Below are 126,115 nucleotides of genomic sequence, written 5' to 3'. Positions count from 1 at the left end.
TACCCGTCCCCTATATATATAATATTTTTTCTTAAATGTGCTTATCATGTCGGTTTTGAATCCAATCGGTAAGAACATCTGAATTGTTTTTCAAAGGAAGGCGAACTAACATTGACAGCAAATTGAGGCTTTGGTTTCAATTTCTATTTAAAAATAATCATATATTCCCAGATCAATTTTTGATAAGTCGATGAACTGTTGGTTTATTTTTAAAATGTATTAGTTTTTTTACCGTCATTGCTAACCTCAATCGAATGAACACATTTTGACTGTTAGGTTTTGCAAGAATTAGGTTTTGCACGAACATGCCATAACCTCACAAAATGAACAGAATGAACTTTTTTTGACAGTCGACGTGTACTTGTTTACAGTTTAAAAGTTCATCAGAAGTTCATCGTTCGAATGTAAAAATTGCAAGTCGCCTCACACTCAACAGATTCATACATATATCGCTCCTTGATGCTGGGAACATATACAGGGCAATCTTTTTAGTTATTTTCACTGTGACATACGTTTCAAACAGGCACTTTTTCGTCATTTTTCAATTTTTTACTTGCAGCCGTAAAACAAAACAAGTACACGGCAACTGTCAAAGATGAACTTGATTCATCGGCAGTTCATTTGTGTCGTCATCGTGCAAAACCTAATATGACACATTGTTCATGTGTTCATTGCGTTCATTCTAATTTCAATACGTGTAATAGAAACGTAAACAAACCACTGATAGTTAGGTTTTTTACCGTCACTGCTAACCTCAATCGGATGAACACTTTTTGACAGTCCAGCAGTACTGTTTGTAAATAGAAATTTCTTTTGTTTGTTTGTTGACAAATTGGATCAGACCATTTACGGTCCGTATCGCCTAAATAAAGTTTTAAAATATTTGTTCACGATTGAATACGGTTCGTTTTTAATATTTATTAAATAAAAGTGACTAGTTGCAAAGTGTGAAGATGGTTGTTTGAGATGTGCTCTTCGATTTTTGTTTAAGATTGTTTGTAAACAGTACCGCTGAACTGTCAAGGATGAATACTTGTTCATTCGTGTCGTCACGATAAAAAACCTAGTTGTCGAAAGATGAACTTGATTCATCGGTAGTTCATTCGAGTGGCCATCGTGCAAAACCTAGTTCAGCAGTACTGTTTGTAAACAGAGATATTTTTGTTTGTCTGTTAACAATTTGGATGAGACCATTTACGGTCCATGTCGCCTAAATAGAGTTTTGAAACATTTAGAAGCTTATTTGATGTCAATAAATTCTGCGTTATAGAACATCAAAACGTTCCAAAAATTAATTCGAAATAATTCTCGACGTTTTGTTTTTTCTAAGCAATCTAAAAAATACGTCTTCAAAAAATGGGTAATTTTTTTCTCAGTTTCGGTTCGTTTCCTCATTTGAAACTGGGTAGTAAATAAGCCAATTTTTGACACATATTCGTATTGCCCATTATAGAGAATATATATATATATATATATATATATATATATATATATATATATATATATATATATATATATATATATATATATATATATATATATATATATATATTTACATTTTTTTTAAATTTTTAATGCTCGTGTAAGGGCCGCTATATATGAGTTGCACCAGTTTTGTTGGAAATGGGTCGAACAACACACATAAATGGATAATTCAATTTAACCGTGCGCAAATTCAAAATCGCTGGCAGCTCTGCATCAATCTAACGTGTCGATTTTTTTTCAGTGTACACATCTTCAATCTTGCTGTCAAAATTACACATTCGCTAAAAAAAGCTTTTACCATTGCATGGAACCATTGCTATTTTTGTGCAAATTTTCGAAAATTGATATATTTAATAGTGAAAAAACTTATTCCAGTCTTTGTCGGAAGTAAGTACTATCCCAGAAACGTGAAGGTTACCCTGAATTGACCCGTTTTCTCGACTATTTTTACTGCACCGAACGTCGAACCGATTTCGCAACGATTGAAAACGTTTCAAAATGGCCTCGTCATTGAACCGCTTTTTTACCAAGAAAATCGATCCTACCGTCTTCGAGTACAAGGAAGAAGATGTATCCGCAAGTAGTAGCGAAACGGACAGCATCCCGGAGGAAGACGACGATGTTTCTAGTGATGAGCAACCGGCAGTTACTTTCGCTAAGAAGCTAAGACGCGACTCTGCGAACGGTGGCATAGCGCTAGAACGTAACCCAACAAGACGGCCGAATCCTAAAATTTCCAATCGAAATGCATTGTTGGCACGGGAAAATCGCAAACGCAAGAAGGAACATGTCGAGAATCTCGAGAAAGAAGTTGACGAACTAAAGGAACTAAACAGCAAACTTCGTAAAGAGATGAAGAGAAAGACCAAACTGGTGACGCAATTGACCAGAGAAAGGAACTATTTGAAAAATGTAATTGCTAACAAAACCGGTATTATGGCAGTGTTGAATTCAATCAGTAAGGGTGGCTTTCCCATAACATCATCCGGACTTAGTTATGTGACCGATGCAACAAGAACACGAACGGGCGGCAGCAGCAGTGACGAAGGCTTCGGATCACCACGTCCGAGGCCTGCCGATGGGGAGGACAGTTACAACACGCACGGTACTGTCGACTCGAAGGAGGATCCGTTTTTGTCCAGTTTTCTTACCGAATTCGAATTTTCATTCTCCGATATAGGTTTGGCAGCGCAGGAAGTGTTGTTTGACGAAGAATTCAGTCGACTGCCGGACGTGGACGAGCTTCTGTCGACGATGACGAGTAATGAGCAAATAATTACCACCGAACATAACTATTTTGAGCTGAATAATGCAGCCTCGGTGGAATCCTGTTCTACGGGAGCTGAGGCCGGAGGCGTGTGTGTTCACATCGTACCCGGTGGACGGGTTTCGGTGGAGTTCTGTGCATCCTGTGCGCTGAGTTCCCACCGGGCATGGCTTGAAGACGATCAAGAACGATGAATCAGGTTTAAGTAATATGTCCGTATCACATTTTTATTAAGATATTGGTTTAAAAATAACAGATTAGGTTTTGTTATCGTTAGGAGACAATAAGTTTCATTATATAATGGGGTTAGTTGGTAGGAGATTTTGATTTTTTGCTGAAAATGTTCAGTTGCATTACATACATACTAGATGTAGCAACATTCCATGATAACAAGTTGGAGTAATGACGTAGAATAGAGACAAAAAAACACCGAAAATGTTCATAGTAGTGAAACAAAAAGGTTGATACGTTACTAGTTAATATATGTTGCATTTTCAGCTGGCGATGAACACGCGAGACATTGATTTATTGCAGGATGAATGCATGTTCAAGGATGCGACTCAACTGACCGGTTTCAGAGGGTGCCAAAAAAAGGTGGGAAAACAATTCATGCACTTCGAGTGAAACAGGAGATCGGTCATCATTAAACAAAATTTGAATTTCCAGCAAGGATAACTGAATCAATGGACCCTAAGATGGAAGTCGTTGAGCGCGCGCGCGCGCGCCATAAACCGGTTCCGCCGTTGTATCGTTCCAAAACAGGAGGGGATATTTAGTTCGATTCGGTGGAGTGGTGAAATGAGTTTACATCAAGCATAAGAAGTTTTTTTTCTCTATTTTACTACTTAAAAGTACTCATTTCTCCCGGGGATCATCGAATCAAGCTAGAAATTCCTCTACCTTTCGATTTTCCCGCTTCGAGTCACCTTGCTTTCACTCCAATTTTTCTGTCATTGGACTGTTATTTCAGGGATTTGGATTAAATGAAGAATGGGAGAGAGAGAAGCTTCCACTGAGAGAATTTCGGACAGACTCACTCGTTTCACTCTGGTAGGTAGTCTATTGCCATTATCTCCAACTTGTTGAATGATTAATTTTGTTTTGGTGATTACACAACAATGGCATCGAATCAAATATTAGATTTAGAAGCAAGTCACAGAATACGTTCGCTAGAGGTAAGCCGATATTTTGTTATATGATACTGCAGACCTGACCCCAAATATTTGACATTAAAATAGTATAAGAAGTAGCAGTTGAATACCATGAATACAACTAGCATACCGCGCACTATTTTGAAGAGTAAAAGCTATTGCATTAAATATTATTCCAATCCGAAATGTCTCCTTTTGACGTGAATGAGTCTTACTTTACTATGAGGCTCCTTTTCAATATTTACCCTCAAGAGAGAGTGATCGTAGGGCCGTACCAAGCGGGATTTACTGGAGGCCGCGCCACTACGGATCACATATTTGCGATAAGACAAGTACTCCAGAAGTGTCGTGAATACAACGTACCCCCGCATCACCTATTCATTGACTTCAAAGCGGCATAGGACACAATCGATCGAGAACAGCTATGGCAGATCATGCACGAATACGGTTTCCCGGATAAACTGACGCGATTGGTCAAAGCAACGATGGATAGAGTGATGTGCTACGTCCGAGTATCTGAGAGTCCCTTCGAATCTAGGAGAGGGCTACGTCAAGGTGATGGACTTTCTTGTATCTTGTTCAATATTGCCCTGGAAGGTGTGATTCGAAGAGCGTGGATCGACACGAGTGGCACGATCTTCCGAAAGTCCGTACAACTTTTTGGCTTCGCTGAAGATATTGATATTGTGACCCGTAACCTTGAGAAGATGACGGAAACCTACATCGGACTGAAAGCTGAGGTTAGGCGTATCGGACTGGCAATAAATGCGTCAAAAACAAAATACATAAGAGGAAGGAAGAGTCTCTAGAGAAGAAACACTACGCCTCCCACCACGAATATTGATAGACGGTGACGATATCGAGGTGGTTGACGAGTTTGTGTATTTGGGCTCACTGGTGATCGCCGACAATGACACCAGCAGAGAAATACAGAGACGTATTTTGGCAGGGAATCGTGCGTACTTTAAACTCAGAAAAACCTTTCGATCGAGAAAAGTACGCCACCGCACGAAATTGACCATCTACAAAACGCTCATTAGACCGATTGTTCTCTATGGTCACGAGACCTGGACTTTGCTGGCTGAGGACCAACGCGCCCTTAGTGTTTCCGAAAAAAAGGTGCAGCGGACCATCGATGGCCGAGTACAGATGGAAGATGGAACATGGAGACGGCGTATGAATTACGAATTGAGACAGCTGCTAAGAGAACCACCCATCGTACGGATAGCTAAAATCGGACGACTGCAATTGGCTGGGCATGCCTTTAGGATGCCGGTTGGCAACCCAGTGAAAATGGGTCTTGAATCTGATCCGGTACGCACAAGAAAAAGAGGAGCACAGCGAGCAAGGTTGATCGATCAACTGTATTAACACATGGGCGGCAATGCAGCAAATATTGTAGACCGTAAAAAATCAACATCCTTGGAGATTCCTATCTTCTTCCTTCATGCCGTTTCCGTCATCTAACCATCCATCGGACCAAGCAGAACATCGAATATATCTCACCTGCAGACGATCCTAGACGAGTAATTCAACCACGGTATGAAAGCTCTTTTGAAGGAGTTTAATATGTAAGGAGTCTCATCTGCACCTCTCGATGATAGACAAGTTGAAATTTAGTAAAAAAAAACATGAAAAATGACCCTATTTCATTAAACTGAAATGATAGCAGCATAGTATGTTTAAGAAAGTTGTGTAGTTTTTAATGATGGAAAACTTTGTTTAACATGAAAAACTCATATAAATTGAAAATATATGTTTTCTCACAAAACTGGTTTTAGGACACCCTTTTCAGAAAATACATTATATCATGAATTACACTCAAGTTACGGGGATAGTACAATTCAACAAATTTGAACAACTTTGTCGAAGTAACTTAGCCCCTATGTTGGCTTTGAATAATATTTTTATCTCACTTTTAATTACATAAATAAAATGCGGTTCAATGCATAGGGTGCTGTTCGAGCCCCGACCTGGAAGGATTCGTAAAGTCAGTAGAATCGTAGCACCAGCCATGCACTGGTTCTGTACCCTCTGAATCGGCTGCGAAGTCTGTTGAAACAGAAGGTCAAATTCCACTACAGAAATGTAATACCAAGGCTTTGCTTTGAATTAAAAAAAACATCATTGAAGCTACACACAGTCGCACGAAAGCCTGATTTTAGAAACGAAACTAATTTGCTTTGTATAAAAATTGTATTTGATTCCAAGTGAAATGAAATTCGGGTGGAAATGAAATATAATTGAGTTTAATGCTCATTTTTTTTTATGTCTGTGCGCGTAGAAACAAAAAATATTTGCTTTGAAGTAAATATCAAATGTATTTAAATGAAATGAAAATGAAAATAAGCGCTTATTCAAAATGAAATGTATTTGAATTCAAAGTGTAATAAAATCTAAAAAATTTTTTCTGCGTGTATATAAAACATGTGTTATAGAAAAAATTTTCCATTTCTTTCTAACAAATTTGTTTGTGGACCTAAAGAAAATCGACGGTTGGTTTCACCATTTTGTTAGCTTTTTTTTAAAGAGCAATCTCAGTTGGCGTAGCCAAAAATTTGTATGGAATTAGCTTTATTGTTTGGTTGAATTCTAGTTTTTTTTTCCAGCTGTCAAACTGAAACAAACAACATTGTTGATGTGCCAAACAAATATTTGTAGAAAATAGTTTCAAACCAGAATTAATAACAACCTCATAGTACAGTTTATGTCGAACCAAAAATATGTTTGTGAAAATTTCAACGTAGAAATTCGATGTAAACAATTTCCCTTCCAATAACTCCTTCGGTGAAATACATACGAAATGAAACAAACCCTTCATCGATTAGTAAAGTTTTCTTTCTTCTAATCTCCAATTACGACAAAGCGAAGGTAAATTTACACTAAAATTTAAAGAATAAAAACATGCACCCCTATACCGTAACGATGCCCCAGTTTTTTTTTCGTCTTGCTTTGGATACAGCCCTAAGTAGCTCGGATATCCCCCGTGCGCGCCCGTGTGTGTGTGTGTGTGTGTGTTTTTGTATGGAAGGGTTGTATGAGCCTGTCTATGAGCTCGGTGGTGTCTACGGCGATTGCGGTGGTTCCCGGCTGAAGTACGGAGCCGTGTCCTGAACCAGCAGCGTATGGCACACATCGCAAACCCGCGCTGGTCGCCGATTGGTACCGGAAGGAACCGTTTTCGCCAGACAGGGCTGACAGTAGATGGTTCCACAATGGCGACAGTGCTGTTTTCGCCGTGTCACCGTGAATTCTTTCCGACAATTCGGACACTGATCGACATCGTCCTCGTCCTGCCAGCGAACCTGGGTATCGGCCGAACGGATCTTCTCCAGTTGCATCTGCAGCGATTGCGATAACTTTACAAAGTCCTTCTGTACGGCTTCGTTGTTGGCCAAATCCTCCTGCAGGACACTCATCTTATTGCGCAGATCGGCATTCTGCTTGTCCAACTTCTCATTGGTTGCCTGTAGTTCGATCGTTTGCATTCGTAGGTCGGATATTTGTCGTTTGTTTTCCGTGTCGGCTCGTTCCAAATCCTCCTTCAAGGCGGCCAACTTCTGATAATGCTGATACTGCTGGCGCAGTTGTTCCTCCTGTTGCGTCAATTTGTTGGAGTAATCTCTTTCTACACGACGCAAATCACGCTCGCGCAGGTGCTGCTGGTCCCGTAGCAACGTGACTTCATCCTGCATACTCATCGTTTTCCGCTCGGCAAACTCACAACCGGTTTTGGTGACAATCAGATTCTCGTGCAGCGTCAGCACTAGCTCGTGCAACTCATCGATGTTCTGGGGTAGGTTAATCTCCTGATCTTTGAGCATTTCCGAATTCTCCAGATATTTTCCGGACAGAAAGTCATTATCCTTCTGGAGCATGTCCAGATGTCGATAGACCTGCGGGTAAGGGAATGCGTTCGTATGAAGAATCGATTAAAGTTATTGAACATGTCTGATATATTTTTTTTACGATTATTTAAGTCTAACACTACAACAAAATAATACTTTCAAGCAATTAACAATTTAACGTGAGTTCTTTCTATTAAAATTCTATTTTTACTTCCAGAATAGAATTTAGCAGAAAGCAAAACCAACAAAAAAACTTAACCGACAATCCTTCGATATTTAAACAGGAAACCTTTCTTCACCCGACCGCTGGCCATCATTACCTGTTCCCGTTCTTCCGTAAGCTTCTGCAGTTCGTCATTGACGCTTTGCTTCAACTGTCCGTAACCTTTCCGCAGCTTGCACAGTTCCTGTTCCGCTTTGCTGGTCTGTTCGCTCAATCGTTGCACTTCGGTTTTGTGCTCTTCCCGTTTCTGTTGCCACTGCGTTTCCAAATCACCACGCATGGCTCCTTCCTTGGCCAGTTCTTCTTTCATCCGTTCGACACTTTTCTCCAGCTGCAGCACCTTCAACTTCTCACCATTCAACAACTCTTGGCATTGGGCCAATTTTTCCTCACCGGTGGAACACATTTCGCATGCTACAGCCGATGACGACGTTGCCGGTTCAACCTTAGCATTTTCAGTTACGGTTTCAGTTTTAGCGTCGATTTTACCCGCTTCCTTCAACATTCCTACCAGAGCGGATTCCGGCGGTTTCCGACTACCGTCTCCCCGTTGATTTTCCATTTCCTCGTAGGCGTTGCGTAGTTTCTCTTTCAGCGTTTTTATCTCCTCTTCCAGGGGCACCACCAGCGATCGCAGAACTTCCGCATCTTCCTGAGCCTGTGTGAAAAAAACGGAACGTGAACGGATCATTAAAAATTCCAACCGATGCCTACGGTCGGTCGTCGATATTTGCTCAGTCAGGCAGACAGTGGCAGTGACAGACAAAAAACACATCGAAAATCAAACAAGAAAATAAGCAACGTACGTACATATTTGTTTACCTTCCGCATCGAATCCTCCAGGCTGTCGTGACTACCGGAGTCCGATGCACCGAGCTTGCGCATAATCTTCTTAGCCTGATTGAGCACCGGTGCCAGTCCAGGTGAATCCTACAGCAATAAAAAAAAAACCCATCATTTATCGGTACTTCTATTCCATCGCAAAATCTAACACACCTGTTGCGCTGATACCAGTGCCTCCTTCAGTTCCTGCTGTTCGGTTTTCAGTCGTTCATTTTCCTCCGCCAGTCGTCGTATCTCGGCCTGACAGAAGGTGGATTCATCAACCGTTTCCTGCACCAGTTGTTGCAGGGTATTAATTTCCTCCTGCGTCCGTCGGTTCTGTTCCTCCTGGTCTTTCTCCCGACTGTACTCGATGACCATCATCTGCGATTTGCTCTCTTCCAGCTCCTTCCGGACAAGGTTTGCTTCCTTAGCCAGCCGCTTGCATTCCGCTGCAACGGTAATGATTATTGATTTATTCGGTAATGGCATGGCACCGCCCTTCAACCATCAATCGAACCTACCTTCTTTGGCTAGATATATTTCTTTCATCTTAGCTCGCTGTTGATTGAACTCATCGCGGGTACGTTTCAGTTCCTGCTGCAATTCACGAACCATTGTCACTTCCTGTGTGGTTTTCGTTTGGGTCGGAACTGCATTCCCGAGATTATTATCTACCTCTAGCTGTTGCTGCTGCTGCTGTTGTGGTTGCTGTTTCAGATCACTATTTGGCTCCAGCATCTCCACCAGTGGCTACTAGGGCGCTTTGTTCAGGTAGCAAAAATTTCTTCGACTGCACCAAACAGTGGAAGAGTAGTGTTACGAACTTTTTTCACACAATAATGTACCAGTCATCGCATATGTGATTTCACTGTTTTTTTCTGATTTGGTCTCTCCTCTAGCGGACACGGGTTCCACAGGCTGGGATTTTACGACGATAGGTTGATTAAACGACACAAAATTTACAACAAACGAGAAGATGTGATGAAATGTTACGCGAAAGAGCACCAAATTTCCTTTTTTTCTGACTGCTGTTGTAATATTTTGGTTTTCTCTTTTTGACACACGCTCGTTCAATTCTACTCGCAAGTTAATAAGCAATTTATACTCATTTTCGAATAAAAAATTTGACAGTTCTCAAAATGTACACACTCTTACCAACCACTACCTAATTTTGGGTAGAAATCTACCCAAAATCAACTAGTGATGTAACGTTTATTATAGGGTAACAGAGGTATTTTGGCCCGCTTTAGGATCGATTTTATTTTGGCCCACTTTGTAAAAATATCCACCAAATGTTTTAATATCTTTGAAAAATCCTTCCGCAATAGGTAATTTAATGTGATTAGCTTCAAACTGATGCAACATGGGTTACCTAAGATCGATTGAATCCATATAGTTTGTTAGGTGGTCCAAAATATATGAAGTGGCCAAAATACCTCTGTTACCCTACATGTTTAAAGTGTTGTTGTGTATAGTAACGTGAATAAAGTAGAATTAAATGGTGTTAAAACTCACGTCACAAATTAGTACATCCTAAGATAAATAATAAGGACATGTATGTGCCTACAATAATTTTAAAAAAATCTGATTCGTACCCGGTACTTTGTAAAATGACCGCACTCACCGCTTGGTGGAGCGCGAGATTAATTGCATTGTTTTCATTTCGATTAAAGTGTGCCATGAGTTGGGCAGAATCAAATGTCAACATTGTCACTCATTTCGATACCATAATATAAAAAGACAAGATAAGCAAAACAAATCACAAAACGAAAAAAACGGAAAGCACGACAAATTGGAATCACGTAAGCTGATTATCACCAAGTGATTATCACTTTTGAAAATTTGGAATCATGTAAGGTGATAATCACCAAGTTCTGTCACCACTGCTGAAAGGCTAACATCACTATCAAATGTTGGCATTACGTAAGGTGATAGTCACCACGATTTAATCACCTTCATGTCAAAATGGAGGTGATAGCAATTTAGTTATCACTTTTAGTAGTGATTTGATTTTTTGAGAAGTGACTTTAAAAATTATTGTCCGTTAGGTGAATTTTAAGCCACTGATATAAACATAACCTACCAAAATTGTTCGGAGGGGATAATTTTTCAATAAAATTCGTACTGATATTCACCCCGATTTTGCAATACGACGGATTTGTGATACGAACGATTCTATACTTTCGTTCGAGTTCGAATTTTGCATTCTTTATTCCGTTCGACTTGTATGATTCGTTCGGGACACTTGAAATTTCGAACACTAACTGTCAAAGCTATCAACACTACTTACACGTTCTTTTTCTTTTTGTATTATTGATTTCTTGGTAAAAGAAAACGGCCACACTTGTATAAACAAATTAGAACGATTCTAAACCGAACAGAGATAATACGAACGCAAGTCGATCGAGTAATGTTCGAAATTTTTACAACTCGAACGAATGATATTCGAACTTATACCCAACTCGAACGGAATGCGGAATGGAAATTGCACATTCGTTCGGAATATTTCGAATCGATCGACGTACAGAATAGGGGTGATTGTGTCAAAATTAAATACCAAAATGAAAAGTAACTTAGTTTGTATAGTTCAAAGAATTCATAGAATGAACGGTAGTATTGATCAATTAAATCAATTCATTTATGTTGTGATTATTATTTGAAGGAATATCATTGGGGTATTCGTAGAGTCAAAGATAAATTGCTTTCTGGAAAAGTGATAAGTTTATGAATGTAGACATCTCCTGTTGCACATAACGTAACAACATAAAAAATCTATGCTAACATTTTCAGTAGAATCTAGGTCGTGACTTAGTGAGCGACATATCAGTCTCGTTCAACTGAACTAGTAAACAAATTAAACTGCGTTCTTAATTTTCTTCTTGTGAGTTGAACTAAATAAGGCAATATTTTTGGACAATTAGTTGCTGGAAATTCGTAATACCGGTGGGTAAAATTTCTAAAATGGAACTAGCATTCGAAAGCTCTGTGATCATGGTACTACAAGAAATGCCATAATCGTAAAGTGAATGAAAACTATACACAAAATTATTTAACGGATCTTTCTCATTCGAGAGGAATGCCATCCGTTGTGAAACTTCAAAAAGATCTAACATTTCGTGTTATTTCAAGGCTAGCAAATTTATCCCAAAGAACTGACTGTAACATTGATTTCCATTGAAAAATAAAATTCGGCACTAAATTAAACCAACAAGTGAATTTTTTATTTGTTTGTGTCATACTCGCGAGGCAATTTTTTTCAACGTTACTCTTCGATCCATACAAATCATCGTTGATAAACATGACTCGAATTAATGAAAAGGGTTGAAAACTATGAAAATAAAAATTTGGATTTTAAAATATTATATGGGTATACGCAACTTTCATATGTTACACCTCCTTATATCAACGGTATACGCCACATTCATATTTTACTCCGGAAAAATTGACGTTTCTTGACAGGTGATAAATGGAGTGAAGTTGGCTCAATCACCGGTGATGGTGATAGTCAAAGTGATCACCTTCGGTGATTCCAAACATTCTGGTGATCACCTCTTTATCACCAGGAGGTGATAGTCACTTATCACCTTACATGATTCCACCCCAGGTCATCATGCTCATTTCTTTCATATACTCGTCAACCGTAGATTTTGATTTTTTAACATTTATGCAATCTACTCTGACTTTTTCGTGGCACATAATGGAACGTCGAAAATCTACTGTGTTAGCATTTGGAATTCCGAGCTTTCCGAGCTACCTTTACTTCCGACACGGAAAGTATACAATGTAACTCCCATTTAACTGCTATAACTCATATCTGCTGTAAACTGTCCTTTCGCTATTAATTCAAATACACGAGAGATCATGGTGTTAGCTGATTACATCAAAACAAACAAAATATTAAGTGTACCATAAAATCTCAATATATACAAATGAGCTAACGAATCTAAAGGTTCTCACGGTTTGACATTTGTGTTATAAATGTGATGATGGGAACTCAACAGTGCAACCAGCTTATCATCATTGTTGCCAGTTTCGCGGAGGACCGTAGATGTGCGCCAAAAAAAGATCGTGACTGCCATGTCTGGAAATTCGTTTGTGGTACATCTCCGCATTCTTCGACACACTCTTTAAACATAACTCATGGTTTGAGTTGCGACTACTCAAACTCATGTACAATGTGTCAAAAATTGAGTACAGATTCGAGTAAAATTTACTCAGGCGATGAGTTCTCTCGCATTTATTCAAATGTTTTCAAACATTTGGATTTTTTTTACTTCAACAGGAAATAGGAGTATGAGAGAGAAAACATAAAAGTCGAATGTCTTTGACTGAGTATACTCAGTAGTATAAGTAGAAGTCGGTTTTGTAAACATTCCTTGATGGAAATTTCGCTGTTCATTGAAGCAGTGGTGGTGAAGGGTTTCGAAATCTTACCGCAGCTACAAATTGCTTGCTATCTTACTCGGACTGGTTTAACACTTGCCCTTCTCGCACCGTATAATATTGTGGTCCCGGCAAGGATTTGTAGTCGAGTTTCACGTAGGTTTCGTCGTCCATGATTATGCAGTTCAAATTTCCAGCAAGAATCGTATTGTACAGCTTTCGAACCCTCGGCCTGATCGATGCTTCTTGTTTCGGACTACGTTTTGGTTGTTTCTGCTTCTTATAGGTTCGAAGACTCAAACGTTCTTTAGCACGAAGAACATTTGACTTCGAAGTGCCCCCTTTTTTGGTCCCTTCCCGAATTGAAACCTCCTTCTTTTGCTCGAACGCCTTCAGTCTACGTTTATCCAAGAGGGTTAGCAGGGCCCTTTTTCGACCCGTTTTCGGTTTATCCTGAAAGGTGTTATCCTCACCGAACTTCCTGATTGCATTTCGTACGGCCTTTTCACCTTACTCCTTCCATTTTTGCTATCTTTCTCAGTGACAGTCCGCGTTCTGTGCACCATTTGTACACAATTTTTCGACGTTGTTCTGCTGGAAGTCCACGCATTTGGAAACAAACTAATGAAAACGAATAAACAACTGCACAAGTGTTTGGAGAAGAGTGTAAACAACAGGACGCAGCCATAAAAATTGACAGATTCTGAACCATTGCGAAATGGCAGCGGTTTTTGGTTGCGTTCATACTTTCTGGGAAAGTCTTTAAAATAAGAGTCTGTTTATTTCGAAAACTAAGACTGACAGAACCTGATGCCTCATACAGAAGTGAAATTTATTTTGGCTTAGGAACAGGCTTCCCAGCAGTACTGCTTTTCAATGACATCCGCCACGAGATAGCATGAACTGTCTGAGTGCAAAGTCGAAAGCCCAGCCTACAATATGTGTGAAGCATATGCCGAACTGTAATGGCAACAGCGCTCGCATGCCTAATTGAATGCTGTCACTGAGACAGTTTCTACTCACCAGTTTGATGAGAGTATTCTATCCGGAGAGTAGTCAAACCGAACGGGCTGTTTGTATCCTGTTTCTTTATGTTCGCTCATTCGTATAAAATGTTACGGGGACAGCCTTTGAAAATCGAAGACATCCTTTGATTTTTAGGGAATTACTGTTACGAAGGGCTGTCGCAAGCCGGCTGTCTCATCAATGTCTCTTGAAGCAATAAACCGGCTGTTTCTGGAGACGAGCTGTGGTTCATAGTGCGCTCGCACTATTTCGGCTGCCTCAGTGAAATGGTACTAGTACATACGATTGCGTTGTTGGGATTACCTTTGCAGGAAATTTTAGGGTTTCATTACATTACCATTGTGAAATAAAGAAATTGTTTTAGATTTATATATATACTGTCGGCGAAGGCAATGAATTTTAATAACTAACGAATATTAAAAGATAAACACAGAGTTTTGTGTAACGGCTCATATATGTGAATTTCTAATGTATTCATCCTTAGTGCTTCCTTCTTATTCCTAAAGAAACAGATACACTTCCATTCATTAATAATACTCCCAAAATGTCTTATGCACCCTTATTTTGAATAACGACGTTTTGATTTTTCTCTTTCTCCTAGGATAACTAAACCAATGAATTTTTTAGGATCGGAAATGACAGCCACAATATTATTATTATTATTATTATTATTATTATTATTATTTGATGAGTTGGCTAGAGCTGGTGCAACGAATGATTTCGTTGGTCCTGAACCAGCTTTACCACTTTCAACTAGTTGTATAAAGCACAAGATTCGTTCTTGGGCTGCATCCAATCATGCCAGCTACTGGCGCAGCTTGCAAACTTGCGCTCAGACAAAAGCATTTCTACCAGATTTACATCTGAAAATGTCAAAGTGTCTACTGTATTTTTCCAAGCATCATTGCAGTATTCTGGCCAGAGCTCTGACTGGACATTGCAAACTCAATTATCACATGGCTACTATTCAACGTGCTGAGTATTATTATTATTATTATTATTATTATTATTATTATATTTATTTATTTATATACATTTTTCAATATATCATTTTTCATTTTTTTTAACATAATTTCTTTTCAGAAAGAAAACTGTTAAATATATGCAATGAACTCGGCTCTCAGAATGTTTCACTATTCATTTACAATATTTAAAGTTCCAAACGTTTAATTTTTTTAAATGCGGACACAGGCTACTTAGACAATTAGACGGTAGAAAATTTTCGACATTCTTATACCGTTTTCGTTTTTGAACCTAGACGCGGGCTACTCTGACTCCGAGTAAAACGAACACGTTTTACGCGCCCTAAACAACAACTCATGAAAAAAAGATAAAATAAACAAACTCGGCTGGAAGCGTGGTGCGACCCGAAAAAATTTTCAGAGCGAAACTACGCGATTGGAGTCCGCTCTAGAGCGACCTCAGGTTGCTAAAACAAACATATTAAACGTTGTTTGGGCGACTCTGGGTCTGCTTTCGGGCTGCTCTGATCAATAAACGAAAACGGTATTAGATTTGTAACTGCGGAAGTCGGATCCGAATTAAATTCAATAGTAACCTATGCAGCCTTTTCATTTCAGCCTGATTTGGGAAAAATAGTGCAGTCATGCCTGAGAAATTGAGTGACGTTGTTTGACACATACAATACACATACATACACACGGAGGAATTGCTTAACTTATCTTAGTCGAATGTCAACTTTTACTTGTCGAATTTTCAAGTAATTTCAAAACCTTTTTTTATGACAAATCAAAATCTATGTATAGACACTATGAAATTTTTATAATTCCAATGGCAGATATAAGATTTTTCAAAACCAAATTGAGCTTGAATTCATGTTTAGGTAGTTTTTGTTACTTACCATTTTTGGAAATATAAGTGTACTTTATAGGTAATCGTACTCCCCAAATTTCCCAACCAGAACCGGCAATGAAATGTGACAGTTTCAACGTGTGTAAAAGTCGCGAACTTCTGGTAGCTATGACCAAAATAATATAATAGTTAATATGCCGTTTCTAGAGATAAGATAATTCAATGCATAACAGGAAGAAAATGAATTCCAGATTATCAGCCCATATGTATTTTGGAATATATTCCAGGTTAAAGGAAACACTATTCATATATAGAAGATAACTTGATATGTCTGGAAAGCTTGAGACCATATTACACAAGAAAGACATTATTACATAACTTGGGGAATTAAAACTTTTTTTCTAAATAAAACATAATAAGCATTCGAATCTGTTACGGGCAACCATGCTGCATTCCACGCTTTTTTGGAAGAACCGGAATTTTTCATTCAGTTTTTGCATTCAAAGCTTTGTTGTACGGTACCTGAAAATAAAATGTTTCTAAATGATTTTTGCCTTGCAAATTCCGACTCCAAATTTTGCACTCAAGGTTTTTATTCGATTGGTGGTTCAATGTACATATAACGAACTTAACGAGCCAGATTTTGTATGTTTCAGTTCTTACTTGGAAAGATTCTTAGTGTCCGTAGTATTGCAGCACTGACCATGCAATAGTCCCGTAGACTTACAAGTCGACTGCAAAGTTGAATGCTATTCAGAATCACGCTAACTAGTATCGAATACAGAATCTTTAATTTGAATATATCTTTTGCTACAAACATTCATTCACCGTTTACATCTAAAATCTGATTCAATTGACTTATACACTCTTGTATAAGAAACGATCGCGCCTTTGATATCCTGAAGGAAGAGATAAAGAGGATGGAAATAATGCTCCACGCACATCAGTACGCGCCTACACTATGAATGTTACAGCCGACAAACCGAACGTAAACTGCCTGAAACGAGCACGCCGAACTGTCTCAGATCTTTAATTATGAATATAATTTCTTGAAAACAAACTTTTCTTTCAATAGAATTTCATTGATCGATCGATTCATAGAAGATCGATCAAAATATAAAAATTAACTATTCATTAAAACCAAAGTCCGTTCTTCAATCCGTTCCGTATATTATCAATTCTCAATTATATTGTTATCAATGCCCTACCAACGGTGATTGCTATGCGCAATGATCAACCGCTGCGCAAAGCAATCACCAAAGGCAAAACTAAAACCCACATGCTTGCCTCGAATCTTCATAGCAAACCAAGAGCAACAAATTTGAACCGCACCGGCTACTGTCGCAGACCTGGTCAAGGGAGAGTAATATTTTGCTCTCGATAGAAACAACGCAGTGACCGATACCCGAAGTTTACTGTCGCAACAGCGAGAACTTCATGCTTCTTCGGCTGTCGTGGACCATGACAAAATGTCTTAAGATGGAATGAAATGTCGAACGAAGTGAATGACGGCAACGTTGGCTGTACAGAACTATTTGTCTAAGGGCTGTCGTGATGAAACCTATCACAAGGCTGTCATGGAAAGAGTAGCAAGACAGCCTCAATAATAATGTCGCGCGGCGGTACATTTGGGAAGCCTGCTTAGGAAGCACTATAATTGCACCCTGACGCAATTAATACTAACATCCACCAAGCGATCATCTCAATCATATAAGCCCATTAAAACAATTACTGAGTTGTGTACAAGACTGGAGACCGATTGCGTTGGCATTAAAAATGCAGTAATTCAATCAATAACGAAATTATATAAGGACGATAAGGAACACGATTCTAGGTTCCAAACACAAGGAATAATATTCTTCACAAAATATTTCCATTGCTTTGTAAAACAACTTTAGTTTAAATTAGACTTTCGTGGTGTATCGTGCTTCATAAGGTTGAGTTTTAGTGAGCCAATGTTATTCGTATTCACGTCGACCCGTTTATGTCTCTGACATTACCCACCCGCTTTTTTAACCAACAAGGTAACAAGCGCTCCCGAAGCTATTCCAGCGTTTTCATTCGTTGCTGAACCCATTGGCTACATCGCTGGTAGAAGGCAGGTTTGTTACATTGAAGAAAAAAAAACCAGAACTTTTAGGGCCGAATTTGGGGTTGCTAAAAAGATATTCACTATTTTTATGAGTTGCAACTCAATGAATGTTAAAACTAACTGTTGGATACAATTTTTAGGATAACTGGAAAGAGCTTTCTTTCAAACGAAATTCGGACGGTACTACTAAGATGTTCATCATCATACAATAATTATTGGTTTTATTGTTCCATATAATCGTAACTTGAGTGTTTTCGTTCTGTTCGTGTGCTATCTATATATCACGCTTCGCCCGGTTCGCTCACACATTCGCTGCTGAAATTCATGTCTGCATTCGGGACAACACGATTCGAGGGGCGTTCCGTTGCGACGACTAAGTATTCGAGAGAAACGTGTGTGTGTGTGTGTGTGTGTGTGTGTGTGTGTGTGTGTGTGTGTGTGTGTGTGTGTGTGTGTGTGTGTGTGTGTGTGTGTGTGTGTGTGTGTGTGTGTGTGTGTGTGTGTGTGTGTGTGTGTGTGTCTGTGTGATAAGAACTATTTCAAACAGGACCTCCTAGTGCGGTATTCTAAGCATTAGTAACAAATCGAATAACTAATGTAATAATCGTAATGTTATGGAGAAAACAGGACCAAAAAAACGTTCAACGCTTACAATATTCTCACTTGCTCTCGTCGGCCCAGTTACCGCGACCAAAACACAGACGTCACAGGTGCGCAGTGGGGGTTGTTATTCACGCGGAAAAACTGGGCGCTATTAATTTGTTAGATCCTATAGAGTCAGTTTTTTGCTTCAATTGTTCGTTCCTACTTATTTAGATATCAGCATAATAATCCTATACAAAGTCTGTGCTTTCTAAGGCCATCCCTGGGAAGTGGCTTACCACAATTCGATTTTTGATTTGAGCAAACATCGCTTCGACCGACCGACCGACCGACCGACCGACCGACCGACCGACCGACCGACCGACCGTCCGAAACGAACCATCATTTCTCGAAATTTTTTTTTGTTTATATCAGAGTCGGAAAACTTAGTTCCATTTACAATTCCACTATGGTCTATTATAGATAATAATAATAATAAGATTAATAATAATAATAATAGCTACAACTAGGAAGTGAGATTTGATTCTAGATACTTTGAAAAGTTTACTTGAGTGAGGACATTCCACATTACAACAATAACTACACAATATCACAAAGCAAGAAATATATGTTATACTATTTGTATATTTATAGATTGAATGTATTTTAGCCTTAGCTGGTAAAATAACGGTTTCATTACACCTTAGTTCTCGCCCAGTACCATCCCACCCGTCGCGTCCTAGTTTTACGTCAAATCGCTTTCGATAGCGCGTAACAAAAATCATACACAAACATTTACACGTACCGGTCATCCTCATCGCTGATTCGGTCATCTAATTGCCTATTGTTTTCTACAGAGAATCTCGATGCCACACCCAGGTGTGCTTCGTGTGGGCGAATCGATGCGATACCCACTGCGATTCGAGCAGATTGAAACGATCCTCACTTAGGTAGAGTGGTTTGCCGCGTCTTCAAGTGAAAACAAAAAATGTGGATTAGAACAAAACAAAGAAACTCTTCTCTGTCACAAACAACACTTACTTCAAATCACGATCCTCCTCGTCATAGTCGTCCAAATACAGTGAGCCCCACAGACAGGCTCGACGGCCTCGGATGATGATGATGTAAGTCGATGTCACCATCAGAAATATGCCCGTACCTCCACCGCAGATGATGGAATGCTGAGAAAAAAAATCGTTCAATTAACAGTTTCAACAATTCAATTATTTTCTCATAAATACTAACCCTTACGGCTTCACAGCAGTCCTGTTCCTTGCAGCATGCCTGCTTCAAACAAACGATCGTTCCACACAGTAAACAGATTGAGCTTTCCTTCGGTACGTTCTGGCATTTGAGGCACGGTTGCTCATGGTAGTACTGAGAAATGGAAATGAAATTGATTGGAAAATTTGAGAGATTGTCATCTAGAATTTTAACTCACCGTAAACAAACGCTCATACTCCCGTGGTAAACGAAGCAGCTTCGGTTGCTGCCACTCCATGTACTGAGTCAAAATCAGTGACCGGGTCGATTCGCAGGAGGGCTGCTGAGACAACCGCAGCTGTTCGCACCAATATTTCGGTAGTTCGAGCTCCGCTCCAGGGATAAAACAAAGCGCCTTACTAGCGTTGAACTTATCCAGATCCATACTGACGGTGACCAGTTCCAGGTAGTAAACCAGTCGGCTAAATTCCCAGTGCGGTCCGGGGATTTCCGGTATTTCGGAATGATAGATGTGATGCCGGAGGAGGGCGGCTACCCGCAGAAACGGCAAACACATCCTCTGAAGATCCTTTTCCCAGCGGTCCAGATCGATCACTCGTTGCTGGGGAGGTACCACCGCAGTAGCTCCGTTCGGGGTTCCTCCACCGACATTCGCCGATGGTTTGTCCACGGTAAGCCGAATACTGCGACAGCGATCGCGATTACTGAGGAGCAAAACCATCGCGGCACCAACATTCGGCACTCCTTTTTCGTACACCATCGGCACCGAGGCATACTTCTCCAGCAGCTGGTCGCACTCGTCCTCCGTTAGCTGGGCGCACAGTTGAAGGCTGATTTGGTAGTACAACAGGTTGTACATCACTTTCACGATACAGGTGAAGTAAGCTGGAGGAAAATTAAAAAAAAGAAACGTTTCCAATGAAAACTCAGATATGGCTATTATTGGGCATAATGGGGTATAAAAGTAAAAGTTTGCTTCGCAATCAATGTAATGAGCATTCAATCTTAAAGTTATTCACCTTTTCGGGCCACGCTATGTGCGGGGTTGAGAATCGAACCCAGGTGGGCTGCGTGAAGGGCATCGACCTAATCATCACGCTGTTCCCGCCATTTTTTTTCTCAATTGTAAATATACGCACATAGATTCAGAAAGTTATTTTCTGATTCGAGGGGATCTATAATTAAATCCTATTTGAATCCATCTAGAAAATATAGCATAACCTTTTTAGCTCATATGCGCTGTGGGTTTAACGATAAAAAAAGGCGGGTGGGTAACGTCAGAGACATAACTGGATGTCGTGAATACGAAAACAACTGACATGTTCCTTAACACTTCCGAATATCAATTAGTTGATCAATTGTATGAATTATGCAAGCATTCCCCTTTGCACATTTTGCGCAAAAACAAAGAAGGCTTCACTTGATCTCGTTTACTGTGAGTTTCACACAGCGAAATGTGCACAAATCTAACCAAACTGTTCTAGATTTGCAGTAAGCTGAGGATATTTCCCTACGATTTGCGAACAACAAATCCTAATAGTTCTTTAGAAAACTTTTAGAGCCATTAGAACGGCTGATTTTGTGCAATGCTCTCCACCGTTGTGTTTTCACCAATGCTAATGACTGGCAGCTGTGACGTAATCGCTCTTGTCGAAAGCGAAACTAGCTGTGCAGACGACACAAAACACATCTGCTCGCAGTGGCGATAGAATCCAAACTGATTGAATTTTTGTTAAGAGATTTCCTTTTATGTGATTTCGTTTGTAGCCTTTTCACTAATGGACGGTCCTAACGGCTATAAAAATAGCCGCATACAGAATTTTAATGTCGATTATTTCATTTCGGATTTGCATAATTCATTGAAAGAAACTATCAATATGTTGTAGGGATTCGTTTCTAGCATTCACAAGGACCAAGTTGAGGAACTCACTGCGATATTCACCACTTTTCGGAACATTTTTCCCGGACGATTTGTTGTACAGCAGCAGATATTTTGTTCTCTTCCTTAGAACGCGTTCTGATTGGCTGGTGTTGACATGGATCAAATGAGACAGGTTTTTCAATAGTGTACTATTGAAATACTTCAATGCGTTTGCTATACACGTTTAAATTGAAAAATTTTGATTCTATTGGTAGTTAGATTATATAAATCCTTTCACAGATCACTGAGCTATGAGCTTTAAAAATACGAGAAAGGCAAACGCGCCTTATGAATTATCCTCTTTGATACTCGTTTATACCAAACATTTCAGAAAAGTTTAATTTTGAATTATTTGAGACTATGTCACAAAACTGAAAATTTTATCATAAAATTGTGATCATATTTCCGATGGCATGTCGCAAGAATTATGTTGATTCATTAGATACAACAATAGATATTCACGATCAAAAACTTATCACTCTCTCAGAGGGTAAATTTTGAAAAGGCACCCCATAGTAAAGTAAGTCGTATTCACGACAAAAACAATTTTTTTTCTTAAGGCTGGGTCTAGTTGTCATCTTCTTCCTTGGAGGGGAGGCGTTTTCATTGCTATCCATTGAATAAAGGGGTAGCAGTGGTTCACTTTTCGCGCTGCCGTCCATTGGTTCGGTATCACTGTTGTTAGCGGAATCCTTGTTACTGCTTATATTATTCCAGGCGTAATATTAACCATCTGATTGTCATAGGTAACAAGTGATTTACATGGAATTATTGTATTCTGGCACAAAAACCACATAAGATGGTAAAAACCTTCTTCAAGCGCATTTCCGAATGTAAGCGGTTTTGTTTGTTTCGGCTGATTTGGATGCGATGTGAAAGTGGACTGAACCTTTTCAATTTGTAAACAGTGTTGAATACAATTTAGATTTTTTTTGATTTTTCGAATCACGACGATTTAAAATTTAAGCCCTCATTTTTATAAGTTTATGAGAATCGACTCAGCCATAATTTCTGATAAATCGGAGTGAGCTCCGTTTGGGAATATTTGACCACTGTTTTTCGGTACTTTTAATTTGACATTTGAAACAACATCTACAAACTAGAGAAATTGATGAACAATTTTCAAAGAAATAGCAGCTCTTTGCAACCATTCATGAAACAAACACCCTTTATAGTAAAAATTCTTATTGTAACGTTTGCATAGAAAGACTTTTTTCGGATGGTGAAGACGAGACAAGCCAAGAAAATTCTACGCCCTTGCGAGCGATCTTCCCGCAGTTAACCGGAACATTCGCCATGGCGGACGAAATCATGCGGCTAGGCATGTTTTTGAGTTCTTTCTTCATTTTATTTATCAATTCCTCCTCAGTTTTCGCGGCAAAATTGTTGGAATAAATATAGAGCTTCAGGTTTGCCCAGAAATTTTCGATGGGACGCAGCTGCGAAACGTTGAGCGGGTTCACCGACTTGGGTACCACATCGATATTCAGCTGCTCCATCTCCTCCAACGATCGCTTCGAATAGTGGGCCGACGCCAGATCCGGTCAGAACACTGCACCTTCGCCAAATATGGTATGTATTTCTAGATGAACGACTTCCGGTAAGCGTTTCATACTCTAAATTCTCCCGTTCACAGTTAGTCCGGAGCAGCGAAATAAGAGTGGCATTGACATCCCCTTCTCACTGATTGTCAGCCACAGCAGTACCTTCTTGGGGAACTTGGTGTGTGAAATGAACTTCACCTCGAAGTCCACTTCCTTCGTGGGTGAAATGAAATACCAAGTGCTGAAATGGATGAAATAGGTATCGTCCTCCATCATCACCGCCATGTTGCGATTCGCCGGGAAAAAAGAGTTTACCATCTTATTCAGCCGCAGGCGCTGCGTCATTGCCTGCAGCTCCGAAACCAGTGGAGGCGAGTTCCCCATACTGACATGTATGTTCATGTTCGCCAGGAACTTTTTCACTGTGTGGCCGATTGCACCCAGCGACGTAGCCACTTTTCTCTCCAGCGTCCACAAATTGCCGCACGATGTCCGTTCTTTGAACACACACACACACACACACACACACACACACACACACACACACACACACACACACACACACACACACACACACACACACACACACACACACACACACACACACACACACACACACACACACACACACACACACACACACACACACACACACACACACACACACACACACACACTTCTGAACGGAGTTTTTTTCACGGTTTTTGCCAACTCGGTTAGAGTTCCACTGATAAAACTGTCAAATTTCATCTACTGACTCATGGGTTACTATGATTGATTGTGTGCACTGGTAGTTTCGTCAGTGCGGGTGAAAATAAACCCATGAAAAATTGGTTTCTCTTTTGTTCATTTTTTCAAATGCAAACGTTAATCTTCTTGTTATTTCGGAACCGGAAGTCATGTCAAGATAAATTTTTGTATGGCCTTCAACATTGAGCTTGAGCTTACTTGAGCTTGAGCGACCACCCCTGGTTGCTACTCCGTTACTGATCGGGATTAGCTGAAATTGTACAGTGAATTTCTAGATGATCCGACCTGGGACTGGTAAATCATCCTTCAGTCTACATCTTCTGGTAACCCCAGAATTCAGTGATCAGTACCGGCGCCGGCCAGGCCCGAACCTAGATCGTCTAAGGAATGGGAAGGGATGTTTGTCCAACACTTGTTGTTACTAGAGGCCGTATATACTGCTGCGCACTCCAATTAATAATTGATTATATTGGTTGATCTGGGCAACCGGCTACCGAGAAAACAAACCCTTCTTTTTCTACTATTTTTTTCAATATACCGATACATGTTATCTCTGTTATTAACTTTGTATTATCAACAGATTCGCGCAGTAGTTGATTTTTATCATTAAATCTATATTCTTGAAAGACAAGCAATAACATACCAAATAAAACTTTTCTCCGAAGCTAGCCGCAAATTGATATGTTGAATGAAGAGATGATTTAGTAAAATAGAGATATCAGAAGTAAAACGATGAAAATATCTGATAATTGAGAGGAAAAAGAAACTCCTGTAATTGTCGCCTTTGACGACATGGAAGCTGAAAGCCAGTGGATCTATTCTTGGCTCATTTTTCATCCGCCGGATTCCACACGGCATCTAGGCTGGTACTATCCGGAGAAAGATAGTAGGTACTATCAATCTCCTAGTGATCCCTTGCCCCTTCGCAAGTTGAACTCAGTTGAACTAATTAACTGTTGAACTTTCAGAACGAACGCAAGGTTTTTTGATACGAGTACAAACTTTGGGTATTCTGCACATTCAATACACTCATGCGCCACATTTGCTATCAGTGGTTCCCTCTTCTCGACAGATTCTATACCTTATGATAAAAAAAAACCGGAATTTTATAAAAAAAAACGCAAAATTTCAATTTTTAATAAATTTCTTTATTATCGCCTTCAAAGTACTCTCCTCCTGCCATGCCAACGCTTGATCCAATTTTCCATACAAGTTTTATAGGCCGCCGAAGGTATGGCCTTTAGTTCACGCAGCGAATTCTCTTTGATGGTATCTATGGTCTCAAAACACGTTCCCCGCAATGGCAATTTGAGTCTGGGGAAGAGGAAAAAGTCACACGGGGCCATATCTGGAGAGTACGATGCTGATATTGGTTGAGTTTTTGGCCAAAAACTGCGACACAACCAACGCTGTGTGACCCGGCGCATTATCGTGGTGTAAAATCCATGAGTTTTCCTTTCGTTTCAGTTAAAATGTGTTCGGCTGATCCATAATAGATGCCCAACAACACAGCAATCTCTCTAATCGGAATACAGAACGATTTTGCAACACGATTTGCTTCGCCGATTGAATGTTTTCTTCAGTAACAGATGTTGTTGGGCGGCCAGGGATCTCATCATGATCCAAGCTTGTACGACCACCTTTGAAGCGTTTATACCACTCGTATGCCTGTGTTTTTCCTAGACACGATTCACCAAAGGCCTTTTCTAACATTTTCAACGTTTCGGAACACTTAAATCCATTTGCAACACAAAATTTGATGCACGCACGTTGTTCTAAATTTTCATCCATTATAAAAATCGCCACACGAAAATTTTTCAACTTCTTTGTATAGACGCCAAACAAAAACTAATCGTACGATATGCGTCAAAATTTGACAGAATGTGTATAAAAGTGTTGCCAACGTTGAGAGAATAAAAGTTTACCAATTGGACAAGCGCGGGAATTTTAAAATGAAAATTCCGGTTCTTTTTTTATCATAAGGTATATTAATGTTGAAATTAACACTGAAAACTGTGTCAGACTTTTTCTACGAACGAGAGAAAAATTTACATCGAAATATGATTTATGATACCTTTTTTACTCTCTTTTCATGTTGAAAATGAAGAAAAAAATTTCCTTTATTCGACCGGGATGTTTTCTCCAGGATGTATTTAGACACTTCAATGAGTGCAATAAAGATAGAGATACTTCACTTTGAATTAAACTACATTTGAAAATTCGTTTCAAAACCAAAAAATCACCCTTACATAAATTACGCAAAAAAATGATATAAAAAAACATGTAATCAATGTAAAATAAGTTAGACGGATTTATACTGTTTTTTTTTCTCTGCCATCTCCCTGACGATCTGGCTTCGCTAAATTACTCCCAAGGAAACCAGTAACACGTAATGCGAATCTAAATTCCATACTGATGATGCTAGCTGCGTGAAAAGGCTTCCTTTAAATATTCGCGTCGCTATACACTGACGCTTATAAAGGCGGAGCTAACGCAAGCAAAATAGTATGCAACATGGTTAGTGCTACGATCCTACACAGTCACTCTTCTGGAGATCAGTGTCTCATGTTCGCAAAATTATTGGTCCTTATTGCCACCTTCACTTGATTTTACCTGTTACACTTTTCCAACAAAAATGTTCATAACGACGTCAAGCTCATCCAAGTAATTATTGTTTTCTCTGAAGTGACTTCCGTAATAGGGATCTAAATTTCATTTTGTTTCATACCCGAAACGACATACCAAATATTGAGAGCTAGAGCTCCTACTAAGAAAAGAGCTAATTTTGGGTAACAATTAGCTCAGCTAAAAAAAAAAACAAACAAAGAATAGATGAAGTTAGAGATATGACGTCGGACAAAATTCCAGTTGTGTTAAAATATTCAGGTGGTTTGATTTTTCAGCAGGAAACTTAAATTGATGGTTCGGAACGATCCGATTAATTCATTTTCTTTTTCGCTTCACAAGTTTGATGGTATTTTACTAGAATGAGAAAAACTACTAAATATTTATGAAAATATTGCCGCTCATACGAATGGAATAGCGATTTGCTCATTCCAATGAAAAAACATATTGTAATTAGTTCTTTCAAATGAATCAGACGGTTCTTAAAAGAACCAATCAGTTGACCATCAGCGATGTTTCACAGTGTTGATGGCCAAGAATCAACATTGAATAATTGCCTCTCGGGCAAGAGAGTGTATTTCTAAATTTGGTTGCCTTTTGAATATTGTGTTTAGACCATTTTTTTTTATTTCCCTGATTTGCAGTTCATGTTGCACTACTAGGTGGCATAACAGTGTCGACGAAAACTGTCATGCCCTGACGAGTCAAAGACGAAACGAATAGAATAACCAACCAACCAGTTAAACAATATTTACGTGATAAACGTGACGTTCGCAATCATCTTTCAACATTTTAATTGAAATTAGAGAAATAACTATAGTAAATAATGAATCAATCTGCAATAGAACCTACCTTGCTCCAGATGTAGCGGTGCTAGCAGGATAAATTTCAACATCATTGCGCATGGATCACTCAGCAGGACTGGGATCAAATCCGACAGCGCCGGTTGAGTATCGGCCGTACTCGACGATGGGGCCGGGGTGGTCCTCAACGTGTTCAGATCGAACAAACCAGTAAGCCTCTCCCACAGTCGCCATGCCGTCCACTCGTCGTCCAGCTTGAACCGAACCGGTGAATCGTCACTCATTCGACGGTGGATGTGCAGTGCCAAAACGTGCAGCAGCGGAACGATACAATCTCGCTTCGGTTTGTAGCGGATATCTTTCTGCGTACAGAGCGTACCTCCCCGTTGGATTACTTCCGATTCCAGATTGATTCGGGCGATCGAGACCACGAAGGCACTCTGAGGGATGTCCGGGTGTCGTTTGATGTTCCGCTGCGTACAGCTGATCATGTTTTCCATGGCTTCGTAGAACTTGGTGGTCGTCGGAGGGCGCTTGTTTTCCCGGATCAAATTCATCATTTCGTTGACTAGAGTGGCAAACGGAGGCGAGGGTGCTCGAGTGGCGAGGATCGAACGTTCCAGCGAAGGACTCAGCGGTAGGACAGAGTTAGCCAACTGTCCGCAGTATGGACAGAAAAATTCACCCCGTTCTACGTCGAGATTTTGCGGTCGTGGCGAAGTGTGCAACGATTTAAGATATAAATCCTGGCAGGCCAAATGCACGTGATGACCGCAGGACTGCACGTGAACGCCTCCCTCCCAACCGATGTTATGCGATTGATACCAAGCCGTCGGTCCGAACTGCTGCTGCAACAGATCCACTCGCTCGTTGAATTCGGAAGACATCTTCACGTTTCGCTTCAACCGCTCCTTATCGTCGTCGTTCACCGGCAACGGACACCGGTCACTTTCCTTCCGCCGATGACCGACAATACTGCTGGACTCGACCAACACCACCAACCCGATTGGTTTCGTCTCCGTGCTCGGTTCCGTTGTGTTACAGATAATACAGTCGTATTCTTTTTCCCGTGGCATTTCAATCATTTCCTCCTCATCCTCTTCGTCCCCTTCGAAGCAGTCCATGTTCGCAGCCGCCTGTTCCATGAAGGCTTTCTGTCGGCTAGCAAACTCTTCCATCAGCTTCTTCTGTCGTTCCTTGGCCCGCTTGCTGCGCTCTTCCCGTTCCTTAGCCTCCCGTGCTTTCTGCTCTGCCTGGCGTTCTCTTTGGTTGGGCCACAGCGCATGTCGTATTTCGTCGATCCGGCGAGCACAACTCTCATCCAGCCGGGCAATTCTTCGCAGCAAATTGCCAATGAAGTACGGACCGTCGCCAATTCGTGACTCGGATACTTTGATGCGTTGTTGCTGTTGCTGCTGTTGTTGACGATGTTGGTGACTAGAAGAAGAGCTAGATTCGTCATCCTGTTCCATTACGACGTCGTCTTCGTCCTCGGGGGGGTCATCCTCTAGGGAGAAACTGTCCAGGGCTCCGCTCAACTGGGAGTGTAACTTTAACAGCAACGACAGAATACTTTCCTCGATACGGACCGTGTCCGGTTCGTGAGCATTTTCTTCGAGAGCTTCAATATTACGACGTTTGTGCCGCAGTCGACCGGTCGGTATTTGATGCACCAGCTGGAAGTTGGCTCGACCTGCAGCAGTTGATGCGGCACCCCCCGTATTGGCTACCGTGGTCGTTGTATTGACCGGTGCCGGCAACTGAGGTCTTCTAGGAACTGCAACCGGTTGAACACGATTGAAGGGAAGCATGAGACCGGCGTTCGCTGGCACCGAGGACGAAAACATCGTCATATCCGGAGTGGTCGTCCGCGTGGTCTCATTCACAGCCGAGTTTTGGGTAGGAACTAAGGGGAAATCATGGCGTATCACCAGTTCCATGCTGGTTTCGTTGTAGATTTCACTGGCGACGCGAGGAAGCATCACGGTGCCACCCGGAGACGGTGGTGCCGGAAGCGGTAGCCGTCCGCCAGCACTGATAGCCATAGTGGTAGTGTTATCATTGTTATTATTGTTGTTGTTATGGTACTCCGCCAGTGTCAGGGCAGGTCGTTGACTTATCGGTGGAAGCGATGGAATTCTATCGTCCACAATCATCCGATCCATATCTTCGTCATCGTCGTCGTCCATTCGTCTTACCAGCGAATTTCCACGAACCACCGACAAGTCCTGCGGTATTGCCACCTCACCGCCACTGTTCAGATGCTGTTCGTATTCATTGTCAACGCTTCCGACCAACATCGGAAGCGTCTCACTTTCCGACAGTTCCCATTCTACGTCGCTGTCGAACGTGGGAGTGTCCGTACTTTGATTCTGATAGTTCGCCGGCAGAACCTGGGGTTCTCCCGGTAGTAACGATATCCTCTTGATCGTCATTTTCAAATTTTCACTCAAACAATTACTGGGATAACAGTTCAGCAATTCCGGAACGGTTTCTCGATTTTCCTCCGAAGTACGTCTTCTGTTTCCCATTCCCGAACCACGACATTCCAGCTCACCTCCGCTGTCACGATTGGTTTCACAGTTACACACAGCCATCTCCAGTAAAAACACCGCCAAAGCTAGCATATGTTCCGAAACACTGTGCGTGTGAACGGCCCGGTAGAAGATGGCCAACAACATCGCGTGTAGCACCCGCGAACTCAGCACACTGGCCGGATCGCTGTAAACCTTCCCGCACGAACTCGGCAGTCGGAACGGGGGCCAAAGACTTCTACTTTTCGGCATTTTTCCCACCCCCTTAACGTAACCGCCGAACCGATCCATCGAATTCTGGAAATCTCGTCTGTGAACTGCCCTCAGCAGCACATGCAGCGGATCGTAGTACCGCTCCCAAACTTCCTCGACCGGCATAAACAAACCCTGTTCCAAATTTTCCGATCCCACCGGTGGTGGCCGGTACACCGACAGTTCCTTCAAAAACTTTTCGAAATTTCTCGTGTGTGCATTCAGACTTCGCTCCGGCATCAGTTCCAGCAGTTGACTGTGCGTTTTGTCGCCGGTCGCCAGCAGGGCACTGATTTCGATGATACACTGCGTCTTCTCGTCGTTACCGAGATTAACCCGGGACGTGATCAGCGTCGCCAGAAACGTCAGCAACCCCTCCAGCATCGAGTCCTGGCCCATTTCCTGCGGTGCACTCAGAACGCCCATGCCGAGCCACTCCGAAACACCGAAGATCGAAATGCAATCGTTCAGGAACAGATTGGCCGGTAGCTGCGTGGCACAGATCTGCAGGAAGAACAGATCCATGTCGACCATGGAGTTGCAGAAGTTCGCCTGTAGGTAGGTCATCGCTTGACCCTTCATCTGGAGCCCGTTGCGCACCCAGATCCCGGATAGGATCTCGTAGAAGAGGCTCTGTTGGGAAAAAGAAAAGAAAGAGAAATTACCTTTAGTCCATATTGGGATGCGGGTCGGTTAAACTTTGAACGTCAACATGCTTTTTGCGTTTCTCATATAGAAAGATTATGCAATCACTGTGAAAACCGACTTCTTAACCGAGGCCGAATGTCATATACCATTCGACTCAGTTCGACGAACTGAGCCAATCTCTCTCTCTCTCTCTCTCTCTCTCTCTCTCTCTCTCTCTCTTTATTTCTCTCTCTCTCTCTCTCGCTCTCTCTGTGTGTCTGCACTTTTCGAAGATATTTGAACGCGCTCAATTTTCTCAGAGATGGCTGAACCGATTTTAACAAACTTGGGCTCGTTTGAAAGCTACTGTCGGGCCATTGATCAAGTTCGAAGATCAAATGGCTGTGACTTTTGGTACCAGATATATGATGGTATATGTGACGTAACCGACAAAACACGTTGATTTTTACCGCTCTTATGTATATAAGGGTGCCAAAATTTTGGGATCACCTCTATTTTTGTTAAGCTTTAGTGCTCAAAAGTTTAAGCACCTCGAAAAAAGCCTTCATGCAAAATTTGAGCTAAATCGGACATGCGTAAGGGGCAGTCACGTACCCAGAGGGGGGGGGGGGGGGGGCCGAGGGGCCCTGGCCCCTCCCGAAATCAAAAACATATAATTATTTGGAATGTCTCAGACTTGTGTTACAGAAATAACAAGACAGTAAACGTAAAGAAATGTAATACAATATCTGTTCCAGTGGAAAAGTTTAAAGTGTATGTTAAAAACAGCCGTAAAAGGCACACCGAGAATTAGGTACATAAATAAAGTAACATTATGTTTTAATCTTTGGGCCCCTCCCGAAATGAAATCCTGGGTACGGGCCTGGTAAGGGGTGCTGCCCGGTGGTAAAGGTTTGACAATTTTCGATCTTGAAAAAGCACCATAGGGGGGAGTACATGAAATTTCCAAAATCGAAAAAATTTTTTGACTCTTAAAATTGCATGAAACGTCGAGATTTAGTGTTATCTCAAAAAAATTTTTTTTTGAAAAAATCAATTTTGTGGGACCTAGAAAAATTTTGATATTTTTTCTAAGTCCCAAAAAGTCGATTTTGCCAAAAAAAATTTTTTTCGGGATGACACTAAATCTCGACGTTTCATGCAATTCTAAGCCTTTTGGCATCAAAAATTTTTTTTCGATTTCGAAAATTTCATGTACTCCCCCCTATGGTTATTTTTCAAGATATATGAAAATTCCACTAAGTGGACTGAGAAGGCTTTTTTTAGAGTAGCATCACTCTTCTCATACAAATAGGGAACGCAAATGTCAAGCACTAGTTAGGAAAAATGATGCTGACTGTGTGACATAAAAACTGAAGCATGCTTTTGTGAACTACTCGAATCAATCTGAATCAATTGGTGTCAAAATTAGTATCCGAAATGATTTAATAAAAGTATTTTCATGAGACTGGTATGAAAGAAGAGAAAGGCATTATCACACCACTAGGTGGATTAAGAAGGGTTTTTTCATAGTCCGGACGATGAAATAAAACCACCGCCATTCCCTCGTACATGTAACAGTAACAGTCATTCGGGTGTTCCATTTTCGAAAAGCGCTTTCAGCGTCATCGATATTAGTAGATTAGTTGGTGGAAGTTGTTTACACCGATCAAAAACTCGTTCCACTAAACTAAGCGAAGTCTAAGAATTAATCAGGTGTCCCACAAGGTAGTGGCTTAGGACCTTTGCTAGTCGTGTTATTTTTCAAAGATGTTTTTTTGCTTCTGGGGAACTGGATTTGAAATACACTGAGGTTTTTTTAACGCGGTTTTTTATGCGATGTTCACGCGGTTTTCTTGTTTTCTCTTAGAAGTGCATTTTTTTTAGATTACCCCAGATCTGGACGTTTCATGCATTTCTAAGATATTTAGCATAAAAAAATTCTTTTGTTTTGCGCTTTGCTCGCATAGCGATTACGAGGATAGAAAGCTATGCAGAATGATTTTCAATCGGCGTGTACAAAGCATCATGCACGTGTTCCGCATACTTTATCGGGTTGCCTTCTGGAATCGAAAAAGATTTTTTCGGCATTAGAAAAATTGACGGTTAGAGTCCTTTCATTGATTGATCCTTCTTTCTCGATTTGTTTTTGCTTGATCATTATCAAACAGAAACAGACCGAGGAAGAGGATCAATCAATGAAAGGACGCGAATACTGTTTTTTTGCGTACGCCTGAGAATGGCATGAAAATGTTCCAACTCCTTTAAGCTTGTTTTTACTCTCTCTCCCTTGGTACATTTAGATGATTGAATGTGTTTGCCTTTTTCTTTAGAAAAGTAATAGAATTACACTGAAGTCTTTTTTTATGCGAATTTACGTACCGCATAAAAAAACCGCATAAAAAAAACCGCATAACTCTGAAAATTCGCATAAAAAAAAACCGCATAACTCTGAAAATTCGCATAAAAAAAGACCGCAGAAGGGCAAACCGCATAACTCTGAAAATTCGCATAAAAAAAACCTCATAACTCTGAAACTTCGCATAAAAAAAAATGCATAACTCTGAAAATTCGCATAAAAAAAGTCGCGTAAAAAAAAAGCGCATAAAAAAGACCGCATAAAAAAAGACCTCAGTGTACTGGAAAAACGAACTTTCGATCGAAGCTCCGCAGACCCCTAGGGTTATATACCATTCGACTCAGCTCGACGAAATCTGAAAATGTGTGTGTGTTGTTTCACCTTTCAAAAAAATTTCTCTTCGGGCAATTTTCTCGGTGATGGCTGAACCCCGATTTTAATAATCTTAGGCTCGTTTGAAAGCTACTTTCGGATTGATCAAGTTGTTCAATCAAGTTGGAAGCTCAATTATCTACCACTTCCGATTCTGGAGATATAATGGTAAAAGTGACGTAACCGAAAAAACACATTTTTAACTTTCTCATTTAGAAAGGGTATGCAATAACTGTGAAAATCGATTTCTCAATCGATGCCAAGGCAGACGAATGTCCTATGCCATTCGATTCAGCTCAACGAGCTGAGCTAATGTGTGTGTGACCAATATTGTCACTCATTTTTTCAGAGATTACTGAACCGATTTTCACAAATTTAGATTCAAATGAAAGGTTTTATGGTCCCATACAAAGTGCCTGAATTTCAACTGGATCCAACTTCCAACTACAAGGTGTTATACACCAAAAAAGTTAAAATAATGTCGCTCAATTTTCTCGAAGATGACTGAACCAATTCTCCCAAACTTAGATTCATATGAAAGGTCCATATGAGATTAGATTAGATTCATATAAAAGGTTCTAAGGTCCCCGTTCTGAATTTCATCAGGATCCGACTTCCGGTTCTGGAATTACAACGCGATTTGCACCAAAAATATGAAAAGTCTTATTTTTCTCGAATTTTACCATCTTAGATTTCGCCGAAAGGTATTTAGAAGCCAGAAAAATATCCCGATGTTTATTCAGTATTCGACTCATCAATGCGATCGCAGTTTGTGTTGAACTGCTAACGCCACCTAACGGTTCAACATATTTTCCCATTTCGTCACAGAATACATGACCTGTTTAAGATTGGAATAGACTGACCTTCAAATGTGTTATAAATACGTTGAGTGAGTGTTGATAAACAAGGTGAAAAATTGCGGTCTCAAATTGACACCTCGAGTAATCAGAGCTGGTTTGAGAAGCGTTATGCATAACCCGAATAAAATATGCACCTCATGCGTCATTCCTGTACTGTTAGTAGCGTAATTTTCAACCAACTCTGTTATGTTATTCAATCCGTAAACTTTCCGAATAGAAAAAAAGATAGATTTGTGTGGTTTCGTATTGACAGTGTACGATACTTGATCGATTCCCTTTCCACCGGTTTCTGTTCATTACCACTACAGCAGTAATGAGTCAGCAGCAGCCGGTCTAATATCATTCGAAAGCATCGAATTACACACCAACATGAAAAAATTGCTTACCCGCGATCAAACATTCATCGTCGGTATAGGTAGGATAGGTAGTTTGTTTTGGGTTGAACGAAACTAGAAACCGTTCGCGCTCTCTTTCTCGCCGTAGAAGTGAAGTCCGTCTGGCCGTCGATCAAATGAATGAATCACAATCAATTTTAATGGAACGAAACAAAGACCCGCACACCCGGGGTCCGGTTGCACTTGTGGAATCATTGGCTTTTCGACGGGTGGAACGAAAGATCATAGGCACTAACTGTATGTCGTAGTATTGTGGTAATTTAGTGGTTGTGCTCAGAACATCGTACGTACGTTTCCTCCTTCTCCTCTTTGATCATAAACAGGCATAATTGTGCTAACTCGAAACCATCATAACTTGACTAGCCACTGCTCGAGACGGTTGTTTTTGTGTTTATTTTGGTGTAGGCCCCGTCGAATTAGCCGCCGTTTTTCAAAGTTCCAAACGGATATATATCAGCGAAATTAGTGAAGTGATGTCGTAACCACCGTCGTTAGGTTACTCATTTCTTTCGCCAACTCATTAGCGAATCGATTGTAGTGTTTCGAGTGTGACAACGACAAAATCGAACGGCCGAAAGTGGTTCAAAGTTATTCGACCTTCAATTTCAAAGCAAAGCAAAGGCTCTTCTCGAGCCATCCGACATTGGCAGTTCGTTCAAGGCTAGAGCTAGCTGCAAAAACCGTACCGAAAAAAGGTAAGCTTCAGTTGGAGTCAGCAAATTCAGTAGGTTCAGTCGGACGACGAAGAAAGTGGTGGAAGAAAGTGTGTGCACGCGCGGCCTTCTTCTATCGCTTGAAGTGTTCGTTGTGTGCGCGCGCGCCCAGCCAATCCGACTGGTTATTGTGGGAAACTTGCACTTGTTTGCACTTTATTTCATTCGACATAAATGGATTTTAAGTATGATATCGGACATTTTCCCCCTGCAGAATCATCAACAGCAAACTCGTTTAGATGTATGTTTCATTTTGACTTCATTTACACTGAGGTCTTTTTTTACGCGGGGGATTCGTGCCGCGTTTTGAAAAAAATCGACTTTCGGACTTGGAAAAGTATTGAGATTTCCAAAATTGGAAAAAATATTATGCCAAATACCTTAAAAATGCATGAAGCGTTGAGATATCGTGTTATCTCAAAAAAAATTTTTTTGAAAAAAAGTCGACTCTGGGACTCGACGTCCAGATCTCGACGTTTCATGAATTTTAAAGACAAAAAAAAAACGGATAACTGTGAAAATTTGCCGAAAAAAAATTTCGTTACTTCAGAAATCTGCGTGAAAAAAACGCGTCGCATGAAAAGAAAAACCACGTAACTTCAGAAGTCCGCGTACAAAAAACCGCAAGAAAAAAGACCTCAGTGTACTCTGAAATTGATAATAAACAACTGATTAGCATTAAAACTGCGGACATGGGAAAACCCTCAATTAACCCTCGTCGCTGGTGCTTCGAAGAATTGAGAATTTTTCTTGGAAACAATTAGGTTCAGATTACTGGAATTACAGTTGAATTTCTTATCGCACTATCAGTGAGGACGATGTGGAAGTTCATTGACTTATAAAATAGGTGGTCACTGTTTTACCTTTCCCCATAAAAAGGTTTTTACAGGGCATTGTTGGAAAACCGATTTTCGATCGGATTCGATGTTCGATGTGTGTGTATTTCGAAGATTTTGCTTACCCTTGGGCTCGTTTAAAAGCGTTTATTAATCAAATTCGAAGAACAAATGGCTATCGCTTCGAAACTCGGAGATATAATGGTATAAATGACGTAAACGACAAAACCCACTTTTTTTCTTACCGCTAAATTTTCCGGAAGATTCCAACAAGATTGGGCCCATTCGAAAGCTTCTATTAGATCATTGAGCAAGATTCGAAGATCAACCTGCTAGTTCCGGAGATATAATGGTATATGTGACGTAAACGCCCTTTTTTTTCTCCGCTCAATTTTCTAGGGGATTACAGAATTGATTTCAACCAGCTTTGGCTCGTTTAACAGATACTTTAGACCTGTGAATCAAGTTCGAAGTGTAAAAAATGACTGTCTATTTTGCTTTCTGATGTACAATGGTATAAGTGACGTAACCGACAAAATGCCATTTCTTCTCTCACCGCTCAATTTGATATGATATGATCCGCAATTCGTTATTAAATTTTCCACTGTGACAGATGTGATAAATTTTTTTCAAACTTTTGGAAAGAATGAGGAAAATTCATCATGCTTTCTAGTCGTGTTTGCACTCCGATGACGGTGTTTAAATAGTCAGACACATGTCAGTCCCGATGGTCAACTGGACGAAAATAATAAGTAAACCTGGTCTAAACCTCATAATTTCTTCTAGTGCGTTAAATGGAACTGAATCAAATGTCGTGGTGAGAGCCTTCCATCAACAGTAGCAACAAAACAGACTATTCTGTGTGGTGTAAGTAAAGCTTCGTTTGGATTGGATTCTGAAACTGAATTCTGAACTTAGTTCCAGATTTTGCATTTAGTTTCAGAATTCAGCTCCATAATACAGGCTCAAAATATAAAACTAAGACTCAGGAACTGAATTCTGGAACTCGAATTTTGGAACTGGCCTCTTGACTAGATTTCAGACAATTTGGAATTCGAACCCAGGAATTCAACTACAGAATTTTGGAACAAAACTCAAGATGTGAGAATTTTAGATCAGGACTCTGAAACTCGAATTTTAGAATTGTCCTCTGAACCAGAACAAAATTCCAGAATTCAGTTTCATAATTTGTATCCTAATTTTTAATTTCTGAATTGAGTTTCAGAATTTATTTCCAGTATTCACGTTTAGAATTATGAATCTGCATGCTGGAACAAAATTCGGAGTTCAGTTCAGTTTTGAGCCCAGTTAGAAGAATTTTCTAGTTTTTGCCTTTCTCATGTAGAAAGACTATGCAATCACTGTAGAAATCGACTTTTGAACGGAGACCCACAGAACCGAGTGCCATATACCATTCGACTCAGATCGTCGAGATCACAAAATGTCACTCAATTTTCTCAGAGATAGCTGAATCGATTTTCACAAACTAAGATTTAAATGAAAAGTATTATGGTTCCACAGACTGCTATTGAATTTTATCCCGATCCGATCTCCGGTTCCGGAATTACAGGTTGATATGTGCAAATCTATGAGAAAATGCGCACTCAATTTTCTCGGAAATTTCTTAACCGATTTTCACAAACTAAGATGCAAATAAAAGGTCTTGAAATTCTTAAAAAAAAAGTCCCCGAAGTTCCGGTATCACAACGCGTTAAGTGGAAAATTTTCAATTTCATGAGTATTTTTTCACAAGCGATGGCATGAGTATTTTTTTCATCTACTAGTTACCTGTTTCTACTTCCGAACGCATCGATAATAGTGACGAAAAGCTCCAAACACGGAACTCACTTCGATTTCTCAGCAACGGTTAAACCGATTTTCACTAATCTTGACTCGAATTAAAGCTGTCATTGTTTTTCAAAAATACTGCGAAATTTAATCCAGATCCGACTGTCGGTTCCGAAATTATAGGGCATTGAGTATCAAAACTTTCGAACCATCATACAAAATGACAATGCATAACCGTGATACGCATCGGTATGTGCTGGTACGGAAGAAGAAAACACCACAGCTTTTACATATATTGATAGCCAACCAACCCGCCTTTTTGGTTTGTGGATCAAGTTCGAAGACCGAACTGTATGCGCTTTTTCTGCACGGAAAGAAATCCATCATCGTTATCATGATTAAAAAATAATGATACTAATCATACTGTCTTCTCAGGAAATCATGAAAATAATTCATGATTTTATTATCAAAATCTTATTCCATGAAAATCCATCATGATCGTAATATGCGTTACTTGCGGAATGTATCCGTCCTCAGTCTGACCGATTTAACATATTTTCAATTTATCTATATTGTATTGGCTATCAATATATGTAAAAACTTGGAGTAGGTAATGACAGAAACATAGCCGCGAGATTAACGTAGGACTGCATTCGAGATGTGTATAGATATTAACTGATTTGATACCGTTTTACCGTTTCAGATTTTGTAGTCCTGAAAAGGACCATTCGGTTTTGGAAGATTACGTTTGTATTCTAGGAATTTGGGAGACAGTTTTTTAAATAAGTGCTTTACGTTACTTTTCCGGTCCTAAGAAGGACCATTAGTGGCTTTGGTTACAGATGATTACTTTTGTATTCCAGGAAGTAGAGCGCCATTCCAAGTCATTTGTAACTTTGAGCCTTGACGTATAAGAAATCATTACATAAACACAATCGTTACACAGATCGTTCATATATTTCAATATATCATACATCTCAATTTTTTACGTGAAAGAAACTATCAAAATGTCCGGGATTCATTTCCGGCTTTCAGAAGGGTCAAACAGCGGAATTCTCTACGATATTAAACCATTTTCGATCATTTTTCTCGAACGCATAGCAGCCAAACGCTAGCTTTATTGGCGTTCGTTTGGTGCGAATTTTGCATTGCGAAAAGTGCACAAGGCTAATCAAATTATACTAGAATTGCACTAAACTGATGATTTTTACCTTCGATTTGCAAAGAAGTATTCTTAACAGTTCTTTAGAAAAAATTGCGAGCTATTAGACCGGCTGATTTCGTGTATAATGTTCCCCATCGTTGTCCTTTTTCTCTAATGCAAACGACCAGCAGTTGAATGACGCAATCGCTCTTGTTTGAAGCGACACTCACACTGCGATATGCTCACAGAAGAACTAGTTATTGTTTTTCTGCGTTTAGATTTCAGGAACGGAGCCGCATATTCGTCATTGACTGAAGCACCAGTTGAATATTGCCGGGTGTAGTTGTTATTTTTGGAAACGGAAACTGGGCGGGGTATAATGGTATTCGGTTCGTTCAACCGTCAACTAATACAATCAAATAATTAAACAGTTTTGCGCCTAGTTGGGAGAAATATCCAATTTTCTATTTTTTTTTAGTGATGGTTTGAATCATTGTAATTTCGGAACTGAACAATTCTGCGCCAAATCGCGTCCATAAATGGCAAAATTCTGGCACGACATTATTGAATTTACATGAAACTTTGCATGTGTCATCCTGATGACAAATAAAGTATTTTTTTTTCACTAGTCTAGAGATTTTTTTGACTCAAAACTCATTTTTGAAAAGGGCGTATCTGTTGTAAGGAACATTACTTTCAAACAACTCTAACTCAAAATCTCTAGCTTCTACGAACATTTTATCTAAGAAAAACTTGTAGGTAATCAATTGAACTTTAAACCAGAGGTGGAAATAAGCCCATTTTGTGCAAGAAAATGTGAATCAAGATTTCCGATTGTGAATCAGAAAACCGAGCACCGTGAATTAAAAAATTGCACGCAAAAAAATCTTTTAGATCTCAAACAACATGTAGGTTGAAAAGTGGACTACAAGCGCATACGTTTAATTAATACAGCAAACTACTTTGAATCTGTTCGATAAAATACATAACATTCGATATGTGGAACGAATCTCACAGCCGAGGGAAACACGCAGAAAGTTTCCGTGCAAAAATCAATAAATTTGCTCTGAAAGTACCGGCTAAGATTTTATCCGGTTATCCCATTCGAGGACGAAAAATCAAGAGCAAACAATCATTAAATCGTAATCACTAGCAAAGATGATCGATTGTGATCTCTCCCAATAAAGATCACTACTGATCTCATCTTTTTAAGATCAGTTGATGAGTGATCTGTGAATCACATCGATTAAAATCAATACAGATCGGTGGTGATTTTGAGCTACTATTATCACTGATTTTTGTAAGATCAACTTACTGGAGGATTCAATCAGCTTTGAGCATTGGGGAAGAAAATCATTACATCAAATAGTGATTATAGCGACAAAAGACTTTGTTTTACTTCCAGCTGGTTGATGCTGATGATGATGTTCATGTACTATTTAGATTAAACCCAATGAAACGCTATTCGACATGAATTTGATTTAGAGCAGCGCAGCATTTGGCGCAGCGTTTCAATGGTGCGTTTGAATTGGCGTAGTCAAATTCTGCACTCCTGTTACTTCTGAGTATGATATTCAAGCTAAATAGGGTAATATTAATCCACTCCATAGTACGCTTTGTGAGACATGTTTTTCTTATCGTCATAATTATTATTCCTCGCCGCATGTATGTTAATATTATTAGCTGTTTTTATTGATGATATTATTTCGCCATGACGGTATTACTGAATAAATTTCAAATACATCACGAAACATGGAATTTCGATGCGACCGACGAAATAAACTCACTTAACGAGCCTAAAATTATTGATATCGGATAATCCATAGGAATCTGTGTTCCACCCCTGCTTTAAACAAAATATACACTGAAAAAAATAACTTCCGATTTTTCAAAAAAACAAAAAAAAAATATTTTTTCAAAATTCTTAGTTATTTCATCGTGAGATTTTATTCATTTCATACCCCGAAAAACGTCAAGTTACACGGAAATTAATGAATCTTAAAGACAGTCGGATAGGTGATCTATAAAAAAGTTTCCCGAAGAAAAACTTTTTGTTGATTTTCTAGAAACGATCAATTTGGCGATGCAGAACCCAGACTCACTTATAAAAAGGACGTATCTCGATTTTGTTTATCATATATCTCGAAAATGGCTGCATGTAGGAAGCAGCTCTCTAATAACTTTTTCATTGAGCGTAGCTTGAAGAACAATATTTGATTGCAAGGACATATTTATTCCTATAAAAATATCGTCTTTCGAAAATCAACAAACAGTTTTTCTTCGGGAAAAAAGTTAAAAATTTTGTTTTTTCAAAAAATCGGAAGATTGTTTTTTCAGTCTATATTTTTTTAACGTTTAATTCACTGCCTACGACTTTTTCCTGGACACAATTTTCGTAGAAGCTAGAGATTTCGAGTTATGATTGTTTAAAAATAATACTGCCTAAAACACATACACCCTTTTCAAAAATTAGTCTTGAGTGAAAAAAATCTCTAAATCGGTGAAAAATACTTTATTTATCATACCGATCACATATGAAATGCATCATGCAAATCGAAGAGGGGCGTACCAACAGCCAGCCAATCCGCATGGAGTTGCTCAACTCCAAGTCGGATCGAAAAAGAAAATTTCATGGGAGATGAGTTATGGTTTATAACATGAATTATTTTGATCATGAAATTGTGAATTAGAGGCATGATTTCATGAGAAGACATGTTTCATGATTTCATAACTTTTTGATCATATTACCGGTTTCATCTGTTCACTGTCTGTCAGCATGTGAGCACAACACATTTCACGTGATTTGACAGGCTAAAGCTTAAAGCAGCAGTGTTCAAAAATTTCAACGGAGATTCAATAGTCCTCACTCTAACTGGACACCGGACAGTTCATTGGTTCACAATTTACCGATCACATTACAAAATCAGTATTCATGGTCGATGTCAAAAGTTGACCCTTATTTCAAATTCCCATTACAACAAAAGAACAAATTTGACAGTAAAAAACTAAAACCACGATACTTGTGATGATCCACTCGGGCATGACCTTTTTTTTTTGTTGTTGTAATGTAGGCGTTCAATTTCGAGCTCACCAACGACAGCATGTGTGCATTGTGAACCTGCACTTATCAGTCAGTATAATGCAGCGCTCCACCACGAAAAGCAGCAACACGATAGGCAATAATTTCACTGGCTAGCGATGACAATGCGCGCGCGCGAGGAGGCTGTGTCAGCGTTTTCAATGTGCGACATTGGCTTATTAAGTGCATTTCCGGTGCAGATTGATGTGGTGTGAATTTGGAGATCATCTTCTCGAACTGTTATTTCGGAGCGACTCCCTCTGTTTCTCGCAATGCATCCGAGACTTGATATAATTTCCTCCTTTGTTTACATGAAAGCGAAATGCAGGCGCACAGTGCAATTTTGTCGTAATTCCGGAAGAATTCTACCAGTACGAGGTCACGATCGTGTTACTGCGAATCTGATTCATTTCTCCCGTTCGAATCTGTCTTTTTGTGTTGTACAAACACTTAACTTCGCTTCGTTCGTGAGAAAATTGATAACAACGCAGCTGCCAATTTGTGCGAGTTGCTGCAAATGGGGGAGGGGGCCTATGATTACGGAGAAACATTTACCATAATCATATCGACTATCGGCTGATTCATCTTATGGGCCGAACTAGAGCCGTCGTTGTAGTAAACCGGCCGGTTCCCGAATGAATCACGTACGGAATTCGCGAGCCAGTTAGATAATTTCACTTCCGATCTTTTTTTTTCTCTCTCACTTTCAGACAACCACCGACCGGGTCATGCTTCCTATCGCACGACGATGAGATTAACAAAGAGATACTCAACAAGTGATCGTGGCGACACTTCCGTCACTACTTCCAGTGGTAGCACAAAACTGGGCCCGTCTCTACTGGCCACCGTCGTCAGTCTGGTGCTAATCACTCTCACTTACAATGCACGCCCAGTGCGAACGGAAGTTACGGTGGCCAGCGTTATTTCGGTGCTTCAACTCGGCAAGGAAGTAATATCCAGCATCATCGAAACATGGGATCTGGTCGAGGAGGTCGGCGACATACATTTGCCATTCAAGCGCAACAAAGATGAGAAGATTCTCAAGAAGATGTACGAACTTAGCCAGCAGATTGCTGATAGTGAAAATCAGGTTCGCCGACGCATAATTTACCAACGCACCCAACTCTGAATCGTTACAGTTTTGTTTTTTTTTTTCTTCTGACTTTTCTCCTCTACAGTTCGTCAACACTGCTCAGTTCACGGTGCAGACGCTGCTGAAACAGTTGGCGATCGATTCCCGGCTGGAAAATCAACTGCAGGAGTTGGCCGATCTGATGAATCGGGTCAGCCACCGAGAACTGGTAATGCGATCGTACGTCGAATCAGACGAAAAGGTCGAACAGCTCACGCTGGAATCATTCAGCCGGAGCACCGTGGCCCACGAAGTCAACAGTGTGCCGGAACTGGTGGCCCGTATCGATTTGCTGGTGTACGGATCGCGGGATCTACCGTTCAAGAAACCGGGCCTGCTGGAGCTGCTGTACTATGCTACCGAGGTGAGTGAGGGTTTTTTTTTCTGTTTGCACCGATAATCCACCAAAACTTGATCTACCAAAGAGCAAATTTTCGAAAAGCAATCCTGCGAACCTCTTCCCGCATGAGCATGGCTGCTAGACAGCTGACTAAACGCTCTGCCTCACCTCAAATGATACAACCGTGTCCACCAGGATCTTTCCACATCGAAATTTTTGACATTTTCAGCGAAGGTGAACAGATGGAAACGCTCGGCTAACTTAGATACAGGCGACTATGTTTTGCCAAATTGGATTTGACAACCGTCACTGAATCAATTTTGGTCGCCGTCTGGTGGCCATAGCTGTCCAGGTAGCCAAAAGGCCGAGCGAGTTATACCGTTTTTGTTAATTGATCATAGCAGCCCGAGAGTTAACGCAGAGTTACCCAAACAACTTTTGAAATGTACCACGACATTCATGTGAGTTTGTTTATTTTTTTTCTTTTTTTATGAGCTGTTGTTTAGGGCGCGTACCACGTGTTCGTTCTACTCGAGTCAAAGTCGCTCGCGTGTAGATTCAAAAACGAAAATGGTATTAGAGAACTTTTTAACTGAAACCAAAAAGTCTACAGTGCGCATTCTAAAACTTTAGTTTGGATAAAAAGGAAATTTTTCGTGATTGATTTGCTCATTGAAAAGGTTACCTTTGCACCAAAAATTTTCTTTCTGACATTACCATTCCCCAATGAGTTTGGTCATCAACTAACCAAACCAACAAATCGGAAAAATGTTCCTACCAATTTTTTGATGCTGTCGTCCCTTTTTTTGCTTTGTTACTATGGAAGTTGGAAATTTTAACATAAGACTTGGTGGATTCTGTGCTCATCAGCAAATTGGCCTTTTGTAAATTTTTACATACCGTTCACCATTCATGAGAGGTAATGATTTTTGTCGAGGTTCTGAACGACCTCGATCATCGAGTGCTAGAGGATTTTGATCAAGGATGACATTCACTGATGGGAGAAAATCAAAATTTAGAAAATCGCGACTGAAATTTATCACAAGTGATTTTGAGACAAAAAAAAAACAAATCATCGATCTGAAAACTCACTGCAGAAAAGTTCAGTACTGATTTTTTGCAAACGCGATTCTCACCTAAACTGGTTTCACACACACTAAGATTCAATTCCGTTGTTCGGTAATTTTTTTGACGAAAACTTTCGGTAATCTATAGAAATTAACGATATTTCGGTATATGAACGTCATTTTACAAAAAATATGCAAATTTTTACCGGACGATCAGTTTTCTTTACAGAGTTCTGTAAATAGATATACAATTCATACGGTAAATCTGAATAGTCGCCGAGTACGGTAAAACCCATACCGTCCGTATGGTAAAATAATCTTCCAATAACCGAACTTCTGTGAATACTAATTATCGTGAAAACTACCTGTCAAACTGTTGATCAAATTTTCAGTAAGTGTCTTTTTATTAATCAAATCAAAATCTTGTAGAGTTTATCAAATGGGTTGAAGTACAGGTCCTAAAGTTTTTAAAACATTAGAACCACTAAAAACTTTTTGTTTCCTTATAGGCAAAAAATAATTTTGTATCACTTATCCACTTGCTGCCTACACAAATCGTTCAAGGATAGTTTCTGGTGGACTCGACGGATTGTGCAGTGTTTTGGAAGGTGCTCACAATTCCGGTCAGCCAGAACATTTGACCCTTTTTTCGTGGAATAAAACCATAGCAGGTTGGAATTTTCTTCATTCGTTTTTGTGAATATGTGTAGTTTTCTAAAATCCGAAAATAAAAGAATTTTAACCTAAGGAAAATAAAAAAAAAACAAAAAATTACCGAACAATCAGTTAGATCCATTTGGTTTACAGTTTACGGTAGTTGTTTGACAGTTCAGCAATTACCGAACGATCGGTAATCAATTCAATTACCGAACTGATTACCGAACGTTCAGCTGTTGAAAATTCGGTAAAAAATTACCGAATTCTGCGAAATTTTCTAAGTGTGCATGGCATAAAATTAGCTATGAAAAGTTCACTAGCAAACATTCTCCTTATATCTGATATGATTCCCGAACAGAAGATTTTTGGGAAATGAATTTTCATAGCCGTTCTATCTCAACCCTTTGCTGAATACATGATGAATAAATTCGCCGATGAACCAAAACTGAACCTTTCTGAAAATATTGTAAAATGGTTGTTGATAAGTATTACCCAATTTAGCTTGAATATCATACGCAGAAATAACAGGATCGCTACACCAATTCAAACGCTCCATTCAAACGCTGCGCCAGTTGTGTGCTCGAGACATGCAAAATTCTGCGCCCCTGTTACTTCTATAAATCAAATTCGTGCTAAATGGCGTGTTGTTGGGTTTAATCTAAATAATGCTGTGTAATCAACCAACTGACATTTAAGCAACTATTCGTCATCATTTGGAATTTAAATCTTGCACGAATCACTTCGGTGGCAAACTGAAGCATAGTGGAAACTCAGCATCGAAATATTTCGATTATTTCTTTAGTGATATTTCTGTGGGTCGTCATTCAATTTTTGCTGTCACCAAAAATCGCTTGTGAACTTCGAGGTTCAGAGTTCTGTGGATGCTTGTTCCGTGAATGAAAATATCGAAAGTGATTTATTCAGTCACTGAGTTTTTTTTTTATAGAAAATCTCTTGAACTGATTTTTTCACCGATGATAATGAAATGAGCCTTTTCTGAGCATTAATTTCCCAGCACCGATGAAATTATTCATCCAAATAGAATCCAATACGATAAGCTTTTCGTTTCGAGATAAATTATGCGCACCCAATACCTCCCATCACCAACATAAACGAACGAATGGTACTTTTCAGGAAATACGAGATTCTTAGAGTTCATCGAAATTATTTTTCACCGTGGTACAAATAAGGATATGAGGAACACAAAAAATAACTACTACCTAAATGTTCAAACAGTGATTTTTACACTGGTTGTGTAGTCCTACGTCGACAGCGCGAAGAAAGGGCTCATGTACCCCTCCCTTTGACGGTGATTTTTCAAGATCGAAAATTTTTAAGCTCAAATTCAAATTCGATGAAGCTCAAATTTTTCATATGAACCTTTTTTGAGTTGCTTAAACTTTAGAGCATTAACGCTTTACAAAACTAGAGATGAATTACGGATCATTGACACCCTAATGATCATGTAACGGCCGATTTTTACATTTTCCTTCCTCTAATCTTTCTTTTTTTTCCAGACAAACGTTCTTTATCCACCTAGCAGTGTGTTAGTTTGTCTCTTAGAAATGTCTTTTCTTGAATACATATTCGAATGATATGAAAATTCGTTTCTTCGTAGCGGTGGTAGTTGAAGACAGTAACAATCTTTTCAGTTATAAAAATGTATCGGTTATCTCTTTGAATTCAAAGATAATGTCGAATGTTCCAACATAAGGATTTACCCGTCACAGTCGAGCAATTATGTTGCCAAAAAGGAACCGTGCCAAAAACAAATCGATCCAAAATATTATGCTGAATAGTGCTGTATTCAATCACTCAGAAACGATTGTATAGAAAATTATGTCAAATTTTGATTCCAAGCGAAATTTAATCGTGTTTCGTTCAAAACCCCTACTAAGGAGTGTATCGAAAAGTAGTTAGCAACATTGATTATTGAATAAAAAAGCGAAAAAAATACATATTTTGACATTAGTTTTCGATATATTGTAGAAAAATTACATTTTTATGCATTTCACTGATTATATTAAAGAAAATCCTAGTTTCTGTGAAACGCTCGCACTTTGGACTTGACATTCTTTATTAAATTCTGCACAGTTACTTTTGTGACTTTCCTGGTGGCAGCTGTCCAGCTTTTTTTAAACTCCTGTATGTTTTGGGACAACCTTCCTTCCGAAAGTGCCGCTTGACAATTGCCCAATACCTTTCAATTGGCCGAAGATCCGGGTAGTTCGGTGGGTTGATGTCCTTTTCCACGAATTGTACATTACTGTAGAGCGGACAACCACTGTAGAACGGAGTTGGCGTAGTGGGCTGAAGCCAAATCCGGTCAGAAGAGAGGAGAGGCCGTATGCTTTCTGTACAGTGGCAGCATTCTCTTCTTCAAACATTTTTCCTCGTACACCTTGGCGTTAATTGTGCCCTTCGTGACGAAAATCGATGACCGCAAACCACAGGTACAAATTGCTTGCCAGACCAACTGCTTGGCCAAATTACGCTTCGACGCCGATGGGGTTTTCCTGATGTACTCAACCACTTTTAAGTCCCGGCCGGGCTGGCTGGGACCCGTTTTCCTACCGGATCGGGGCAAATCTTTCATGGAAAGGGTCTTACCGAACTTATCGATAATATTTTTGACACTGGTGTTGTGCACTTTCACCCGTTTGGCAATTTCGTTGTACGTGACACCACTCTCTGAGCACCAAGTGTGCAGAATTTTCTTTCGCGTTTCCGGATCAATTCGACTCATCATTGAAATGATAAATCGTACCGGAACCAATCGATTGCGCAGCTGTTATTGACATGTAAACAAACATGTCACCGCAAAACACGCTGTAAACAATTAGGCCATTTCAGAGTAATAACGGTTTGAATGTTGCTAACTACTTATCGATACACTCCTTATTGGGATATGGCAGAAAAATCGACTACACAAAAATATCGATATCTCCATCAGTAGTTGACGGATTCTTACAATCTATCGAAATTTTCATATTACACAAATATATTCAAGAAAATATGTATATTCATTGAACTTGAGATATATAAGCATCTTTGTGTACATGTGACTTCCAATTTATCAAAATTCAAACGCAGCGCTTGTTGGGTCGGGTACTGTAAGCTAAATCTTGTGCTCCTGTTACTCACATGTCGAGTTTTAAGGTAAAAAACTTATGCGAAATAGCGTTTGGGTTTGATTGAAATACACACACAAAAAATGAATTTTACAGGCGACTTAATCCCTTATACGATGTAATTCATAAAGACCTAATTTGTCAAATGACGGAAAATTTCATTTGTAATGACTTAATGTTAGATTAGCATGAATTTTACCGGTTTCGACTGTACCTCGCATTCGGCTAGCAGGTGCGACTGTATGGATTTAAATGCAACTTTTACCAACCAGACGCGTGCTTCTGTGGCTCAATCGATTAACGGACACACTTTGTGATCCAATGATTCTCGGTTCAAATCGCTATCATCACTTTTTTAATATTTCAATGAATGTTATGGCATGGAATTTTATACACATTAATAAATGTAAATTTGCGTAAACTGCGACGCTCCATATACCTTATGGTCAAAAAAGAACCGGAATTTTCATTTTAAAATTCCCGCGCTTCTCCAATCGGTGAACTTTTATTCTCTCAACGTTGGCAACACTTTTATACACATTCTGTCAAATTTTGACGCATATCGTACGATTAGTTTTTGTTTGGCATCTATACAAAGAAGTTGAAAAATTTTCGTGTGGCGATTTTTATTTATTTTTATTGGATGAAAATTTAGAACAACGTGCGTGCATCAAATTTTGTGTTGCAAATGGATTTAAGTGTTCCGAAACGTTGAAAATGTTAGAAAAGGCCTTTGGTGAATCGTGTCTAGGAAAAACACAGGTATATGAGTGGTATAAACGCTTCAAAGGTGGTCGTACAAGCTTGGATCATGATGAGATCCCTGGCCGCCCAACAACATCTGTTACTGAAGAAAACATTGAATCGGTGAAGAAAATCGTGTTGCAAAATCGTTCTGTACCGATTAGAGAGATTGCTGTGTTGTTGGGCATCTCTTATGGATCAGCCGAACACACTTTAACTGATGTTTTGGGTTTGAAACGCGTCGCTTCTCGGCTGGTGCCAAAAAAGCTGAATTTCATTCAAAAATAGCGTTGGTTGTGTCGCAGTTACTGGCCAAAAACTCAACCAATATCATCAACCAAGCACCGTACTCTCCAGATATGGCCCCGTGTGACTTTTTCCTCTTCCCCAGACTCAAATTGCCATTGCGGGGAACGCGTTTTGAAACCATAGAGACCATAAAAGAGAATTCGCTGCGTGAACTAAAGGCCATACCTTCGGCGGCCTATAAAACTTGTATGGAAAATTGGATCAAGCGTTGGCATGGCAGGAGGAGAGTACTTTGAAGGCAATAATAAAGAAATTTATTAAAAATTGAAATTTTGCGTTTTTTAATAAAATTCCGGTTCTTATTTTATTATAAGGTAGGTGCACCTGATAAGATGTAAAAAACACAGGGTGTTTTCGGAGTGTGGCCACACTTTAAGAAAAAAATGAAATTTACGCTTGGCGTACATTCAAGCATGCCGTAATTTTTTCGATGATGACACAATATTACATCTATTACCATGTAAAAATAATGTTTGTGTCTGTATCGATGTAAACTTCAGCAAAATTAACTGTGAAGGTAATGATATGACTTATCTTTAGATGCTTTGAACTGTAAAATTAAGTGATTTATTACGCTCCTGTTATGTGTATCTACAAAGACGTAAATTTACACGATTTTTTTTCCAAGTGTGCAGAAGAAAAACCATAAAATTCATATTTTTTAAACTAGCCGTGCCAAGCAGTATAGTTTTCATTGAATTTTACTTTCTGGCCGACAATACATTGAAAATATAGTTGATAGAACATGCTATCAAAGTACAGAATAAAAATTAATATCAATTTTATTGCATGACAAACTGATCATTTTCATTATCATCAGCAAGGTTTGGAATATTCATTCACCCATAAATGAATACGAAGTTTCTACGCGGATTTCCGAAGTTATGCGTTTTTTTTATGCGACTTTACAAAGTTATTCGGATTTCTTGTTTTGTCTGAGAAATGTGCGAAGCGTCGAGATCTGGTGCTATCTAGAAAAATTTTTCTAGTCATCTCTGATACTTTTTTTGATTTTTTCAAAAAAAAAAAAAAAAATAAATTGTCGAGATTACACCAGAACTCGATGTTTCATGAATATTTGAAGATGCCAACAAAACATTTTTCCGATACTTTAACGGTTTTTTACGCAGATTTCCGAAGCTACGCGTAAAAGCGTTTCACGACAAATTTGCGACTAATTTTTTTGACAGTTTTTTGTAATTATTGCAGTTATTGAATTTTAAAATGATTTTTTGGGAGTACAATTACTGCAAGGTGACATTTGATTTGACCGAACCAAAACACCGGCAGATTGCCTTACTTAACAAACTCAAATCAAGATGTCGTTCCACCGCGCAGGAATGAACCAGGTACTCATTCTCACCCCAACTCAATTCTCTTAACGCATGTCTTCTCACTCACTGTCTCTGTCTTTGCGAGCATAGAGAACCATTTTACATTTCTGTTGCTCTTTTGTCCAGCCGACGCTCGAGCTCGAGTTGCGGGTTCATTCTTCGTCCATCATTCCGCGAGTGAAATTCAAGTTGATTGAACGTGTTTTTTATTTTTCTGTACTGGTCCGCCTTGCCCAGACAGGCAGATACCAATTATACTCCTCTATAACAAGTCCAGTAGTGCTCGTTGTGATTGTGTTTTCTGTTGCTGCTGCTGTGCGGTGTCAAATTACCTCACATTGGCCGGAGAACGGCTTCAGAAAGCTCTAAGCTGCAAGTAATAGCGAAAACATTTTGCAAACTACAAAACAATTGCTTGTGATGTGAAGAAAGTTTTTTTTTCTTCTGAAGTCAGATGTGGATGTGATTTGTTACTACTGCTGTTCGTATTGATTGAAAAGGGTGTTTTATTATTCAGAACACAGAAAGACTGAATAAAACATGATTCCGTTCCATTAGCCGATAATACCAAGGTCATGTCATACGCAGTATTCTACCGACTGATTAGCTAGACATCGCGACCCCGACAGGACGAACCGCACTAGAAAAGAGAGCGCGACAGTGGACGTGAGAAGGCGGCGAGTTTTTGTCGTTTTGTTTCTTGTTCAGTACGTACAACCACTCCATCCGTTTGACAGCGCCACAGACAATGGGACTCTACTGCGAGAGGCTTTCAAAGAAGAAAAGAAAAATTGAAAACATAAACAAAGACCCAGTGCTCACCTTTGACTGGCTACTACTGCCTGTATTCTCAACAGCAACAACAAAAAAAACGGTCGTTTAGGTTTAAAGCAAGCTAGGCAAACAAAAATGACAAAAGAATGAATGACCTGCGCAAATGGCATCTGTTGTTGTTGTTGTCGCTTTTATTTCGCCTACTATGTTTGGTGCGAGAAGTTTCATTCACCCCTAGATTTTCTGTCAGCTGGGCACAACTCTAGACCGACCGACCGACCACCTGCCGGGAGTTCAGTTGAAGGACGCTGATCTTTTCCAACTCATTTCTGTCAGTGATGTCACCAATTTGTGACGGTGTGTGAAAGTTGTGTGCCTCAACAAACAGAGTGCTCCGTAAGCAGACCACATCCGTGCCTCGGCATCAAGAAACAATCTACGATCGTGTAACGGTTCCAATGGTTTCATTACTACAGCGGTGCGATGTGGAAAATGGACATACAAATTGGTGTGAATTGGCAAATAAGCCAACCGGAGTTTGGTGTTTTTTTTTTGCTTTCATAAAGCTATTTAAGTGGTTTTGCGGGTGAATCATTTGCCACTAAGAAGGGGTTGTTGGCGTAAATAATTGTACATTCAAAGAGGAATATTGTTGCCATTTATGACCTTGGCTGAGGTGTTTGGATGGCGAGTGTAAAGTGAGAAATAAAATTAAACCTCAACCAGGATGCCACCTGGGATCTTTTCTAATAGTGTTATTTATCGATAACACGGTAAATATATGCCATTCCCAGAACGTCTGATAACCAAATCATACAAGCAACCGAAATGGGAACGATTGTGCTCAAAATTCACCTCGATTCCAGGAAAAGATAGAACCGAGCAAACACCGCACACTTATCGACTGCACAATTCGACGAAATCGACCATCGAGGGGATCGGAATCGGGGTGCTTTACCACGGCGATTTATTACCTTCTATCAAAACATAGCCAGCCAGTTGAGTAAACACTTGCCAAACAAACATGCGGAAAACGAACTGCCAACGGTGCTGAAATCGAGGCATTTATTTTAAAAGTACACATTCCCACCCGATTGGTCAGGCGGGGCCGTGGGGCTGGCGGCTCACACACCGATGCGACGACGACGACGACGACGACAATATCGCGGTTTTGCACAACCAAACTATCTTTCGATCGCATGCCGTTGTTGGTGGGTTCGCCTTAGTTTCACCTCATTAAGTCTAAATCAGGGTAGTTATGGTGAAATAAAGTATTTTTTATTTTTTTCAACATATTCCGGATTGAATGAAGAATTATAATTCTATGTTTCTAAGCTTTTTTTAACATCTGTAAAAATGCTTAGATCCTAGCCCCGCCCTTTTGATGCACCTACAAACTGTGTCTGATATTTAAACGTTGACATTTCATGCAAGCACAAGGGCAAATGAAACTTCCTGTTTGTGACTGCTTTATTTCGACTCACTGAGCGGGAGTAAGGAGTTGTACTTCAGAGCTGAGGCCAGTAGGTCGCGTATAACCACGTGCCTCGCTCTGTGTAATACATTTCTCTCCATGCTCTCTCGCAAATGTGCAAAATGACTCTCGATGGGGTCGGGTGGCCAAAAAAGGTTTGATATTTTCGCGGTTACAAGTTTGACTACATCACATAAAATACAATAAAACCGATTTCATTTCACTCTCATTTTTCGTTACATTTACCAAGAAACTGGAGCAGAAAAAATGGCGCGTGCATAGAAATCGACTTACCTTCACAAAAATAACATTCACTTCATTTTTATCGCGACAACATATATGTTTTTATGCACTAATCGCATCTAAATTAAATTATCTAGACATTATCAGGATTTTTGATCCATGCTTTTGAAGACGAGACATTCAATGAACAAGTTGAAGTTACCGTTGTCAGCTATGCAATTCTTCCTTCAGAAAAAAGACTTTTTTTCAATGATTCATTTTGAAAATTTCACAGAATCATCTAAACTAATTTTCTAAGAGATTGTCAGTTGGATTTTTTGATATTTCTTAGAATAACCTGAAACGTCTCGATCCAGTGTAATATCGAAAATAAATTTTTGAAGAAAATCAAATGTCATTTAGTGCATGATACGTTGAGATCTGGTGTTATAGAAATGCATGAAACGTCAAAATTTTGCAATTTTAAAAATAGTCTCTACATTAAGAAACTTAGGTATTTTTTTTTTCGAAATAACAATAGATCTCAACGTTTCAAGAATTTCATGTGTTAGCCGTGGCAACAGGGTAGATTGCATCGAAAACGAACCTCAACCTGAACCTGATTGCTCCAATTTTTTTCGGTCGGTAAAAAATATAACAACTGTGAAGACGAAGATGAAAGCGACAGAAATGTTCTTAGTTGGAAAGCGAATTGCAGCTAATGATCGAAAACACATTGATACCATTCGGATTTTCAGATTTTTTTACCGCTCAATTTTCTCATTTGAACAAACTTGGGCTCGTTTGAAAGTTCTTATTGAGGCATTGATCAAGTTTGAAAATCAAATGGCTGTCACTTGCGGTTTCAAATATAATAGTATAAGTGACGTAACCGACAAAACGCGTTGTTTTGTTACCACTCAATTTTCTAAGAGATGGAGCTACTATTGAATATTGGATCAAGTTCAGAGATCAAATGGCTGTCACTACCGGTTCCGGAGATATAATGGTATAAGTGACGTAACCGACAAAACGCATTGGTTTTACGGCTCTAATTTCTCAGAGATGGCTGAGCCGATTTTAACAAACTTTGACTTTCGTTTGAAAGCTACTATTGAAATTTGAATCAAATTCAAAGTCAAATTGCTGTCACTTCTGGTTTTGGAGATATAATGGTTTAAGTGACGTAACCGACAAAACGCATCGGTTTTACACCTCTAATTTCTCAGAGATGGCTGAGCCGATTTTAACATACTTTGACTTTCGTTTGAAAGCTATTATAAAAAATTGAATCAAGTTTGAAAGTCAAATGGCTGTCGCTTCTGGTTTAGGAAATATAATGTTTTAAGTGACGTAACCGGCAAAACGCATTGTTTTTTTCGGGCTTAATTTTGTCGAAGATGGCTGAACCGATTTTAACAAAAACTAGGCTGGTTTAAAAGCTACTATTGAATTGTGGATCAATTTCGAAGATCAAATGACTGCCACTTGCGGTTTCGAATATAATAGTATAAGTGACGTAACCGATAAAACGCGTTGTTTTTTTATCACTCAAATTTCTTGAACATTGCTGAATCGGTTTTAACAAACTTTGACTCGTTTGAAAGCTACTATTGAATTGTTGATTAAGTTCGAAGATCAAATGGTCTTTTCTGATTCCGAAGATATAATGGTAAAAGTGACGTAATCGACAAAACACGTTTTTTACCGCTCAATTTTCGCAGAGATGACTGAGCCGATTTATACCAACTTAGGCTCGTTTGAAAGCTATTATTGAGTCAATAATCAAGTTCTAAAATCAAAAGGCTGTCACTTCTGATTTCGGAGATGCAATGATATAAGTGACGTAACACCGACAAAACGCATTGTATTTTTACCGCTCAATTTTCTCAGAGATGGGCAAACCGATTTTAACAAATGTCGGCTCGTTTGCTACTATTGAGTCATTGATCAGGTTCGAAAATCAAATTGCTGTCACTGTCGGTTCCTGAGATATTATGGTAAAAGTGACGTAACCGACAAAACACATTCTGTACCGTTTAATTTTTTTTGTGAAGAAGATTGAATTGATTTTAACAAGGTTAGGCATGTTGGAAAGCTAGATTGAAGATCATGTTTGAAAATTAGATGGTTGTGACTTCTGGTTTCGAAAATATAATGGTATAAATGACGTAACCGACAAAACGCATTGTTTTTTTTTTTATTACCGCTCAGTTTTCTCCGAGATAACCAGAATGATTCCAATAATTTTGGCCCGCTTGCAAGTTCTTTTTAAAATATTAATCACGTTCGAATTTCAACTGACTGTTACATGTGCTTCCGGACATATAATGGTATAAGTGACGTAACCGAAAAAACGCCATTTTTTATTTCTCCAAATTGCTCGTAGTTGACTAAACAAAATTTCATATGCTTAGCCTTCTTTGTAAGCTACTATTGAGCCATCGATAAGTTCGAAAATAAAATGGCTGTCACTTCCGGTTCCGAAGATATAATGGTATAAGTGACGTAACCGACTGACTGCACATTTTCCATCGGCATAGTTGATCTCGAAGATGATTCAACGAATTTCAATAAACTTAGGCTTATTTGAAGCTATAATATGGTCATTTATCAAGTTTGGTTTCGGTTTCCGGTTCGGCAGATCGGTAATCTCATATGTGACGTAACCGACAAATCCCGGTGTTTGTTTAGGCGTCAAAATATCTCGGAGATGCTTGAATCGCTTACGAAAGACTCAGACTAGTTTAAAAGCTAATACATTACAGATCTTTTTACGTGACCTTTTACACGGATTCCCGAAGTTATGTGTTTTTTTACGCTGAATTTCGAAGTAACGCGATTTTTTTGTGCGAATTTTCAAAGCTATGCGGTTTTCTTGTTCTATCTTAGAAATGCACGAAGTGTCGAGATCTGGTTTCATCCAGATTTTTTTAAGACCATTCTTTGACACTAAAAAAATATTAAATTTTTTTCAAAAAATATATATTTTTTATCATACACTAGAATTCGATGTTTCATGAATTTTTAGACATTTGGCATCAAAAAAAATTTTTCCTCAGTTTTGAGTTTTTTCTACGCGGATTTCCGACTGTCCCCCGCGTAAAATCAGACCTCAGTGTAATCTCGAAAAACATTTTTCGAAAAGATTCGAAAATGTTTCTAGTGTCAGGGAGTTGACCGACTGAACAACCGAAAAAATCGAAAAAACAAAACTCATCGCATAAAAAACGAGTAATTTTAGAAATCCGCGTAGAAAAAAAACCCGTGACTTCGGAAATCCGCACAAACAAAACCGCCTAAAAAGCCGCTTAAAAACCGCGTTTGAAAAGATTTCAGTGAATTTAAATGGCAAGAAAAAGGTGGATTAATAAAGGTTTTTTTTCTGTGTACTTCAAAATTGGGCAGCTGGCTGCCGAGAATTGATGGTATGCAGCAAAAAACTGCCATGTTTACTATAAAAATTCTACAATGGAATAGTGAACATTCCATCGGTTTCTAACCGACTAAGGAATGCCGTTAGCATTTATTCTCTCTTGATTCTGAACTAGGTTCAGTATTGCATTTCGATTATCATAGTCTGAAATCCATTAGGCAGTAGTGCGCAGGTTACAAATCACATCCAGCTTGATCGAGAGACTCACACACACACACACACACACTTTCACACTCACATGACAAAGCAAACGAAGCTTCTGTCGTGTCGAACCACCGGACAACCGGTTCACATTACGAACTGCCAACAAGCATAACAATTCCATACTTTTATTTCCCACCCGCTTGCTGTTATTTAACCACCACTCGTTTCATCACGAAACGGGTTCAGAACACAACAATCGGAAACAGTTGACTTGATATTAACAGAAGCTAGTCAGTTGTAGTTGAGAATTGGCAGGGTGTGGAAGAGCTGTGCGATATCCGCGTTACACAACGAAAAGAAGAAGAGAAGAAGGAAATGCTTAAACCCTAGAGTGCGAAATGAAGTGGTTAATACTAGTGACGACCGTGATCCTTCTGGGAGGGACAACACCCTGTGATGCCGCCCGGAAGTTGAAGGGGTCCACCGATATCGATACGCTGCGGCATCGATACTTGGAGCTGGAGAACCGTGCCTGGACGATCGTCAATCAGATAGACAAGGTCGACAATCAGAAGGACGAAGATCGCATCCTGCAGCGGAATCTCATTCTCAAGGAACTGATCGATATTTATTCCGGATTTGCCAACGACGATCTGGGGCCGGAAGATACCTACGACGAAGATGATTATTTCATATTGAAACGATTCTACGAGTGGCAACTGCTCGAGCAGGACTTGATCAACGTGCACAAACTGTTCGATGCCCTGCGACAGTACATGAAGAATAAGAATCAACTGCCGGCGGACGATGCCGACCTGGAACTGGCCAGTACGGATCTAGCGGACACGGTTCTGAGTGATCCACACTTCCCGATCAATGCCACGTTGGATCAGATCGATGCGATCATGATCCGCCAGGGATTGTTCTACAAAGCGCAACTGGTAATGAAAATGATGATGATGATTATTTCGAAGCGTATCGAAACAAAGCAAAACAAAAAAATCCTTTTATCGAATTAGCTGCGATGCAGTAGTGCGCACCCTTGTTGTTTGTTGAAGTTTTTAATGAACTTTTTTTTGTACTCTCTCGCAAACAGGAAGCAAAATCCACGATATGCAGCTTCGGATTGTCGGCCCAGCAGGTGCTTTACCAACTATACAATGCGATCTCGATCACAGAGCTGAAGGGCTATTCTATGATGCAGTTTTCGTGGATGCTGTTGAAAGCATACGGAAAAGGTAAGAAACTACGTCCGTTGAGTGTTCAGAAAACAGTGACATTTTCCTCCTTGTGTTGGGTATAAAAACTCAAACGTTGTAGCAATATGCAGATAATTAGCTACAGATTGCAGACTCATTCACAAGTGCGCGCTACACACGTACGATGCTTTACACGACTCGCTACAATCAGATTGATTCGTCGCAAGACAACGATCGTTCCATACTCGATCGGTTCGTGCCGGACCGGAGAAGTGATTCATCCGTCGATCTATCTGCTCGGTTGGGGAGGGGAACCAAGTTACGAGAACACGTACTCAAAGAATGTCCAATGTCATTGCAAACAAAGCAGCGCAGGTATGCAAGGCAGAGTGGAACTCGTAGCGACTTGTGACGAGTAGAAAATTGTTTCCGTTTTCTTCATATGAAATTCCTCATTATCGCCAACAAACGAAGCTGTCAATTTAACGGTCGTTACTCGGGCATACCGGCGACCGAAAGTTCGTTGACAGGTTCGGGCCTCTTCCGTTGGTTATAGTGGGAGCGAGAAAGGTTAAGTACCTTTTCGATCACCGGTCGCTACCAGAAAGATATGAACGTGTTGCGAATCGGAATTTCTAAAACGGGTGGTGTTGAATGAATTTATCAATCGCAACCGGTTGGGCATGCCATTTTTTTCTTCGTAGGAACCTGGAACTATAGAGGAAATTTAGAATAGATTCAAGCATCAGTGAAAGCTAACTTGAAGAACAAGCGATGCAGAAATCAAAATGTAGTTTAGCGATGAATTCGATATTAGAGTCAGGGACTTGTAATGGACACGAATTTTAGTTTAATAACGGAAAGGAATCCATTATTGCAGTCATGATTTAAAAATCATGAAACCAATCATTTTAACTTCTCATGAAATCATGATAATTGTTCATGATTTTATGATTGAAAGGAACCATAAGCGATAAGTTTCTTCCCATGAAAATTATCATTAGAGTGCCAATATTTTTTTGGGTTCCGTTAAGCGGTAATGCTCAAAAGTTTAAGAACTTAAAAAACAACTCTATGAAATGTTTGAGCTAAATCGGATATGGGTAAGGGGTGCCCCGCCCAGCGGTCAAAGTTTGAAAATTTTTGATCTTGAAAAATTACCATGAAATTTCCGAAATCGATTTTTTTTGGTGCCAAAACACTCAGAATTGCATAAAACGTCGAGATTTAGTGTCATCTCGAAAAAATCGATTTTCTGGGAAAAATTAGAGATTTCAATTTTTTCAGTGCCAAATATCGTAGAATTACATGAAACGTCAAGATTTTATGATATCTCGAATTTTTTTTTTATCTTGAACCTGGGACAATTTGAAATCGAAATATTGTTTTTTTTATACCAAATAACTAGAATTGCATGATAAGTTGAAATTTAACGTCATCTCGAAAATTTTTTTTGCATAAAATCGATTTTCTGAGAATTTTCAATTGGGTGCCACATGTCTTCGAATTGGGTGAAACGACCATTTCTTTTGATTCATATTTGAAATCTTTAAATTTCAAAGCCTAACACCTAAATTTTTGTTACGAAATTCGCCATCTTAGTAGAATTACGCCTGAAGTTATACCCATAATTGTTAATTGCACTACGCTTTAATTTCAGAAAAACTGGTCCAAATGGTTCATGATCTGAGAACTTTTAATCGTGGTGTATCATCATAACATAAAAATGCACGGTTTTACCCAAATCATTACTCGTTTTGCTCATTTCTAGAACACGAATTTCGCCCGCGTAGAAAAAATATCATCTCACAAAATTGCCTTATTCCATTTGAGTTTCGTTCACAGAAAAAAAAATCAAAAGTACTATGAAAAAGACATCAGTTGAATCGAAAAATCTGATTTGAAACCATGATCGATATAAAATCAAATTAGAATGCATTGATTTTTCAATGACCAGGACTGCTTATTCAAAAAAAAACCCTGGTATAATTGTAATTTATTGAAAAATGAACTGTAAAGTGACTTTCCATTCTATTACGTGTTCCAAACATGTGCATGAAAATGTATGTAAATACGAAAAATATGTTTTTCCTATGGAAAAGATATTATAAGAAAGAATTTATTGAAAATTTTATTATGAATGGACTTAAAATTTTGAGAATCGTTTTTTTTTTCAGTGTGAGATTCGAGTAGTCGAATTGCGTGCTAACTCGAACAAATTATGGCAGCGTCCTCTCAGATTTTATAGAACATTGTTGGAACATGTAAACGTTCAAAATTTTATTGGTGTATTTTATGAACTTTCAATTTTTAAATTCAATTTTTTCCAGTATAGAATTCGATTAAACGAGTTTCGTGCCAACTCCAACAAATTAAAGGTAGCGTCCTCTCAGATTTTATTGAACATTTTCGGAACACGTTGACTTTCAAATTTCATTCAAATCGAAAATGGTGCTTTTTATTAATGGACTTTACATTTTGAAAATCGATTTTCTTCAGTGTAGGATTCGATTGGATGAGTTTCGTGCCAAATCGAACAAATGATGGGAGTATTCTCAAAGATTAATTGATAATTTATTGATAATTTTCCGAACACGTACTTTCAAATTTCATAAAAATCTAACATTGTTTTTTATGAACGGACTTTAAATTTTGAAAATTGATTTTTTTTTCAGTAAAAGATTCGATTAGATGAGACTAAAATAATTTCATTCAAATCGAAAATGGTGTTTTTTATGAAAGGACCTAAAATTTTGACTGTCGTTTTTTTTGTTAGTGTAAGATTCGATTGGACGTGACTTTCCAAATTCATTCAAATCTAAAAAATGTGTTTTGGGGAGTGACTGGAACGGACTTTCAATTTTGAAAATTGATTTTTTTTTTCAGTAAAAGATTCGATTAGACGAGACTAAAATTACATTCAAATCGAAAATGGTGTTTTTTTTATGAAAGGAATTAAAATTTTGACAGTCTTTTGTTTTTTGTTAGTGTGAGATTCGATTGGACGTGACTTTCCAATTTCATTCAAATCGAAAAATGGTGTTTTTAGGAATACTTTTAATTTTAAAAATCGATTCTTTTTTCAGTGTAGGATTCGATTAGACGACTTTCAAATTTCGTTCAAATAAAAAATGGTGCTTTTTTATGAATGGATTTTAATTTTTTTTCGATTTTTTCAGTGTAGGATTCGATTGGAGAGACATCCGAATTTCATTCAAATCGAAAATGTTTTTTTCATGAAAGGACTTTGAATTTTGAAACACGTTTTTTAACTGTGCAGGATTCGATGAGACGAGACTTTTTCAAATTTCAGATTTCATTTGCAATTCGATTTTTTCAAATTTTATTTGCCAGTTCAAATCAAAAATGGTGTTTTTGTGAATTTTAAATCTTGAAAATCATTTTTTTCAGTGTAGGATTCGATTAGACGAGACTTTTTCAAATTTCAGATTTCATTTGCAATTCGACTTTTTCAAATTTTATTTGCCAGTTCAAATCGAAAACGGTGTTTTTGTGAATGTTGAAAACCGAGTTTATTTTTTCACTGTAGGATTCGATTAGACGAGAGTTTCATTTCAAATTTCATTTGCCATTTGAAATTTCATTCAAATCGAAAATAGTGTTTTTATGAATTTTAAATTTTAAAAATCGATTTTTTCAGTGTAGGATTCGATTAGACGAAACTTTTTCAAATTCTTTTTGCCATTTCATATTGAAAATGGTGTTTTTATTAATGGACTTTAAATTTTGAAAACCGATTTTTTCAGTGTAGGATTCGATTAAACAAAACTTTCATATCAAATTTCATTCCAATCAAAAATTGTATTTTTATGAATGGACTTAAATTTCAAAAAGCTACGTTTTCAGTGTAGGATTCGATAAGACGAGACTCTTTCAAATTCGATTTGCCATTTCAAATTGAAAATGGTGTTTTAATTAATGGACTTGAAAATCGATTTTTTTTCAGTGTAGGATTCGATTAGACGAGACTTTTTCAAATTTCATTCAAATCAAAAATAGTTGGTCTTTAAATATTGAAAATCGATTTTTTACAGTGTAGGATTCGATTGAACGTGAATTGGACTTAAAATTTTGAAAGCCGATTTTTTTTCAGTGTAGGATTCGATTAGACGACTTTCAAATTTAATTGAAATCAAAAATGATGTTTTAATTTTAAAAATCGTTTTTTTTTCAATGCAGAGATTCAATTAGACGAGACTTTCAAATTTCATTAAAATTAAAAAAAAATGTATTTTTCTTATTATTGGACTTCAAAATTTGAAATTCGATTTTTTCACAGCGTAGGATTCGATAAAATCGAAAAAATTGTGTTTTTTATGAACGGACTTTAAATTTTAAAAATCGATTTTGTAGTTTTTTCAGTATAGGATTCGATTAGACGAAATATTCAAATTTCATTCAAATCAAAAATGATGTTTTTATGAATGGACTTAATATTTTGAAATCGATGTTTTGTTCATTGTAGGATTCGATTAGACGGAACTTTCAAATGTCACTTGCTAGTTCAAATCAAACATGATGGTGTTTTTATGAATTTTAAAATCGATTTTTTCCTTGCAGAACTCGATTAGACGAGACATTTTCAAATTTCAAATTTCATTTGCAATTTCAAATCGAAAATGGTGTTTTTTTAATGAATGGACTTTGAATTTTGAAAACCGAAATTTTTATTTCAGTGTAGGATTCGCGATTAGACGAGACTTTCATTTCAAATTTCATTTGCCAGTGAAAATTTTAAATGAAAGTCTAGAAAGTGACGATAGACTTGCGATGCTGGGTGTGTCGTCTTTGGTTGGACGAGTTTCCATAGAGATAGGACTATAATTGAATGCTATGGCGGCCAAGTAAAGCGAAGTATGCTTGGTTCTTCTATTCAACTAGGCTGTCTCTTCATGTGTTTTCATATGCAGGGTAATTTGATTGGCAAAACAATTTTCCCTGTTAGGAGACTAGCTGCGGGTTCGAGTCCCGTTTATGTACAGACATTTTCGCGATTTTCATTGCATTCACAAATCTTTTTTTATCTGTTTTCAAATTTAAAAGTAGTCATTTTATTAAATTGATCTGACTGTCTTTTGAAAAGGGTCCAACTTTTTTAATGTACTTTTTTTTAATAGTTATAGTCGAAAAATGACAAATCTTACAAAAAACTGTTGTACTAATGATGTTCACAAAATTAGTCATGTTTTGGAATGCAAAAACTTAAAATAATAATAATCTATTCCTACACTGCGAAAAGTCGATCTTAAAAATTTAAAGTAAAAAAACAAACATCACAAACTTTCATTTGAATGAAATTTTATCCCAAGATGGGTGATTATGTTTCCTAGTAACCGTTCATACATTGAATTAAGGGAAAAAAGGATTAAATTCAAAAATTGGTTTTTGTTTATTGTAAACTGTTGTTTTTTCAATGTAGGACTCGATTATAAATTTTTTAAATATTTTTTTATACGAAAACTAATTTTGCCAACATTACTCGTACTACACTTTTTTCTAGGATTTGTCGTTTTTCGACTACAACTATTTAAAAAAAAGTTTTTTTTTCAGGATTCGATAAGTAATTTTTTTCAATATTTTAATTCAAAAATTCGACAAATTTTGTGAACATCACTAGTACAACACCTTTTTGCACGATTTGTCATTTTTCGACTAGAAGAACAAAATTGATAAAATATAAGTTTTGCCCTTTTCAAAAGGTCTATCTAAATTCAATTTTGGAAAAACAAAGTATTCAAAGTATTTTGTTGTACAGTCTTTATGTCCAGAAGTTTTCATTCAAATTTGCCAGAGTGCTGCCAACTTCAAAAATCCTGCACTTGACAAAATTCGAGTTTAAAAATATAAAATCGATTTACCAAAAAAAACACCGTTTTCGACTTGAATGAAATTTTGTCTCAAGATAACAACTATGTTCCCTTCTAACCGTCCATATATTTCACAATGAGCATTTCTGAAAAAAAAGTTCTTGTTCATTGATACTTTTTGCAAAAAGCGGGCCACTAACGAAACAGTATTCTGTGAAATCTATTCACAAATTGAGTTTTATAATGAATTCTTGGATGATTACGACTTTCAGGTTTCAATTAAAAATACACTGGAAAATAAATCCAGTTTTGATACGAAAAAGTTTTTGTTAGAAAATCTTTTTTTTTTCTCTAAAAGTTCTCACTTTGCAACGTATCTGTCGTAATCTTGGTGGGAGCTGAGTCATAATGTGCGCATCTTTTAAACCTTCTGATGGTAGTCACGTAGTCCTACGTCAAAAGTGTTCAATAGATACGAGAAAAAAAAGAGTAGTAGCAGAACCGAATGCTAATTCTATTCAGTTGTAGTTTTGAGTAGAATCTAGAATCAGTGATCAGAGTAGTAGAACTGGCTACTGCTAACACGGTGACGATTCTTCATTTTTCTCATGAAATCATCGGTACCTTTTGACCTCTTCTTAGTTTCGAAGAGTTTACACTTAACTGGAGTCCACTGCCCCTCTATTGCGTGAAGTTCTGGACAGTTTGGTGGATTGATTGTTTTTTTTTTGTACATATTTGACACGTCTCGTACCGTATACCATTCCAGGGTGGATTTTGCATAGTGGCAAGAGGCCAAATCAAGCCAAAAAACAGAGCTTGGAGAGTAGTGCCTTCTGATAAATGGTAGCGATATTTTTTCTCGCACACATCCGTATTGGTAGAGGAGGCAGAAGAAGCGAAACTTTTACATTTTAGACCACAACTACATACGGCTTGCCAAATCAAAAACTTTTTCGGGAATTTGGACAGCTTCTTTGTTCGGAAATCCTCGGGAAAACGGCGTCTTCGAGTACGTTGTCAAATAAGTGAAACGTTTCAGCGATCGAAGAAGTATTGTTTTGGAAATTTGCTATGGTATATAACGACCTTTAGCACGGCATAAAACAAACACAACCCAATGATTTATCTGATGCCAATCTCCCAACGATTTATGAATTGTAAGCTTGCACTAGAACTGAAAGTTCATCATCTAATTAGTTCAGTCGGGCTGAATGAATAACTGATAAGCGTTACGTTACAGTTTTATTGCTTGTTTATACAAGCATCCCCCAGAGAGTGACATAACAAGCCGTGTCAAACTAGGTAAAACAATCTGTACCGCATAAAATAGTGTCATGTCTCTGTGAAATGGAAACTTCCATTCGTTTATCTAATTTGAGCATCACTCCGTTTCCGACAGGTAACTTCACCGCGGAGGCCAAACTGATGCGACGGCGCTTCGAGGACCGTACCAGCCGAACGCAGATGTTGTTGCAACGGGTGATGCAGCAAGCAAGCCGCGAGTACTGGCGTTGTGATCCGGAGCGGAACCAACAGAAGGAAGGTGAAACGTTCCTGCAGTTGACCCGACTGTTGCAGGGCTACGTCGAAAATGAGGTCGACATGAACACCGACAACACCTGCAAGGAGAACTGTGCCCACTACAGTTGGGGTGTGAAGCAGGAACAGTGCTACAAGGATCTGTACTGTTCGAAGCAACCAAAGTGTGCAGGAAAAATCTACAACTGCGAGTACATGGATTCCGACATGTGGATCTGTCCGTCGGCGACCAGCAGCGACCGGCGGTACGATTATATTGAGTACGAGAATGGGATGGTGCTGGGCCAGAAAAAGCACTGTACCCGCGGAACGACCAAGGTCGACTCGTGGTGGCGTTGGTTGTTCTGGCATTGTAGCTACTGTTTCTGTCTGTGCGACGACGCTGGTCCCCGTTCGGATCGACACATAAACATGAAGGAATCGGTATCGGATGTGATGAATAACAAGTAGGTTGAGTCGAAGGCCGCGGAGATATTTGAACTAATTTAAAAATTTTACTTTCACAGAGTCGTAACCGGAATGCGATTTGTCAAAAAGAATCGCATTATTCACCTGGTAATTCAGCAGGGAACACTTCTGCCGAGAGGGCAGATCGACAACACCACATTGGAGTGGGTGGAAGCGGAAAATTACAACATTTTGTCAGCGAATGTTCGCAACGGCCGGGACTATCACACGCTGAGTTACGACAATCGAATCCTGGACCTTGACGACGTAGAAGTTCAGCCATCGTACGTTCTGACGGGTGTTCGATTCCGGCTGTTGGGCACTCATCTCAACCTGGAGATTCGAATGACCGAAATGGACTTCGGCACAGGCAAGCTGGTGGATCCCGACAAAAGCATCTGGATCGGAAGCGACAAAACGGAACACAGTGAAGATAAGAGGTAGGGGTCACCGTTTTAGAGAACGGTGTTTCAGTTATGCTAATCTCTGCTTGTTTTTTTTTCCTTCTACGTAACACAGAACCGAACTCAAATTAGACCGACCGCACGTACCATTGCTGACCCCATCGAAGTCAATCCCGGACTCGGTCAGCAATCAATTCATTCGTTTCCGTGAGAGTGATCGCGGTATGGACGCAGCTCAGACGACGGTACCGTTCTTCGATGCACAGCCGGTGGTTCCGACCAAACCCGTTCCGCTGGCCGGGGCCGGGCTGTTCCACAAGGGGCGACCCAAATTTGGTGGCTTCATTGCACCCAAAGTGCTAACGTACGATTTTGGACCGCACGTTCAGGCACCGATCGAGCAGTTGGATGGCGAGGAGAACCGGCGACAGCAGCGGACAGGTTGAACTGTCAGTGGCCGATACCGAGACGACGTACAGCGGCGGGGAGAGGGGGAAAAGGAAGTGTACTGTTGTCTTGAAACTACTACCAAACTACTGAGAACGGGCGTGAATCGTTTAGTCTATAATATAACCTCGGAAGTAGGTCCCTGAGGGAAGCCCGAGAACAAATTGAGCGACATAAAATTATCTCGTTTGTATTATTATTACTACTACTACGTAGAGCTCCGTGCTAATAAAAAAACCATGATCTATACCATAAACATAATCGCAATTTTGTTTTCCCTTTCTGCAGATGTCGTATGACCAAGATTCATCAGACTATCAATAAAGGAAAAATCCACTGGATCTGAATTTCTCTCATTCTTCTTCTCCAACAGACATAAAACCTCCTCAGTTTTCTTGTGTCAACTGTTAAAGTTGAAGTTGTTGAAAGTTGTTAAAGTTAGCAGGAAAAGAATCCAGAAAATAGGATTTTTTACAGTATTGTGAAATAAACGAAAATCGAACTCGTTAGAACAACTGTTGAATAACCGGTACATAGGGGAGACTAGTTAATTGAAACTGTAGTTAGTTAGTTCTAGCGCTTCGGAGAAAAGGATTAAATCGCAAATTACGACGATGGATGTCAAAATCTAGCTGTTGTGGGAGATCTGCGAAATCAACTGGGGATTGGATTAAATCCGCTACAAAAACAGCTTTCATAGTATTCCGGCGAACAGACAGCAAATCGAGATTTTCGCAGCTTGGAAGATTAGATGCATCTCTCCATGGCAGACGACGCAAAGCGAAATGAACGAATTTCTACTAAACAGCTTTTATTCACACCTCGAGAAGTTTGATAATATCATCAGGATTCTTGATGAGATGAAATAGCTCACTGTCATCGGCAGAAGCTAGCTTGTTTACACTTCAACGAAAAAGTTCAATCTTTGAGATATATTAGAAATATGAACGGTCTCAGATGGCTTACTTGGGGAACTTTGGAACTTGCGATGAACGGTGAAGTAACACAGACACCGTCCTCATCATTTGTATTAACCGATTACAATGATCCAACAGATACATTGAGACTTAACACTAACAATTATAACTAATACATGGATCAATAAGTCCCGAGACTAAAGCAGAGATGGCGCTAGTAGTAAACCAGTAACCACGTCTTTCTAGAGTACTAACGGGTCAAAATTTTAAACCGATCCGACCAGAAACAGCTGAGTTATCGAGGTTGGAGTAAAGCCGTTTTGTAGTTTGTTTAAAAAATGAAAAAAAACGAGTTTCGTGTTTTGAAAAAACTTTGTTTTTTAATGGGTAAAAACACCGTGCAAGCGAAACAATGGATTGAAAAATGTTATCCGGAATGTTCGCCGAGTTTAAACGTTGTCGTACCGACACAAATGACGCGGAACGCTCGGGTAGACCTGTGGAAGCCGTTACACCGGAAAATGTGAGTGAAGTGACAAAAATTATAATGAAAGATCGTAAAGTGAAGCTGTGTGGAAGTGTCTTTACTATCCTTCATGAAAAATTGAGCATGAAAAAGGTTTTTTCCAAGTGGGTGCCGCGATTGCTTTCGATGGAACAAAAACAGCAACGAGTCACCCTGCCACAATTCGATGAAAACAATGGCGAAATTGAACGAATTGGGCTTTGATCTGCTTCTTTATTTGGCTCAAATGAGGAGGTCATCGCTGAAACTGAAGCTTATTTTGAAGCGAAAGATAAATTTTTTTATAAACATGGTATTGAAAAATTGGAAAAACGTTGGAACCATTGTATCACCCTAAAAGGTGATTATGCTGATGAATAAAAAAAATTTTGCAAAAAAAATGTTGTTTCCATTGTTAGTCTCGGGACTTAATGATCCATGTGTTAAATCTATAAACCTAGAACTAGTTGATGACACCAAGTATAACAGGGCAATAATAGTGCTCTTGATTAAAAGGTGAGAGGGAAGAGAAAAGTGGATAGGAAAACGAGCGTGGGCGAATGACGGGGTTAGAATCGACATGTAGATCTAATTAGTGATCAAAAAAATGTTGGAAGACAGAGAGACAGAGAAAACGACGGGGTAAGAATTGGTATGCAGGTCTAATAACTGATAAAAAATAGATGGTGGAAGATAGAGAAAAAGAGAAATGGACGACCAGGTAAATTTGGGCGAGCGAATCTAGTTAGTTTGAACGAAAATACGAAAAAGCTGAATATTCAAACATCGAGCGAACTAAAGCACAATATAATGCTTTAAGACAATGGACATTGACAAAACTCTTAGCGAAAAACGAAACCTTAGAAATCACATAATCGACATGACTTTTGAAAATCCAATCAGGAAGTTCGGTGAGGTGTTTTTAAGGATAAACCGAAAACGGGTCGAAAAAAAGGTCCTGCTAACCCTCAGTTGGATAAACGTATACTGAAGGCGTTCGAGCAAAAGAAGGAGGTTTGGGATGTGGCCAAAAAAGTGGGCACTTCGAAGTCAAATGTTCTTCGTGCTAAAGAATTCGTTTGAATCTTCGAACCTATAAGAAGCAGAAACAACCAAAACGTAGTCCGAAACAAGAAGCATCGATCAGGCCGAGGGTTCAAAAGCTGTACAATACGATTCTTGATGGAAATTTCTACCCATGATTCGAAGCCACAAGGATCCTGTTGTCTTCTGGCTAGATCTTGCTTCTTGCCACTACTCGAAATCAACGGTAGAATGGTATACTACCAAAAATGTCACTTTCGTCCCAAACGACGTGAATCCACCAAATTACCCACAACTTCGACCAATTGAGGAATTTTGGGCATTAACGAAGGCACATCTTAAGAAACATGCCTCGGCAGCCGAAACCCTTCAACAGTTCGAAGAAGATTGGAAAAAAGTGTCAAAACTTGTCGCCATGAAGTCTGTACGGATTTTAATGAGGAACGTTCGCAAGAAGGTGCGCCAGCTAGTCTACAATGGCTAAGTAGCAAATGTTGAGAATAATATTCTGTTGTTGTAGTCTAATATTATCAGTATATCAAACACTTGTGAATTATTTACAGCGAAATCAAAGTGCGTCCATACTTTCTGGGAGAGTCTTTAATGCTTCAAGACAATGGACATTGACAAAGCTCTAAGTAATGCAAAAAACGAAACCTAAAAGCTTGGAGGCCTTAAAAATCACATAATCGACATGACCTTTGAAATTCAACTTTGTATCAAGAATGATACCTAAATCTTAAGCGGTAGACTCGCTAGCTAATTAGCGAGTGTTTGCGAGTAAACGACGTACCGGAACATTTCGAGGCATTTTAAACCAATCTATTGTCGATACATCAGTTCATGAATAATTCAAGCTGTGACTGCAAAAATACAGTGTCGTCGGGCGATTTTACTAGATAATATATCTTAAAATCATCTATGAAAGATCATTGAGTTGGAGCAAGAATAAGAATGGTCCCAAGTGGCTGCCTTGAGGAACTGCCGAGCCTACGGCAAACGGTGCTGTAGTGCAGTAACCGATTTTCACTGACATTTCCCGATCAATTAGATATGATTGAAGCCAGTTGAGTAAAGATCCGAGTTTTTTGAGTTCAGCAACTGCAATTTGGTGGTTTATGTTATCGAAGGCAGCAGAGAAATCCGTATAGTGTCCGTGTCAATCGGAAGACGTACTTGTAAAGATCGAATTATAAAAGATGTAGGACAATTTAGTTGATCGTTTTGGTAAACTGTGCGGCATAGTGCGGCTATCCCACGGTAATTAGATACGTCAGCTTTATTACCTTTCTTGGAAACAGGAACAATATATGATGTTTTCCAAGTATCCGGAAAAGTTCCTGAGTTAAGTGAGATATTGAACAGCATCAACAGTGGAATTATAAGGCTGTCTATTGCCGTGAAATGAGGTTTGAGTAATCTTTTTCACTGGGTGGTTTCAGCACCGTATTTCGATAGAAAAAAAAACGCTCAGATTATCTGCAAAGCACAGGCTGCTTTTCAACAAGGTATCGTTGGAGATTGAATTAATTGTAGTTTAGAAAGCTAAGCAGCTATGAACGCAACTCAAATCAGCTCAGCTTATAAATTTCTGTATACCGTCCATTCTGATATTGCTGTAGATAAATTGGTTTGAAAATCTAGAATTAATCCTGCGATTCAATTGTGCTGTGCTCTAATCTTTTATCTTTTTTTTTGTTTTCTAGAAATAATAAAGACACGGCACACCCCAAATCTTCGAATGTCGAACACAACAAAAGTATTATAATTACGTTGTAATGCGATTATACAGAGAATAGTTATTCAAAATCCTGCTGTTCAAAGCACCACATTTTATTTTCAAGAAGAACTTCGGTTCATCCGATAAAATTGTGAAAATAGTAAATTATTATCCTGTTCTTACTAATAAATCTGACCTGAATTGTAAGTTTTACTATTTTGTGCATATCCTTTCACTGTATAAGTTGTTTGAAATTACTAGATTTATTGGAAATCTTTCAATAAAGCTTGTCAAGAATTAATTTGCTCTGATCCGTTCTTAAACACAACAATTGATTTGAAAAGGCTTCGCAGTTCTCTATGTACGTCTCATTTTCTCTTAATGGTCAACATTAAGAGTTTACTGCCCACTAAAAATGACCTAGCGCCCAGTGGTGGGATGTAGGGACCAGTTTGGGAATCACTGCTTTAGATCAATTTTGGAAAAACAAAGTACGCAAGGTGGTTCTTTGTGACCAAATCTACATGTACAAAAACTTTCATATTCGAACCAATATTTCTTTGAGTTGGGCGCGAAATTCGTCCTTTTTAGAATATAGTCTGTTTTAACAAGTATAATCTCTCGAATAGTTTTTTTTTCCAATCCTATAACTATGACCCGTGGAAAAAAAATACCTACATCCCATGTTGACGTTCGCGACTATGCAAAGCAAAACTTGTACTCACCTGTACCCGCAGTGGGTGCATCATCAGCATCGGTAGCAGATCGGCGGATGGCAGGATATCACTCAGTGACATACCCATCCGTTTGACACCCTGGCAGATAAATGCCGCCAGGTACCGATGCAGCGGAAAGTGAAACGATGCCCGATACAGTTCGTCCTAAAATGAATTATAGCAATTAACAATCCATATAACAAAGTTTCATTGTTACCTTATCGAATTTAGGATGTAGATAGAAGTTAACCGCATCCAACCAGTCCTGCAGGTAGTTTACACAGAAGAGCATAAATTTTTTCGCCAACGGTGCATGCGAGGGATCTTTCAGGTGTGAAATGATGGACCACATCGGGTAGGCACTAGCTTCGAGCTCACAGCTAAACGCGGCCGTGTAGAGGTTCGGTTCAATCTCGACGTGGCTTCCCGTTTCCCGGATATTCACGTTCATGCCTGCGAGGAAGAAAATGGAAACGATGGTATTTACTGCTTAGGCAATAACGACTAGAACTATCATTGTAATTTGTTTATTAGCCCATTTTTACTTTCTTATATTAATTTTGATTTCAACCATTCAAGTTAAACTGCTCAAGTGTATTAGTGTTCCATTCTGAACTGCTATGGACTAGCAAGTTGAAGACGAAACGTATGAAAAATGTTTTAGTGGTTCGTTTTTATTGAAAAAAAAATTTCCAAGCTGTTTGGAACTCAAAGTTTTTGTTTAAATTTAAAGGTTATTTTATGCAAGCGTAGTTTACCATGTGTTGAAAAACTTTACGGCAAAAAAACAAGCGTTTTTTTCAAATTCATATATGAGCAAAACACGTGAAATTTTTAGAATAATGATTTTTCTTAATAAGAGTCATATTCGAAAAATAAAGGCTGTCCGACAAGTCGTAACACGTTTAAACTTGAAAACTACCCGTACAGATTTTTAAATTTTGTAGTCATTTGCCTATCTGTGCGTACAGTGAAAAAGTCCGCGGTAATTGTTGTTCCCGTCAGTTGTGAAGTTCACGCTGTAATTAGATTTGTAGCTGCTAGTATTCATTGAGAACGTAGTTTTTGGAGCTACTATAATAAGTAAAGGAAAGGTTGGTGTCGTGATTTAGACAAGGAACAAATAATTGTTTATGATGAAAAGCGGAGTGCTAGTATGCAAACTGAAGAAGATTTTTTCGACTTTGGAATCAAGAAAAAACTGAGATTTCCCAAAATCGAAAGAAATGTTTGATTCCTTAGAAATGTCATAGAAAAGCGTAAAATGTCGAAATGTATAATCTCAAAAAATATTTTTTGAAAAAAAAAACCAAAATTTTCTAAGTGTCAGAGAGTTGACTAAAAAGTCGAGACAACACCAGATTTATTTATGCCCCTTTTAAAATCAAATTAATTGCTCTCATGCCAACTGTAAACACATATTTGAAACAGTTGACTGCCAATTGGCCCTTTCTCTCAGCGAACGCATCCTTCGATGGCTAAATCAATCACTGTTTTACAATGAAATTGAAGAAATATATTCCCAAAAATAGTTCCTTTTGAAAATTCTAGTAAATAATCTGAAATGTGACGCATTTGCATTGATTGAAACTTCGCTAAAGGTGTACTTTTGGGGATCAAAAAGTGCTATTTATTCTATCGAATGAATTCCCCTTGATACCAGACATTGAAGTTGTCGCATGTCATGTAAGGGGGTTAGATATTCAATTGAAAGGTTTAATGGAATCTTAAAAACGTGGATGCTGGCGTCGGTTTGTTGACGAATTATCGAAAAAACACCAATGGCACTCTTTGGAACATAGCCCGTCGAATGCGCAACCAAAACACCACGAACAAAAGCGAAGAATATTGTAACTACTGGATATTCAATTTCGTTAGAAAAGTATGTTTCGATAAATTTCCGCATCGCGACATCGAATAAAAGCGATACACCGTTTTCGATGGTACGAGTTTTCACTCACGCTCTTGTCATGTAACAACAAAGCCCCTGAGTTTGACTGAGTCAAATACAACTTGTTGGAAAATTTGCCTGACTTGTTGAATTTATTCAACATGTTCCATAAGAGTAATTTTACCCGGCGAAAGACAGCATTTTCGTTGAAACTGGGTATAAATGAACGATAAATTAATAATAATAAGAGTAATTTTGTCCCGCACGACTGGAAACAAGGGAGCACTTTACACGGACTACCGAGTATACGTTTCAGACGCGAAGTCGATAAAGACGGTGTGGTTACGTTTTTGCAAGTAAGCTCAAATAATTACCTGAAATCTATCAAAACCAATTAGCTTTTTTCATCACCTTTCGACAGCAGTCCATTTTTTTAACTGGTATGTCCTATTCTGTTCCGGAACAGAAGATCTTCCGCGTCGTGACATCAAATACAAGCGGAACATCGTTTTCGATGATGAAGTTCTCAATTGCGCTCTTATCGCCCCGGAGCTAGACAGAATTAAATTCGACTTGTTGAAAAATCTACCTGACTCTGCCAAAAGGTGCTTGTTGAATTTATTCATTAACAAGTTCCTTGAGACATATATTGTCCCACACAACTGGAAACAAGTTAGAGTAATCGCCATAAAAAAAAAACCCCGAGAAACCAGCCTCCGATCACAATTCGTATCGGCCGATTGCAATGGTTTTACTGTATACAAAAATTGAACGAAAAAAAAATATTCTCTTTGGGTCAAGACTAATGACTTGCTTTCAGACACAATTTAGTGTCCGCAGGGGCAAAGGAACGTGTCTTGGGTTGCTTGCAACTGGAATTTAAATAGCATTCGCTTGTATAGAATTAGTTTCCCTGGACATCAAGAGCGCTTTTGATTCGGTTTCTTTAAATTTTTTATCTGAGAAGTTGCATCAGTATGATATTTCGCCAGTTTTGAACAACTTTTCATATAATCTATTGCCTGAGAAACCCATGTATTTCGTGCATGTTGATTTGTCGATAATACATGGGTCTTCCTCAGGGCTCATGCTAAAGCCTCATTTTATACAATTTTTACGTGAACAACATCGATGAATGTATCAACACATCTTGCACGCTAGGTCAACTTGCCGAGGACAGCGTTGTGTCTATTATAGGACCCAAAACTGCCGATCTCCAGGGAATTCTACACGATACTCATCGAATTCTCCACGGAGAAAACTAAGCTAGTTGTATCTTCTAGGAAGCGAGAACCAGCACAAATACAGCTTCAACTAAGGGGGTGAAACCACAGTTTAGGTCTTCACATTTAAATATCTCGGGGTCTGGTTTGACTCCAAAGGCACCAGGGGATGTCACATTAGGCGTGACAACAAAGAATCAACTTTCTTCGCACAATAACTGAACGGGACGCCCATCGAATAATAAATTAATCAATTTTACAATTTTTTATTATCATTTAATTCTGCTATTCTTATAGCAGAATTATATGGAAAAAAAAATATCCTGGTGAAATTATTCTGTTCAAACACTCAAACGCTAATAAGTTAATGAATAAATTAATTATTTCGATCAATTAATTTAATAAATTGTATTAAATTTTTGAATAATAGAGCAGTTCGAAAAATTCGACATCCGTATTCAGAACCAAATGAATGAGAAGTCCCGGGCCTAACAAAGAAAAAGTCGATTTTTTACCGTGAAAACTTTTTTATTCTTCAGTATAATCTCCATCTAGAGCGATACTCTTGACCCATCGGTCCTCCAACATTTCGATGCCCTTAAGAAATACAAGATTTGTCAAGGTCTGCAAAATAGGCTTCCGTTTCTGTAATGACCTCAACATTTGACCAAAGCTTTTTTCCCTGGAGAAACCTTTTCAGATTCAGAAATAGATAATAGTCATTGGGGGCCAGGTCTGGAGAATACGGGGGATGGTGGACCAATCCGTACCGCAAATCATTCAACTTCACCGTTGATTTTACGCTGAATGCTGAAACTTGTCTTCGTCCATAGCTTGATGAAAACTAAAACTCGTCTGACACGATCAGCTGTTATTCAAACACTAGCCGATAGATTGTCATGAAATTTTGTATTGGCTTGTTCTCAACAAAAATATATACGGTTCAGAACTATTCACGTCTTTTCTAGGAGAGGCCCGGGATTTTTTATTCCTTCTAGTAAATCATTACAAATGGAATTCTCCTTCATATGAAAAACTTGGTCTTTAAGAATAGAATCGTATGTGGAATTAGGTTACCTGTTAAATTTTGTTTGTTGCAACATCAAGCTTAAGGATGTACGCAATGTCGTGAAATACACCCAAAGTGTACGACGGAGAAAATTCTTTAAATCAGCCCTTTTAAGGGCTAAGAATGTGTTTACAAATTATTAAACTGTTGAAATACGCAAATCGGAAGTGAAAATAAGCAGTTTGATGAACCGTTCGCAGTGCTAACTTCGCATCAAACGAGTACAAATAATAGACAACATTCCGCTACTTTGCGTTCGAGAAATTGTGGGCATTGTGTGTATTGGTTTGAATGCGTTTATGTGACTGGCAGGGTATGCAAGTGGTTTTAGATATTTGATTGATCATTACAACATTTCGTATTTACCTCAATCCATCCGGTTATGTCTCTGACATAACCCACCCGGTCGTTTTATTGTACAGCCATACGACTGGGTTTTGAAAATATTTTACATACAATTTTGTCTTATTGACATTGATGTCATAAGGAGTATATCGAAAAGTAGTTAGCAACATTGATTATTGAATAAAAAGCGAAAAAAACATATTTTGACGTCAGTTTTCGATATATTGTAGAAAAAATACATTTTTATGCATTTCACTGATTATATTGAAGAAAATCCTAGTTTCTGTGAAACGCTCGCACTTTGGACTTGACATTCTTCATTAAATTCTGCACAGTTACTTTTGTGACTTTCCTGGTGGCAGCTGTCCAGTTTTTTTTAACTCCTGCATGTTTTGCGACACTGTACCTTCCTTCCGAAAGTGCCGCTTTACAATTGCCCAATACCTTTCAATTGGCCGAAGATCCGGGCAGTTCGGTGGGTTGATGTCCTTTTCCACGAATTGTACTTTTTTTTGACAACCGCTGTAGAACAGAGTTGGCGTAGTGGGCTGAAGACAAATACGGCCAGAAGAGAGGAGGAGCCTTATGCTTTCTGTACAGTGGCAGCATTCTCTTCTTCAAACATTCTTTCTCGTACACCTTGACGTTAATTGTGCCCTTCGTGAAGAAAATCGACGACCGCAAACCACAGGTACAAATTGCCTGCCAAACCAACACCTTCTGCCCAAACTTTTCCATCGCCACCGTGGTATCAGCGTCTTCCAGGTCCTGGTAAACCGATTTCGTATAATATTGCGGTCCGGGCAGCGCTCGAGAGTCTTCCTTGGCGTAGGTTTCGTCGTCGATCAGGATGCATCCGCCTTTATTCTGTAGAATCCGGTTATACAGTTTTGGCGCTCTTGTTTTGGCCTGAACTTGCTGTACCAGGGACTTTTTTGGCACCTTCTGTTTCTTGTACGTTTTCAGGGAGTTCCGAACTTTGATCCGTTGAATCATCCCGATGCTGGTGTTTAACTGCTTGGCCAAATCCCGCGTCGACGCCGATGGGTATTTCCTGATGTACTCAACCACTTTTAAGTCCCGGCCGGGCTGGCTGGGACCCGTTTTCCTACCGGATCGTGGCAAAGCCTTCATGGAAAGGGTCTTACCGAACTTATCGATAATATTTTTGACACTGGTGTTGTGCACTTTCACCCGTTTGGCAGTTTCGTTGTACGTGACACCACTCTCTGAGCACCAAGTGTGCAGAATTTTCTTTCGCGTTTCCGGATCAATTCGACTCATCATTGAAATGATAAATCGTACCGGAACCAATCGATTGCGCAGCTGTTATTGACATGTAAACAAACATGTCACCGCAAAACACGCTACAAAAAATTAAGCCATTTCAGAGTAATAACTGTTTGAATGTTGCTAACTACCTATCGATACACTCCTTACTAGGGTTTTGTACTTGAACGTTTTCGTAGTTTTCAACAAATAGAATGTCTCAACCGCGACAAGATCAAACATTTCGTAAAACTACGAGACGAGAGTCGCTAACATCTCAACTGTGCCAATAAAATTGCAGCTGAAAATCACTTCCGCATTCGACTTACCTTGCAACATCGACAGAAACTGGAACCACATGTCGATCAGATTGTCGTCCTTCAGGAACACAAGTGCCACCGATTCGTGCGATAGGACGTTGTTGAAATCGGATGCCAGCGGCCAGTAGCAGTGATCCTTCATCACCCGTTTGGCGCAGTCCACCACGTAGTGGAAGTTTTTGTCTGGATCTAAAAGTACATTCCCGGTTTGTTGGAGGTGTGTGTGTGTGTTTTGGTTCGATTCCGACACTACTTACCGTGAAGCGTGTTTGGTGTAAGAATTTTCGACATCATCTGCCGCATACTGATGATCATGACGTGCAGTAAACTTAGTTCTTCGACCATCTTCAGAGCGAGGCTTTCGTTCGAGAACAACTGAACGCTCATGTGGACCACCCGGTTGCTGAGTGTGTCCGGATCATTGGACATCTCCAGCACGCTCGGTATCCTACAGTAGTGCATCACAAATGTTCGCGTGAGATGTTCCTGAAAAGTAAAAAAAAAAAGATTAGGTTTTTAAATATTGATGCTGGTGGAATGACATACCTTATAGTCTTGATCCGGCAGCATGTTTAACAGGAAGCACACGATATTCTGCGGGAACTCGTACTTGAACGTCCAAAATATAAACTCTTCCAGTAGAGTCTTGTGTACAATCGTTTCCCCCAGCGCGGGCAAATGCCGATACTCGTCGGGTGGTTCCGGTGATGGGAACAAACGTACCGCATCCTCATACTTCCGCCGGCTTTGCTCGAGAAAACTGCCATACTGATTGGACGGGAACGGGGGTTCGACCAGCTTCCGGTAGGTTTCCTCGTCGATCAGTGCTTTGGTCATGACCCGTCGCATCAGTTCGCCCATGTTGTTGAACTCCATCAGCATGCTGCAGTAGTCATCGCAGTACTTGGCCGTTCGACTGTACACGGCCGAATTGTGAATCTTGGCGCTGTGATTGCGGAAGTGCAGCAACAGTCGCAACAGCAACCGAGGCATCATGGCTTCCGCTACCACCATCAGATCGTCCGGCACCGGAACCTTGTTCTGTCGATTGTTGATACCGTGATCGCTGCAGAAACCTTCGGCCTTCATGACCGAAGTATCGCCACAGTCGCACGCACCGCCGGCCAACGAAAGGAACATGTTGAAATCGTGATCGGTGTGATTGCCCCGCTTGAAGCAATCCCGACAGATGGACATACAGGGCGAGATGCCGCACGTCCGGCACCGGTATGCCACCACGTGTGGGATCCAGACTAGACCGCACTTGGCGTGGTTGTCGTAGCCGCGCACTGCAAAGAAAAAGAAGAAAACAATCAGAGAAGTCAATTAGTTTCATCACGGTTCATGGCAACGGTCTGGGTCGGTAATGATCTTTCGTAGTGCGATTCTAACCATACTTTGGATTAGTTCTGTTTGTACTGATTGTTTCAGTCAGTTGCCAAGTGTCAGCCCGCCAGTATCACAACATCCAGTAGGTTGTTTTCGGTCAACCCAAATTCAAAACAACTTCCATTTATAGCTTCGGACGTTGCGCCGTATTGATTGACGCCGTGCTCAAACGACTGCAGACGAGGTCACCACGAACCTCACTTAGAGATTCCATTTCGTTTGTAAAAGATGACATCACACGCGTATGCGTTCGGTTTTTTTTCTCGTATTTTAGACCCCACCCACATTTAGACGATGTTTGAAAAAGTCACGTTACATGCTACGGGCTAGTTGCGAAATTTTTCACTAAAAAAATACTTCTCCCTACAGCCAGAGTTTTTTTTTACCTTGTTCCTACTGCTGCTGGAGTTGCTTAGGTTCAATATCTCACTTTTTTTATTACATTTACGTAATGTACTTTCAACCTTCACACGCGAGATCGTGCTCAATGGGGGAGCCAAAGTCAAACACTTTGCGTGTTTGTGCTGCATTTTGAAAAAAAGCCCTTTTTAGTTCTGGTTTTCTTATATTGCTTGGATGATAGCATTTTTCCACCGGAATTCATTTATTTTCTTGGCCTATGTTTTGGAACGCCTAAACCCTCCCGAACTGACGAACGTGATGTTAGACGTGATTCCAGATACGTAAAGTTACCGATCGAAGCCGTTTGAGGAAACGTAGAACTAAACTCAAAAAGAAGCAGAACTCGACTTGTCAAAATATGTTTGCCAATTTTCGCGAACTGGAATACAAATCCAAGGTATCTTGGTCTCATAAAGCTTGCTATTAAATTTTATACAGATCGGGAGTAACTGAGTAAAATGTTCAAAAAAATAAAAAATAAAATAAAAAAGTGCACTTGATTATCAACAGAGACCACCACTGGACTAATTCTCGCAAGCTTAGATTTAATTGGAAAATCTTACAATCCAATAGAACCGAATCGATTTTTTTTCTTACTTCGGGCCAAGAAATGCAGCTATTGGAGACATTTTGTCGAAGGTTTGTCAAGAGAAATCTCAATGAGCACTCTTTGGAATACGGCCAGACGAACGAGGAATCGTAACGTAGGAAATGAGAGTGAGGAATACTCGAACCGATGGATATTTGATTTTGCGATTTTCCAAATAATGGTTCCATTGATAGCCCCTTTCCAATGATGGAATTTTCCATAGCACTCATGTCTTGTAACAATAACGCTCCTGGGTTGGACAGAATTAAATTCAACTTGGTGAAGAATCTGCCCGACCTCGCAAAAAGACGTTTATTGGAATTGTTCAACAAGCTTCTTGAGCAAAATATTGTCCCACCTGACTGGAGGCAAGTGAAAGTTATCGCCATTCAAAGGCCGGGGAAATCAGCTTCCGATCACAACTCATATAGATCCTTCGCAATGTTGTCCTGCATCAGAAAATTGTTCGAAAAAATTATTCTACGACGTCTCGACACTTGGGTTTGTTGTCAGAAACTCAGTTGGGCTTCCGTAGAAATAAAGGGACGAATTATTGCCTTGCATTACTTTCGTCTGACATCCAAATTGCCTTCGCTCAAAAACAACAAATGGGATCTGTATGTTTAGACATTAAAGGAGCATTTGATTCAGTTTCCATTTATGTTCTTCCAGACAAGCTCCACCAACATGGACTTCCACCGGTTAGAAATAAATGTTTGCACAGCCTTTTGTCAGAGAAGTGCATGTATTTTTCTCATGCCGTTTTGGCAACAATCAGAATTAGCTACATGGGTCTCCCGCAAAGCTCATGCCCCAGTCCGCTCCTGTATAATTTCTATGTAAACGACATTGACAGCTGTCTCGTTACCCCATGTAAACTAATACAATCGGCAGATGATGGCGTGGTTTCAGTTACTGGACCCAAAGCTATTGATCTGCAAAAACCATTGCAAGATACCTTAGATAACTTGTCCGATCGGACTGTTCATCTGGGTATCGAATTCTCTGCGGAGAAAACTGAGCTGGTCGTCTTTTCAAGAAAGCATGATCCCGCGCAGCTTCAGCTTCATATGATGTGAAGAATGATCCAGCAGGTTTTGACTTTCAAATACCTCGGGATGAGGTTTGAAACCAAATGCACTTGGGTAGGACACATTAGGTATCTGATACTTAACAAAATGCCAACAAAGAGTAAATTTTCTTCGAACAATAACAGGATTTTGGTGGGGTGCTCATCCGGAAGATCTAATAAAATTGTACCAGACAACGATTCCTTCAGTGATGGAATATGGATGCGCTTGCTTTCGTTCCGCTGCAAACTCTCATATTATTAAACTGGAGCGAATTCAGTATCGTTGTTTGTGAATTGATTAAGACTCGACACATACAATGAGTCTTGAAGTTCTGGTGGGAGTTCTTCCATTGAAGGATCGTTTTTGGGAGCTTTCATCGCGACTGCTAATAAGATTTGAGGTACTGAATCCCCTGGTTATTAATAACTTCGAAAGGCTAGTTGAGCTTCAATCTCAAACAAGATTCATGGCAGTATATTTTAACCATATGTCACAGGAAATCGACCCTTCAAGATATATTCCTATCCGTGACAGCCTCTTAAATGTCCCTGACTCAACTCTATTTTTCGACACATCCATGCAGCGCGAAGTGCGTGGAATCCCGGAACACCTACGCTCGAAGGAAATCCCAAAAATATTTACAAGTTAGTTCAGGCATGTTGACTCTGAGAAAATATTTTACACGGACGGATCACGAATTGAAGAGGCTACTGGTAGGCTTCAAGAACCTGCATCTGTTTATATAGCAGAGTTAGCAGCAGTTCATTACAGTTTGAGTGTAATCGTCACATTATCTCCAAACCATTATTTTCTCTTCACAGATAGTCTGAGTGCAATTGAAGCCATTCGCTCAAACGCTGCTGGCAAAAATGAACCATGTTTCTTGGGCAAAATAAAACAGTGCCTGAACGTCATATTGAATAATAATTATCAAATGACAATAGTTTGGGTCCCGGCTCATTGCTGAGCGATCGATTGCTTTCAACGAATTCTATCGCGCGACTCGACAAAGAACACTACACGTTAGATGCACATCTCCTTCGAATTGGACTTTCCGAGACTAATCATTGTGCTTCTGGCGAAGGCTATCGCGATATTGATCATGTCGTTTGGACATGCGTTGAGTATCGTGATGTCAGATCTCAACTATTAACATAAATTCCTTACGTACCCAAGGTAGACTATCCAATGTCCCAGTTCGTGACATTCTTGCTTGTCGTGACCTTTCTTACATGTAACTTCTTTGTCACTTCATAAAGACAATTGAAGTTTCAATTTAATAATTTACCCTTTTGAGGGTTAGTTCTGACTCCTACTGCGTCCATTAGTTCATCTAATAGCAAAATTTTAATAAAAATGATGTGCTGATGAAAACAAAATAGGTTACGAAATCAACAACAAAATGTATAAAAATTTCAGCTTATTTTATAATTTATAGCAGTTAATCGTTTGGTTCAAATAATGTTCTTAAGTAGATTTAATAATAAATAACGAAATACCTAATATGATATTTAAAAAATAAGAGGAATATGTTTTATTAAACTCAAATCGTTGTGACTATATTAGTACTATATTAGGATAAGAATTCTATGTAAAAGTGATGCCACGGCTAAGAAAAACTTATGTAAATTGCCTTAAAAAATAAACGTATTTATGGAAAAAAATACATCCTACATCAACTGTTAGTTGAATGAAACGCACATTTCTTACTTTTGAGTGCGATGTTTTATGCGAACGTTTTTTCTTTTATCGACAAGTTTGTTCTAGGTATTATTGAACGGATAGCTCTAAATTGGATCCACGGATACCGAAATACATTCTTATATTCGTTCTATTCAAGTATAGGTGAGAGTCATCAATTCATCCACGCAAGTTCATTCGTTTGATCCTCACTTCACAAGCAAGTGCTTGGATGAGTGTCGGTCTCTTGTGTGTTTGTATCTGTGAAATAAGAAAAGAGAGAAAGAGAGAGAGAGATCGGCAGTGGTATTGCACTCCAGCAGGTGTGTTGCCGCTGTGAATCCACTGGGGCCGGCTCGGGTCTAGTTCCCGCTATAATGAACCTAATGGAAACTCACCGATCAGTATAGCCATAGATGGAGATGGCATTCGAATTTTCTCCTTGAAAAAAATATGGGTGATCTCAGACGATTAGACCCAGCTTGGGGAACTGTAAAGTGTAAAGAACCACTTACAGCTTATGTTTTGTGAAGAGTCAAAGAGACTACCTCATGCATATTAATATCCACGCGTTCACAACAACACGACATTCAAATTCTGAATTTGTTTTGTTGTTTACATGTCAACTGACTGACAACTGCGTCACTCGATGGCACACACGAAGTGTCAATGATCTCTTCTTCCGTCGTGCGTGGATGTTGGATTATCTCTTGCTATTATTGCTGATGATGATGATCGGTAAAATCGGCCCATTTTTTGCGCGTGTCTCGGAATTCTACTTTCTGTCTGTTGCCTTAAGTAATATCCCAACCCATTGAACTAGGCTCAGCAGCCACGTGAACCAGTACCATAACGAAACTCGTTGCTCCCAACTCGCTCTCTCTGTCTCTGTCTCTGTCTCTCTGGGTCGTTGGGTTCTGAAGATCAGGCTGCAATGGGTTCAATGACTTCCTACCGTGCCCCGTTGTTTGTTGAACTGTTGAAGTGGTGGTGGTGGTGGTGATGATGATGATGGTATCGTGATGGGCTGACAACTCTCAAAACCAATCCAGGAAAGATCAAGTTTTCTATATTGTTCAGAAATGATGATCTGATCGAAACTGGCTCTAGCTTCGAAGGCTCGTGCACTTGGAGGATTTCACTTGGAGGAGCTTCCTCCGAATTGAATATTTTCTTTGACATCGAAAGAGCGTTTTTCTCCATTCCATTATGCAATCTCGGTGGCCGGTCGCGCGCGCGAGAAACAACCACAGCGCCAATCTCGCGGCGTGCAAGTTCATGGAACCAAACGACCTTGACAGTGGAGGAACTTTCGAACCGTCTCTCCATCCGCCACCGCCAGCCACCGTTCAGAGTGCATTGCAGCACGATCGCAATTCGAAAAACAGTCGAAGCGCTGGTGGCGGGGGTGGTGGATGCTCGAGAGAGGAAGGTGAAAGTATGTCGTCATGGCCGTGTGTGTGTTTTTTTTTGTTTTTTCGAACGGGTCGCGCACTGAGACGGAAGGTGAATGAAACAGAGATACGATGCGCGGGATACTTTCACCGTTGTCTACCACCTATTTGCTGCAAAGGCGACAGATTGAACTTTTTTTCGCCTCTGATCGCCTTATTCGGTGCGTGCATTAAGGATGTACGTCACAAGAAAATATTCGGCAAAATTCATCCATTCAGTCGATCAACTCTAAACTTTCGGGGAATTAAATCAAAAATATTATTTAGTTTTTTTTTCATGTTAATTTTATTTATTATTTATTATATTATTTATTTCTATTTCAATACCACATCCAAATGCACGAATTTTCTTCGTAACACTACTCATAAAATTTTGAACTACCACCCGGCGAAGGACCTTATATGGTTAAAACCGGGTATAAATAAACACTCCGAAAAAAAAATACCTTGTACTATGTTTGGTTCAACACTTGTTTTTTCGAGGAAATCCGTTTTTTTAATCATATCTTCCTCCAATTTTACTTTCTTTTCCCAATACTTGTCGATAGTAGTTGACATCATTAGCCTTGTACCATTTCAAAACATCTTTCGAGTAATGGCACGAGGCTAAATCCAGCCAAAAAAACGTAGGACCTCTGTATGACCTAAGGAAATCTACCCGCTTGTAATCCTTCTCTCTGCATGGAAATCCATTCTGTAACTCGTTATATCAATTCAAAACTTGAGATCCCGAAGATTGTACAACTTCCAGTTTCCCGCCGATGCACTGTGACGCCAAGGTAACGGTAACCCATAGAAAAAAAGTACTTGTTCATATGAAACTTCACATATTCGCGATAAGACAAGTACTCCAGAAGTGTTGTGAATCCAACGTACCCACGCATAACCTATTCATTGACTTCAAAGCGGCATACGACACAATCGATCGAGAACAGCTATGGCAGATAATGCACGATTGCGGTTTCCCGGATAAACTGACGCGATTGGTCAAAGCAACGATGGATAGAGTGATGTGCTACGTCCGAGTATCTGAGAGTCCCTTCGAATCTAGGAGAGGGCTACGTCAAGGTGGTGGATTTTCTTGTATCTTATTCAATATTGCCTTGGAAGGTGTGATTCGAAGAGCGAGGATCGACACGAGTGGCACGATCTTCCGAAAGTCCGTACAACTTTTTGGCTTCGCTGAAGATATTGATATTGTGACCCGTAACCTTGAGAAGATGACGGAAACCTACATCGGACTGAAAGCTGAGGTTAGGCGTATCGGACTGGCAATAAATGCGTCAAAAACAAAATACATAAGAGGAAGGAAGAGTCTCTAGAGAAGAAACACTACGCCTCCTACCACGAATATTGATAGACGGTGACGATATCGAGGTGGTTAACGAGTTTGTGTATTTGGGCTCACTGGTGACCGCCGATAATGACACCAGCAGAGAAATTCAGAGACGTATTTTGGCAGGGCATCGTGCGTACTTTGGACTCAGAAAAAAAACTTTCGATCGAGAAAAGTACGCCACCGCACGAAATTGACCATCTACAAAACGCTCATTAGACCGATTGTTCTCTATGGTCACGAGATCTGTACTTTGCTGGCTGAGGAGCAACGCGCCCTTAGTGTTTTCGAAAGAAAGGTACTGAGAACCATCTATGGCGAAGTGCAGATGGAAGATGGAACGTGGAGACGGCGTATGAATCATGAATTGCAACTGCTGCTAGGAGAATCACCTATCGTACGGACAGCTAAAATCGGACGTCTACGATGGGCTGGGCATGTCATAAGGATGTCGGACGACAGCCCAGTGAAAATGGTTCTTGAATCTAATCCGACTGGTACAAGAAGAAGAGGAGCGCAGCGAGCAAGGTGGATCGATCAAGTGGAGGGTGATCTCAGAAGCATCCGTGCCTTGAGCAGCCATGGACAGAGTTATGTGGAGACGTATTCTTGATACAGCAAAGGACACCCCAGGCCTATAGCTGTTAGGTAAGTAAGTCATATGAAACTTTAATGCTAATAAATTTTCCAGGAAATCAAGAATCATCGGCCTTGTACCACTTCGAAACATCTTCCGAGCAATGGCACGAGGGTAAATCCAGCCAGAAAAGTGTAGGACCACGGTGTGATCTTAGAAGTGAAGTAAAGTAAACGCGTTATGTATAAAGACTGTCCCATAAAGTATGGACGCACTTTGATTTCGCTGTAAATAATTCACAAGTGTTAGATATTCAAATTTTATTCGATAAATATTAGACTACAACAACAGAATATCATTCTCAACATTTGCTACTTAGCCATTGTAGACTAGCTGGCGCACCTTCTTGCGAACGTTTCGCATTAAATTCCGTACAGGCTTCTTGGCGGCAAGTTTTAACACTTTTTTCTAATCTTTTTCGAACTGTTGAATGGTTTCGGCTGCCGAGACATGTTTCCTAAGATGTGCCTTCGGTAATGCCCAAAATTCCTCAATTGGTCGAAGTTGTGGGCAGTTTGGTGGATTCATGTCTTTTGGGACGAAAGAGACATTTTTGTAGTATACCATTCTACCGTTGATTTCGAGTAGTGGCAAGAAGCAAGATCTGGCCAGAGGACAACAGGATCCTTGTGGCTTCGAATCATGGGTGGCGGTCGTTTTCATTCCTTGATGTATATTTCGCTGTTAATTGAAGCAGTGTTGATGAAGTGTTAAGAAATCTTACCGCAGCTACAAATTGCTTGCCAGACCATAGCTTTCTTACCAAATTTTTCGACTTCAATTGATGTCTTGGACTGGTTTAACACTTGCCCTTCTCGCACCGTATAATATTGTGGTCCCGGCAAGGATTTGTAATCGAGTTTCACGTAGGTTTCGTCGTCCATGATTATGCAGTTCAAATTTCCAGCAAGAATCGTATTGTACAGCTTTCGAACCCTCGGCCTTATCGATGCGTCTTGTTTCGGACTACGTTTTGGTTGTTTCTGCTTCTTATAGGTTCGAAGATTCAAACGTTCTGTAGCACGAAGAACATTTGACTTCGAAGTACCCACTTTTTTGGCCGCATCCCGAATTTAACCCTCCTTCTTTTGCTCGAACGCCTTCAGTATACGTTTATATACGAACTACCATGCATTTCGCATGGCTTTTTCACTTACTCCTTCCATTTTTGCTATCTTTCTCAGTGACAGTCCGCGTTCTGTGCACCATTTGTACACAATTTTTCGACGTTGGAAACAAATAAACAACTGCACAAGTGGCTAGAGAAGAGTGTAAACAACAAGACGCAGCCATAAAAATTGACAGATTCTGAACCATCGCGAAATGGCAGCGGTTTTTGGTTGCGTCCATACTTTCTGGGACAGTCTTTACTCGGCCGTTGGTAGTCCCGGTTATCACAAATGGAGTGCTCCGATTTCCACATGAGCAAAGTGCTTGCCAAATCATTTTTTTTTTGGGAAAACTGAAATCTTTTGCTTTCTAAGGTTTGACAAGTGGTACGTGAAATTTATGAAATCTATGATGAACAGTAAAAAACAGGAGTCCCAGAAGCTGCCTGACGCCTACTTTCACGTAGGTCTTGTCATCCATAATGAGACAATAAGACGTCTGGGCATAGAGCTTCCGTGCACGTTTTTTTCCCACCGTTGTCTGCCGTTCATTGCGATTCGGTGTCTTTTGAACTTGGTACGTGTGAAGTTCTGCTCCTCTTGCCGGAAAATTTCACTCAACAGCAGTTTTTTCGCCACCTCGTGTCACATAAAAAAGATGAAAATTTACTAATTTTTCTTCTGAATTTTATTTCGATCCGACTTCCGGTTCCGGATTTACATGGTGATCAATGTAAAAATTCCAACTTCAAATTTTTTTTTTCACTCTTCTCAGAGATGGCGTGACCGATTCTAACAAACTCGGTGAAAGGTTTTAAGGTCAAATAAAAGGTCTTATGATCCCATACAAAACTTCCAAATTTCATCTGAATCAGGAATTCCGGTTCAGGAATTATAGGGTAAAGTGTGTTAAAAAATTTATACTGTCACTTACGAATTAAAAAAAACGTTGAAAAAAACCTAAACTGACCTCCAAACTACCCCAATCGGCAGTCATTAACTCAGTAGATATTCAAACAAATCAATTCCGGCTAGCTTGATTCCCGGCTTCTGGTTCCGGAAGTACTGATTATATACTCCAAAATGAATCTCACTCACTGTTCTCAAAGATGACGTGATATTAATAAACTTAAGTTCAAATGAAAGATCTCGTGATTCCATACACAACTTTTAAATTTCATCCGGATCCGACTGCCGGTTCCGGAATTAAAGGGTAAAGTGTGTAAAAGATTTTGTACTCTCACTTAAAGCGACAAAACAAAGCAAAACGTAAAAAAATCCTAATTGGCCTCTGCACTACCAACTAACTCTGATTCCGACTATCATGATTCCCGGTTTTCGATTAACGACGGGAGATAATATTCATATACTTAAAAAAGAATCTCACTTTCTTTCCTCAGAGATGGCAGATCCGAAAACGCTAAAAATTGGAATTTAGTAAATTAAACAGTAGAAGCAGAAAGCCCGTAACTGTAAAAAAAAAAAAGAAACTAGAAAGTAGAAAACTGAGAATAAAAACGAAAACATGAAACAAAAACAGAAACTAAATGACAGAAACGGCTAATCAGAGACTGAAAACTATAAATCAGAAATCAATTGCTCAAAATTAGATAAACAAAGGGTCAGAATTTAGAAAACCATAGATTAAAAACTAGCTACTAGAAGTCAGAAACTTGAAAATGCAAGCGATAAATCATAAAAATGAATCATAAAACTACAAATAGGAAATCAGAAATGAAACAAGAGAAACTTAAAGTCAGAAGCAAAGCACTATAAATTGGATTTTAGCGAACTAGACAGCAGAAACTGAATAGCTGTAAATCAAAAAACAGAAACCAGAAAGTAGAAAACATAGACTAAAAAACTGAAACTTGAAACTAAAAACAGAAATTTTAAAGCAAAAGCAAATGTCAGAAACGGCTAATCAGAGACTGAATACTAGAAATCAGAAATCAATAGCTCAGAACCAGAAAAAAACAAAGGGTGAGAATTTAGAAAACCATAGATTAAAAACTAGCTACTAGAAACCAGAACTTGAACAGGCGAAAAAATTATGAAAATGGATCATAAAACTACAAATGGAAATCAGAAATGAAACAACAGAAACTGGAAGTCAGAAGCAAAACACTATGAACTGGACTTAAGCCAACTAGAAAGCAGAAACTGAATGTTCGTAGTTGTAAATCAAATAATAGAAACCAGAAAGTAGGAAACTTAGACTAAAAAAAACTTGAAACTAAAAACAGAAATCAAAGAGCAGAAACTGCTAATTAGAGACTAAAAGTCAAAAACTCGCTATCAGAAATCAGTAGCTCAAAACCAGAGGTCCCTCAGTCAGAATTTAGAAAACCATAAATTGAAAACTAGAAACATGAAACTTTAAAATGTAAGTAGAAAATCAGAAAACATAAAATCAGAAATGATACAACAGAAACTGGAAACCAGAAGCAAAAAAAAAAAAAGAAACCGGTTAATTTAAATAAAAAATCTGAAACCAGAAAGTAAGAAACATAGACTAAACAATAGAAACATAGAACAGAAAACAGAAACCAAAGGGCAGAAATAACTAATCACAAAGTTGACCTCATTAGCCCTGTACAACTTCGAAACATCTTTCGAGTAATGGCACGTGGCTAAGCCAACCAGAAAAGCGTAGGACCTCTATGTGACCTTAGAAGTGGAAGTACTACTGTGGGTAAGACTTTGTTCATAATTTTAAAATGCTTTATGTATTCTTCCAAATATATTTCTTCCCCCTTAAAAGTATTCCCTCTAGCTTCAATACACTTATGCCAACGTTTTTTTTTTCAATCCTCGAAACAGTTGTTAAAGTCAATTTCCGGAATAGCCTTCAATGCGCGTAGCGATTCACGTTGGATGTCTTCAATTGACTCAAAGCGGTTTCCCCGGAGCGGTCGTTTGAGTTTACTGAATAGCCAGAAGTTACACGGAGCTAAATCAGGCGAATATGGAGGTTGAATTTTTTGACGAAAAATCACGAAGAATCAATGCAGTAATGAATGACGGTGCATTATCGTGGTGAAAAAAACGGGAACGGGTCATTTCGCCGAAAGTCGTTTCGCCGAAAAAGTCATTTTGGCGAAAGGGTCATTTCGCTGAAAGGGTCATGTCTCCTGTATAACTGATGTGGTGCAGCTACATAACCAAAGCCAAGATGGCTCGGCGGCACTAAGCCGCTGAGCCGACACCAGCTGAGTCGGCCGCCGATCCGCCGTCGTAAGCGGCGGCCTCTTGCATACAAACCTGTAACCGACTCGTTTGCCCGGTCTACTCAAAGCTAGGTTTCTTTGCGTTAGTTAGGAACGAGCGGTAGCGAGGTCGGACAGCACATGAACCAAAACGATGTGGCGTAGCCGCATTAGATATTTTTTTCATTTTCACTTAATAAACGGAAAATACCACATACATTTGCCTTGTAGATACACCTATGCAATTGCCTTGTTGATTAGTAGCTAATAGTCAACAAGTTTTCTTGGGAACTCCGTTCTGAGATTCATGAATCAATCTTTATTCAAGAGTACAAGAATCAATCAAGAAGTACACTGCCCATACTCGCATATCAGTCCCATATCGATTTTCGCCACTATTGAGTTAGCTTTAGGAATGCAAACTATCCTCAATATACTCTCAGAAATTGCAATATAAGTTGAGGCTTTGTTCAGTAAAATGTGAAAAAAATATCAACTCATGTCTGTCCCATATGTGAAGTACCCGCATATCAGTCCCATCCAGTGTAAATTTCAATAATTTCATATGTTGCGGAATACCAGGTGTATTTCTGATATTTCATGTAATAATACCAAAGGTGTATTTCTGATATTTCATGTAATAATACCATAATTTAGCATTAGGTAGCACAATAAATCAAAATATTCGAAAATAAAATTTTAATCGTCTTTTTCTCGACATGCCGATTTTCCATATGGGACTGATATGCAAGTATGGGCAGTACAATTGTAGGTCAACAAAACGGGCGTTAACGCTATCATCTTAAATTTGTTTTTATTTTAAATCAATTCTAATTATGATTTTTTGGATTCGGCGAAATGACCCTTTCGGCGAAATGGCATTCGACGAAGTGGCCCATTCGGCGAAATGTCATTCGGCAAAATAACCTTTTCGACGAAATGGCTTTCGGCGAAACGGCTTTCGGCGAAATGGCTTTCGGCGAAATGACCCTGATACGAAAAAACTAAGAGTTGTCGGCCCAAATGATATTTCAAAATAGGTTTTAACTGATCCGTGCGATACTCTAACGATTCCAGCAAGGATCTCTGACAGTTAATCGTCGATTCTCAGGTATCAATTCCTTGATTTTATTGACGTATTCATCAACAGCTGATGTTGATGACCGCCCTGGACGTGATTCGTCGTCAACGCGTTCTCGAAAAACTCTTTGGAAAACTTTTAACAATTAAAAACACTTGCTCACGACATTGAATGTTTCGGCATCAGAAACTTGGTTCCGCACACAAAATTCAATGGAATCTCATTGTAAAAAATAATGTCACTCTTTGTCACGATCGCCGATTGCACTTTTAATATTTCCGCGCGAAATATAATTCAACAGGTTCACTACTTTTCGCCCACAGTAGTGAACGCTTTTGGAGACATTCATTTATCTATACTTGCCCGTTGATCGTCCCCGTTTGTCAGAGCTGAAGTACTCCGCTTTCCGAATTAGCAAATTACTTGCCAAATCATGTAGTTTTCATGTAGGAACATTCGGTCAGTTCGTCGAGCTGAGTCGAATTGTATATGATCGAGAACTGAGATATATGTAGCTCAACCGGATAACCGCTTTGTGTCGACTGCACATGGCTAATTTTATTTGTTTTAATGTTTCGTCTTCGATTTATCAGTGCACTAGCAGCTTATGTTGAACTTCTCATGCCACCGTGCGGTTCGACATAAACTAGTAAATGTTACCTACAAATCACTTATTTTGTGTCTAGGAGCAATGTCTTTACTCATAACGTACCGAGTTAAATATATTTTTTAGGCCCAGATGGCCTTTAAATTCGGACTCCAACGCTTGGGAATCATTTAATCTGATCCACTTCGATCTCGACGTTGGACCACCCAAAAAGCGATTGAATAATTGCGACATCAGTGACTACGGTCATCTGCTAGGAAAAAAAAACAATCCCACATCTTCTATCCCAAGCACTTTATCGAAAACAATCATAATCGGAGCTAGCTCAATCTTACATCACATAAAAGGAAGTGAATCGATCGTTCCAGAAATCGACCAAAACACAAAAAAAAACAACGAAATCGAACAACTCTTTCCACACAACTCCAGTTCACTTCTCCGATCGCTACGGGGAGTGCAAAAACGTAACCGCACTTGAAAAACAAAAACAACATAACCAAAAAGGGAGTAGCGCACACACACACACCCTCAAGCGCGCGCGTAAAACAGCGACTCACAGAACCCAAGCAACCCAAGAAAACAAACAGACCTCCCCACTTGACGATCGCGCTTCGGCTGTTCATTTATTTTCTTTCTTTTTTTTTCTGCGAACCCGGCTTTAGGAGTGTGTGTGTGTGTGTGAGTGAGTGTTGGCATTCCAGCTACATAGTGCAAAAGCCTCGCCAGACCAGTGAGGCATTGGAGAGGTTCACGGGAGCTTGGAAATCGTGATTGGAGCGCGATCCTCTCCTGCTGACGCGCGCAAAACTTAGTTCATTGACATTGAAAGTATTTCATTATGGCATACCGAACACTAGTAGCTAGCCGAATCAGATGTTGCGGTTTCTGCTGGTTTGACTGTATGAGTGAGAGTGGGTTTTGTGTGCTCAACCAAAGGGGGGCTTAGGGACTAAGAACTACACCACTGGGATGATCCCGCGATCGTCTTCTGCGTCATGTCATGAATTCAAAAGTTGCGAAATAGAACAACACTCACACAGCTGCGGTTGCGCGGTGGCAATAGATCGAGGGAATGATCGCACCGCACCGCATCGCAGTTACATCATGGCCGAAGGGTGATAAAAGGGTTCAACAAAATCGTCGATTGGTAGACTATCGACAAGAGTTCTTCACTCAATGGAGTTATGGCGGAGAAGGGGGGAAGGGGAAGCAACACGGCAGGCACCGGTATCGAGTACTAAGCTTTCGCGCGAGATGAGGGAGTGTCGGGCCGTGCGGCGACCTTGAAGTCGTTTATATAACGGTTCCGCGTCCGCTCGTCGTTTGTTGCGAGCGGAACCGAAGATGGAAAAAGATGGTACGGCGGTCGGTCCAAGAGGTTAAAGGAAGCAACTGATTCGTGAAGGAAGTCGGACGATAATTAATAGGGGACTGCAGGTTGAACTGCATCGGACCAAAGCTACGAGGAATCTTGCTATGGTTCGTGGTATAAATTGTAATAGGATCCGGCGGGTCAGTGAACTGTGGATAACCGTTGCAAATTTGATGCGTCATTTCTGAATTGAAGGGAAGCGTCGTGTGCTCAGGGATTGAGTCAAGACAGCTTTTTCGTGGCACAAATAAAGAGTTTATGATAAAGCAGTTAGCAACATTGATTTTCGAATAATAGAGCTAAAAAATATGTCAAATTCAGTTTTCGATTTATTGAAGAAAAATAACCGCTTTTTCTTTACATTTCATCTTCGATTGATCATGCCACCTAGCAGTTCAGCATAAACCGCTTAGCAGACGTAAAACGTTAATAGCGTAAAACTTTACGACTGCTTAGAGGTTCAAATTGAACTGTCTAAGTTTTTGTACTAAGCAGTTCAATTTGAACTGCTCGGCACTGACGAATCGAAGACGAAGCGTAAAGAATAGCGTTTGAAAACGTTACAACTCAAGTAGAGCTGGAGCTATACGTCTACTCAGCGGTTTATGTTGAACTGCTAGGTGCTATGACAGTTCAACATGAACTGTCGTGCACTAACGAGTCGAAGACGAAACGTCGTGAAGAAACACAAATTGCATCTTGTGTCTTAAGGCCATAGTCTAAGTACCAGGCGCGTGGATGGTTGCAGGAAACTTCCGATGGAAAATTTAAAAAAAAATTATCGAAACAAAAAAACATTTAAAGGTTGTCCCAAAAAGTATGGACGCATATTGATTTCGCTGTAAATAATTCACAAGTGTTAGATATTCAAATTTTATTCGATATACTGATCATATTAGACTACAACAACAGAATATTATTCTCAACATTTGCTACTTAGCCATTGTAGACTAGCTGGCGCACCTTCTTGCGAACTTTCCGCATTAAATTCCGTACAGACTTCTTGGCGACAAGTTTTGACACATTTTTCCAATCTTTTCCTGCCGAGACATGCTTCCTAAGATGTGCCTTCGTTAATGCCCAAAGTTCCTCAATTGGTCGAAGTTGTGGGCAATTTGGTGGATTCATGTCTTTTGGGACGAAAGAGACATTTTTGGTAGTATACCATTCTACCGTTGATTTCGAGTAGTGGCAAGAAACAAAATCAGCCCAGGAGACAACAGGATCCTTGTGGCTTCGAATCATGGGTAGAAGTCGTTTTTGTAAACATTCCCAGATGTATATTTCGCTGTTCATTGAAGCAGTGGTGATGAAGGGTTTTGAAATCTTACCGCAGCTACAAATTGCTTGCCAGACCACAGCTTTCTTACCAAATTTTTCGACTTCAATTGATGTCTCGGACTGGTTTAACACTTACCCTTCTCGCACCGTATAATATTGTGGTCCCGGCAAGGATTTGTAATCGAGTTTCACGTAGGTTTTGTCGTCCATGATTATGCAGTTCAAATTTCCAGCAAGAATCGTATTGTACAGCTTTCGAACCCTCGGCCTGATCGATGCTTCTTGTTTCGGACTACGTTTTGGTCGTTTCTGCTTCTTATAGGTTCGAAGATTCAAACGTTCTTTATCACGAAGAACATTTGACTTCGAAGTACCCACTTTTTTGGCCACATCCCGAACTGAAACCTCCTTCTTTCGCTCGAACGCCTTCAGAATACGTTTATCCAACTGAGGGTTAGCAGGACCTTTTTTCGACCCGTTTTTTGATTTATCCTCAAAGGTGTTATCCGCACCGAACTTCCTGATTGCATTTCGCACGGCTTTTTCACTTACTCCTTCCATTTTTGCTATCTTTCTCAGTGACAGTCCGCGTTCTGTGCACCATTTGTACACAATTTTTCGACGTTGGAAACAAATAAACAACTGCACAAGTGGCTAGAGAAGAGTGTAAACAACAAGACGCAGCCATAAAAATTGACAGATTCTGAACCATCGCGAAATGGCAGCGGTTTTTGGTTGCGTCCATACTTTCTGGGACAGTCTTTAGAGTGTCTTCGAATACTTGGAGTATTACTGTTTTGAGTTTAGTTTAATTTTCGATAAAGATACACTGGGAAAAAAATATTAATTTTGAACAAGTTAGAATAACTTTTTATTTTATCTTGCAGTTCATACATAATCACCTGTTTGGGATAAAATTTCATTAAAATCAAAAATTTTGCTTTGATTGTAAATCAATTTCAAAAACGATTTTTTTAGTGTAGGACTCAGCTTGAATTTTTCCCAATAATTTTATTGGGAGAATCAATACTTTTTCGTAGGATTTGTCGTTTTTCGACTATAACTGTTTGAGAAACATTGGTAAAAAAGTATGGTCCTTTCTAAAAGACAGTCTAGGTAAATTTTAGAAAAAAAAAAACAAAGTATAGAATGTGGCTTTTTGTGGTGAAGTCTACATATTCTGGAAGTTTCATTGAATTAAATTCGTCTAAGGAGTGTATCGAAAATAAACTATCCACAAATTTTTCCTTCAAATTATGATAAAAAACGATATTTTACTCAAACTAAAAATTTATCCGTTATTGTACGAGGTTAAACTTGAACATAATGAAAACCGGATGAAATTTAAGTCATTCCTTCACAAATTTTCGAACGCTCTTCATCAAGTTCCGGACAAATGTTGCATCGCATTTTTTGGACGCTAGAGCCCAAATTTTTTTTGAACTCCTGCATGTTCCCAGCTGCCTTACCAGTCTTCTTGAAGACCCTCTTCCCGATTGCCCAGTAACGTTCGATGGGTCGAAGAGCTGAGGGCAAGTTGGTGGATTGATATTTTTCTCAACGAAATTTATACCCTTTTCCGAAAGCCAATTGAGAGTGATTTTGGCATATTGAGCCGACGCTAAATCCGGCCAAAACAGTGGAGGTGTACTATGCTTCTTATATAAAGGCAGCAATCTTTTCTGGAGACACTCAAATCGTTAGATTCCTGCATTTATAGTTCCGGCAGTGTAAAAAATGGTTGACTTCAAACCACAGGAACATACTGCTTGCCATACCAGAACCTTTCGACCGAATTTCTCCACTTGAATCTACCTGTCCGCATCGCTCACATCCTCCCCAACGACGACAGTAAAGTATTGTGGACCTGGAAGGGTTTTTGAGTCCTTATTGATATTGATTTGTTCTTCATGATTAAAGATACCACTTTCTGGTCTAGTTTCGGGTTGGAAGAACCGGGTTTTCAACTTCTTCCTGGTAGCTCATCCTAAGAATAATGTTCCCAAACTTATTAATGATGGTTTTAACACTGGCATGATGAATTTCAAACCGCTTTGCCAATTTTTGCATAGTAATACCCTTCTCACTTAGCCATGTGTCCAGAACCTTAATTTTCACTTCCTTTTCATTACGCGACATTTTGAAAACGCAGAATTTCATCCGCACAAACAAGTAAACAAACGAAAGCTGACAGCCAAACGCAAAGCATGCTGTGATCTGAGCATAAAAAACCATCACAAATATATGCGTACAACACACATGTATGTGAATAGCTTATTTTCGATACACTCCTTATACGTAAGAGAGCAACTAAAAACCAAGCCCATCAGTAATTAGATTTCAAAATTCGGAAAGCCTTTCATCGCAAGGCCAATAATTTCGGCAGAAGAATACACACAAACAAAGCAATGCGTATTCTCCCGCAATTTCACCCACATGAAACAACAGTGGAAGAACAGTTTGTTGAATACAAAATAAAATTTAGAATCAGAATTTAGTAGGGAACTTCAATGTGCTTAAAATGGTTTCATACTTGCTCAAATGTCATGCAGTACAAGTTTACTCGTATCGTTCAATCCATCATTTCAAGAAAACTACACTCCAATCCAATTTCCTAAATCACGTTTCGTCCTCCTTACGACGTTATGACGCATCCTTTCAGAGGAACCTAATATGCAGCATAACCCATTTTCAAAAGAGAATGTTGCATTGTTCAGTGAAGTTCATATCAAACAAACAACTCAGCAATGCTTCAGCGCGTACTTCAGTGTCACTTAGAACAGTGGTGTACAAAAGGGATAGTGCGCGAAACGGATTGCAGAATTCAGAACGAAGAAAGCCTAACTGTGCTAGTACTAAATACTTCAACAGACAGTGAGAGAGAGTATTCGCCTCGACTAACATTTGTAGAGAAACGAATTATTACATAGCTGATTTTTTGACCCTCTATTCAAAATGTATGTTAAAGATAGATATTGAACATTCAAGTAAATCTAGGATATAATAGAACATACCAATCTGCATATAGATAGGTATATGGTAAGCAGAATAAAAAACAAAATTCCTGCAGCATATGCGAGAAGCACGTTGCAGAGGAAAAAAAATCACAAAACAGCTGCTGTCACGATGACGTCATTCTACGAGCAGCCATGACTGCGAATGAACTCGAGGTCACTCGACTGCGTAGAGAATATTTAATGATTGACAACAAAAGCGACACGAGGGGCCAGCAAACACGAGGGACACACTGCTTCTTCCTGACAGAGAGACTGTCGTTGCTAATAAAATGTGCTTCTGAAAGAAGTTTCGTGAGTTTGCTTCTTGCATCTGCATTTGATAGAACTGGTTTGATTCTTTCGGTGGTGCTTGACGTTTGTGTGTGTGCGTGTCTACTATACATCTTCGGACAGCACACGGTGGCCAACCGAAAAACCCATCAATCCTTTGATTGAAAATGTGCCTGGCCCTGCAATCGACCATTGTCTCAACTGACTTGTCCACGGCGGGTCATTGCCGGACCATCAAGGAATAATTGGGGACAGGTGGTTTTTTTCCCTCTCATTTTTTAGGTGCTTAGTTTCACTCTCTCTCTCACACACACACGGCATTCGCTCGAAATTCCGATCCTCTACCATGTGCCACTGTCAATCCTCCCCGGGTGGTCATTTCGTGACATCAGACAACTGACATGCAGCCCCTGGCTCGATTCAACGGTGGGATGATTGATGGAATAATTGTCTCACCTCAATCGAGACTGTCGTGTCTAGGCGGGCTCAAGGAAAGCCGGTCTCGCACAGTCTCGTCCATAGGAAGTTGCACACTAATTAGATTATAAAGTGCCTTACCAGAGGCGTTGTCACGGCTGTCAACCGATTTCCAACGCACAGTCACGGATGGGATCGGCTACTTATTGAGTGCCAGCCAACGAGCTTGGAAGGACTTAAAGTAACTATTCGTGAACCACCGTGTGTGTTTACCATTGGCGCAATACCCAGCGTTTGCTCGCGACAATATTTGGACAGATTAAATTTGAATTAAGATTGCATCCATTTTTGGTATAGTGACAAAATGCCAAATCAAGCCAGAATAGCGAGGGAGCGTCATGGCTGCGTAGGAATGGTAACAATCGCTTCTTTAGGTATTCTTCACGGTATATTTCCTTGTATACCGTTTCTCGACAACAGCTACATATTGCCTGTCAAACCAAATTTTTTTTTGAAACCCTGGCCTTTTTCTTTGACCTGAAAAACTTCTCTCGGTTAGGTACAGTTTTCACCTTAAACGACTTCATACTTTGCCGGTGCTTGGAAGTATGCACGAAAGTTAGAAACATTTGTATTTTTCTAGTCCCTTCTCTTCGGAAAAATTTGCTTTACCTTCGCATTCTTCCGGTGGTTCCTGAGATACGTTTCCTGACTGTTGTCAAACGCGTATCAAAAGATTTAAGATATTTATGGACAGTGTAACTTTTTTAACAAGTTTTCTTTCTGACAGATCCAAATTTTGCATGCGACCGTACGCAATTGCTTTTCGCACTTGCTTTTCTTTGGACGTCATCTTCGATCTAAAAGCTTGTAGTATCACCAAAAAATGATTTTACAAAAGATGCACAACAGACGTCCATCCAAAGTTGGCCAGTTATATCTACTCATCGGCATTAACACCGATTTTTGACTTATACCCATCCAGATTCACATAAGAAAATCATAACACATGTATATAAACAGTTGATATGTATAACAATTTGTGTTATTTTGAGATATTCAACAAATGAAAACATTTGAAAGTTTAAAACTATGATAACAATATAATAACAAAATCAGTTATGAAGTTTTATTTTCATTTGCAAGCCTCATTATGAAGTTCATTAATTGAATAAATGAGTTCTTCCGTTGCGTTCTGTCGAAATATAATGATCAGAATTTCAAAAAACTAAAAGAAGAAATCAGATCACTAAATAAATTATTCATTTAATAAAAAAATCATTCAACAATTTTGAATTGAAACGATGCTAAAAGTTAGCTCCAAATATCAAGGGGAAGAAGTTCTTCTGTTGTTATATCAAACTCAATAGTAATTGTGATTCGAACGTTCTAAAATCTGTTACGATTTTGTTCTCGCTAGAGTCTTTTTTGTTATGATTTGTGTTATTTCAACAGCTTACCGGCCAGAAATATTTCAAAATTTGTTACAAAATATTTCTGAACTAAATTACTCCAGTTGCTATAATTCTGTTATTACCATCTAATCGGGTTAACACCGATTTTCGATTTCTAGGCCAATGATAACGCAAATAGATGAATAATTTGTTGCTTATTAATTACGATAATTTTGAATTTGTTGTTCATTTTTACTTTTGAGTACTTTGTTAAGTTCATATGAAGTTAATGGAGCACCCCTCCTAAATAAGCTTGAAAACAAATCGAAACCCAGTGGATAATTTGTTGCTTATTAGTTACGGTAGTTTTGAGGTTGTTGCTATTTTCTTAATTTTTCTTGGTACTTCCTTAAGTTCATATGAAAATAACGAAGCACAAATACGTAATAAAATTGAAAAAAAAATCGAAACCTAGTTTATAATTTGTTGCTTATTAGTTGCTAATTAGTTGCGATAAATTTTGAATTTGTTGCTCATTTTATTTTTATTTTTGAGTACTTTGTTAAGTAAATATTTTAAGTTAATGGAGCACCCTTATAAACAAGCTTGAAAACAAATCGAAACCCAGTGGATAAATTGTTACTTATTAGTTGCTAATTAGTTACGGTAGTTTTGAGTTTGTTTCTTCTTCTTCTTTTTCTTTTTTGAGTACTTCGTTAAGTTCATATGAAGATAACGAAGCAAAAATACGAAATAAACTTGAACAAAAATCGAAACCCGATGGATAATTTGTTGCTAATTAGTTACGATAATTTTGAATTTTGCTTATGAAATTATATGAAGTTAACGAAGCACTTAAAAGAATAATTGAGCAACAAAATCAAAACGAACAATAATTATCAAATCACTATAGTCTGGGTGCGGCTCATTGCTCCATTCCTGGCAATAAAAGAGCCGATATTTTAGCCAAATGTGGTGCTTTTGAGGGTGATATTTATGAGCGACCGATTGCTTTCTACGAATTCTATAGCGTATCTCGCCAAAAAACACTTGCCAGCTGGCAAGCTTCTTGGGATAGAGATGATCTCGTTCGGTGAATGCACTCAATTATTCCGAAAATATCGACAAAGGCATGGTTCAGGGGACTGGATGTGAGTAGGGATTTCATTCGTATGATGCCCAGGCTCATGTCCAATCACTACACGTTAGACGCACATCTCCTTCGAATTGGACTCTCCGAGACTAATCATTGTACTTGTGGTGAAGGTTATCGGGATATTGATCATGTCGTTTGGACATGCGTGGAGTATCGTGATGTCAGATCGCAACTAATAAATTATTTGCGTACCCAATGTAGACTATCCAATGTTCCAGTTCGAAACATTCTTGCTTGTCGTGACCTGCCATACATGAAACTTCTTTATCATTTCATAAACACAATTGGAGTTTCAATTTAATAAATGACCCTTTTAAGACTTAGTTCTGATTCCAGCTGCGTCCATGAGTTCAACCAATAGCTAAATTAGAATAGAAATTATGTAATGATACAAACAAGCTCGAAATAATTTATGAAACTATCAACAAAATGTCAGCTTATTCTATACTTTATAGAAGTTAATCGTTTGGTTCAAATAATAATATAGATTTCATAATTATTGACGAATTTCCTAATATGATATTTAAGTAATGAGAGGAATATGTTTTGATAAATTTAAATCGTTGTGACTATTTTAGAATTATATGAGGATAAGAATTTTATGTAAAAGTGATGCTACGGCGAAGAAAAACTTATGTAAACCTTAAGAAATAAACGTATTTAGGAACAAAAAAACTAAATTCATTGGTTTTTCACGCGGATTTCCAAAGCTACGCGGTATTTTTTTATTTGTCTTAGAAATGCATTGACACTTGGAAAATTTTTGATTTTTTTCAAAAAAAAAGTTCAGATCTGGACATTTAAAGCATTCGTAAGACATTTGGCATGAAATTTTTTTTTTTCCATTTTGCGGTTTCAATCTACGCGTATTTCCAAAGTTAGGCGGTCCCAAATTCTCTAAGTCTCAAAGTCGATTTTAACAAAAAAAATGCATTTCTAAGATATTTGGCATCCAAAAATGTTTTTTCTTTAATTTTATGGTTTTTTACGCGAATTTCCGAAGTTATGCGTATTTTACGCGAATTTTCGAAGTTCCCGTTTTAGTGGCCTTTTACGACATAGAACGGGAAACCAGTGGATCAATCATTATCAATGAAATTTTATCATAAGTTGGGCGGTCTCGAATTCGCTGAGTCTCAAAGTCGATTTTAACAAAAAAAAATGCATTTCTAAGATATTTGGCATCAACAATTTTTTTTCTTCAATTTTACCTTATGATCAAAAAAGAACCGGAATTTTCATTTTAAAATTCCCGCGCTTGTCCAATCGGCAAACTTTTATTCTCTCAACGTTGGCAACACTTTTATACACATTCTGTCAAATTTTGACGCATATCGTACGATTAGTTTTTGTTTGGCGTCTATACAAAGAAGTTGAAAAATTTTCGTGTGGCGATTTTTATAATGGATGAAAATTTAGAACAACGCGCGTGCATCAAATGTTGTGTTGCAAATGGATTTAAGTGTTCCGAAACGTTGAAAATGTTAGAAAAGGCCTTTGGTGAATCGTGTCTAGGAAAAACACAGGCATACGAGTGGTATAAACGCTTCAAAGGTGGTCGTACAAGCTTGGATCATGATGAGATCCCTGGCCGCCCAACAACATCTGTTACTGAAGAAAACATTCAATCGGCGAAGCAAATCGTGTTGCAAGGGCATCTCTTATGGATGTTGTTGGGCATCTCTTATGGATCAACCGAACACACTTTAACTGATGTTTTGGGTTTGAAACGCGTCGCTTCTCGGCTGGTGCCAAAAACAGGCTGGTGCTTCATTCAAAAACAGCGTCGTGTTGATGCGGCCAAAGAGATGATTTCCAACGCAGATGGTGACCCCACATTAATCGAATGCATCATAACTGGTGATGAGGTGTGGATCTATGAATATGACGTCGAAACCGCACAACAATCGACCGAATGGCGCTTCGAAGGCGAGCCGTTGTTCTAAATTTTCATCCATTTTAAAAATCGCCGCACGAAAATTTTTCAACTTCTTTGTATAGACGCCAAACAAAAACTAATCGTACGATATGCGTCAAAATTTGACAGAATGTGTATAAAAGTGTTGCCAACGTTGAGAGAATAAAAGTTTACCGATTGGACAAGCGCGGGAATTTTAAAATGAAAATTCCGGTTCTTTTTTGACCATAAGGTATGGTTTTTTTACGCGGATTTCCGATGTTATGCGTATTTTACGCGAATTTTCGAAGTTACGCGGTTTTTTTACGCGGATTTCCGAAGTTCCCGTTTTAGTGGCCTTTTACGACATAGAACGGGAAACCAGTGGATCAATCATTATCAATGAAATTTTATCATAAGTAGATGAACATATTTTCGATGGTATGAAGCCAAAAATTATGTTGCTGCCTTTAAACACAACAGACAATATTCACGTCAAAATTCAATTCTAAACTGATCAATCACGATCGCGCCACGAGACGACCCCTGCAACTGGAATCTGCGTTCGATAGTTCGGAAAGCATCAGGCCTTAAAAACCAGTGCTCCCGGATGCACATCGAATCACATTGACCCCTAACGGACGGATGGTAATCCGAGGGATGTTGGACGGACAATTGTCCCACTAGGCCGCTTTCGCTGCCTATGATGATGATGCGATGGATATTAAAACCGGTATATGTATGTGACAGAACTGAAAGAAGAAAGCGAAAGAGAGAGAGGAGGAAGAAAGAAGAAAAACAAACGGTCACATACATTCTCCGATGGACATTTCCCTCTTGCCACCCCTGGAGAGAAAACGGCTCATAGATCTCCGTGGCTGGCAAGACAAGCCCTCAAAAGTGGACGTCGATTCCAGTCCGGTCCGGAGCCGCAACCGTGGAAAATGTAGTAGAGCGCAACGTTCGGACTCGGATCACTCACCTCAGCGGCGAGTTCAACAGACGGAACTTGGCTTACCAGCTTGTTGTTTTTGTTGTAATGTTTTGCTTATACGTTTTTTTTATTTGCTCTGTTGCCTCTCTTTCTATCGCCACTTACTCCGGTTGTGTCTCTCACTGTTTCTAACTTTTTTTCACTTCTTTCTCACTGTGCGGACACCCAAAGTGTTGTGAGTGCAGTTTCTGCCTGCCTGTTTGCTTATTGAACTCTTGCAATTATAATTGTTAGGAGCTTTTTAATGGTTGTTTCACCTACACTTTAGGTGGCTCCGATTTCAATGAACCTTGGCTCGCACGAGATCGCTGCTTCGTAGTGTTTAGCAAGTTTACCGAAAATACCGAACTTAGGAAGGTAGAAATAATCCATTTTATATGTTTCGCTTTTACACGTCTTTTGCTGTGCAGCAGCAGCAGCAGCAAAACGAAAGAAAAAGGTGTTAAGCAGTCCACCGAGCAAGCAGCCACACTGCTAATTACAAGCGCAAACGCAAGCCCGCACGGAATAGCGAAATAATCGGTTCAGTTTGGATGATTTCTCATCCTAAGCAAAACTGGCGAGCGGTGCGGTTGGTTTTTCGGTTCCGCGCAACAGATTCAATCAGCTGCAACCACGCTGCCGATGGACTCTTGACTTTGACGGGGGTCAGCGAGAATATTGACCCGAAATAGATGTCGTCCCCCTTGAAGTGATTCAAGATCACACCGAAGAACGTTTGCAATTCAAACCAGAACTCACCGATCGATGCGAACTCCTCGGGTGTTCGACCGCCGGCGATTAGCCACTTGCACCATTCTATGCTGAAACTGTCGGCAATCAGTCGCTCCGGAGACAGGAACTCATCCAGCAGCAGATTCAGATATTCCGACTGCCCGGTGACGGACAACTCCCGCCGGACACTGGCCGATGCGGCTTGCTTTTTCTTCTCCTTCGACTGTTCCGGCGAAGCGGACGACGGACTGTCGTCGTTAGCGCCGGAAATCGGTGTATTTCCGCCGCCGCCGAGCGGTGGTATTCCTTCGCCACTGCTTCCGCCTTCTCCGCTGGACGATGGATTGTAGAATTCCATTTTCACCTCACTTCACTTTGATATTGGCCAATATATTGCTATTCAATTTTTCACTTTCTCACGGTGACTCACATCGGTTCTTTTTCTTCGCGCAGGGATTGGATCACTTTGCACCAAACGGAAGGATAACACACTGCCTTCGTCATTCGTTTTCTGCCCACGGAAGAACAAAAAAACTCTCGCTTCCAAATATAGGCGAGCGTCACTCGGCGCACTGACACATTCATTCATTCATCCGTGAGGTGTCTCCTCGCCCTCTGGGGCTCGTGGTTTTATTTTTTATGATTACTATTACTTTTCGTTTTCTCATTTGCTTTCTTAGAATCACTTGGGAAATACAGCCGGGAAGCACCACCGCCGTCGTCGGTTCGCTGCACGATTCAAGTTCGATTCCATGGGATTCGTTCGCACATACGCACACACACACACACACACGTACACTCGCCGCTTGATCCACTCGGCACTCTGTAATTGGAAAGAGAAAACAGTATTCATTAGTATGTTATTGACGATAACGCAATGAATCAGCGAGTAAAATTACGTAATTGCGATAGAGAAATTCTTTCAGTCTAAGGAAGAATGCAACAAAAAAAAGAGATCAGAATAATCTTCGACAGGATCCATCATCACAAAACCATGACTAAAATAGTTTCATGATATCATGAAGCATGTCTTCTCATTTTTGATGATTTCATGAGCAAAATAATTAATATCATGAAAGGTTTCATCAGAAAACATGTTTATGTAGGGTCCGTTTTTCTGGCCCGAAGAAGCGAAAGACCTTAAGGTTAAAACCTTTATAATCGGAACAGAAAAAAAGCACGGTACCGGCATCGAATTTTTCATCATCGTGTTCAGATTTGGTGCCAGATTTCAATGAAACAAAAAATCACTTTGCATACTTTGTTTTTTTTCAAAAACGATCAAGACTGTCTTTTGAAAAAGGTCAAACATTTTTCATCATATTTATGGCTATAGTCGAAAAATCAAATGGCTATAGTCGAAAACTGACAAATCGCACAACATATTTGTTATATGAGTGATTTATACAAAATTAGTCAAGTTTTTCAATAAAAAAAATTGAAAGAAAAAATCCTAATCGAGACACCGAAAAAAATCGATTTTGAAAATTTGAAGTCGATTTGCAAAATAAAAACATTTTAGATTTTTGGTGGGTTCCCTACCTACACTGAGGTCTCTTTTTACGCGGGAGATACGTACCGCGTAATAAAAACCGCTCAAAAAAACCCGCGTAACTTCGGAAATGCATGAAACGTTCAGATCAGGTGTAATCTCAAAAAATTTTTTTTTTTCGTGTGAAAATCGACTTTAGGAGAAAATTTACCGCGTAACTTCAAAAATCCGCGTGAAAAAAAATCGTGACATGCAAAAAAAATGTCTTAGAAATGCATGAAACGTCCAGATCTGGTGTAATCTGAACATTTTTTGTCGTGAATACGACTTACTTTACTATGGGGCGCCTTTTCAAAATTTACCCTCTGAGAGAGTGATAAGTTTTTGATCGTGAATATCTTTTGTTGTATCTAACGAATCAACATAATTTTTGCTACATGCCATCGGAAATATGATCACAATTTTATGATAAAATTTTCAGTTGTGTGACATAATCTCAAATAACTCAAAATTAACTTTTCTGAAATGTTTGGTATAAACGAGTATCAAAGAGGATATTTCATAAGGCGCGTTTGCCTTTCTCGTATTTTTAAAGCTCATATCTCAGTGATCTGTGAAGGGATTTATATAATCTAACTACCAATAGAATCAAAATTTTTCAACTTAATCGTGTATAGCAAAAGCATTGAATTATTTCAATAGTACACTATTGAAAAACCTGTTTCATTTGACCCATGTCAACACCAGCCAATCAGAACACGTTCTGAGGAAGAGAACAAAATATCTGCTGCTGTACAACAAATCGATCGAGAAAAATGTTCCGAAAAGTGGTGAATATCGTAGTGAGTTCCTCAATTTGGTACTTTTGAATGCTAGAAACGAATCCCTACAGCATATTGATAGTTTCTTTCAATAAATTATGCAAATTCGAAATGAAATAATTGACATTAAAATTCTGTATGCGGCTATTTTTATAGCCGTTAGGACCGCCCATTAGTAAAAAAGCTACAGACGAAATCAGGTAGAAACAAGCCTCTCAACAAAAAGTGAAGCCTTCTTTGTTTTCGCGAAAAGTGTGCAAAATAGGAATGCTTGCATAATTCATACAATTGATCAACTAATTGATATTCGGAAGTGTTAAGGAACATGTCAGTTGTTTTCGTATTCACGACATCCAGTTATGTCTCTGACATTACCCACCCGCCTTTTTTTTTAAAAAATTTATGCATTAACGTAACTTGGGAACTCCGCGTAAAGAAAACCGTGTAACATAGGAAAGGATTTTTTTTTGCATATTAACAATTGAGAGGTTATTTTGAAAGTAATGTTGAATAATCTCAGCGTGTTTTTTTTTTGTGTGTACTGTTTCTTGGTAAAACTGTCTTGGAATCAGCGTTGCCAGGTCATTTTTCCAAAAATCTGTATTCGGCGCAAAAAATTATCTGTGCTATATCGGTATCAAAACCTCTTCTATATTAGTACCAGTAAAATGACACCAAGGCTCATTAAGGTGACAAAAAAAGGTCCCACGACAACCTTTCCTCAGTCTATTGCACCTAAAAATCTAAATCGGTATATATCTGTATGATCCGTGAATTATCGGTATCATATCGGAGTGCATATCTGTATTGCGGTATTGAGGTCAAAAATCTGTATAAATACCGAGAAATCGGTATACCTGGCAACGTTGCTTGGAATGACGTGGTATGTCATTTGTCGATCTGACAATTATGTCAAAAGCTTCCACTTTAAATGGTCCACCCTGTATTTTTATCAACTTATTTAACTGCTCAGTTATATAACTCTCTGGGGGGGGGGGTTGTCATGGTATTTCCATAGTCGCGAGCAAAACTGGGGTGGAATCATGTAAGGTAATTATCACCAAGTTCTGTCACCACTGCTGAAAGGCTAACATCACTATTAAACGTTGGCATTACGTAAGGTGATAGTCACCACGATTTAATCACCTTCATGTCAAAATGGAGGTGATAGCAATTTAGTTATCACTTTCAGTAGTGATTTGATTTTTTGAGAAGTGGCTTTATAAATTATTGTCCGTTAGGTGAATTTTAAGCCACTGATATAAAAATAACCTACCAATATTGGTCGGAGAGGATAATTTTTTAAATAAAATTCGTACTGATATTGTGTCAAAATTAAATACCAAAATGAAAAGTAACTTAGTTTATATAGTTTAAAGAGTTCATAAAATGAACGCTAGTATTTATCAATCAAACCAATTTATTTATGTTGTAATTATTATTTGAAGGAATATCATTGGGGTATCGTAGAGTCAAAGATAAATTGCTTTCTGGAAAAGTGATAAGTTTATGAATGTAGACATCTCCTGTTGCACATAACGTAACAACATAAAAAATCTATGCTAACATTTTCAGTAGAATCTAGGTCGTGACTTAGTGAGCGACATATCAGTCTCGTTCAACTGAACTAGTAAACAAATTAAACTGCGTTCTTAATTTTCTTCTTGTGAGTTGAACTAAATAAGGCAATATTTTTGGACAATTAGTTGCTGGAAATTCGTAATACCGGTGGGTAAAATTTCTAAAATGGAACTAGCATTTGAAAGCTCTTAAGTTTAAGTTTTATAAATTTTAATTATACCCGGTTTTAACCTAATTATGGTCTTATCGCCGGGTGTTTTGAAAGCTCTGTGAAATGCCATAATCGTAAATGAATGAAAACTATACAAGAAATTATTTAACGGATCTTTCTCATTCGAGAGGAATGCCATCCGTTGTGAAACATCTAGAAGATATAACAATTCATAATAATTATTTATAATTTATAAATTAATAATAATTTTATTCGTGTCATTTCAAAGCTAGCAAATTTATCCCAAAGAACTGACTGTGACATTGAAAAATAAAAATCGGCACTAAATTAAACCAACAAGTGAATTTTTTTATTTGTTTGTGCGCAGTTTGCCATACTCGCGGGGTAATTTTTTTCAACATTACTCTTCGATCCATACAAATCATCATTGATAAACATGACTCGAATTAATGAAAAGGATTGAAAACTGTAGGAATAGAAATTTAGATTTTAATAGATTATATGGGAATACGCCACTTTCATATGTTACACCTCCTTATATCAACGGTATACGCCACATTCATATTTTACTCCGGAAAAATTGACGTTTCTTGACAGGTGATAAATGGAGTGAAGTTGGCTCAATCACCGGTGATGGTGATAGTAAAAGTGATCACCTTCGGTGATTCCAAACATTCTGGTGATCACCTCTTTATCACCAGGAGGTGATAGTCACTTATCACCTTACATGATTCCACCCCTGGCTCTTTTTGCAATTCGTTTGAGAGTGCAACCAATAGGGGATGTTGCAAAAAAATACCATTCTGCGCTTAATTCATACTTTATCCCTATTAGTCACATCCACTCCGTGATCGATACAGAGAGCATTATAATTTTCCATTTCTATTTTTATAAGCGATCGATATTATGTGCTAACTTCTTTAGCTTGTAAGAAGTGTAAGTTAACTCCCACCCGCATCCGCCAAGCGGGGATACGCGCCCTGTAGCTCATCATCCAAAGCCTAGGAAAAATAATTGATTCATTGCAGTGACATATTCTATAAATTATTATTATGTTTATTATTTCCACTTTGTTATTTATTATTTATTGGTTATATTGATTGATTTGGGCAGCAGGCTACCGAGGAAACAATAGTAATTTATCAAACAAACAAGTATTTTCCTACTATTTATTCTACAGGGTCCGCCATGTAACTTTTTTTTTAAACATGCAATAAAACACAAACGGTTCATCCGATTTTAAAATTTATTTTTTATATTAAAGTACAATTGTGTTAATTGTGGAATATAATTTCATTCAAAGGCAGTCGGCTGGCCTTGCAGTACGCCATACGGTCGATCCAGTTTTGTAGTACATTTTCGATTGTATGCAGCTTTATTTCAGCTATGGTTGCCCGAATGTTGCCCTAACTGTTGGCTTGACTTGTCTCTGGCTTGTCCACATAACACTTATCTTTGACAGCCCCACCCCCCCATTGATAATAGTCTAACGGCGTCAAATCACAGCTCCGAGGCGGCCAAACGACATTCGAATTTCGACTGATAATTCGATCTTCGAAGACTGTGCACAGAAGATCGATCGTAGCGTTGGCTGTGTGGCACGGAGCGCCGTCTTGGTGGAACCAAATGGTGTCCAAGTCTTCCTCTTCAAGTAACGGGAAGAACCAATCGCTAATCATGGCGCGCCGTGGCGGCGGCTCCTGCCTCATTTTCGAAGAAAAATGGCCCAAATGCCGGCAGACCAAAATCCGCACCAAATCGTCACTCTCTGATGATGCATCGGCTTCTCCATGATAACGTACGGGTTTTCCGTCCCCCAGATGCGACAATTTTGCTTAGTAACATACCCGCCGAGATGAAAATGTGCCTCATCCGAGAAGATGATTTTTGGCAAGCCCAGTGTACACAACCTCAAGCGTATACACAACTATTTTCGTGAAGAGATGATTTAGTAAAATAGAGTAATCAGATGTGAAACGTTGAAAAAATCTGATAACTGAAAGGAAAAAAGAAACGTCTGCAATTGTCGCATTTTGCGACATGGAAGCAGGAACCCAGTGGATCTATTCTTGGTAGAGTTTATTTCCGCCGGTTTCCACATGGCATCTAGGCTGGTACTGTCCGAGAAACATTTGTGTGATATGCGCATTGTTTTGTCTAAGTGATCTAACGGATCGGAAACTTGGAAAGTATCTGTTAAGCATCGACTCATTTCTAGTGAGATATGAGTCCCATCTGCGGTAACATTTTCGTGTTCAATTTTCCAGTCTGTTCTCCCCGTGAGATACTGATCATATTTAAAAACTTGCTCAAGACGGCTCTACGTCTTAACAACGACTGAAACACAATTTACTACAAAATTGAAATATTGGTCTCGTTTGATTGTTATATTGGGAGCACAAATTAATTCGGTCGATTTTTTGGGGTCAAAAATGCATTATTTTTTATTGCATCCAAGTATCGTCCATCGCTAGTTATAACTTTTTCCTACGTCCCAGACAATTTTCGAATTTCATCTCGAAAAAATGTTTCGTCTTTTGAGGGTTTATGGCCAATTCTTGATTTCTGCGAAAGAAGTAAACCAATGACCTGCCAGATCGTGCTGCATTTATCGGAACAACCAGTAATCAGAAGGAGCACGGTCAGGTGAATACGGCGGGTGCGGCAAAATATTCCACTTGAGCGTTTCCAAATATTTTTTAGCGACTTTTGCGCTGCGAGACCGAGCGTTGTCATGCAGGAGAATGACTTTTATCGTGTCTTTGCTTATATTCCGGCCATTTTTCTCGTAATGCACGGTTCAAACGAGCCAATTGGAGCCCCTACCAGATGCACAACATGGGCAGAGCTTGAAATGCAAGCTCCTCTTGCGATTGACTCGGATCTTTATCGAGTAATGCCTCCAACTGTTTGTCTTCGATTTTTTTTGGTTGTTCAGAGCGAGGCCTGTCTTCAACGCTGAAATTTCCATTCTTGAAACGTCGAAACCATTCCGCAAATAAGTTATCAGTTCGAGCATTATCACCATAAACATTCACAAGCATTCTCTTCCCAATAAAACAGAAAACTAAAACTTCTCGTAAATGCTGCCTAAATTAACACAACATTGCTCTTAATTAACACAGTTAAAAACAAGTTTAAAAAAAACTCGAAATAATATGAACAGAGTATTAATAACGGATTTCTAAGCCTCTTGAAACTATCGACATCAGCTGTTACTGTTCGATATTCAATACAGTCAGAGCCATCTTTTGAAAACGGATCGAACTAACTTGTACTCCCAATATTTCCAAACTCTTCGGTACTTAACTGAGATGGAGTTGAGATTAGAGCCACTCGGTAAAGTTCTTTCATTTTTAATCTTGATGAAAATAACGAATATTCTCTCTTGATTTATGTCCTAAAATTTCACCAGTTATAAGCAAAAAAGAATTTATTCAGCAAAACTCTGAGCATGATTCAGTGTAGAAAGAGCTCCGGCGTAACAAACAACATTATTGACATGACATAAAACAATGACGAATTTACAGTACTTTTTCAGGCAGAAAAGTAGACGAAAAATATGAAAATAAGCTGACAGGTGTTTTTACAATAGGGATTACTCTATTGTCTGAAAGTTGATTTGACAGTGTAAAGTGGCGTCTCTACTCAGTAGTGTTTGGCAAATTATCATGATTGGGGTAACTTCACATCAAAACCAGTGTTACCAAAAAGATACCAACACAAGACAAATCACCCTTTTGTATCCAAACTTAACCGAAAGAATTTCAGATATGTCATTCTTATCAAAATCATCTAAGCCTGGCATTTCTGGCTCCACGCGGAACAGCTTGCGAAATTTGCGAACTCACCTATCTTCTCCGGGCTCGGGACAGACAAACAAAAGAAACCCTCGGAAAAAAATAGGCAAAAAGTATGCGGGAGGGACACACACATGTTATGGTAGATGGAAAAAATACTTCAATTAAATTATATCGAAAAATAATGCTCTGAGCCGGAGGAGCGTCCGATCGATGTGTGGTGCCTGCCAAAGGAAGAAAAGAAAAAAAAACCCTGCACCGAATCAGCCGGTCGGGTTCGCGGCGTTCTAACCGCTTGCTCGCGCTGCTCAACTCCGAATCAGCACAATTTTTTTTTTGGTTTCGTTGGTTTCTGTTCACCGGCGCAAGTACGCTCTACTGCCGTGCTGCGGCCGCAGGAGAGTTAGCAGCGCACACAAGGAGTAGTTCCATTAGACTTGAAAATCGACAAACGGAAGAATACGAAAAAGCAAACCGAAAAACTACAAGGTAAACTGTTTCGGGTTCTTCTTTTCCCCAGGTGTGCGAGAGTCGGGTAGTCTTTGCGTGTTGGGATCGATTGCCTGAAACGTTGCTTCGAGTTCGGAGAAGGTTTCTCGTTCGGACATAAGACACCGCATGGTTTGCTTGCTTGCTTACTTGCTAGTGCTTCCAATGCCGGTTAAATTGCTGCTCCTAAATATATGATCTCAGCAAATTCCCATTCGGGTAAGGCTCGTTGACCGTCGTCAACCGTTGTGCTTTGTCTACCCCCATTTCCCCCGGCCAGGACCAGTTGAGACAGCAAATAATTACTGAATGTACTGCTGAATCCACTGAATACCACTTGAGGCGTGGATGAAAATTTCTTGCCCAATGATGCCACCACAGTCCAATAGAACATTGTTTTTTTTGGTTTTATTAAATAATTACTTGGAACGAACAAAGTCACGGAGACTTGTTGACTCGAGCCATTTCAAATTACGTGTGGATCCCGACTGCAGAATTGTAACATGAGAAGAAGACGGCAGTTGTCGGATCTAAGTTGATATCTTCACTTTGGAAACACGCTTCATGAACGACGACCGCATGTACCGAACAGCAAATCGAGCAAATGAGTTTATTCTCGACAAGGTCATTCCGATCAATTATTGCTTATCTCATCACATGTACACGGTGGTGCGATCGAAATAAAGGACATTTCGAGACGAAAATGGTGCAAAAACACTACCTACGTCATGTCACACGCAACAGTGTATTTTTAGTTCACAGAACGAGATTTGTCATTGCCAAATATGTGCGAGAACGTGCTTTGTGCGGAACTTATGATGGAACCGAAATCCTTCAATCGATTTACGACGATTCCGCCGTCCTAGTCGACTTCCCAAATTGGTAACAACAGTTCACAGGAAAAAAAACATATTTTCAAACACCTGTAAATGCTACGGGGAAAAAATTATCATCTTCACATAATCTGGCAACACTCTTGCCTATCTCTTTCCGACGTTTCTTCTTCCCGTTCTGTTTTGACAACAAGATTTCCGTGCGATGGTCGGACGAACAGCGCACCAACACCAACGGTATTTCTGTTCGTTCTGCCTTACTTCTTCCTTCCTGTGCGGCACACAAAAACACACAAACACTGCTTTCCACCAGAGATCCAACAAACAGCAAGAAGACACCGCAGGCAGAATAGAACAGAACACCGAAAAAAAAACGCAAGAAAACGCCACACACCGATCACTCCTGGGCTGCTAGTTCCCTCCCCCCCTGTGCCCACAACACACCAGCACAAGGTTCAACACAGAGCAATTGCGGTTTTGCTCTTCGCACTAACCAATTTTACTCAATGAGTACGGCAAGAAGCGAAAATTTCTTTCGCATTGGGACACCCCGTTCAATGATTCTTTAGAAGAGCAAAAAAAAAAAATTTTCCTGGATCACAAAATATGGCCTCTACTCGGAAAATTCGGCAGTACGGAGGCCTTGAAAGCACAGAATCCTGCACACTCCACTCCACAGTGGCAGCAGCAGTAGTCACGTCACTTCACACTGGGCACCGCGATTCGTGCTGGGAGAAAATTTTCCACCGCACTATTTTCGTGAACAAAAAGCACGCGACGAAACCAGATGAAAACGAGTGCACATTTTTCAACACACATACACACGCACACGTCGTCGTCCACTTGTCGACCGATTCGAGTCCTTCTTCTGAGTTTACGTTTTCAGCAGTAGTAGCGCAAGAAAGGAGCCGTGCAGTGCTCGCTCTCACACACGCAAAACCACACTATCGCGATTACGACCGAATGACCGAACGGAGAAATACGCCTCGGTTGACGTCTCAAACAGTTCTGAACTGAACTGCTGCTGAACGAGCACCGATATGCTGAAGGGGATGCGATGATTGACCAACACACCGAAATACCCAACGGGAGTTCACTTGCTTGCTTGCTTGACATTAGATTTTTTATCGTGACGTCACAAATGAACAAAGATTCATCCTTGACAGTTCAGCGGTACTGTTTACTAACAAGCTTAAACAAAAATCGTGATACACATCTTAAACAATCGTCTATACACTTTGCAACTAATCACTTTTATTTAATAAATCTTAAAATCAAACCGTATCCAATCGTGAACAAATGTTTTAATACTCTATTTAGGTGATATACACCGTAAAAGGTCTCATATATTTTGTCAACAGACAAACAAAAAAAAGTCTGTTTACCAACAGTACCGCTGAACTGTCAAAATGTGTTCATCCGATTGAGGTTAGCAGTGACGGTAAAAAACCTAATTGTGTATCACAACGATTTCTCGGAAGAGTTGCCAGGTGCCGTAAGTTTGCGATGTTTGCGTCATTTTGACAGGTGAATATCGATGTTTTCTGCGATGTTCGCCAAGCAGGGACGCCAACTTGGTTAATTTAATACAGAACATATATATTCACATGATTTAATACAATAGAGCAATTCACGCGTTTTTTTTATTACGACCAATAAGCCATCCATCAACATTCACTTTGAAGAGATTTCGAATGACTCGGCACTCGCTGAGAGTAAGTCATAGGGGAAGACGGGGTAAAACGTAACCCCGAGGCATAATGCACCTTTTGCTTTTCTCAAAAGTTACCAATTTTTTTCACTGAAATTTTAATGAAACTGAAAGTCCGCCATAACAACAGATTACTATAAAATTTTGGTAGCGATGATTCAATCATATCTGAAAAAATATATAAAAAAAAACAATTAAGTCTCTGTTATAAGTAATTTTTGATGTTCGTTCCATAGTAATTTTCTAGGGTGAGGAAGACGATTTTAATTATGTAACCAGTAAAATTTTTTTGGCCAATCATTCGGGTTTCTAAAATTAGTTCTAATCCAGACGATGTATTTGCAATTTTATAGAAAAATTGTCAAATTTATCGTTTTATATTTTTGGGGGCAAAAAGACCCGAATTTTGTGAGGCAAATTGCTCAAGAATCAATTTAATGAATAATAGTGAATAATCTTCCAACTGGCAAATATTTCGTCAACGAAAAGTCTAAAGCTTTCTTTAAATAAGAAGAAGTTTTTTTTTCAAACAACTAAAATTTAATAAGCGGCCCTTACACGTGACAATATTATTGTCAATCCAAAGTATTGTCAATACCGTCAATCCAATTTACTTGGTAACTTGAGTCCGCATTTTTAAACAACTCAAGCGTTTGAAGCTTCAAATATTGCAACTGAACATTGAAACATTGAGAGAAGAGTTCATTGCACATATTTGACAGTTTCTTCTCTGGAGAGAAAGTATTGTCGGATTGATGAGCAGTTTTGATTTTTTGACAATATTTCCGTCAATCCAATGAAGTTTCCATTACACGATCAAAGGTATTGTCAATACTCCTTGTATTGACAATAATATTGTCTCGTGTAAGGGCCGCTATAAATTGTTAAGAAGAAGAAGCTTTATGAGGGTGCATATTTCCCCGTGGCTGTCATGAGCTTTAATCTGTTATTATGATGGATGTTTACCCGTTGTTTAAGATCATCCTGCCTCTATGTTCAGATAATCGTCACTTGGCGTAATTTAAAATGTATATTTATCATGTTTTTCACGATCGGGCGTCATGCCTCGCATATATTTCAATAGACAATTTTTAATGGTTTTGGAAAATAAGATATATCATTTACTAGCTGTGCATTTTATAACTATTAATCGGAAACGGAATCACCCAGAGCGGTACACTTCTTACCTGTAAGGTTGTTCGTGGTGAAATGTGCAAAGCAATTCTGTTACAGCTCGCTTGACCTGGTGCAATGATGTCTACCGCAATTTGTCATGGCATACTATACATTAGTTATTATAAACTCGTTTGCACCCACACATCCACCCTCTTCTCAAAAAAAAAAATGAAATACTAGTTCTCTTAGCTTTACTTCTAATAAATTAAAATAAAAACAAATAAAATAATCTTATAGGTCGATATACGAGAACTTATGTCAGAGAAGGAATAACGTTTCAGTGTAATCATACAGTTTCACTCAAGTTTTCAGATTTTTCGCAATGCACAGATTTTTTTTTTAACCTTTGGCATCCCTGGGTGTATCGAGTGGTATATCGCTCGGATCCACGATGTAGAATTAACACTGCACACTTCGAAAAAATCCTGTGATTTTATATTTTATCAAACGCACATAAATGGAGCAATTTTACGTGCAAGAACATTCAATATTATACCTAAAATTCCATGACATGAAATTCATTGAAATAAAAAGAAGGTTATGATTGCGACCGCTGTGACTTGAACTGAGAATAATCGGATTACAAAGTACGTCCATTGATCGACTGAGCAACAGAAGAACACATCTGTATTCATACAGTCTAACCCGCTAGCCGAATGCACACTACAATCAAACTAGTAAAATTCATGCACTACAATCAAACTAGTAAAATATTAAGCCATTATTTGGAGGCCGCAGAACAAGCCCAAACCAAACGATTTCTTGGTCCATCGTCTAACAGAAGGCCTTCAAGCCCTTGGTGGGACAAAGAGTGCTCAGGTGCTAAACACGCGAAAAAAATGCCTTCAAAACGTTTTTAAAACGAGGATGAGGAACTCTTCAGAACTTTGAAAAATTCTTGTTTTAGAAACCAAGTACAAGAACATACTTCGAGCCAAGAAATGCAGCTATTGGAGACATTTTGTCGAAGGTTTGTCAATACGACCAGTCGAATGAGGAATCGTTACGTAGGACATGAGAGTGAGGAATACTCGAACAGATGGATATTTGATTTTGCTTCTGTCCGCTCCTCTATAATTGTTACGTAAATGACATTGACAGCTAACCCCATGTACACTAAGACAACTGCAAAAACCATTGCAAGATACCTTAGATCACTTGTCCGTTTGGGCTGTTCATCTGGGTATCGAATTCTCAGCTTCAGCTTCATATGATGGGAAAAACTATCCAACAGGTTTTGACTTTCAAATACCTCGGAGTGTGGTTTGATTCCAAATGCACGTGGGGAGGACACATTAGGTATCTGATAACAAAATGCCAACAAAAAGTAAATTTTCTTCGAAAAAAAAACAGGATTTTGGTGGGGTGCTCATCCGCAAGATCTAATAAAATTGTATCAAACAACGATACTTTCAGTGATGGAATATGGATGCGTTTGTTTTCATTCCGCTGCAAACTCTCATTTTATCAAACTTGAGCGAATTCAGTACCGTTGTTTGCGAATTGCCTTAGGCTGCATGCACTCGACACATACAATGAGTCTTGAAGTTCTGGCGGGAGCTCTACCATTGAAAGATCGCTTTTGAGAGCTTTCATCACGACTGCTAATAAGATGTGAGGTACTGAATCCCCTGGTTATTAATAACTTCGAAAGGCTAGTCGAGCTTCAATCTCAAACAAGATTCATGACAGTATATTTTAAACATATGTCCCAGGAAATCATATCCCTATCCGTGTCAGACTCCTAAATATCCCTGACTCAACTTTATTTTTCGACATAAGCAACGCGAAGTACGTGGAATCCCGGATCACCTACGCTCTATGGAAGTCCCAAAAATATTTTCAAGTAGGTTCAGGTACATTGACTCTGAGAAAATGTTTTACACGGACGGATCGCGAATTGAAAAAGCGACAGGGTTTGGTATGTTCAACAATAATGTTTCGGCCTCATTTAGGCTTCAAGAACCTGCATCTGTTTATATAGCAGAGTTAGCAGCAGTTCATTATAGTTTGAGTGTAATCGTCATATTATCTCCAAACCATTATTTTCTTTTCACAGATAGTCTGAGTGCAATTGAAGCCATTCGCTCAAACGCTGCTGGCAAAAATGAATCATTTTTCTTGGGCAAAATAAAACAGTGTCTGAACGACATATTGAATAATAATTATCAAATCACTTTAGTTTTGGCTCCCGGTTCATTGTTCCATTCTAGGCAATGAAAGAGTTTGTCCAAACGTGGTGCTTTTGAGGGTGAAACTCATGAGAGACCAATTGCTTTCAACGAATTATATAGCGCGTCCCGCCAAAGAACACTTGCCAGCAAGCTTCTTGGGATATAGATTATCTGGGTCGGTGGATGCACTCAATTATTCCTAAAATATCGACAAAGGCATGGTTCAGGGGACTGAATGTGAGTAGGGACTTCATTCGTGTGATATCCAGACTCATGTCCAATCACTACACATCTCCTTCGAATTGGACTTTCCTAGACTAATCATTGTGCTTATGGCGAAGGTTATCGCGATATTGATCATGTCGTTTGGACATGCGTGGAGTATCGTGATGTCAGATCTCAACTAATAAATTTCTTGCGTACCCAAGGTAGACTATCCAATGTCCCAGTAATAGTAAATCGCTTGATAAAAACATACTAATATGATATTCGAAATGTATTACGTTTAAAGTACTATGTATTGTGGATGCCACGGCGAAGAAAAACTTAAGCATATTGCCTATTAAATAAACGTACTTATGGAAAAAAAATTAAGCCATTACAAATGAAATTTCCCAGGTCTTTATGAGTACACCTGTAAAATACAATTTTTTTTTTGTGTGTGGTGCATGATGGCGAAGCGAAACTCCTACATTATTTGTTTGTACATTTTCTAAATCATTGTCAACATGTTTTCGAGTTCGATTTCACTACCTGAAGCATAACATGCTCAAATTGCACGGCGTTACTGAAATCGTTGACTCCTCGTCAGTCTGATCAACAGATGCGTCAAATGTCGTCTGATTCTCTGCATTGCTCGTACCGCTGACCCATCGGACATATTTTCCGTTATTCTCCATATATCTTGCTTTTAACACTTTTTTTGTGGTCTGGAATTGCACGCAAAAATATGCGCGTAAGATTACTTACGAAGCAAATGTGCGCGATCTCAAAATCCGCTTTGCAATGCACGATTATTCAAATCCGCTTTTTTTTTATTTGCACGGCCACGTTGCCTGCTTCCTTTTGTGCGCGACGTTTCCGGTCCGCTTATTTAAATTTAAATATTTGCGCGACCTTCCTGGTCCGCTCTGTGATGCGCGATTTCGAGAATCCGCCATTTTTATTAAAATTGCGCGACCTTCCTGGTCCGCTTATAATGCGCGACCATAGTGATCCGCTTTTTCATTCATTTCATTTTCTCTTCGGCCATTTTCGTTTCAAAATTGAACGAGAAAATCTGCGTACCAGATAGTACGATTGTAGCCGAATATTGGTATATATTTTGAGTTGCCCAATCGGACATATTTTCCGTCGTTTGCCATATTACTTTAGTTTAACGCCTTTTTGTGGTCTGGAATTATACACAAAAATATATGCGTGAGATAACTTATAACTGAAATGTACGCGATCTAACGATCCGCTTTACGATGCGCGTTTATTGAAAATCCGCTCATTAATTTTCTTTTTTTTTTCATTTGCACGGCCACGTTGCCTGCTTCCTTTATGCGCGACGTTTTCGGTTCGCTCGTTTATATTTAAATATTTGCGCGACCTTCCAGATCCGCTATGTGATGCGCGATTTTATGAATCCGCCTTTTTCAATTAAAAAAAAAAATCGTCAACATTTTTTTAAATGTATTTTAATGCGCGACCTTCTTGGTCCGCTTTGATGCGCGACCTTCTTGGTCCGCTTATGATGCGCGACCTTCCTGGTCCGCTTATGATGCGCGACCATAATGATCCGCTTGTTCCAGTTATTTTCAACGTTACGTAGTCTCCACCGACGCTTCTTTTTTTTTCATTTGAAAATGAAAACCTTTGTGCCAAATATTTGAATAATTTTCTGTTGCTTTAGGTGATTCCGTTTCCGTTTTGAATAACTATGCTATTTGAATTGCAACTCCTGGCAGGATCGCCATTGTGCATTTTATAACTATTAATCGGAAACGGAATCACCCAGAGCGGTACACTTCTTACCTGTAAGGTTGTTCGTGGTGAAATGTGCAAAGCAATTCTGTTACAGCTCGCTTGACCTGGTGCAATGATGTCTACCGCAATTTGTCATGGCATACTATACATTAGTTATTATAAACTCGTTTGCACCCACACACTAGCTAACCCGCCGAACTTCGTCTCGCCCAAAAATTATTTGTTCGAATTTATGTTTTCGAAAAGCAGAATTGTCAATTCCTCTCCATTATTTTTCTGATTACTTTTAACCTAAAATCAATGGAACTCAAGACACACATTTGCGCGCTAACCATTCTGGTTTGTTTTGATAAACTTAACACAATGTGGAAGAGCTTCTCTGCTTGCGTTCATTCGGTAGAGTAAAATATATTTTTAATTTGTATTTTGTCCAAGTAACCAAAAGTTCGCGAAAAAGTTGATTTGGTTTAAGTGGCATACAAAGCATTCTGAACAGTAACGAATTATCCATGCTTGAATGCTGCTCACCTGACGCAACAGAACAAACTTTGAGCAGTTTGTTGCTCAGCTTTAAAGCAGAGAGAACGTTTTCTCAGAACTTGTTCTGTGCGTTATAGTTGCCAAAAAGTGTCACACGTACACGTAAAGCTCTAATGAAGTGGATATTTTTCTGGTACAGTGGAAATGGTTGCTTGGAGAGACGACGCTTAAATTTTATTTTGTTGTTTATCTTACCAATTTGAACATTATTCACAGCATATGAAATAAAAAATGGCATTATGGTAATCATCTTGAAGATTGATATCTTATTGCCACTTATTATGTGCGCTTATTATAATCTAAATCATTAGAAAGTAAAGCGCAAGGAAGGACGTACGTAATTTTGAGAAATAATGATTACGGAAGATAGTCATGCATGAAACTCTTCCGTGTTATTCTCTATAGTAAATATATGTAGCTGTAGGGTTCTTAGTGTCAGTAGGATCCATAGTACTAGCCATGCAATGATTCTGTACACTAAGAATCGGCTGCGAAGTCTGTTGAAACAGAAAGGCCAAATTCCACAAAAGGAATGTAATGCCAAGACTTTGCTATGTAGCTCATAGCTACATTTCCTTAGGAGGTACGTTTTACCCCATCTACCCCTAATAGTAAACGACAGAGAAAAGTTTTCGCTTTCGTCTGGTGCTAAATTTAATACTCTATTTTTCATAGCTCATAGCAATTAAACCTTTTTCATCTGAGCTCTCTTTGGTAGCCATAACAAGATCTGAGAATCTTAAAATAGTGTAGATATTTGGACTGAGAGCTGAATGACCAGTCGTAGAGCTGCACGTTAAACGCTGAAATCCCAGGCCAACTCACGAAGTCAACATTTTGAAAGTACATGGAACTGAAATTATGTTTTGTTGATTCCAATAGTTGATGAAAAACTACAAACTATTTCGTCTTTGTAGAGTGAGATATGTATAGTTAACGGTCATTGAATTTCTCACTTTGAATCTTCATATCATTTTGAAGCGCATATGATTATAACAATGAATTTCTGTCTGATACTGAAAAATTACAAATTTGACAAATTTTGATAAACATTTCATAGTAAATTTAGCTTACAAAATCAGTTGAAAATGAACTAACTTTAGATAACGGTAATATGTAGAGTACTATGAATTTGAAAACTTCACAGTTTAAATACATAATAAGATATAAACCCAAAATTATTAGTATTTCAGCATACGCTTTTGATTGTTAAACTCATAAATTTTTGTTTGTCATTAAGAAAAAATGAAAGATTACTTTCAAACTAACTTCCAAGGTCATCTTTTAAACTAATTTTATTACGATTTTTATTCATTTTCAAATTGTTATTGTTAAATACTTTCAACAGCAGTTGGACCCTTTGGTCGTGGGACGATCGAATTTTTCACCTACAACAATCAAGCTCTTGGTATCATATTTTTATTGTATCAAATGAATCGGTGCTCTATCAGTACAGATATAAAGATCCTGCATCAAATATTTTCTGAAAAGAAAACGTGTTATGTAATGTTATACAGTTTTATTATTGATTATCCATACCTACAATTGGCGTTCCCTTGCAGACAATACAATTTCCCGTTTAAATCACGAGGAAACATTTTTGATTATCGGCTCATATTTTTTATTCTAACAATAAACTTAGTTGTATCATTGCACAAATCAGATCATAGATGAAGTGAACCAATTTTGTTGCTGTTCAAAATGTAACACATTGATTCAGCAAATACATTGCCAATAACATCAACTCAACTTTTGTTTTGTAGCCAGGATCAGAATTTCGCTCAAATCTAACAGATTTCATTGTTGAACATTGTTGGGAGAAATTGATTCAAAACAATCATATTCTAGATTTAAAAACTTAGTTTCGAATTTATGCGATTTCCACAATAAATATGTACGATAATGTTTGAAAATTATTTAAGCTTTTAAAAATATTTCTATCGCATAGTCAGCTGTCAAGGGGCGGGTAGGGTCTAACACTTTTGAAAAATCATTTATTATTTTCTTTATATTTTCTTATAGTAAAACATTTGAAGAATTTTCTATGAAATTTTCATGCCTATTGGAACGAAACTCTGGAAGTTAAGGACCTTAATCTATGGCTATCTCATTCTACGAAGATTTCTACTTCGATCTCCCAAGATTTCTACTTCGATTAACTTCAAAACTTGACGAAACATTCTTGACATGTTTTAATAAATTATAAAAGAAAAAATAAGATTTTTTGAAAATGTTAGACCCTACGGGGTCCCTAGAGTAATTATTTGTTTCCATTTATTTTATAGACAAAAATATTGAAACGCGTTTCCCTCGAAACAGATTTTGAAAGTCCGTGTCCATCGGTCATTCAAACACTACTGCACCATTTTTTTTTCAAATTTGGCACACACTTTCTACATATAAAAAACCAGACCCCAACGTTTTCCTTTTCTTTGTTTGTTACTTTGGGGAAGTTTAACAGCTACAAAATGGCGGATTTTTTCGTGAAAAAATCGTAGTTTTCACTTTGAACAACCACAAAAAATTTACAAAATTTAAAAAATAATCAAACAGAAACGTTGGGGTCTAGAAAAACTTCTACTCTAACTATGCAGCGTTCATTTGTTCACTTCTGATTAGTCTGCGCAGAGATACAGTGGACACCACAAATCATGACTTTCAAGAAGTGTCCTCAAAAATATCTCTTCACCGTCTTGTTTCTCAATATTTTTCCACGAAAAAATTACAAAATGTTGTTCGAATGATGCTTTTTATCATGCAAAACATTTGAATTTATTTTGTTGAACGATAATTCTGGAAAAAATTCAGAAAAATGATGATTTTTTTTCATCGTTCAATTTTGCGCTATGAAAATGAATTGTGTTTGAGTAACTTTACAAAATTCTAAACATTGAACATTGTAATAGAAATCGCCATTTTGTTTGCATTGAAATTAAACTAATACCGACTTTGTAAGGCAAACGATACATTTATTTTCATTTAACAGGTATCTATGCTCATTCATGACAATGTCAATAATGTGCCATTAATGTGAAAAGTTATAGAAACGATAGTTTCTTTGGTTGAGCATCGTAGTAAATGATTTATGAGAGAAAAATTCTCTTTCAATTTTTTTTCTCGTACTCTGAAGAGATATTTGTATTTTGGTGATTCAAATACTGCGTCTGCAAGCAGCCTACAAATAGCAAACGAAATGTGTATCTATTCAGGATACGAAGGAAAAATTATAGGAATAAAAAGAACACGAAAGCGAAAAACTTCTTTATTTCGATTACTTTCCACATCACTTCGGGAAGATAACAATGGAAGGTGCGAATGAACGAAAATGTTCAAAACAATTCAAACAGAAGTTAAATAATTGGTACTGTATATTTTCTGTGAAGGATTTTTGTTTCATAGGTTTTGCCAGTTGTAACTTAACGGTTATCAGCAGAATTAGCTTTTATATTTGGCATCCCTGCTTGTAATCGAGGGGTACTCTATGAGAAATATTTTCGCTAGCACAGCTTTATCTTGGATACAGAGATGCCATCAATACAGATTTATCTGGATTATACCGATTTTTATTACGCGCGTACAGACTTAATACAGAATACAGATTTTAAATTTCTAAATTTAGTACAGATTTCGTAAAAAGTCTGAGTGTGAGCAAATTTTCTTGGATTTGATTGCAGTAACAAGATAAAAGTTTCCTAATCAACGGACGAACCACAAATCAGTCTGGAAACTATTTGGGAAGATATTTGAAGATCAACACTGAAATAAATTTATATAGAGAAAACCTGAAACTAATTTGAACTGATATTCAAGAAAGTTATAGCATAACAAAACTTTGTTGTCAGGCTGAAAGGTTGTATTGATATTGCATTTTATGTGTTTGAATTCCATGTTAACTTATGTCGTTTTCGCTTGATGCCAAACCTAACCCAGTTTCCCCTCTAACTGCTGTCAAACCGTTTGTTTGAAGCCAGTTTCGAACCTAGTTTCAACGCTGTTGAACTGAAAATCGAGTCAGTTTCGAACCTGGTTTTTATATCAGGTTTGCACAAACCCCCGTTGCTAACATAAGTGCGAAATCAACACAGTTTCGTGAAAAGTGTTTGTTTG

The 126,115-nt window shown here is 39.0% G+C and overlaps 4 protein-coding genes across 19 annotated transcripts; 2 read left to right on the top strand and 2 right to left on the bottom strand.

The window, feature by feature from the left end:
• Positions 1 to 1,745: 1,745 nt before the first annotated feature.
• On the top strand, positions 1,746 to 4,057 carry LOC131426545 (uncharacterized). Of its 2 annotated transcripts, XM_058589374.1 has the most exons (5): positions 1,761 to 2,590; positions 2,666 to 2,964; positions 3,251 to 3,346; positions 3,419 to 3,802; positions 3,893 to 4,057. In XM_058589374.1, the coding sequence occupies exons 1-2, from the start codon at positions 1,984 to 1,986 to the stop codon at positions 2,944 to 2,946; spliced, it is 888 nt and encodes a 295-aa protein (XP_058445357.1). In that variant the 5' UTR covers positions 1,761 to 1,983; the 3' UTR covers positions 2,947 to 2,964; positions 3,251 to 3,346; positions 3,419 to 3,802; positions 3,893 to 4,057. The 2 variants fall into 2 exon arrangements, with proteins under 2 accessions (XP_058445358.1, XP_058445357.1); XM_058589375.1 differs by having other exon boundaries at positions 1,746 to 2,590; positions 2,666 to 3,346.
• Positions 4,058 to 6,727: 2,670 nt separating this feature from the next.
• LOC131426544 (rab GTPase-binding effector protein 1) lies at positions 6,728 to 9,873 on the bottom strand. 2 transcript variants are annotated; one of them, XM_058589372.1, is made up of 5 exons: positions 9,321 to 9,873; positions 8,971 to 9,248; positions 8,785 to 8,904; positions 8,072 to 8,632; positions 6,728 to 7,799 (listed from the first exon to the last, which is right to left on the bottom strand). In XM_058589372.1, the coding sequence occupies exons 1-5, from the start codon at positions 9,535 to 9,537 to the stop codon at positions 6,969 to 6,971; spliced, it is 2,007 nt and encodes a 668-aa protein (XP_058445355.1). In that variant the 5' UTR covers positions 9,538 to 9,873; the 3' UTR covers positions 6,728 to 6,968. The 2 variants fall into 2 exon arrangements, with proteins under 2 accessions (XP_058445355.1, XP_058445356.1); XM_058589373.1 differs by having other exon boundaries at positions 8,797 to 8,904.
• Positions 9,874 to 18,306: 8,433 nt separating this feature from the next.
• Positions 18,307 to 115,466, bottom strand: LOC131426542 (E3 ubiquitin-protein ligase Ubr3). 10 transcript variants are annotated; one of them, XM_058589357.1, is made up of 12 exons: positions 114,527 to 115,466; positions 105,276 to 106,071; positions 78,717 to 79,459; positions 78,428 to 78,656; positions 78,180 to 78,359; positions 72,271 to 72,506; positions 72,063 to 72,218; positions 27,611 to 30,980; positions 20,136 to 20,803; positions 19,940 to 20,071; positions 19,736 to 19,875; positions 18,307 to 19,663 (listed from the first exon to the last, which is right to left on the bottom strand). In XM_058589357.1, exons 2-12 carry the CDS (start codon positions 105,604 to 105,606, stop codon positions 19,546 to 19,548), a joined length of 6,303 nt encoding a protein of 2,100 aa, XP_058445340.1. In that variant the 5' UTR covers positions 105,607 to 106,071; positions 114,527 to 115,466; the 3' UTR covers positions 18,307 to 19,545. The 10 variants fall into 10 exon arrangements, with proteins under 10 accessions (XP_058445340.1, XP_058445342.1, XP_058445341.1 ...); XM_058589359.1 differs by having other exon boundaries at positions 114,831 to 115,466; XM_058589358.1 differs by having other exon boundaries at positions 114,931 to 115,466.
• On the top strand, positions 35,166 to 67,412 carry LOC131426543 (uncharacterized). 5 transcript variants are annotated; one of them, XM_058589367.1, is made up of 7 exons: positions 35,166 to 35,655; positions 43,231 to 43,610; positions 43,699 to 44,016; positions 58,381 to 58,522; positions 65,714 to 66,299; positions 66,360 to 66,740; positions 66,820 to 67,412. In XM_058589367.1, the coding sequence occupies exons 2-7, from the start codon at positions 43,269 to 43,271 to the stop codon at positions 67,148 to 67,150; spliced, it is 2,100 nt and encodes a 699-aa protein (XP_058445350.1). In that variant the 5' UTR covers positions 35,166 to 35,655; positions 43,231 to 43,268; the 3' UTR covers positions 67,151 to 67,412. The 5 variants fall into 5 exon arrangements, with proteins under 5 accessions (XP_058445350.1, XP_058445354.1, XP_058445352.1 ...); XM_058589371.1 differs by lacking the exons at positions 35,166 to 35,655; positions 43,231 to 43,610; positions 43,699 to 44,016 and adding exons at positions 51,388 to 51,610; positions 57,580 to 58,225; XM_058589369.1 differs by lacking the exons at positions 35,166 to 35,655; positions 43,231 to 43,610; positions 43,699 to 44,016 and adding exons at positions 51,388 to 51,610; positions 57,576 to 58,225.
• Positions 115,467 to 126,115: the final 10,649 nt, after the last annotated feature.

The sequence above is a fragment of the Malaya genurostris genome, chromosome 1, assembly GCF_030247185.1.
Source record: "Malaya genurostris strain Urasoe2022 chromosome 1, Malgen_1.1, whole genome shotgun sequence".
NCBI classification, from domain to species: Eukaryota; Metazoa; Arthropoda; class Insecta; order Diptera; family Culicidae; genus Malaya; species Malaya genurostris.
This window is presented reverse-complemented; position numbering and strand designations above follow the sequence as displayed.

What these genes read in the sequence shown, in the direction of transcription:
- LOC131426544 (XM_058589372.1), bottom strand. Translation starts at nt 9,537, where the DNA reads ATGCTGGAGCCAAATAGTGATCTGAAACAGCAACCACAACAGCAGCAG. An exon ending in TGCGGAAGGTAAACAAATAT is followed by an intron (nt 8,633 to 8,784) that starts GTACGTACGTTG and finishes TTTTTCACACAG; the next exon opens with GCTCAGGAAGATGCGGAAGT. An exon ending in TTACGGAAGAACGGGAACAG is followed by an intron (nt 7,800 to 8,071) that starts GTAATGATGGCC and finishes CCTTACCCGCAG; the next exon opens with GTCTATCGACATCTGGACAT.
- LOC131426545 (XM_058589375.1), top strand. Translation starts at nt 1,984, where the DNA reads ATGGCCTCGTCATTGAACCGCTTTTTTACCAAGAAAATCGATCCTACC. An exon ending in GGACAGTTACAACACGCACG is followed by an intron (nt 2,591 to 2,665) that starts GTACTGTCGACT and finishes TCTCCGATATAG; the next exon opens with GTTTGGCAGCGCAGGAAGTG.
- LOC131426543 (XM_058589367.1), top strand. Translation starts at nt 43,269, where the DNA reads ATGAGATTAACAAAGAGATACTCAACAAGTGATCGTGGCGACACTTCC. An exon ending in TTGCTGATAGTGAAAATCAG is followed by an intron (nt 43,611 to 43,698) that starts GTTCGCCGACGC and finishes TCTCCTCTACAG; the next exon opens with TTCGTCAACACTGCTCAGTT. An exon ending in GTTGAAAGCATACGGAAAAG is followed by an intron (nt 58,523 to 65,713) that starts GTAAGAAACTAC and finishes CGTTTCCGACAG; the next exon opens with GTAACTTCACCGCGGAGGCC.
- LOC131426542 (XM_058589357.1), bottom strand. Translation starts at nt 105,606, where the DNA reads ATGGAATTCTACAATCCATCGTCCAGCGGAGAAGGCGGAAGCAGTGGC. An exon ending in CGAGGAGTTCGCATCGATCG is followed by an intron (nt 79,460 to 105,275) that starts GTGAGTTCTGGT and finishes TTTTCTTTGCAG; the next exon opens with TGCGCGGCTACGACAACCAC. An exon ending in GAGGAGGATCGTGATTTGAA is followed by an intron (nt 19,664 to 19,735) that starts GTAAGTGTTGTT and finishes TTTCACTTGAAG; the next exon opens with ACGCGGCAAACCACTCTACC.